The sequence below is a fragment of the Musca domestica genome, unplaced genomic scaffold (assembly GCF_030504385.1).
Source record: "Musca domestica strain aabys unplaced genomic scaffold, Musca_domestica.polishedcontigs.V.1.1 11, whole genome shotgun sequence".
NCBI lineage: Eukaryota > Metazoa > Arthropoda > Insecta > Diptera > Muscidae > Musca > Musca domestica.
This window is the reverse complement of record NW_026712133.1, coordinates 8,703,391-8,807,236: the sequence shown is the minus strand read 5'-3', so window position 1 is coordinate 8,807,236 and position 103,846 is coordinate 8,703,391. Positions and strand designations below refer to the sequence as shown.

The 103,846-nt window shown below is 34.0% G+C and overlaps 2 protein-coding genes across 18 annotated transcripts; one reads left to right on the top strand and one right to left on the bottom strand.

The window, feature by feature from the left end:
- Positions 1-3,913: 3,913 nt before the first annotated feature.
- LOC101891078 (facilitated trehalose transporter Tret1) lies at positions 3,914-29,981 on the top strand. Its single transcript, XM_059130833.1, has 7 exons — positions 3,914-3,935; positions 11,842-11,944; positions 14,084-14,313; positions 28,548-28,678; positions 28,794-29,125; positions 29,190-29,602; positions 29,657-29,981. The coding sequence occupies exons 2-7, from the start codon at positions 11,869-11,871 to the stop codon at positions 29,855-29,857; spliced, it is 1,383 nt and encodes a 460-aa protein (XP_058986816.1). The 5' UTR covers positions 3,914-3,935; positions 11,842-11,868; the 3' UTR covers positions 29,858-29,981.
- Positions 29,982-37,127: 7,146 nt separating this feature from the next.
- On the bottom strand, positions 37,128-102,689 carry LOC101890903 (uncharacterized). 17 transcript variants are annotated; one of them, XM_059130781.1, is made up of 10 exons: positions 102,552-102,667; positions 101,785-102,184; positions 89,271-89,659; positions 60,385-60,513; positions 59,907-60,321; positions 59,560-59,815; positions 45,642-46,265; positions 45,415-45,571; positions 37,665-37,931; positions 37,128-37,604 (listed from the first exon to the last, which is right to left on the bottom strand). In XM_059130781.1, the coding sequence occupies exons 3-10, from the start codon at positions 89,591-89,593 to the stop codon at positions 37,418-37,420; spliced, it is 2,358 nt and encodes a 785-aa protein (XP_058986764.1). In that variant the 5' UTR covers positions 89,594-89,659; positions 101,785-102,184; positions 102,552-102,667; the 3' UTR covers positions 37,128-37,417. The 17 variants fall into 17 exon arrangements, with proteins under 17 accessions (XP_058986764.1, XP_058986768.1, XP_058986775.1 ...); XM_059130785.1 differs by having other exon boundaries at positions 101,785-102,066; XM_059130792.1 differs by having other exon boundaries at positions 101,785-102,011.
- Positions 102,690-103,846: the final 1,157 nt, after the last annotated feature.

Genomic DNA, 103,846 nt, shown 5'->3' with positions numbered 1-103,846 from the left:
TAAAGTCCATATTTTTCATCATAGTATAATTCAATAACGAACAAAAAAATTAATATTCGTGATTTTTTCATGTTTCTGCCACAATTTGATATTTCGGAGTTTATGGCATGTAGATGTTAATCCCACATCTACGTTCCCAACCAATATTCTCTTGGGAGTTTCAAATTCAATAGTATATCAAATTTTCTTTTCTGACCAAACATTGGTTAGGAAATCGGATTTGTGGGTACACTAATGTGAGAACTATACTCGAATAAATGCCTATGTGGACAATTATCTGAGGGACGATTCTCTACCCCAGAGTTGCCTAAATACAATTTTTTAGCCAAATCAATTGATGAATGTGGTCAAGACCAAGATGGACTCTACTCCGAAAATTGAAAATATTATGAGAAGAGGTTTTTTACACCCTTAGAAACAAAGATGCCAAATAAAGGCCTAAAGAAGAAAAAAATGTCGAAGACCCCGAACATGGCTTAAATTATATGACGGTTATACCAAAACATGATCATACTTTGCGAGGATGGTTTCTTATCAAATTAAAATGAGTGTGAGAAAAATGTGGTTAAAATGTAAACAATACTTGAAATAGGGTTGTACCCTTATCCGGGGGTCATATATCATGACCTGCAAAAGCGATTTAAGACATCTTGAAAGTTTAGGAAGAATTTCTGTCTTTTTTCCTAAATGTCCAATTCGCTCTACCATTTTGCACCCTTTATATTCGGTATTTGACTGACTGCAGTTCCAATGAATTGCATTTTGAGTTCTCATTGGGCGGATTATTGCCATATGAAAGATGTAGGTCCACGTAGGTCACTCATTTTATTTTAAATATTATTCATTCAGATTTCAAGGCAATAAAAAATGTTCACTTCAATATAGTATGTCAAATTGAAAAAAATCACACCAAAAAGAAATTTTTTATTAATATTTTTATTGGATACCATTCCAAAATTGTATGAATTGTCAAGCCGTTCTTTAGTTATACCTTATGTAATTTTTCCCCGATTTGAGAATTTTTGCAATGAGATCTCTTTTTTCAAGATTTTTAGAAATTTTGACCTAAATTTGGTGTGACCGCGTTAAATTATTTCGATAACATCTATTTCGTTTCGCCACCACATAATTTGGTACTACACTTCAATGTAACCCGGCTTCTATTTCAGTTCTCAAGAAATCGAGTCAAAATAAATTGGTATTAATATTCGAATCAAAAAGAAAAAAAAATATTATAAAAAACACTACAAATGTACATTCGAAAAAAGTAAGTCAAAATAGAAAAAAACATACAAAATAAAACATTACGATTGTACATTTCAGAAGTCAAAATAAAAATGTTAATATATCACATTTTTACGCGATTTTTTTGAATATTATCCTTTTCGGAAAAGAGACAATTCAGAATTTGTATGAATCGTTTAAATCAGATCAGCGGTTCTTGAGTTATAAGCGTAGTAACTAACACAACTTACATTTATATATATAGATTGTTTATATACGTACATGGCGATGTAAGTTACGGAAACGCAATAAAAACTAACAATGATTGCAATGAATCGGTATAACTGCATTCGGGGGGTGAAAATATTTTGAATAACGTAGAAATTAGAAGTTATATCACAGTTTTCGTATTTCTATTATTACGGTATTTTTAAGGTCGTCAAATTATCGGCAATGAATTATGGAAAAGTTTTGGCATTTAAACGTTGGGAAACCGCGGTTATTTTGTTGTTTAAAAATGGTCAAGTTTCATACAACTGTTGTTGTTTTATAAAAACAACTTCTGTTTATTAGTGAAGAAAGACGGATGGAAGAATGTTTACCAGTGGCTAACGCAGGTAAAAACAAGGTATCGAAAAGAGTTTGACACAAGTCAAAGGAAATAATAAGGATTTGTGGCTCCAAAGCCATAAGGTTTTCCTGCATAACCCATTAGTAAATATTGTCATTTTTTTCTCTACTAATAAATAAACGTTATTTTATTAAAAACAAAAACACCAACAATGGAAATTCATTGTAGATAATCAGTTTTTGTCGGAAATTGAAACTTGAATATACTTTTAAATATTTTCAATTATTAAAACGTATATCAAAGGATATTAATTTCAAATCTGCGTTAATATACAGAATATCGATAGCTAGGCTAACTTATGCTTACTAATTCGAATCTATAGTGCAATGTTACTGTCATGGCAATGACAAATATCTGTACTAAAACAGATGGAGCTGTATTTGATCTGTAATGTCAGTGGGAATAATTAGTATGCAAGGTGTGGCATTTTTAAATCGACGAATTTAAGTCTCTAGAATTGCAAGAATATAACAACTTTTTCCGAAATCACAAAGGAAAATTCGATTATCGTAGAAACCTTATACATTCTTGCACAAAGCATACATTTAATACAATCGCAAAATTTCCCAAACAGTCAGACTTAATATTTTTATATGATCCTCCCTACTATAGAGGTTATAATAACTTTATCATTCTATTTGTAATCACCATAGACCCTACAAAGTATTTATATTATTGATCGAAATTCTGATACTTTTAGTCACATATGTAGCGGAATCTTTCAAATTAGGAATGTAAAGGGGTCTGTCTCGTGTGGCAGTGGGTTGCCTGTCCTTTTCTCAACAACATTTTTCTCAAATTATGTATCGCAATAGATAATAATATTTGAGATGTATTTTCTCGTTTTAGTGCAGTCTGCATTTAGAGGTATCTAACACTTCATGGTGTTTTGAAAACTTTTTTTTCATTTTGAAAGTTAGATGTTATCATTAAAATATCATGATTGAAATACTTGCCATTGAAATATTAGAAAATTATGGATCGGATTTTAGGTGCACTAAAATTTTTGCTAGTGAAATCGGTTGGTAAAGTCCTCAAAATGTCGTAAAGTCGATGGTATGGTTTCCTGGTAAAATGGTCGTCAAAGTGTCAAATACCAAATTAGAAGTTAAAAAGTATCGGTCTGTTTCGCCTGCAGATTTATGTCCTCAACCATTATATATATAATTTCGAAAATCGGAAGATACCATCATATAATTTTACGTTGATCTAAAATATAAATACTATAATTACAAATAGAATGATAAAGTTGTTATAATCTCTATAGTAGGGAGGATCATATAAAAATATTAAATCTGACTGTTTGGGAAATTTTGCGATTGTATTAAATGTATGCTCTGTGCAAGAATGTATAAGGTTTCTACGATAATCGAATTTTCCTTTGCGATTTCGGAAAAAGTTGTTATATTCTTGCAATTCTAGAGACTTAAATTCGTCGATTTAAAAATGCCACACCGTGCATACTAATTATTCCCACTGACATTACAGATCAAATACAGCTCCATCTGTTGTAGTACAAATATTTGTCGTTACCATGACAGTATCATTGCACTATACATTCGAATTAGTAAGCATAAGTTAGCCTAGCTATCGATATTCTCTATATTAACGCAAGTTTTAGATTTGAAATTAATATCTTATGATGCAAGTTTTTATAATTTAAAAGTACATTCAAGTTTAAATTTTTCGATTAAAACCGAGAATCTACAATGAATTTCCATTGTTGGTGTTTTTGTTTTTAATAAAATAACGTTTATTTATTAGTAGAGAAAAAAATGACAATATTTACTAATGGGTTATGCAGGAAAACCTTATGGCTTTGGAGCCACAAATCCTTATTATTTCCTTTGACTTGTGTCAAACTCTTTTCGATACCTTGTTTTTCCCTGCGTTAGCCACTGGTAAACATTCTTCCATCCGTCTTTCTCCACTAATAAACAGAAGTTGTTTTTATAAAAGGACAACAGTGGTATGAAACTTGACCATTTTTAAACAACAAAATAACCGCGGTTTCCCAACGTTTAAATGCCAAAACTTTTCTATAACTCATTGCCGATAATTTGACGACCTTAAAAATACCGTAATAATTGAAATACGAAAACTGTGATCTAATTTCTACGTTATTCAAAATATTTTCATCACCCGAATACAGTTATACCGATTCATTGCGATCATTGTTAGTTTTTATTGCGTTTCCGTAAATACACTTGGTAATAATGATGTTATTGAAAACTGAAAAGAAAAGATGGAATTTGTGTGCTTAATTGATTGTTAACAATTCTTAAAAATGCTGTAAATACCGATACCGGTTTCCTGCTAAAGCTGTTGTCAATGTGTTAAATACGAAATTATAAAAGATCTGCTAAAAATGTGGCTTAAATCACCAAAATAGCAAATATTCGGAGGTACCGCTTTATAAGTGGTAAGATAAATAATGAGCTTCTGGCAGAACCCATTATAACCTCTACGTATCGATTTTTATACGATTCCCTTAAAAACGTGGTCAAAATTATCAGAATAGCGAATATATGGAAGTGTTGAAACGTGAGTGGGGGATACTATGGCAAAATCTGAACATATTGGCAATGATCTTCCACGGGAGGAAGAACCCATTACGAACTCTAAGTACTGAATTATAAACAAATCCGTTTTAAAAATATGGTTTAAATACATAAAATATCTAATATAGGGAGATACAGTTATAAGGAGGTTCTGTCACAGGACTCGTTAAAACTATAAGTATAGGATTTTTAATAATTCTGTTAGGAATCGTCAAAGTACCGAATATTACCTGCCTACTGACAAAATACTCATGTGTGCAAAATTTTTGGCTTCTATATCAATTCGTTCTAAAGATAGCGGAATTACAACAGACAGACATAGCTACGTCGACTGAGAATTTTACGCTGATCAAGAATATATACTTTGTTGGGCCTATCATGAGTAATTCGAGGAGGAGAATTCATCCTAGATGTAAGAAGAAAATCGGTTGAGATATACCTATAGCTTTCATACTTATGTTTCATCCAATTCGGTACAAAACATCAGATACCGCCCAAAAAATATCTTTTCTAATTTTTTGTCGAAATCGATGAGGGTCACTCTTCATCCGTAGGTGTAAGATAAGGCTGGGTTTTTGGAAATTCGTACTACAGCGGTACTAAAAAGTATCATTTTTGGTACCATTTCGTATCATGTGAGCTAAAAATCCTTCTTGTTAGTTATGTAAACGGAATGTTGATTTCATTATCTGAGGTATTGCATGGTGCACAGAATAGAGTAACAAATGTCATTATTTTTTTTTTAGAATAGTAAAATTGCAGTCTCTAAAAATTATCTAAAAAAACAAGTAAAAAAACAGTTAAGTTCTTGAAAATTTAAAAAAAAAAAAATCTGTCGGAAAATACCGCTTAAATGAAAACCGTTATATGGGGGCTATACGATGACGTGGTTGTACATAAGTAATTTGTGTCATAGGCTGTAGTAACTGTATATGCAAAATTTGAATATCGGGAGGAACAGTTATATAGGGGATATATGATATCGTGGATCTATACAGACAATTCTCTTCTAGGGGGTAATGTACTCACAAAGAACTTCTTTTGTGGATTTTAAAACAATTCCATTGAAAAATTTGGCTGAAATCATCAAAATACTGAATATTGGGAGCTTTACGATATCGTGGACCGATATAGCCCATCTTCGAATTTGACCTGCATGCAGACAAAATTTTAGCTTCCTATCTTAATTCGATTACAACAGACGGACAGACGACGGACGAATGGAAATGCTAAATCGTATTCGAATTTTACACTGATCAACAAAGTATAGGTCTAAAATTATTATTTCGACGAGATACAAACGGAATGAAAAACTAAATATACTATACTTTGTATGGTATGTACTTACTTTACAGTATGTAAAAAAGTATATTAAAAACAAGTAAGCAAAGGCTATAGTCGTGCGGGGCCTACCATGTGATACCCTGCAACACCATAATATATTGGAAAACCTCCTTAGGTCCCAACGCATTTTAGTCAATTATTTGAAATAATGCTATACTGTCCTGCACATATGTGGCCTTTGGTTTTTAACCGGGGCTATTTTTCTATATTTACTCTTTATGTCGAGCAGATGGGTATCGAAAAACATTTCACACAAAAGTTGTGGTCCATTTTTACCGCTAACCATAGTTCACGGATGGTCAAAAATGCTTTACTTCTGCGCTGTCCCAACCCTTGACTTAATGCAAAATTCCATGTCGATTGTTTTTTAATTGTGACCTGTAGAGCCTCTTCAAGATCAGGAAAGTTTTAATTTTTGGTCCATTTGATCCCCTTAATATATATCTTGAAAAATAATAAGCTTTAATTCTGACTCTAATTCTATCCACATGCTAAATTTCTTGAGAATCGGATGATAATTTCGAATAATCTAAAAACGTAGTGTTATAAGGTGAAAAAATATTACCAAACGTAAAATTCAATATTGTAAGTCAAATATGAAAAAATCGCATGCGCATTCACTTTTGAATTGACATATTTTCACGCGATTTTCTTATGTTTATCCTTTTCTTGCAAGAAGACAATCCAAATTTGTGAGAATTTTCAGAATCCGTCCAGCCGTACTTGAGTTATAAGCGGTCTAACTAAAATCCCCTTCATTATGTATGAGATTGTAGATATTTTGCTATATATGCGATATTTTGGATATTAGCATCAATGTAACGGTCAGAAGTGAAATTTTTGGGCTTTTGTGATTTCAGCAGAATTAAAAATATTCGCTGTTTAGTGCAAATTTACTTATTTTTTACATAAAAGTTATGGTTTTACGGACAGACGTACGGACGGACATACATAGCTTGATCGACTCAGCTCGGCGAGATAGAAAGATCCATATATCCTAACCAATCTATATATATATAAAAGAAAGTTGTGTTAGTTACTACGCTTATAACTTAAGAACCGCTGGATTGATTTTAACGATTCATACAAATTCGGAATTGTCTCCTCTCCGAAAAGGATAATATCCAAAAAAATTGCGTAAAAATGTGATATATTAACATTTTCATTTTGACTTTTCAAATGTACAATAGTAATGTTTTATTTTGCATGATTTTTTTCCATTTTGACTTATTTTTTCTAATGTACATTTGTAGTGTTTTTTATATTTTATTTTTGAATTCAAATATTAATACCAATTTATTTAATTGACTTGATTTCTTGAGAAATGTAACTGATGGCGAGTTACATGGGAGTGTAGTACCGAATTATGTGGTGGCGAAACGGAATAGATGATGTCGAAATAATTTAATGGAATCGAATTTTAAAATAGAAGTACATTCTATTGACAAACTATATAAGGATCTTTAAACATTTGCTGTAAAAAATCAGCGAACAAGTTGAAGATTTTTTCAATGTGTTATTCTTCTTTTGTCAATTTTTTTTTCAATTTGTATTATCTAATTGAAAAATTTTCACTATATACAAATTTTCACCAAAAAATGAAATAAGTGGGAAATACGATGTAAACTGACATCTACCTTTCAACTCCAGGGCCGACATCGTGGTTCAGCTGGAAGATGCGAACACATTTGAACAAACAAAAATTACCGAAAAAGCCTAATGGGGCTCATTTCAAAGCGTGGAACTACTTCTTTCCTTTCACAATAATCCGTCCAATGTACAATCAGAAAAATACCAAATAAAAAGGGTGGAAAATAGTAGAGCGAATGGGACTCTAAGTAAGAAAAGGATTTCTATCCTTCCAGAAAATCTTCCCAAACATTCAAGATACCTTAAATCGATTTTGCCGTTCATGATATCGATCATAATTCACGGATAAGGGTACAACCCGATTTCATATTTATATAACCATCGTATGATTTAAGCTATTTTTGGTGTCTTGGTCACTTTTTTAATATTTTGGCCATTGTTTGGCATCTTTGTTTCTAAGGAGGTGGAGAACCTCTTCGCATAAAGTTTGAAATGTTCAGAGTAGGGCCCATTTCGGTCTTGACCACATTCATTAATTGATTTGGCTAAAAATTGTAGTTATGCTACTCTGGGGTAGGGAACCATCATACAGATAATTGCCACATAGGACTTAATTTAAGTAAAGTCCCCACATTGGAGTATCCCCAAGTCCACTTTCACATCTAATTGGTGGTCAGAAAAGAAAATTTTGTTTTCTATTGAATTTGTAACCCCCAAGAGAATATTGGTTGGGCCACGTTTTGGTATAACCCTTATATAAATGTATCCCTGATTTCAGCTGTGACCGTGGTGTTGGCCACGTTTTTCAACTGATTTGGCCATTAATTGCTGTATTTAGGCTACTTTGTGAGTAGAGAACCATCTTACAGAAAAATGTCAACATACGTAAATATTTTGGTACAGTCCCCATATAGTCTCCAGGCCCGCCGATCTATAGTGATGTTTGCCGATTGGCGGACAACAACGCGGGTATTGTTTAATCGTCATTGAATTTTACTATGAACAAGAACATAGACTTTTTGGGGACTCTAATGCGCAATTTGAGGTGCTATGGTAATGGGTGTAAAAGCGTAATTAACTTTGACTATTCAGAAATTATTCTGCCCTCCTTCCATAGTTATTTATTTCTATTTAGTCGAATCAATATTTAAATTTTAATATGAGCTAGATTTGTGAAATATTATGCTATGCAAAATTTGCATTAAAGACTAAAACTACGGACCGGCAACGCGGACCGGGCCAGCTAGTATTTATATAATAATAATTTACATAATTACATAATTTTTGGCCCAATCAAACTTATAATACCCCCAACACATAGTGTTGTAGGGTATAAAAAACAAATGCATTGTGTGTTACTATGTTTATTTTTTTTTTTTTTTGTTATTTTAAAAGATAAATCCTCAAGCATCTCCATGTCTTGAAATAGTTGACTAGTGCGTTTTATCTGTGAGGAATTCATGGGTTTATTAGTGAGTAACGTTGTTAACGGGTGTATATACAACATACATGGCGTTTCGAAAAAAAATGTCGCTACATGGCAGATGATTTAATCTGTAGATGTCTATATTATTAACTTTATAAACTAATATTTGTATGTTTTTATACCAACCCAAAATTTCGGATTGTTGTGAAATATCTGGACAATATTTTGTGTAAATATGTACGTCATAGCTGAAATAGATAATGTTGAATAAATAGTACAAATGGTTATACCATACACCGCACTGTGATACAGGGTATTATGTCTTTTTGTGTTCGTTTGTTACATTAAGAAGGAAAAAATAGTTATTTTTGATGCTTTCATAATATTGCATTTTAAGTCGATTTATGCCTTCGTCGCATTAATTGCCCAATAGACATGGACATTTTGACCTGTGGAAAATCCAATTGAAACTCAGCTCAAAAAAGGCTGTTGAATACAGGCAAAGCCAATCATTCATGTATATGTCATATGTCAATAGTGAAAATTGACAAACACAATTTTCTAAAAAAAAAACTTTAACGGCTATGAAAAAAATGAAAAGATATCAGCTTCACCCTGTACTTATTTATATACAGATATATGTACGATATAATTAGATGTATATTTGATCACCTCTGCCTTGCAATTTCAAATCTATGTATTTGAATTTGATGAACACAAAAACAAATAAATACCTCGCATCTCCAGTATTTGGTTTTAACAGTTCCCAGTTGCTGGGCATACGTAGAGAGATTTATGGATTCTCAAATATGACAGTCATAGTGTGACAACAAAGCGAGATTACTTTTTTATCAGCGTCAGATTTTATGACCAGCACTTTTCTTAAATTATTAAGAAGAGAAAACACTTTTTTCACTGTTCTTAGTATTTAAATATTGTTCCGAATTTGGATAACAAACATTTATAGATATTAGTGTGTACCGAGTCAGGACTGAAGAGATGGCGAAATATATTTTGAGTTTCATGTGTGCAAAATATTAACGCATAAAATTGAAATATTAAAATATATTCCTGAGGCAAAATAAGGTATATGGTAGTGTATGTTTTGAAGGGCATGGCCTGTATGGAGAAAAACATAAAAAACACACAGTCAAATGAATGTCAGATGTTTTTTACTTGACTTACTCCTAGAATACGAGTATTGTTTGACGAATATTATTTAAACATTTAATAAGGTATAACCGTAGATAGATTTACAGGATTGAACGAATCTTCTATAGTTGAAGAAATTGTTTCGAAAAGAGTTCTTAAAAAAGAAAAGAAGAAATGTTTCATAAACGCAAAATTTAATATTTTTATACTTTTGATTATCTTTATGAAACCTCTTTATTACATTACTATTACAGACTCTATTTATAGTCCGATCAAGATGAAATGATAGGTCGACATCACATTTAAACATCCGCAAAAACATAATGTGTCTACGATCTCAGAACATTCATCTTAAAAAATGATTTAGATATATTTCCCATATGCAGGGTGTCATTTCTAAGCCACATGTCCGACAGCTGTTAAAATTATTCCAGTGACAGCTCACTATATTGTTTACAAGCGTACAAAAGTATTTTGCTGAGAATTTTCCAGAAAAAAAGTTATCCGTGATGGAATTCAAGCGTGATAGTGTGATTTCTTTATATTTAGCTGGAAAACTACAAGTGACTATCGTTAGAGCACTCCAGCATTTAAATGTGAATTTTCCTATAGCACATGTATAACGATACCCGCCGATATTCGATACTTTGATAATCCTAGTCATATTTACCCATGAAATTGTTTCAAATTTGGCATTTAAGAAGATTTGTTAGATGACAACCTTGAAGTATAAAACTTTCTATAGAAGTTCCCGTTTTGGTATATTCTAACCCTTATAACGGCCTAACCTGCTTATGTTTTTTTTTTGAAAAGTTTAACGGGCCGAACTTTGAATACCCTCCACCATTTGGAACAAATTGGCAAACTTTAAAAAAAAAAAAAATTACATACATTAAAAATTCTGTTAAAATCTTAAAAAAACCGAATATCGTAAGGTGCCGATATATTGGGGGGATATACGATATTGTAGACCTATATGGACAAATCTATGTCTGTGGGTAAAGTACTCACAATTAACTTCTCGTGTGGAATTTTAGACAATTCTGTTGAAAAATGATATCGTGGACCTATATAGACAATTCTATTTCAGGGGATAAAGTGTTCACAACGAACTCCTTGTGTAGAATTTCAGGCAATTCGATTAAAAATGTGGCTAAAATCATCAAAATACCGAATATGGGGGGGAGGTTCTGCTATATGGGAGCTATACGATATCGTGGACCGATATAGCCTATCTTTGAACTTAACCTGCCTGCAGACAAAATACAGATCTGTGCAAAATTTTAGCGTCCTATCTTAATTCGTTTTGATTGTAGCGTGAACAGAAGGGCGCAAGGACAGACAGGGCTAAATCATCTTAGAATTTTATGCTGATCAAGAATATATACTTTGTTGGGTCTAAAATTATTATTTCGATGAGTTACAAACGGAATGATAAACTTAATATACCCATATATATAAAAATTGTTTTCTTTGCCCAATGGTGGAGGGTATTAAAAGTTCGGTCCGGCCGAACTTAATGATTTTTTTACTTGTTATAATTTAAAAATGTATTTGAGATTTATAAAAACTGTTTCCTTTTGAAAATAACACCCTTTCTGTGCGATGAAGTTGTTAATAAACTATTTGAATATTAATTCATTGTTCTGAAATAAAAATAAAATAAAAATCAAAAAACTTTTTTGAAGAGAAATTGTTGAGATTATCTTTCAAATTAAATTCAAATTCGTTGCAACCCAATATTGCAATAATAACATGGGGGCCTTGTCATATATCATGATGTCACACACACACCCACATACACAGATAACATGGCTTAGGACCATTAAAGTGCCACGGAAATCTTCAGCAAAAATCCATGGCGATCCACTGTTTCTCAGATACAAAATAACCATTGTTTTGTTTCATTTTAGGTACTAACCACATAGAAGGCAGAGGCCATGGCGAAAAATACCATCAATTCAACAAGTATTTTAACAAACCGCTTTCGACATCAAGTTTTGGCAACACTGACAGGTGTGTATTGGGACGAACGTCAATGACAAATATCTGCATAGAATTTTTTCATCAGATGTCTGGAGTTTTGGCTCAATTTGAACGAAACAATTCGGAACTAGATTGTTTTTTATGGGTCTCTTAACTTACAAAAACGGTCAATTTTATATAAACATATATAATATTAAATGACATTTTTGGATTAGTGAGAAAGTTAAACCTATGGTATAATGAAAATATATGGAGCAGCTGATTACAATTGCCTCTTAGTGTGTCCGAATTTTGTGATTGAAAGTATTGTTTCGAAATACTGGGTGAGATGGAAAAACTGCAACCAACTTCAGACTGCTGTCATTTTTGGTGAGAATTTTTCGGAAAAAAGTAATTCGTGATGGAATTCAAGCGTGATAGTGTGATTTCTTTATATTTGGCTGGAAAACCACAAGTTGCTATCGTTAGAGCACTCCAGCATTTAAATGTGAATAAATCTTTTATGTCTCGTACCATCTCTCGTTACCGTGATACTGGTAGCGTAGCCCGACGTCAAGGAAGTGGACGGAAGAAAACAGCACCATCACCAGAAATGGTTCGAAAAGTAAAGAAGCGACTTGATCGAAACCCGCGTCGCAATGGCCGAAAAATGGCTCGTGTGCTGAACATATCGCAATATTCCATTCGGCAAATATTGAAAAATGAGCTCGGAGTAAAGCCACTTACATTCCAAATTCTTGCACTTTTTGGAATTTAAGTGGCTTTACTCCGAGCTTACACCGCAACAGAAAGAAAATAGACTATAAAGAGCTAATGAGTTGCTTCGTTTGGCCGAAAGTGGTGAACTGCTGAATTTGGTTTTTCCGATGAGAAAATATTCGTTGTCCAGCAGTTGTTAAACAAACAAAATGATCGTGTTTCCTTGCCAACCAGGTCAGCTGAAAATGTGCACCTTCGGTTGGCCACCAGAGCTTAAGCGCCGGCCATGGTGATAGTGTGCGCCGCCATAACAGCTGACGTCGCTCTCCGCTCGTAATCATCGGCCGTGGCATCAGAATAAATGCCGAATATTATCGCGAAAATATTCGGGAGGGTGTATTAAAGCCTTGGGCACGCAAACATTTTGGCCGCAGACCTGGGACATTCCAACAGGACTCAGCACGCCTCACCCAAGAATGGTTACAAAATGAGGTTCCTCGCTTGATTTCCAGCGCACAATGGCCACCAAATTCTCCGAATACCTGTCCGTTGGACTATTGTGTCTGGAGTATTTTGGAAAGCAAGGTTGGCACTAAAAAATACCAAAGTGTCAATCACCTCAAGCAAGCGCTTCGCCGGGAATGGGCCAAAATACCGCAGAGTATCTTTCGGGCAGCGTGTGACGGTTTCATTGGCCGTTTGAAGGCCACAATTCGTGCCTAAAGTGACCAATTCGAATAAATCCGAACTTATTCTAAAATTTGATGCTATTTCCGACATTTTTTGCTTTCATTCAATAAAATTAAAAAAAAAATGTAAAAATTATGGGTTTTGACTTTGTTGCAGTTTTTTTATCTCACCCTGTATATCTTCGAAATTTACTCTAAGTTATTTTCATGTGTAGTCTACGTATTGATTGGCGAAAGCACCAATTTTGTCGATGTGACGTAGTTATCCAAATTAATTTGATTACCTCTCAATTATATCTTTATTCGTTCTCTTCTTTTGTTTTTTACTAATTGTTCTTTGATTTTTTATAATGCTGGTAGGGTGCAACTCTAATCTAAAACAATTTGTCGCGTGTAAACGCCAGGTTGGAAAACAATTGATTATTATTGGAACAATTGATCATATTGGAAAGTTTTACTAGACAAAGTTTCCAAGTGAGAATATGTATACTGTCAGTAAGACAATCATTAAAATTGCTCTATCCAATTGCGCTCTCTCACTCTCTCTCCCTCTCTCTCTCTCTCTCTCTTACAGAAACTGTTGTGTAAGCGAGCAACGCTCTATATAAATTGTTACATCCTATCGCTATGCATTTATTTGGATTTATTAAAATCATCAAGTATACGATCGTTGTGTCTGCTTTAATTTAATACACACACTCTTCTATATTAATAGCTTCTCCTTACACCTGTGAATAGATCAAAATATACTTATTATTCGTTTTGTTTTTTTCTTTTCAAGTTTGCATTCTTACTTTTTCACATGGCATCGGCTTGGGATGGCTGTCACCAACACTTTCAAAATTGCAATCCGACACAAGTCCGTTGGAGTTTCCTGTGACCGTCGAAGATGCATCGTGGATTGGTTCGTTGCTTGGGCTTGGTAGTGTTTGTGGGAATCTTGCCATAGGCTTTTTACAAAACATAATCGGACGAAAAGCTTGTATATATATTCTGGCGCCACCACATATAGTGAGTATAACAGTGCACGTACGGGAAATTCCACTGATCTCTTGAGTCGACAATAGATACTAGTAGTGGCGTTCTATTTTTAGGGGTTGCCGAAAAATATTGGTCATGGAAAAATGGCATAAAAGCTAACAAGTCGACCATAGTCTATAAAAGGTCGGCCAGTAACTCCATCAGACAACTAAGTTCAATCACAGTAGTTCAAAAGCTACTAATGCTAAGTTCATATGACACTTGATTCGCTCTTTATTCGTTGTTCGACAATTAAATATAAAATATCTTCTTAATTCCTCACATAAAACTTGCTAAGCGAACAAAGATTTTTTTTCTTTGTTCCATTCAAATCACTTACAGAACTAAGTTGAAATATGTGCCATCCCTAACAAATGAGAGCATTTATCGAAAAAATAAATTAAGACATTTAAAAATTCAAAATAGAAAAATCTTATGAAATTATCAAAATTTTCAGTAAGACTGGAAATTAAGAATGAATGAGTAAAAGACATTAAGTTCGGCCTGGCCAAACTTCGGCCGGGCCCAACTTAAACCATTGGGTAAAGAAAACATTTTTATAAAAGTATCTGAATTCAAACGTATTCCACTTTAAACTACTAATACCAGTAATATTATTGGAGAAAGATGTTAAATATATAAAAAAACTATAAAGTGGGTTAGGCCGTTATATGGGAGCCATACCAAAACGGGAACCTTTATAGAAAATTTTATACTTCAAGCATTGTCATCTACCAAATCTTCTAAAATACGAAATTTGAAACAATTTCGTGGGTAAATATGACTAGGATTATCAAAATACCGAATATCGTGGGTATCGTGGAACTAAATATTCAATGTTGTGCCGCCGGAGCTAGAACCCATTATGAACTACAAATACCAATTTTTATACAAATCCGTGAAAAATGTAACAAAAATTATCAAAATACCAAATATCGGAAGGTACTGTTATATGGGGCTATACCAAAACATGGAACTATACATACAATGATTCGCCACACGAGTTAGAACCTGTTACTCTGGTGGCCAAAACTAAAGCAACTACAATCGCAAAGACAATAATGTCCTGTAACTTTTACAAAAATAAACAAAACATAATTATTTTTCCACTTTTAAATGAGGTCTTTAATTCACTTTTAAGAAACTAAAAATACAAAAATAATTTTGAACGAAAAATAATATATGGAAAACTAAAATTACCTAATTTTTGCTTGGTCAAAACTAAAGCAACTTTTTGATTTTTTAATTTAAAATAATTAAATTTTGGCTAGTAGTCGATAGCATCCATTACTTTTGATAGCAGCTGCACACCTACGAGTCATTGAATCTATAACACGCTCAATATGATCCTTTGGTATGCTTTCCCAGGCACCCCGAATTCTTTGGAAAATGTTGTGCTTATTCTTCCCGAATCTCGATTGATCTTCCTCTCTACGATACTCTAAAGGTTTTCTATGCAGTTTAGGTCAGGTGATTGTGCCGGTCATAACAAAACATCGATTTATGACTCCCGCAACCAATATTTGACAAGTTTTGATGCAAGTTTGGGATCATTGTCATGCTGAAACACCTAAGTTAGCCGAATATTTTACTCATCGTAAGGGAACAACGTGATGCTCAACACATCTTTGTAAACAAACCGATCCATAACTTCATTTATTTCATGGATCGGCCCAAGCCCATTGAAAGAAGAACAGCGCCACGCCATTTTTGACCCTCCCTCATGCTTCACTGTACCTTTGCAACACTGCGGCTTGAGTCCTTCATTTTTTTGTATTCTCACCGTAAAATTTTTCACGTCTGAGCCTTTAATATTAAACGTAGACTCATCCCAGAAATAATGTTTTTTTCCATTGAGCTTGATTCCACTTAAAATTATCGTTTCCGAAAGCCTTTTTGATTTTTTCAGATATAAATGGTTTTTTGATGTCTTACGGGCATGCAGACCAGCTGCCACTACTGGTCTACGCACTGATCTCGAGCTTATATCCAATGATTGCTCTCTCTTTATTTCTCTCACAATTTGTTGATCAGTACGGGCTGAAGTTTTTCACGGTCTTCTTCCGTTATAGACTGTTACTACTGATCCACTTTCATAAAACCGTCTTAGTATACATAAATATTTATGAAATCACAGAAATATTTATGAAATATTTCTCGAAAATCATTTTCTGTGATATTTTGTTTTCATAGTCACTGATAATTTGCTGTTTTATTCATGTACTGTATTTGCTTCTAGTCATTTTTAAACTTTTTTGGGCAGTACTTAAAAAACGAAAAGAAAATCACATGCTGTTGTAAAAAACTTCTCAAAAACGATTTATGACAAGCGAAATTGTCGAAGGAAGCAAAAAGCGATAAATATAACAGTAAAAACTACTGAAATTGCAGCGGTCATATGAATGTACAACAGAGTTGCTTTTGTTTTGTCCAAGCCAAAATCTGGTTAATTGACTTTACCATACATTATCTATATATATAAATGTAAGTTGTGTTAGTTACTACGCTTATAACTTAAGAACCGCTGGACTGATTTTAACGATTCACACAAATTTGGGAATTGTCTCCTCTCCGATAAGGATAATATCCAAAAAAAAAAAAAAAAAAATCGCGTAAAAATGTGATACATTAACATTTTCATTTTGACTTTTCAAATGTATAATAGTAATGTTTTATTTTGCATGATTTTTTTCCATTTTGACTTACTTTTTTCTAATGTACATTTGTAGTGTTTTTTATATTATATATATTATATTTATTTTTTTTTTTTTTTTGAATTCGAATATTAATACCAATTTATTTAATTGACTTGATTTTTTGAGAACTGAAATTGATGGCGGGTTACATGGAAGTGTAGTGCCGAATTATGTGGTGGCGAAACGGAATCTATATATATAAATGTAAGTTGTGTTAGTTACTACGCTTATAACTTAAGAACCGCTGGATTAATTTTAACGATTCACACAAATTCGGAGTTGTCTACTCTCCGAAAAGGATAATATCCAAAAAATCGCGTAAAAATGTGATATATTAACATTTTGATTTTGACTTTTCAAATGTACAATAGTAATGTTTTATTTTGCATGATTTTTTTCCATTTTGACTTACTTTTTTCTAATGTACATTTGTAGTGTTTTTTTATATTTTATTTTTGAATTCGAATATTTATACCAATTTATTTAATTGACTTGATTTTTTGAGAACTGAAATTGATGGCGGGTTACATGGAAGTGTAGTAGCGAATTATGTGGTGGCGAAACGGAATAGATGATATCGAAATAATAAAACGCGTTCACACCAAAGTTAAAAGATAATTACTTTTTCTAAATCGCTGAAAAATCATGAAAAAGAGATCTCATTGCAAAAATCAAAAAAAACATTTTCAATGGAATCGAATTTTAAAGTAATAGTACATTCTATTGACAAACTTTGTAAGGAAGGATCTTAAAACATTTGCTGTAAAAAATCAGCGAAAAAGTTGAAGACTTTTTCAATTTGTTACTCTTTTTTTTGTCAATTTTTTTTTTTCAATTTGTATTATCATATTGAATTCAGTGGATTTTTTGTGAACAAAATAAAGAATAATTTTTCACTAAAAAAATTAAATAAGTGCGAAATAGGATGTTAACTGACATCTACCTTTCAACTCCAGGGCCTACATCGTGGGTTAGCTGGAAGATGCGAACACATTTAAACAAACAAAAATGACCGAAAAAGCTTAATGGGGCTCATTTCAAAGCGTGGCAATGATCCGTCCAATGAGAGCTCAAAATGCAAAATTCTTTGGGAGAATAATAAGTAATATACCAATATTGAAATAAAAGGTGCAAAATAGTAGAGCGAATGGGACTTTTAGTAAGAAAAGATTTTATATCCTTCCAGAAATTCTTCCCAAACATTCAAAATACCTAAAATCACTTTTGCAGGTCTTTATATCGATCATAACTCACGGATAAGGGAACAACCCGATTTCATATTTATATAACCATCTATGATTTAAGTTATTTTTGGGGTCTTGGCCGGCCACTTTTTTCATTTTTTGGCCCTTATTTGACATTTTTGTTTCTAAGAGAGTAGATAACCTCTTCGCATAAAATTTGAAATTTTCAGAGTAGGGCCCATATTGGTATTGACCACATTCTTCAATTGATTTGGCTAAAAAATTTTATTTATGCCACCCTGGGGTAGGGAACCATCATACAGATAATTGCCACATAGGAATTTATTTAAGTAAAGTCCCCACATTGGAGTATCCCCAAGTCCACTTTCACATCTAATGTGTGGTCAGAAAAGAAAATTTTGTATTCTATTGAATTTTTAACCCCCAAGAGAATATTGGTTGGGAACGTAGATTTGGGATGTGCATCCATATGAAATAAATTGTGGAAACATGAAGAAATTACAAATATAAGAAAGTAGCACGGGACCGAATATTTATTTAATCATCATTGAATTATCCAACTTACAATTTAAATGACAAATAAAATTAATTCCCATCTTATCATTCTGCCCTCAATTATGAGGTGGATAAAACTATTTTTACTTATTTAAATCACGCGAAATGCTATGACATGCTATATTGTTCTGCTATATTTTTGATTTGGCCTCTATTTGTCATCTTGGATTATAAGGGGTAGAAGAAAGTTTTCAATGTAGGTCGATGTTTCGGAGTAGTGCCCATATAAAGAAGGTACCTCCTAATTTAACCACATTTCAAAGAATTTGGCTAATAATGCGTATTAGGGGGTGGAAATCTTACACTAAAATTTCAACATATCTACAAATTTTAGAATTTTTATCCATGTTATAATACCCTCTCAAGTCCACCTTTTGGCGGACAAACAGACTGACATGGTTAGGGGGACTTATGAGGACTCTAATGCACAATCTAAGTTGCTAATGGGTTTAAAAAAGTAATTAACTTTGGCTATTCTTAAATCATTCAGCCCTCAATTATGTAGTACTAGCTGGCCCGGTCCGCGTTGCCGGCCCGTAGTTTTTGTCTATTATGCATATTTGTCAAAGCATAATTATTCACAGATATGACTGATATAAGTGTTCCCGTACTGGTCGATTAAAAGTGTTTTAAAATACCTGTATCCATATTTAAGCCGTGGTCTTCAATTTTTAAACCGTGGGCTTCAAATGTGTGGATATGCTATACAAATCCATTTAAAAGTATATATCAATCTTATCCCCATGTAAGGGATCAAATTAATTTTTAGTATGGTAAATATCGTAGCAAAATTTTCCAGTCAAATGAGCAGTAATTTGAAAAAATTGCCAAATTATATTGAAATCAGTTGAGGTTTGGATATAGCTAACATATATATTTCGGCCGATTTCATATATGTTATGTACCAAACATGATATATATGACCGATACCAATGAAATTCAGAATGTGTGGCGGAATTTGGTTACAATAATAAATGTGACAAATTAATTGGAAATTAGTTAAGATTTGGATATAGCTCCCATATATATATTATCGGCCGATTTCACATATCTGACGCACCAATTTCAATGAAATATGAAAGGTGTGGCGGAGTTTGGTGTAGAAGTATTTTTTTTTTAAATTATATTTAAATCGGATCAGATTGGGATTTGATTTTAATAAGAACCATTGACCCACAGCGCCTTAGGCTAACACTAAAAAACAACACAACAATTGATTTGAAATACGCTTATTACGGCGAAGTATGTTGCTATCTCGAATTCACTAATTGCAATAGAAATGCCACTCAACTTCAAAATATTGCAGTTTACTGCACGCTTGGTATTTGCTATGAAATAAATAAATCCGAAAGACAAACCCTTCGTGTATGTATGTCATGTCACTGCTTTTCTAATGGTTTTGGTTATTTACGCATTAAAGTAGTGCAAAATTATTTTTTAATTTTTAACTTTTTTTTAACCAACATATATTCGTAAATAAAATTTTGAATGCATATAAAATCAAAAGGGGTAGCGAAGCGCACCGGGTTCAGCTATAAAATATAAAAAACACTACAAATGTACATTAGAAAAAAAGTAAGTCAAAATGGAAAAAATCATGCAAAATAAAACATTACTATTGTACATTTCAAAAGTCAAAATGAAAATTTTGATATATCACATTTGTACGCGATTTTTTTGGGTATTATCCTTTTCGGATAGGAGACAATTTCGAATTTGTATGAATCATTTAAATCAGTTCAGCGGTTCTTAAGTTATAAGCGTAGTAACTAACACAACTTTCTTTTAAAAAGAATAACAAATTGAAAAAGTCTTCAACTTTTTCGCTGATTTTTTACAGCAAATGTTTTAAGATCCTTCCTTACAAAGTTTGTCAATAGAATGTACTATTACTTTAAAATTCGATTCCATTGAAAATGTTTTTTTTGATTTTTGCAATGAGATCTCTTTTTCATGATTTTTCAGCGATTTAGAAAAAGTAATTATCTTTTAACTTTGGTGTGACCGCGTTAAATTATTTCGATATCATCTATTCCGTTTCGCCACCACATAATTCGCTACTACACTTCCATGTAACCCGCCATCAATTTCAGTTCTCAAGAAATCAAGTCAATTAAATAAATTGGTATAAATATTCGAATTCAAAAATAAAATATAAAAAAACACTACAAATGTACATTAGAAAAAAGTAAGTCAAAATGGAAAAAAAATCATGCAAAATAAAACATTACTATTGTACATTTGAAAAGTCAAAATGAAAATGTTAATATATCACATTTTTACGCGATTTTTTTGGATATTATCCTTTTCGGAGAGTAGACAACTCCGAATTTGTGTGAATCGTTAAAATTAATCCAGCGGTTCTTAAGTTATAAGCGTAGTAACTAACACAACTTACATTTATATATATAGAAGATATAAAATACAGCAAATTCCAAATTACTGCTCATTTGACTGGAAGATTTTGCTACGATTTTTACCATATTAAAAATTAATTTGATCCATTATATGGCGATAAGATTGATATATACTTTTTAATAGATTTGTATAGCACATCCACACAGTTGAAGCCCACGGTTTAAATATTGAAGCCCACGGCTTTAAAAATGGGTACAGGTATTTTAAAACACTTTAAATCGACCTGTACGTGTACACTTATATCAGTCATATCTGTGAATAATTATGCTTGGGAATATATGCATAATAGACAAAAACTACGGGCCGGCACCGCGGACCGGGCCAGCTAGTAGATAATATCGAAATAATTTAACGCGGTCACACCAAAGTTAAAAGATCATTACTTTTTCAAAATCGCTAAAAAATCATGAACAAGAGATCTCATTGCATTGCTGTAAAAAATCAGGGAACAAGTTAAAGATTTTTTCAATTTGTTATTCTTTTTTGTCTTTTTTTTCAATTTGTCTTATCATATTGAATTCAGTGGATTTTTTGTGAACAAAATAAAGAATAATATTTCATCATATACAATTTTAAACCAAAAAAATGAAATAAGTCCGAAATAGGATGTTAACTGACATCTACCCTTCAACTCCAGGGCCTACATCATGGTTCAGCTGGGACTTTTAGTAAGAAAAGGTTTTATATCCTTCCAGAAATTCTTCCCAAACATTCAAAATACTTTAAATCGCTTTTGCAGGTCTTTATATCGATCATAACTCACGGATAAGTGAACAACCCGATTTCATATTTATATAACCATCTTTGATTTAAGCTATTTTTGGGGTCTTGGCCACTTTTTTCATTTTTTGGCCCTTATTTGGCATTTTTGTTTCTAAGGAGGTAGAGAACCTCTTCGCATACAATTTGAAATTTTCAGAGTAGGGCCCATATTGGTCTTGACCACATTCATCAATTGATTTGGCTAAAAAAATTTTTTTATGCCACCCTGGGGTCGGGAACCATCATACAGATAATTGCCACATAGGAATTTATTTAAGTAAAGTCCCCACATTGGAGTATCCCCAAGTCCACTTTCACATCTAATGTGTGGTCAGAAAAGAAAATTTTGTATTGTATTGAATTTGTAACCCCCAAGAGAATATTGGTTGGGAACGTAGATTTGGGATGTACATATGTAAAATAAATTGTGGAAACATGAACAAATTAATTCCCATCTTATCATTCTGCCCTCAATTATAAGGTGGATAAAACTATTTTTACTTATTTAAATCACGCGAAATGCTATGACATGCTATATTGTTCTGCTATATTTTTGATTTGGCCTCTATTTGTCATCTTGGATTATAAGGGGTAGAAGAAAGTTTTCAATGTAGGTCGATGTTTCGGAGTAGTGCCCATATAAAGAAGGTACCTCCTGATTTTACCATATTTCAAAGAATTTGGCTAATAATGTGTATTAGGGGGGTGAAAATCTAACTGGTAATGGGTTTAAAAAAGTAATTATTTTTGGCTATTCTTAAATCATTCAGCCCTCAATTATATAGTATACAAAATACAGTAAATTCCAAATTACTGCTCATTTGACTGGAAGATTTTGCTACGATTTTAACCATATTAAAAATTTATTTGATCCCTTACATGGCGATAAGATTGATATATACTTTTTAATAGATTTGTATAGCACATCCACACAGTTGAAGCCCACGGTTTAAATATTGAAGCCCACGGCTTTAAAAATGGGTACAGGTATTTTAAAACACTTTTAATCGACCTGTACGTGAACACTTATATCAGTCATATCTGTGAATAATTATGCTTGGACAAATGCATAATAGACAAAAACTACGGACCGGCAACGCGGATCGGGCCAGCTAGTCTTCTGTATATATAAAAATCAATTGTTGTTTGTTGGTAACGGAATCAGTTGAAAACGGCTGGACCGATTTGCATAATTTTTTGTACAAACGTTCGTCATACCCCGAGTTAGGTTTCTAAAGAAAAAAATATTAACCACGCCTCCTTTTACGCCCACTATTACGATTTATCTAAAATCTTTATATTTGCCAAAATAGTGTAGATATCGGTTTGATAATTATTACACGAGATGCTGTTGGCTTTCCATCCAAACCTAAGTACTTATTTAGGGGCTGAGGAACTCGCCTACTTTTACATCTATCTCTCTATATGTAAAAGAAAGTTGTGTTAGTTACTACTCTTATAACATAAAGACCGCCGGTCTGATTTCAACGATTTAGACAAATTCGGAATTGCCTCTTGGCAGAAAAGAATAAAATCCAAAAAAAAAAATCGCGTAAAAATGTGAAATTTGAACATTTTTATTTTGACTTTTAAAATATACAATAGTAATGTTTTATATTGCATATTTTTTCCATTTTGACTTACTATTTTCGAATGTACATTTGTAGTGTTTTTTTTTTTTAATTCTAATATGATGTGTACGTTTTTTGGGTAGTATAAAGACATAACGGATAAAACTGTTATTTATAGATTTTATGTATTTATTCGTAATACCCAATAAATACATAAAATCTATAAATAACAATTTTATCCGTTGTCGCTTTATATGAAAATTCTAAAATCGGGAAAAATCGACAATTTTTCAATGGAATCGAATATCAAAATAATAGTACATTCTACCGACAAACTATGTAAGGACCTTAAAAATTTGCCGCAAAAAATCAGCGAACCAGTTGAAGATTCTTTTTCTTTTTTCTATATTGAAGTGTACATGTTTTTATTGGTTTGAATTCTGAATGAATAATATTAAAAATGAAATGAGGGCGTAATACGATGTTAAATGCTTTCTACTCCGGGACCTACATCGTGCTTCAGCTGGAAGATGCGAACACATTTAAACAAACAAAAATGACCGAAGAAGCGTTATGGGGTTAATTTAAAAAAGTGGACCTGCTTCTTTCATATGACAATAAATTGTCAAATGAGAACACAAAATGCAAAATACATTGGGACTGCAATCAGTCAAATACCGACTATAAAGAACGCAAAATAGAAATTCTTCCTAAACACTCAAGATACCTTTAATCGCTTTACCAGGTCATGATATGGGTCATAACCCCTGATAACGGAACAACCCGATTTCAAGTATATTCTACATTTTAACCATATTTTTCGTACTAATTTTAGCTTATGTTGATAATTTAAGAAGAAACCATCTTTGCAAAAAATTATCACGTTTTGGTATCACCATCATATGATTTAAGGTATTTTCGGGGTCTTGGCCACTTTTTTCATTTTTTTTGCCCTTTTTTGACATCTTTGTTTCTAAGGGGGAAGAAAACCTCTTCTTATAAATTTTTATTTTTCGGAAAAGTACGCATCTTAGTCTTGAGGCTACCTGGGGTAAAAAACCCTGGGAAAGAAAATCATCTCACAGATAATTATCCTCATAGGAATTTATTTAAGTATAGTCCCCACATTAGTATACCCCCAAGTCCACTTTCCCAACCAATGTGTGGTCAGAAAAGAAATTTTGGTAACCTATTGAATTTGTAACCCCCAAGAGAATATTGGTTGGGAACGTAGATTTGGGATGTACGTCTATATAACGTAAATTGTGGCAGAAACATGAAAAAAATACGAAATTATAAAGTAACTTTATTGGATCTCCACCGCACAATTTAAATGATAAATAATTAATGCCCATCTTACGGTAATCGGAGCAAAAGAATAATTTTTTTGGCTATTCTGACAACATTCTGCGTTCAAGTATGAGGTGGACAAAACTGAATACCACGCAGTACGGGATTTTAAACGTTGGAAATACAAATTTCAAATTATAGCTCATTTGAATGCTTTTTACAATATCAAAAATTGATCTGAATTTTGACATGGGGCTATTATAGATGTTCTTTATCATATAGGTATTTAACACTCAAATTAAAGCCTATAGCTGAAAAATAAGATCAAGCTATTCAAAATATCTAAAACCGACGGTAATTATAATTTTTGCCATGAATATTAATTTATATTTAGTCATGGAGTCATTACTCATAATCAAGTCATTACTTATGATCAAAATTGGAGTAATTATAATGGAGTCATTACTTATAATCAAAATTGTGCCGCCTAAATAAGTCAGATCTGTGATTTATTATGCTTTAAAGACTAAAAGTACGGGCCGGCAACGCGGACCGGGCCAGCTAGTTACTCATAATCAAGTCATTACTTATGATCAAAATTGGAGTAATTATAATGGAGTCATTACTTATAATCAAAATTGTGCCGCCTAAATAAGTCAGATCTGTGATTTTTTATGCTTTAAAGACTAAAAGTACGGGCCGGCAACGCGGACCGGGCCAGCTAGTTTTTATATAAAAATGTATTTTGGTTTATTGTTTTAGGTTTTTAAAAAGTGAATAATGTACCTAATTTAAAACAAGAAAAACTTTCTCATTTTCTTAATTTTTAAAAAAGTTACAGGGCATTCATTCTCCTTGTACTTTCAGATGCTTTAGTTTTGGCCACCAGTGTATGACCTACAAAGGCCAATTTTTAAACAAATTCGTGAAAAAATGTGGCAAAAGTCATCAAAATACCGAATATCGGGAGGAACCTTTATATGGGGGCCATTCCAAAACGTGGACCGATATATTTCATTTTCAATCCCAACCATGCAGGACACAATACAACACATCAAATAATGAGGGCTGCATTGTGACTTCAACAGGCAGACGGACATCGTCAAATCGACTTAGAATGTTATGTTGATTATGAATTTATATACTTTATGGGGTCTACGACGTATATATAGGGATTTTACAAACGGAATGACAAAGTTAATATACTCTATGTAATATGGTCCGTTGTCTTAATATCGGGTTTGTTTCGTTTTGTATTTGGAGAAAATACAGAACGAAACAATTGCAAACGTTTCATATAGTTTATTTTCGTTCGCTGCCAACCATTTTGATAAACATCATTGACACCCAATATGTCTGACAGTAGGTCAAACACACTCGCCGAAACATACATATCTGAGATTGATGAATTCTTGACAACCGAAAAGAACCACAGATTGTTCTATCCCATTGATCCGGAGTATGCATTGTCGGACAGACATATACACTGAAGTGCAAAACGCTGACTGAAACGGCGGGTTCTTGTTTCAGTTCAATCCAGAGTCATAACAAATTTTCAGCACAGAATTAACTGTATTGTTATTGGTTTATGTACCCTCCGGCATATATGAAATGGAAGATACCTTAGTTTGTCATTCCATTTGTAGCTCATCATCCAACTAGACATATACATATGTTCTTGATCAGAGTATAATTCCAATTTGAATAAGCCATGTCCGTCCGTCTTTTGTAAACACGTTAAAGTCAAAACAACCCTTGCAGGCAGGCGGTAATATCCGAATTCAATATTTTGACCATGTTTTCCTACAGCTGTCATGTAACGTTACCTCCCATATAGGCGGATTTTTCAAATAATTTTTTTGAAGTATACCATAGATCTGAGCACCTAATTTTATTGAATAAAAGGAAAAAATTTCATCAAATTTTAGAATAAGTTTAGATTTGTTCAAATTCGTCACCTTTGGCACGAATTATGGCCTTCAAACGGCCAATGAAACCATCACACGCTGCCCGAATTTTGTTCTGCGGTATTTTGTCCCATTTCGGCGAAGCGCTTGCTTAAGGTGATCGACACATTGGCATTTTTTAGTGCCAACCTTGCTTTCAACAAGTTAAAAAGCAGTAAGTTCGGTCGGGCCGAACTTTTAATACCCTCCACCATTTGCAACGAATTTGGAAATTTTCAAAAAATAAAATCCTTAAAAAATTCTGTTAAAATTTTAAAAATACCGAATATAGCCGCTATATTGGTGTCTATACGACGTGGACCCACACAGGCATTGTTTGTCATAAGTCATCACCAAATTCTAATTCGGAACTTGAAATAAACGGTGAATAATGTAGCTAAAATCATTAAAATATCGTATTTAGGGAGGTTCCGTTATATCGGAGCTGTGCGAAGACCTGGACCAACATAGACAATTTTCCGTCATAGGCTGCAGCATCCATTACAAACTTCAAATACGAAATTCCAAACAATTTTGGTGAGTATTGTACCTAAACTCGTACCGTTATGGACTTAACCTGCCTACTGAAAAAATAAACATGTGTGCAAAATTTTAGCCACCTATCTCAATTCATTCGAAAGATAGCGTGATTACAACAGACAGACGGACAGACAGACAGACGGACATCGCTAAATCGACTTAGAATTTTACGCTGATCAAGAATATATATACTTTGTTTGGTCTGATATGAGTATTTCGAGGAGTTACAAACGGAATGACAAAGTTAATATAGCCTCCATAGTATGGTGGAGGGTATAAAAATACTCCAGACACAATAGTCCAACGGATTGGCATCCGGAAATTTTGGTGGCCATTGTGCGCTGGAAATGAAGCGAGGAACCTAATTTTGTATTTATTCTTGGGTTGCGCATGCAGAGTTTTTTCATTTTACCCTGTATATTTAGTTTATCAATTATTTTTTATCTCATCCAAATATTCATTTTAGACTCGACAATATATATATATACTATGTTGACTTAGCCATGTTCCTCTATAGGTTGAAATCCCGCCAGCGTCCCCAACGATTTGTTATACGAAGCTTAAATTTGCGGCAGGGCTGTCTTTTATCTGTTAGTGCGAAGACATGCTACATCTGTTCCAGATATCGTACAGTTTCCATACAACAGTCTATTGAATACACGTTTTCGTATAGACCCTATTTGAATTTTGATGATTTTAGACATATCTTTAAATGGAATTAACCGAAATCTGGCATTTGGAGTTCGTAATGGATACAAATCCATCTCGAAGAAAATTGTCCAAATAGGTCTACCTTTTTCGTATATCCCAAATGTAACGGTACAACCCAAATATCCGATATTTTTACAAAATTAATCATATTCCTAATAGATTAGCTTAAAACTTAAACTTCGTAATGAGTAACAATCCCTTCGGCCGAAAGTTGAAGGTCCTACATCTCCCAAAAACAGTCACCTTTCGATATTTAGTGTCTTGATTTATTTATTTATTTATTTTACTCGGACATTTTAATGTAAGGTAATTGTGTGAAATTTGGTATTTGAAGTTCGTATGAGGGTTTAATCGATACCTAATATTTCGAAATAAGTAACACCTCTCTTTTTATGGAATTCGTAGCAAAGCAGAGTCTTTTTGCACTAACGGATCTCTTGGAGATGGGTATCAGAAGATCTGCACCGTCAAACATGATTGCTATTTCCCTATTTTGATTTGCATAATAGAGGGTTTCATTTTAAATTGCAGTGTTTATGGATTCTTATTTACTTTGCAAGAAATGTGGAGTTTCTAATGATTGGCCGTTTCCTTGGTGGATTTGCAGGTGGCGGTTGTTACGTGGTTTTCCCCCTATTTATTAGTGAAATTGCCGACACCAAGTGAGTTTGAAAAAATATGAAATTAATTTAATTACAATATTCAAAAAAAAAATCTTCATAAGAGAAAACTGACATTTTTTTTATAAAAATAAATACAGAAACGTAATCCTTTCAGCATTCGTGGAACTCTGGCAACTATGCTCATGTTATCGGTCAATACTGGAATTCTAATTGGCTTCATTGTTTCCACTCATGTGGCATATCACATCATACCGTTCTGTATAGTGACGCTGCCGATGGTCTATCTGATTTTGGCATTTGTGTTGCCCGAAACCCCACAGCATTTACTGAGGAGGAAGAAGTATGCGGAAGCCGAAAAGTCATTCAATTTTTACCAAATGTGTAATTCGGAAAACAAGCAAAACATCAGTAATCCAGCCTTTGACCAGCTAAAATCGATAATTGAAAATAGGAGCGATAGTGGATCTGTGACCTACAAGGACTTTTGTGAGTTTGATCGGCTCAAATGTGAATTGCACTTTTTTGTAATCCTTTTCTTTGTATTTTTTAGTGACCAAAGATGCCCTACAGTGCTTTGCCACAGCAGCGGTTCTTCTGTTCGTCAATCAATTCAGTGGGATATTTGCATTTGTCAACTATATGTCAGACATATTTTCAAACTCTGGTTCCAGTATGGACCCAAACACCTGTACGATAATTATGGGCGTTGTACAGATTGCTGGTACTTACGCAGCCACTCTGCTCGTTGATATCTTCGGTCGTAAAATTCTGATGCTATGGTCGACCGGTGGTATGGCAGTAGGATTGGCTGCCTTTGGAGTCTTTACATTTTATGCCCAAACAATGGATCTGTCCCAGTATTCCTTTGTTCCTTTGCTGCTAATGTCATTTGTATCGTTTGTGGGGAACATGGGATTGATAGCCCTCACATTTGTTGTCTTGGTCGAAATTTTTCCCGCCAAGGTATGAACACACCTTTGCTTAAAGCCTTTATTCTGACATCACGTTTGTTTTCAGATCCGACCGATATGTGCATCAGCCTCTATGGCTATTCTAAGTTTGCTCGTCTTTGCAATGCTCAAAATATTCCCACTCTACATGGACTCCTTTGGAATATCCACCACAATGTGGTCCTGTGCGCTGGTGTGTGCCGTTAGTTACCTGTATATGCTCGTTTTTCTGAAAGAAACTAAAGGCAAATCAATGGACTCGGACTAACATTGGTACATTTGGTGACCAAGTCAAACACTATATTGAATTTATTGTAGTTTTATTCAAATGGAGTTTCGTCGAGCTGTGGCATAGAGAAAATAATAATAAATAACATAAATAGACAAAAGGATGTATAGGCGACAGAATTATTAACATTTAAGTCAAGTGACTCTATACTAGAAAACTTATAGATATTTGAAGGACTTTTTTCGAGTAATTTGCAATGACACTTTAAACATGTCCATCTGATGATGTAGTTAATAAATGAAGATTTTTTGGCATGCTTAGGGGGACCAATTGTAATGGTATGAAATCATAAACCAAATTTTTACAGGATGAGGGCATTTCCATCACAATAGAGTGACTATCCTTGGTTTTACACAACCAATATATATATTGACCCTGTCTAATATATATATTGACCCGGCCTAATTCGGCCTAATAATAATTCTATGGTTTTTCAAGAGCTGGTCGCTCGCTTCGTGGTACAAGACAAAAAGGTCACAACGTGCGGGCTAAAGCGACAGGGAAGAGCAACGTCTCGGATTTTTAGTAAATAGGTACATATGCCTATAATCAGCAAAAAGGGTTCGGAAGGACATTTTAAAGATTAATACTAAAAGTGTACGAGAAGTACTAAAATGTTCTAAATATTTTTGCATTCGTACTTAACAAAAAGTGAACTGAGTAGGATTTTGGAAATTCCAAGATAAAACTATTGTATTTTACAAACAAGTTAAAAAGCAGGGCCGGGCCGAACTTTGAATATCCTCCATCATTCGAAACGAATTTTGAAATAAAATCCTTAAAAAATTCTGTTAATATTTTAAAAATACCGAATATAGCCGCTATATTGGTGTCTACACGACGTGGACCCACACAGGCATTGTTTGTCATAAGTCATCACCAAATTCTAATTCGGAACTTGAAATAAACGGTGAATAATGTAGCTAAAATCATTAAAATATCGTATTTAGGGAGGTTCCGTTATATCGGAGCTGTGCGAAGACCTAGACCAACATAGACAATTTTCCGTCATAGGCTGCAGCATCCATTACAAACTTCAAATACGAAATTCCAAACAATTTTGGTGAGTATTGTACCTAAACTCGTACCGTTATGGACTTAACCTGCCTACTGAAAAAATAAACATGTGTGCCAAATTTTAGTCTTCTATCTCAATTCGTTCGAATGATAGCGTGATTACAACATACAGACAGACAGACGGGCATCGCTAAATCGACTTAGAATTTTACGCTGATCAAGAATATATATACTTTGTTGGGTCTGACATGAATATTTCGAGGAGTTACAAACGGAATGACAAAGTTAATATACCCTTCATAGTATGGTGGAGGGTATAAAAACGAAAAATTGGTTTTGGTTTTTAAATTTTAGTCTTCTATCTCAATTCGTTCGAATGATAGCGTGATTACAACATACAGACAGACAGACGGGCATCTCTAAATCGACTTAGAATTTTACGCTGATCAAGAATATATATACTTTGTTGGGTCTGACATGAATATTTCGAGGAGTTACAAACGGAATGACAAAGTTAATATACCATTCATAGTATGGTGGAGGGTATAAAAACGAAAAATTGGTTTTGGTTTTATTATTTTTAGCCGTATGGGTATGGTTATGTCTGCGGCGATGTTATATGCCACTTCCATTTGAACCTTGAAACTGAGGGTCGTTCTTGGGGGGTAAAGTTGATCAAATACTAAGCTGATGATACGACACTAAAGGGTAGTACAAGACTTTTTTTCGACACACGATGTCGTATCATCGGCAGAGATTAACCCCAAATGAAATGTTTCAACTTCCTATCTTTACTTCTCTACACTTTATATTCATGCATCCTAAACATATGCTACAAATTCTTGATATGTTCATTAGTTTGCTAGGTACAGCAGTGTTTACTGGATTGCGACCCATTTAACAAAAACTCAAAATATTGCGGCTTTGTAATTGATGTAGGAAGGGTACATATATAATTTTTATACCCTCCACCATACTATGGAGGGTATATTAACTTTGTCATTCCGTTTGTAACTCTTCGAAATACTCATGTCAGACCCAACAAAGTATATATATTCTTGATCAGCGTAAAATTCTAAGTCGATTTAGCGATGTCCATCTTTCTGTCTGTCTGCCTGTTGTAATCACGCTATTTTTCGAACGAATTGAGATAGAAGGCTGAAATTTTGCACACATGTTTATTTTTCCAGTAGGCAGGTTAAGTTCTTAAATGGGCCATGTAGGTCCACGTTTTCATATAGCCCCCATATAAAGGTACCTCCCGATATTCGGTATTTTGATGATTTTAGCGTCATTATTCACCGGAATTGTTTCAAATTTGGCATTTAAAGTTCATAATGGATACTACAGCCTAAGACAGAAAATTGTCTGTGCAGGTCCACGTCTTCGTATAGCCCCCATATAACGGTACCTCCCTATATTCTGTATTTTGATGATTTTAGCGACATTATTCAAATTTCAAATTTAATATTTGTTTCAAATTTAATATTTGAAGTTCCAAAAGTACAGCCTAAGGCAGAAAAGTTACTGTGTAGGTCCATGTCTTCGTATAGCTCCCATATAACGGTACCTCCCTATATTCGGTATTTTGATAGTTTTAGCGACATTATTCACCGAAATTGTTTCAAATTTGGTATTTGAAGTTCGTAATGCATACTACAGCCTAAGACAGAAAATTGTCTGTGCAGGTCCACGTCTTCGTATACCCCCATATATAAGTACCTCCCTATATTCGACATTTTGACGAGTTTAGGTACAATACCCACCGATATTGTTTGAGATGTCGTATTTAAACTTCGTAATGGATGCTACAGCCTCTGGCAGAAAATTGTCTGTACCTCCTACCTCCCTATATACGATATTTTAATGATTTTAGCTACATTATTCACCGTATATATCATGTTATCGAATTTGAATATGGTAATGGCTTTGACAAACAATGCCTTTGTAGGTCCACGTCGCATAGACCCCAATAAAACGGCTATATTCGGTACTTTTAAATTTTAAACGGAATTTTTTAAGGATTTTATTTTTTGAAAATTTTCCAAATTCATTCCAAATGGTGGAGGGTATTCAATGTTCGGCCCCACCGAACTTACTGTTTATACCCTACATCACAAGGTGGTCAGGGTATTATGTCTTTGTGAATTTGTTTGTAACAGGCAAAAGTAAACGAGATAGACCCATAGTTCCTTTTGACGATCTGCATAGAATCACATTCTGAGTCTCCGTCCGTCCGTCCGTCCGTCTGTCCATGTATTTTTGCAAACAAAGTACAGTTCGCATTTATTGCCCTCTCCAGATGATATTTTGTTTGTTTGGCCCAAAGACGAACCCTATTGAAATTTGAGATGATCGGTCAAAATTTAGATATAGCTCCCATATATATCTTCGTCCGATTTGCTTTTTATTGTGCACCAAACGTGTAATATCAGTCCGAATAGTATGAAATTTTGCACGTACGATCAGATTGAACCTGAAAATAAGTATGCCAAATTTGATCGAAATCGGTTCAGATATAGCTATAGCTCCCATATATATTGTTCATCCCATTTGTTATTTTTGTCCTCCGCAGCCGTAATATGCACTCTGTAACAACAATATTTGGGGAAATATATCAAATGCAGCTCAGAAATAACTTTGCTAAATTTTATCGAGATCTGTTCAGATTTGGATATAGCTCCCATATATAACTTCGTCCGATTTACCTTTTATTGTGCACCAAACGTCTAATATTTTGGCACTTATGACCGAATTAAGTCTAGAAGTTTGTATGTCAAATTTGGTGAAGATCGGTTCAGATATAGCTATAGCTCCCATATATACTGTTCATCCGATTTGTTATATTTGTTACCCACAGCCGGGGAAATATATGAGGGAAATATATGAAATACAGCTCAGAAATATCTTTGCAAATATTTAACGAGATCGATTCCGATTTGGATATAGCTCCCATATATATCTTTATCCGATTTCAAATTAATTGAGCACCAAATGGGCAATACGAGTCCGAATTTAAAAGATACAAATTCTTCGGCATATTTAGTCCTTTGAACTTTAAATTATAATTATAATCATAGCGTGTATGATTGAATTCTCCCATAAAAACTTTTAATTGTTATGCGGAGCTCTACTAACTTAGCAAAGTGGTGTAGGGTATCATAAAGTCGGCTCGCCCGTCTCTAAGACTTTCTTTACTGGTTTTTAACTTGTTTTTATTTAATACTTTAATAGAGTATGAACAATTTCTTTCAGGGAAGGATGCATAGCATCTATGTCAATATTAGTAACACTCAGTCGCTTAGTTTTTTATTATTATTATTTAGTTTTTAAATTTACCAAAGCTAAAAATACGGCCTCACACAGGCACGAAGTAGCAAAGGAGGTAAGGACGTTGTGCTGACAAGGGTGTTTCCCAGAAACTTAGAATCAGAATCGCGTTAATTGTTTGCGATTTAAGGTATTTTTCAGTGATGTATCATCCAATAATTCAATGAGCTCTTCACTTGCTTTTGTCGATATATTGGTCGGTAGTTGGTCCAGAAATTACATATCCAATTCGACTTTTCCAACTTTTTCAACTCTTCCCCGAAATGGGTGTCAAATTATTTTTAACTATGATAATTTCGAGGCGATTGCAGAAAATTCGATCTTAATACAATTCTCTCTCCCATATAAGTAGTTTTTTCATGATTGCTTACAGAACAAAATATATTCATCTATTTGTCTTTTCAGAATTTAATTATAGTCCTAAATTTGTTAATATGAGTAAACCGGCTGACCAAGTCCGGGTTGCTGGTCCATTTTTTTTAGTTTTGAAAGATTTTGACTTCAATGAATTGACATAAAAACATACTGAGAGCTTTTCTTATCAACTTTCAGTAGGCCTATTCTGTAACTTTTAAAAACTCTTGTTGTTATTGTAACAAAAACAGACAAATGATTTTTTTTTTTGTAAAATATACAATGGGTAAAGTTGTTAAATGTTAATACTTACAGAATAGGCCTACAGGTCTACGACTTATATCACATTTATGTATCACTTACTGACTTTTAATTGGAGTTAAAGCCTTTGAACCAACGAATCCCAATTAAAGTATCTAAACTAAATATTTTCGACGGTAAAGGTTTTATTTAGAACCTTGTATTCAACTTAATATCACTAAAATTTGCGGCACGATGATTTATCATAAAAATGTTCTGTGCTTATAAAAAAACTACAATAATGGGATTAAGCCTAACTGTCTTGAAACAAGAAATAACTACGATTCTATCCTAGTAAAAGTTAAATTTTTATCGTCGCTATTTTCAATTTTGAATCCTATAGTAAATATATAAAAACTATAGAATCCTTGAAAGACGAATATTTTTTGTCGTATTTCGGAAATTGTGCACCTTTTTGTCTTTTTGTAAATATATAAAGTGTCTGTTCACCTTTTTTAATTCTTTTGTAGATTTGTGTTGATGATATTCGGTAAAGTGTTCCTATGTCCTGAAAAACGCTACATACCAAATTAAATGTTGGCTGAGAATTTTTTTAATGAAAATTGACTTTTTTTGTAGCAAGTTAGAAAGTTTCTGACGGTTATAAGTCATTCATACGGTTGAGATGAAAAAACTGCAACCAACTTCAAACTGCTGCCATTTCCAAGCCACTCGTCCGACAGCTGTTAAAATTATTGTTTACAAGCGTACAAAAGCATTTTGATGAGAATTTTCCAGAGAAAAGTTATTCGTGATGGAATTCAAGCGTGATAGTGTGATTTCTTTATATTTGGCAGGAAAATTCCAAGTGGCTATAGTTAGAACACTCCAGCATTTAAATGTGAATAAATCTTTTGTGTCTAGTACCATCCCTCGTTACCGTGATACTGGTAGCGTAGGCCGACGTCAAGGAAGTGGACGGAAGAAAACAGCAACATCAGCAGAAACGGTTCGAAAAGTTAAGAAGCGACTTGATCGAAACCCGCGTCGTAGTTGTCGATAAATGGCTCATGTGCTGAACAATTCGCAATATTCCATTGCAAATATTGAAAAATGAGCTCGGGGTAAAGCCATCGAAATTCAAAAAAAGTGCAAGAACTTACACCGCAACAGAAAGAAAATAGACTCAAAATAGCTAAAGAATTGCTTCGCTATGCCGAAAGTGGTGAACTGCCGAATGATCGTGATCGTGATCGAACAAAATGGTCGTGTTTACTTGCCAAAGAGGTTAGCTGAAAATGTGCACCTTCGGTTGGCCACCAGAACTCAAGTGCCGGTCATGATAATGGTGTACGCCGCCATAACAGCCGCCCGAATATTATCGCGAAAATATTCTGGAGGGTGTATTAAAGCCTTAGGCACGCAAACATTTTGGCCGCAGACCTGGGACATTCTAACAGGACTCAGCACCATCGCACTCAGCACGCGCCACCCAAGAATGGTTACAAAATGAGGTTCCTCGCTTCATTTCCATCGCACAATCGGTACCAAAATCTCCGGATACAAATCCGTTGGACTATTGTGTCTAGAGTATTTTGGAAAGCAAGGTTGGCACTAAAAATACCAAAGTGTCGATCACCTCAAGCAAGCGCTTCGCCGGGAATGGGCCAAAACACCACATAGTAACATTCGGGCAGCGTGTGACGGTTTATTGACCGCAAATTGTGTCAAAGGTGACCATATATAAACTTATTCTAAAATTTGATGCTATTATTATATTACCCTGTATACCCTCAGCATTTGACCAATTCGACAGCATTACATCTCGCACAAATATAAAAAATAATAATCATAACATTCCTTATATCGAATGCTGAGGGTAGATATCTGTCGGAACACCGACCAAAATTTCTAACTTCTTCCGTATGAAATGATATATAAACCTTCTGCAGCCAGGCAGCCGAGGATACAAACATAATCTATATTTTGCCTTTTAATGTAAACTAAGTAGAATATTAATCAAAATCAAAAAATTGACTTGGACCCTCAACAACTATTAAACGACTTTTTATGAAATACAATATGAAGGAAAGCTTCAGATATTGCCTGTCCAATAGAGAGAAAAATTATTCTGACATTTGAACCACTGCCATGCACCACTCGAGCAGCAAGCTCTGCCTGTCTCTGAATCTGGAGAGATTGTTAAAAACTTTTGGGCCAAAACAAACATTTCATTCCCCACGTAGCCCACAAAAAAAACTGAAAATTAAAAAGAAAACCTTATTGACAGAAGAAAAGAAAAATAAGGTTTTCTGGTGTCGTATCCAACGACTTTGATTTTTCTTATTTTGTAATATAAAATTTACAATAAAAATATATTTAAATAAAAATAACACAGTATATAATTAAACACTAGAAATAGTGTCTTTAAAATAACAAAAATGCATACCCTGTGAAAGTGAAGTGTGAAAAAAGCTGGCAACCGGAATGGTTCATTAAAAATAGAGATAATGCTAAGAGCTAGAGACGAATAAACTTTTTACTGGATCGCGACTTTGCCAAGGAATGTTTCGCATCCATATTTCTTTTGTACTGGTGTCATGTTCTGGGACACCGAAAATACCGAAGTACCGTGTATCCTAAACCACGAAATAGTACCAGGAATGAGACCAGAACCAATGTGTTCAGCCATAGAGGCGTTGTGTAATTTTGAGATCTTAGAATGTCTTCATATGGTATTGTATCGCTATTGGCACACGCCTCATAGCTGCTCGGTTGTTTGCATCTGAAATGAAGCGCCAGTTAATTTCATTTCTTTAACGATTAATTATATAAGTGTACGTACACAATGGGCGCTCCTTCCCTGAATTCCAAGATTTGCATATTCTGGTAGGCATAATGAATCATTGATGTGTACCGAATCCAACTAAGAAACTCGGGAATCCGCGTTGACAGAAATCCGCCAAACAGCTGAGTTGCCAGTGTGTAAAGAGCACTAAGCGTTATACTCACATTCATGTCCATGCAGCAGGCGCCGATAAAGAAGCCAACACTTTGTGCTACCACGGTATTGAGGAGCAGGAATACCAGCATCAAGAGAAATAGCTTGAGGCTGCAATAACCAGATTGTATTATTGTTCTTATTAACAAAAAGTATAGAAATTCCAAAGATGGACAGTTCAAATATTTTAAATACATTCTAAACCTGACAGAAACTTTTATTGGCAAGACCTACCGTAAGAGATAAGAACAAGTTAAAAAGCACTAAGTTCGGCCGTGCCGAACTTTTAATACCCTCCACCATTTGCAACGAATTTGGAAATTTTTAAAAAATAAAGTCCTTAAAAAATTCTATTAAAATTTTAAAAATACCGAATATAGCCGTTATATTGGGGTCTATACGACGTGGACATACATAGGCATTGTTTGTCATAAACGGTGAATAATGTAGCTATAATCACCAAAATATCGTATATAAGGAGGTGCCGTTAAATTGGATATGTGCAAAGACCTGGACCAGCATAGACAATTTTTTGTCACAGGCTGTAGCATCCATTACGAACTTCAAATACCACATTTCAAACAATTTCGGTGGGTATTGTACCTAAAATCGTCAAAATACCGAATATGGGGAGGTACTGATATATGGGGCCTATACGAAGACCTGGACCCGCACAGACAATTTTCTGTCACAGACTGTAGTATTCATTACGAACTTCAAACACCAATTTCGAAACAATTCCGGTGACTAATGTCGCTAAAATCATCAAAATACCGAATATAGGGAGGTACAGTTATATGGGGGCTATACGAAGACGTGGACCTGCACAGACAATTTTCTGTCTTAGGGTGTAGTATCCATTTTGAGCTTCAAGTACCAAATTTGAAACAATTCCCGTGAATAATGTCGTTAAAATCATCAAAATACCGAATATCAGGAGGTACCGTTATATGGGGGCTATACGAAGACATGGACTTGCACAGACAATTTTCTATTTTAGACTGTAGTATTTATTACGAACTTCAAATACCAATTTTCAAACAATTCCGTTGAATAATGTCACTAAAATCATGAAAATACCGAATATAGGGAGGTACTGATATATGGGGGCTATACGAAGACGTGGACCTGCACAGACAATTTTCTGTCTTAGGGTGTAGTATCCATTTTGAACTTCAAATACCAAATTTGAAACAATGCCAGTGAAAAATGTCCCCAAAATCATCAAAATACCGAATATAGGGAGGTACCGTTATATGTGGGCTATATGAAAACGTGGACCTACATGACCCATTTACGAACTTAACCTGCCTACTGGAAAAATAAACATGTGTGCAAAATTTTAGCCATCTATCTTAATTCATTCGAAAGATAGCGTGATTACAACAGACAGACAGACAGACGGACAGACAGACAGACAGACGGACATCGCTAAATCGACTTAGAATTTTACGCAGATCAAGAATATATATACTTTGTTGGGCCTGACATGAGTATTTCGAGGAGTTACAAACGGAATGACAAAGTTAATATAGTATAATATGGTGGAGGGTATAAAAAATATTTTGAGATTATAATGTAAAATGTGGCTAAATGGCAAATAGGATAGATCAATCTAAAAGAAGATGAGCAGTTCCAAATTTAAACCGCTATAGGGTCGTAAAACAAATAAATTACCAATAAAAGAGCTCTAATAAATATTCACGGATGTGTTGGTGTCATAAAGTCGGCCCCGCTCGATTTTTGTCTTTTAATGTACTGTAGGAAGACGGGAATTATTGAATTTGTAATTCAAATTATTTCACTTGTAATTTGAATCATTTTATTTGTAATTCGAAATAGCAAATATAAAGCCAAATAGCAAATATAAATGCAATTTTCTATTGTTTCGAATTTCAAATGGAATAATTCTAATTTCAAATGAAATAATTCGAATTTAAAAATTCCCGCCTTCTTATGAAAAATGTGCACGGTTGGAAAAGGCATTGGAAAAGCCACACACACACCAGTTAACACTATGCAGCAAACTTGGCCTTAAGCCTATGTCGAGCATAATAGAAAGTGCCAGTGGTACGGTACACAAAAAGTAATTCAACTACTGTTTAGGTACGGCAATGTTTCTGGTTTGAATGATCATTAACAGCGGGAAGAAGCTTAAGAAGATCCACTATTACAGGATGATAGTAAAATTAAAAAGAAAACCTAATTGACAGAAGAAAAGAAAAATAAGGTTTTCTGGTGTCGTATCCAACGACTTTGATTTTTCTTATTTTGTAATATAAAATTTACAATAAAAATATATTTAAATAAAAATAACACAGTATATAATTAAACACTAGAAATAGTGGCTTTAAATCAGGGCAAGGCAGAGAGCCTCAAAAATTTTTTGTGATTGTATGTGTTTTGAATTAACAAAAATATTGCAAGTGTTTTTTTGCCTTCTGTACAGAGTGAGAAATAATTTGTTATATTTAAATTTTCAATTTAAAATTTTCTGTTTTCAAAACAACTTTGTTGGTAAAAATTAATATTTTGATTAGACAATTCGGAGATATATTTGCACAATTTTTTCAATTATGATTAATTTTAAAATGAAACAAGTAAAAGAGCTATAAGTTCGACCTGACAGAGCTTTGAATACCCTCCACCATCTGGAACGAATTTGGCAATTTTCGAAAAAATTAAATCCGTTAAAATCTTAAAAATAACGAATGTTGCCGTTATATTAGAGTCAAAACGACGATGTGGACCTGCATAGGTAACTTTTGTCATAAACCATTACAATATTCAAATTTGAAACTTGAATAAAAGAAACGGTGAATAATGTAACTAAAATTATCAAAATACCGATTATCGGGAGGTACCGTTATATGGAGGCAATACCTAAACGTGGACCTACATGGCCCATTTTCAATACCAAAAGTCCTGACATAATATACATTTGAGCAAAATTTAATTTATCTACTTCATTTCGTTCGGAAGCTAGAGCGATTTCCACGGACGGACATCGTTAAATCGAAATAGAATTTTATATATATTTTGTGGGGTCTAAAATGTATATTTCGAGGTATTACAAACGGAACGTCAGACTTAATATACCCTACATATTACGGTGGAGGGTATAAAAAATAATATAAATGTCCTTCAAAAATATATAAGTTAACATAATTTTGATGTTATTTGTGTTTAATAACCATCAAAGTTGACCCTTTAAAAAGTAATACCGATTTCCACAGGCTGGCATACGCAAATAGTCGTTGAATTTTATGCTGATCAGAAACTCATTTTCTGCGTTGGGTTCTAACAGATTATTTGTAATAATTACAAACAGAATTGTAGGGTCTACAAAGTATATATATTCTTAATCAGCATAAAATTCTATGTCGATTTAGCGATTTCCGTCCGTCCGTCTATCCGTCTGTAGAAATAACTCTAGCTTTCGAACGAAATGAAGTAGGTTAATAAAATTTTACTCAAATGTATATTACGTCTGCAGGACTTTTGGTATTGTCCACGTTTTGGTATAGTCCCTATATAACGGATTTTTTTAAGTTTCGCATTTGAATTTTGTAATGGCTTATGACAAAAATTGCCTTTGCAGGTCAACGTCGTCATGTAGACCCTAATATAACGGCTACATTCGGTATTTTAAAGATTTTAACAAAGTTTTTAACGGATTTTATTTATTTGAAAATTGCCAAATTCGTTCCAAACGGTGGAGGGTATTCAAAGTTCGGCTAGGCCGAACATATAGCTTTTTTACTTGTTTTATTTTAAAAAGAAATATTATTGAAATAATTTGCAAATATATCTCCGAATTGTCTGATCAGAATATTATTTTTTACAAAGTTGTTTTGAAAACAGAAAATTTAAAATTTAAAGATAAGAAATTATTTCTTATTTCTTTACACAGTGAGTAAAGAGAGGCAAAAAAACACTTGCAAAATTTTTTTATTTCAAAACACATACAATCACAAAAAACAGTAATTGTAAAAAATAAATTGTTTTGAATTTTCTGTCAAAATGGTTTTGGGAGAATATTTAGTTTTGTTCGAGCAGTCGTTGAGGAAGGTGCTGTCGGATATTTTTATGAATACACCGTAAGAAATATTGGAGCCCAAATATATCTTACTACATATTCGGAACAAATATTTCCGAATTTGTAAAAATTATAAATTTTAAGATTTTTCTTTTTTAATTGAATTCTATTTGATGAAATTTACATACGAATTCAGGAATAGGAATTTATTTCATATTGTTAGACAAATTTATTGTCCTTCCAAATTAATGGACATTTTCATATCCCTTGATTTCTCTGAAATTATATGTACGTTCTTAGTCAATATTAGGGAAAATAACAGGATGTGATGTTTGTCATTCTGTTTGTAATTCATAGACATAATATTTTAGGACCCAACGCAGGATATTCGTTTCTGATCAGCATACAATTCTACAACTATTTGCGTATGTCAGCCTGTGGTAATCGGTATTAATTTTTAAAGAATCAACTTAGATGGTTAGGATGTTAAGTCCGAAATTATTATTTGTGTTTAATATTTTTTTAAATAAAAATTATATAAAATTTTATTTTATATATTTTTTTTTATTTTAAAATGCAACATAATTGAAATAACTGTGCAAATATATCTCCGAATTGTCTGATCAAAATAATAATTTTTAACAACGAAGTTGTTTTTAAAACGGAAAAATTATAAATTGAAAATATAAAGATAACCAATTATTTCTCACTCTGTAAAGAGAGGGAAAAAAACACTTGCAATATTTTGTTATTTCAAAACACATACAATCACAAAAAATTTTTGAGGCTCTCTGCCTTGCCCTGCTTTACAGCAAGAATAGAAATTCATTTCATATTGTTAGAGAAATTTATTGTCCTTCCAAATTAATGGACATTTTCATATCCATTGATTTCTCTGACATGATATGTACGTTCTTAGTCAATATTGGGAAAATTTTGTTTGTCATTCTGTTTATAATTCATAGAAAAGAAATTCAACTACTGTTTAGGTACGGCAATGTTTCTGGTTTGAATGATCATTAACAGCGGGAAGAAGCTTAAGAAGATACACTATTACAGGATGATAGTAACGATGACAATTGGTAAATATTATATATTTTATTAATTTAATGGCGACAATATAGGAATTAAATGATACCCATTGTAATGATACAATTTAGGCTTTTATTTTAAACGAATAAAAAAGCAGCAAAGTTCGGCCGAGTCGAACTTTTAATACCCTCCACAAATTGGAAGGGACTTGAATATTTTCAAAAAATTCAGAAAAATACCGCTTAAATGAAAAACTTTATGTGGGGCTCTACGAAAATGTAGACCTACATAAGTAATTTTTTGCCATAGGCTGTAGCACCCATTAAGATCTAAATAAATAAGACATTTTGAACAGTTCCGACGAATAATGTCGCTAAAATCATCAAAATACCGAATATTGGGAGGTATCGTTATATGGTAGCTATACGAAAAACAGGACCTGAATACCCAATTTTTTTTCATAGGATGTAGTACCTATTACGAACTTTAAATACGAAATTTGGGACAATTCCGTTATATAATGTATCTAATACTATAAAAATACTGAATATTGAGAGGGAATAGGGGCTATAAGAAAACATGTACTTATATAAATAATTTTTGTCATAGGTTGTAGTACCCATTAAGATCTTCCAAAGCAACATTTGAAACAATTCCGGTCTATAACGTTGTTGATCAGCATAAAATTCTATGTCGATTCAACAATGGCCGTCTGTCTGTCCGTTCGCCTGTGAAAATCACTCTAGCTTCTGAACGAATTGAAGAAGTTTGATCAAATTTTACTCAAAAGTGTATTTGGTCTACAGAACTTTTGGTATTGAAAGTGGGCTCTATAGGTTCCCTATATTCGATATTTTGATGGTTTTGGCAACATTGTTCGTAGGAAATGTTTCGATTTTCATATTTGAAGTTCCTAGTAGGTACTACTTACAGCCTGTGACAGAAAATTGGGTCCAGGTGTTCGTATAGCCCCCAATAACGGTACTTCCCTATATTCGGTATTTTGCTGATTTCAGCGACATTCGTCACCGGATTGGTTTCAAATTTCGTATTAGCACTGCATAACGACTACTACAATTTGTTACAAAAAATTGCGTATGCAGGTCCACGTCTTCGTATAGCCCTCATTTTTAGCGACATAATTCACCGGAATTGTTTCAAATTTGGTATTTGAAGTTCGTAATGGATACTTCAGCCTAAGACAGTACATTGTCTGTACAGGTCGACGTCTTCATATATCCCCCACATAACGGGACCTCCCGATATTCGGTATTTTAATGATTTTAGCTACATCATTCACCGATTTTTTTAAGTTTCGCATTTGAATGTTGTGATGGCTTATCACAAAAGTTACCTATGCAGGTCCATGTCGTCGTATAGACCCTAAAATAACAGCTACATTCGGTATTTTTAAGATTTCAACATAATTTTTAACGGAAATTATTGTTTTTGAGAATTGCCAAATTCGTTCCAAATGGTGGAGGGTATTCAAGGTTCGGCCTAGCCGAACTTACAGCTTTTTTACTTGTTTTATTATTTTTTATGTTTTTATACCCTCCATCGTAAATAGAAGGATATATTAAAATTGTCATTCCGTTAAAATCACGATAGAGCCCACATTATTTGAAGTAGAGCTTTAAAATTTGGCAGAACAATTTGTATTGTGTCTAGAATGGTTGGTATTGAAAATGAGATATATCGGTCCACGTTTTGGGATAGCCGCCATATAACGTTACCTCCCGGTATTCGGTGTTTGGATGATTTCCGCCACATTTTTTTCACGAATTTACCGATATTCGGTAATTTGATAATCCTAGTCACATTTACCAACGAAATTGTCCCACATTTTGCATTGAAGAAGATTTGGTAGATGAAAATTCTTGAAGTATAACATTGTCTATAGAGGTTTCCGTTTTGATATGGTCCACACATAACTTCCTCGCCTATTTTATGGTTTTTTGAAAAGTTTAACAGCATTATACAAATGGTCTTACTGATATTTGTAGTTTAAGTGGAACAAGTTTGAATTCAGATACTTGTATATAATAATGTTTTCTTTGCCCAATGGTGGAGGGTATTTCTTTTAAAAATGATTTTTTAGTTTTTAAAACAACAATGTTGTTCTTGTAAAATGTTAGTTTTTGTAGCTGATGCACCTTGAGCCGACCTTAAAGTACGATTACATATAAATGGGTTAACCCACTGGATTTGAATTAAAATTGTAATATCCATTACCTATACTTCAAATGACCCTGCAAAAAGTTCTAACGTAAACTTGGCATAAGATACGCCATGTACAGGTCACATGTTTTATTTTTCTATTTATTTTATTATTTTAGAGAAGCAGGACAATTAATGTTATGTTTTACTCCTTTTTACTTGAACGTTTTGGTGTATAAGGAAATAAAGGGCGAAATATTGTATTCGCTGTAGCAGAAAAGTTTTAACACTCATATTGGTTGTAATTTCATCAATTCGCCTTTTGTGCGACTTTGATACGAAACATTAATGTACAGTTTTTACCTTGAACAACCCAATAAGGAATATGATATCAGCAGATAGACTGTTGGTAATGTTACAACCAACGGCAGCTCTCCGAACATTTTGGCCAAGTAATAAGCTGACAATCTGTATGACCCAGAACGCCTTTCTTTGTTGATAACCTCCCGCTCTGAAGGAACTATTTGTGCAATAATAATAAAGAAAACAATTTAACAAACTAAACAATCACATCATACATACATACGTACATGAATTTAAAGCACCAAATAATGCAAACAGCATCCAATATGTTTGTGAGAAAAACATCCATCCTTGAAGGTCGTGCAAGTATTCTTCAGTTCGCGGAATATCGTACCATATGGCGCCGGTCATTAGCGATAGACCGATAGTTTGAAACCAATTGAGCTTCGAAAGCATGCGTGCTTTGGCTTCCTTGAAGTTTCTATTGGACAGCACCCGGAATTGGGTGTGAAACTGGGTTGGATAATCGAGCCAATCCGGATTATCAATGGGTAAAGTACTGGTGTCCGATTGCAACTCGCTGGGGCACAATTGTTGTGTGGCCTCTTCACAACTCCTTTGGCACGACTCAAGATTAAAATTCAGTCGACTTTCCTTTGATTCGCTGCCCAGACGATTTCCACTCATATGTACATCGTTATAGTAATTGTGAATTATATGGTTGATCAGCACATTGTCCTGGTGCTTTTCTTCGTTGCTGGCCATCGCCTTGGAACAAAATCTTTCTATTTCGTTGGCCTCAATGATGCCATTGGTTCCCAGGCAGTTCTGATTTAGAAAATTACTGTAGGATTCTTTTGCCGCCACAAAAAGTTTCTCTCGTGTATCAGGATTCGATTTTATCTGCTCAACTGAAATGCAAATATTAAACTTAACTTATTTTGTGGTTGCTCATGCGGGACAATAAGTCCGCGTGCAATTTGTATGTACATATATAAATGAAGTATGGTTAAAGATAATGTTTAAATATTGCATAATTAAGATAAACAAAATAATTAATACAGCGAGTTTCTGAGTGGTCCCAGTCCGACAAATGGGCGGACGATTTCAAAGACATGGTGGTATAAATTAAAGGCCTGCACAAGACGAATTGTATGAATTATGCTTTTTTCGACACACTGACTTTGTCTACTCAATCATGCGCTATGTATTTGATAGGCAATGACAACCAACAACATCCCCCATTTTGATTCATGTGTGCCATTGTCTAAGGTTCGATCATGGCATGGCTGACTCGAATATTTGCATGGTGTTCTCCATAAATGCAGGGTGTCAACGATGACATCGAACCGTGTCAACGATGACATCGAACCGTGTCATCGTCAAATTGTGTGTCATTTGTGTACGTGTGCTTATATTGAGAGAGTGTGTGTGTTACTTTCGACGGTGAAGGTGTGTTTTTGTGTGTGCTGTAATTTTGAAGTAACAAACTCCGCGTAAATATAAAATTGAGTTCAATAACAAAATGTGCATAGACATCAACAAATGGATAGAAAAAATGAAATATATACTGAATAATCCCAATTTATTGGTAATTATCATAAAATGTTGGTCATAAAAAGAGGTAAATATTGTTTGCCTATTTTCTGTCTACACATAGTGTTCTTTTAAAATTAAAGTTTGTGGACAGAGATTTGACTCTCATTCAATAACAGAATATGCACAGAATTATATAGTGTTGTTACGTCAATTGCAGTAGCACTCATTCTCATTTACACCTCACTACCGGAGGCAAACATTTATGAAATTATAATCAAAATAAGAAAAATTTTCAGGGGATTATTGTTTTTTTAATAAGGATTAACATTTTAGAGTGTTTAGTCAATAACCACGAAATGTGAAAATTTTGTGTGGACCAATTAGAAGTACCTTTAATATTTTAGTATTTGCCAAGAAAAAAATTTATTTTTTCACATTTCGGAAAAGCTGGTAGCGATTGCGCTTTGCCTTCATCACGTGTGTGTCTTTTTCGTTGGCAATTGTTTCATAATTGTTGTTGTTTTTTTGATAGAACATTTTTGTATGACACACTATTCAACATTCCCTTTTATTGGTCATTACATGTTATGACGATGGGTTTGAGTGTGACCGACATGACGAGACATCAAGCATTTGGTTGGATGTCACGTACTGTTGTGCGTTTGATCAAACAGGGCACAACATGACGAGCGTTTTCTCTCCATGGCATAAATAGAGAAAATTGTCACACTTGCAGCCTTTTAGTATAAATCCACGTTTAATATGTCATGCCATGATGCCAAGCTGTGTAAGTATCATCACCTGAATGTAGCTCTCGAATTGTGATTTTATACTTCAGCCATATGGCTATAGAGGGTGTATATAGAACAGTGTTGGCTTGTTTGTTCTGGATACCATAGTATTTTGTTGTTGCAAAATGATCAGGCTTAATCCCTTTATTGTTGTTTTTATAAAAACAACGTTTATTTATTAGTGGAGAACGATGGTAATGTTTTTTTAAAAAGTAACTCTTATGACAAAAAACTTTTTTTTACCCAAGTGACGAGATCTTAGATTTAATAGAGGAGGAACCAAAGAATTAAATAAAACTAAAATTCTTCTGGAAATTCTTCTAAATATTACAACCGCACTTATAAACATTTATAGGGTATATATATCATTTGATACGGTCAAAACGTGACTCATTCAAATAGCAGATTAATACCCTAGATATCTTCAGGGCATTTGGAGTCGATCTAGTAACGTTCGTCCGTCCGTTAGTCTGCCTTACTAGTATTCAATTTCGTCCATGTTCGGAGATCGGCAAAATCGGTCCACTCCTTCTGGTACCTTCCTTACAAATGGTCAAGATTTTCAAAGAATATTATTTATCACAGAAAAGAAAACGGAATTACCATTTTGGTTTAAAATTTGCAAATCCCAACTTTTTTATCAGTGTTAGGTCAGGTGCAAAAATGGACAATATCGCTCCACTCCTTTCAGCACCTCCCACATAAACGTTCAATATTTTGAATATCCGTAATCATAAAACGTAAAGTGACCATCCCATGCTTTTAAAATTTTGAACATCCCAATATTTCTACCAACACAAAGCACAGTGGTCCTAAACCGTGACAAAAAATAAAAAACCTGAATAAAATTAATATTAACTTTAGCGCTGAAAATATTCTCCTAACATATCAAATTTTAATATTCAAACTAAATGTAATTATTCCAACATTATTACACCCTCCACCATAGTATGGAGGGTATATTAAGTTTATTTATATTCATACTAGTTGGCCCGGTCCGCGTTGCCGGCCCGTAGTTTTTGTCTATTGGGCATATTTTTCCAAGCATAATTATTCACAGATATGACTGATATAAGTGTTCACGTACAGGTCGATTAAAAGTGTTTTAGAATACCTGTACCCATTTTTAAGCCGTGGGCTTCAATATTAAAACCATGTAAGGGATCAATTTTTTTAAAATTAATTTTTAATATGGCAAAAATCGTAGCAAAATCTTCAAGTCAAATGAGCAGTAATTTGGAATTTACTGTATTTTGTATACTACATAATTGAGGGCTGAATGATTTAAGAATAGCCAAAGTTAATTACTTTTTAAACCCATTAGCACCTTAGATTGTGCATTAGATTAGATTAGATCCATATAAGTCCTCCTAACCATGTCGGTCTGTTTGTCCGCCAAAAGGGGGACTTGAGAGGGTATTATTACATGGAGAAAATTCTAAAATTTGTAGATATGTTGAAATTTTTGTGTAAGATTTTCACCCCCTTATACACATTATTAGCCAAATTCTTTGAAATATGGTAAAATAAGGAGGTACCTTCTTTATATGAGCACTACTCCGAAACATCGACCTACATTGAAAACTTTCTTCTACCCCTTATAATCTAAGATGACAAATAGAGGCCAAATCAAAAATATAGCAGAACAATATAGCATGTCATGGCATTTCGCGTGATTTAAATAAGTAAAAATAGTTTTATCCACCTCATAATTGAGGGCAGAATGATAAGATGGGAATTAATTTTATTTGTCATTTAAATTGTAAGTTGGAGACCCCTTAAAGTCCATATTTTCATCATAGTATAATTCAATGATGATTCAACAAATATTCGGTCCCGTGCTACTTTCTTATATTTGTAATTTGCTCATGTTTTCACAATTTATTTCGATGTCTACGTTCCCAACCAATATTCTCTTGGGGGTTACAAATTCAATAGAATACAAAATTTTCTTTTCTGACCACACATTAGATGTGAAAGTGGCTTGGGGATACTCCAATGGGGACTTTACTTAAATAAATTCCTATGTGGCAATTATCTGTATGATGGTTCCCTACCCCAGGGTGGCATAAATAAAAATTGTTAGCCAAATCAATTGATGAATGTGGTCAAGACCAATATGGGTCCTACTCTGAAAATTTCAAATTTTATGCGAAGAGGTTCTCTACCCCCTTAGAAACAAAAATGCCAAATAAGGGCCAAAAAATGAAAAAAAGTGGCCAAGACCCCAAATATAGCTTAAATCATAGATGGTTATATAAATATGAAATCTAGTTATTCTCTTATCCGTGAGTTATGATCGATATAAAAACCTACAAAAGCGATTTAAGGTATTTTGAATGTTTGGGAAGAATTTCTGGAAGGATATAAAACCTTTTCTTACTAAAAGTCCCATTCGCTCTAGTATTTTGCACCTTTTATATTTTGTATTTTACTGATTACTCTCCCAAGAAATTTTGCATTTTGAGCTCTCATAGGACGGATCATTGTCAGATGAAAGAAGTAGGTCCACGCTTTGAAATGAGCCCCATTAGGCTTATTCGGTCATTTTTTTTTTTGTGTTCGCATCTTTCAGCCCTGGAGTTGAAGGGTAGATATCAGTTACATCCTATTTTGCACTTATTTAATTTTTTTGGTTAAAAATCGTATATAGTAAAAAATTATTCTTTATTTTGTTCACAAAAAATCCACTCAATTCAATATGATAATACATATTGAAAAAAAAATGACAAAAGAAGAATAACAAATTGAAAAAATCTTTAACTTGTTCGATGATTTTTTACAGCAAATGTTTAAAGATCCTTACAATGTTTGTCAATATAATGTGCTATTATTTTAAAATTCGATTCCATTGAAATTTTTTTTCGATTTTTTCCCGATTTGAGAATTTTCGCAATGAGATCCCTTTTTCGTGATTTTTTAGCGATTTTGAAAAAGTAATTATCTTTTAACTTTGGTGTGATCGCGTTAAGTTATTTCGATATCATCTATTCCGTTTCGCCACCACATAATTCGGTACTACACTTCCATGTAACCCGCCATAAATTTCAGTTCTCAAGAAATCAAATTCAAATCGAATTCAAAAATAAATACTACAAATGTACATTAGAAAAAGTAAGTCAAAATGGAAAAAAATCATGCAAAATAAAACATTACTATTGTACATTTGAAAAGTCAAAATGAAAATTTTAATATATCACATTTTTATGCGATTTTTTGGATATTATCCTTTTCGGAGAGGAGACAATTCCGAATTTGTGTGAATCGTTAAAATCAGTCCAGCGGTTCTTAAGTTATAAGCGTAGTAACTAACACAACTTACATTTATATATATAGATATATATATATATATCTATATATATAAAAGAAAGTTGTGTTAGTTACTACGCTTATAACTTAAGGACCGCTGGACTGATTTTAACAATTCGTACAAATTCGGAATTGTCTCCTATCCGAAAAGGATAATATCCAAAAAAATCGCGTAAAAATATGATATATTAACATTTTCATTTTGACTTTTGAAATGTACAATAGTAATGTTTTATTTTGCATGATTTTTTTTTTCCATTTTGACTTACTTTTTTCTAACGTACATTTGTAGTGTTTTTTATATTTTATTTTTGAATTCGAATATTAATACCAATTTATTTAATTGACTTGATTTCTTGAGAACTGAAATTGATTGCGGGTTACATGGAAGTGTAGTACCGAATTATGTGATGGAGAAACCGAATTGATGATATCAAAATAATTTAACGCGGTCACACCAAATTTAAAAGATTAAGATTACTTTTTCAAAATCGCTAAAAAATCACGAAAAAGGAGATTACAAAAATTCTCAAAACGGAAAAATATCGAAAAAAAAAAATTTCAATGGAATTGAATTTTAAAATAATAGTACATTCTATTGACAAACTTTGTAAGGATCTTTAAACAGTTGTTGTTATTGTTATTCCTTTTTTTCAATTTGTATTATCATATTGAATTCAGTGAATTTTTTGTGAACCAAATAAAGAACAATTTTTCACTATATTCAATTTTTCACCAAAAAAACGAAATAAGTGCGAAATACGATGTTAACTGACATCTACCTTTCAACTCCAGGACCTACATCGTGCTTCACCTGGCAGATGCGCACACACATAAATAATCAAAAATGACCGAATAAGCCTAATGAGGCTCATTTTAAAGCGTGGACCTACTTCTTTCATGTGAGAATAATCCGTCTAATGAGAGCTCAAAATGCAAATTTTTTTGGGAGTAGAATCAGTAAAATACCAAATATAAAGGGTGGAAAATAGTAGAGCGAATGGGACTTTTGTAAGAAAAGGATTTCTATCCTTCCAGAAATTCTTTCCAAATATTCAAGATACCTTAAATCGCTTTTGCAGGTCATAATATCGATCATAACTCACGGATAAGAGTACAACCCGATTTCATATTTATTTTTGGGGTCTTCGCCACTTTCTTCTATTTTTTGGCCCTTATTTGGCATCTTTGTTTCTAAGGGGGTAGAGAACCTCTTCGCATAAAATTTTCGGAATAGGGCCCATATAGGTCTTGATCACATTCATCAATTGATTTGGTTAAAAAATTGTATTTATGCTACCCTGGGGTAAGGAACCATCATACAGATAATTGCCACATCGGAATTTCTTTAACTAAAGTCCCCACTTTGGAGTATCCCCAAGTCCACTTTCACATGTAATGTGTGGTCAGCAAAGAAAATTATTATTTTAAATTTGTAACCCCCAAGAGAATATTGGTTGGGAACGTAGATTTGGGATGTACATCTGTATGAAATAAATTGTGAAAACATGAACAAATTACAAATATAAGAAAGTAACACGGGACCGAATATTTGTTGAATCGTCTTTGAATTGTACTAGGATGAAAAATTTGGACTTTATGTGGTCCCCAACTTATAATTTAAATGACAAATAAAATTAATTCCCATCTTACGGTAATGGGTATAAAATAGTAACTATATGTGCCTATTCTGAAATCAGTCTGTCCTCAATTATGAGGTGGATAAAACTATTTTTACTTATTTAAATCACGTGATTTTTTTCCAGTTTGACATGCTATGTTGTTCTGCTTTATTTTTGATTTGGCCTCTATTTGTCATCTTGGATTATAAGGGGTGAAGAAAGTTTTCAATATAGGTCGATGTTTCGGAGTAGTGCCCATATGAAGGTACCTCCTGATTTTACCATATTTCAACTAAAAATGCATAAAAATTTCAACATACTTACAAATTTAGAATTTTCTCCATGTAATAGTACCCCCTCAAATTCACATTTTGAAGGATAAACAGACCGACATGGTTAGGAGGACTTATGAGGACTCTGATGCACAATCTGAGGTGCTAATTGGTTTAAAAAAGAAATTAACTTTGGCTATTCTTAAATCATTCAGCCCTCAATTATGAGGTGTATGAAATACAGTAAATTCCAAATTACTGCTCATTTGACTAAAAATTAAAAATTAATCGACCAATACGTGAACACCTATAACAGTTATATCTGTGAATATCTGAAAAACTACGGGGCGGCAACGCGGTCCGGGCCAGCTAGTATATATATATACTACATAATTGAGGGCTGAATGATTTAAGAATAGCCAAAGTTAATTACTTTTTTAAACCCATTAGCAACTTAGATTGTGCATTAGAGTCCTCATAAGTCCCCCTAACCATGTCAGTCTGTTTGCCCGCCAAAAGGTGGACTTGAGAGGGTATTATAACATGGATAAAAATTCTAAAATTTGTAGATATGTTGAAATTTTAGTGTAAGATTTTCACCCCCCTAATACGCATTATTAGCCAAATTCTTTGAAATGTGGTTAAATTAGGAGGTACCTTCTTTATATGGGCACTACTCCGAAACATCGACCTACATTGAAAACTTTCTTCTACCCCTTATAATCCAAGATGACAAATAGAGGCCAAATCAAAAATATAGCAGAACAATATAGCATGTCATAGCATTTCGCGTGATTTAAATAAGTAAAAATAGTTTTATCCACCTCATAATTGAGGGCAGAATGATAAGATGGGAATTAATTTTATTTGTCATTTAAATTGTAAGTTGGAGACCCCTTAAAGTCCATATTTTCATCATAGGATAATTCAATGATGATTAAATAAATATTCGGTCCCGTGCTACTTTCTTATATTTGTAATTTCTTCATGTTTCCACAATTTATTTCATATGGATGCACATCCCAAATCTACGTTCCCAACCAATATTCTCTTGGGGGTTAAAAATTCAATAGAAGACAAAATTTTCTTTTCTGACCACACATTAGATGTGAAAGTGGACTTGGGGATACTCCAATGTGGGGACTTTACTTAAATAAATTCCTATGTGGCAATTATCTGTATGATGGTTCCCTACCCCAGGGTGGCATAAATAAAATTTTTTAGCCAAATCAATTGAAGAATGTGGTCAATACCAATATGGGCCCTACTCTGAAAATTTCAAATTTTATGCGAAGAGGTTATCTACCCCCTTAGAAACAAAAATGTCAAATAAGGGCCAAAATATGAAAAAAGTGGCCGGCCAAGACCCCAAAAATAACTTAAATCATAGATGGTTATATAAATATGAAATCGGGTTGTTCCCTTATCCGTGAGTTATGATCGATATAAAGACCTGCAAAAGTGATTTTAGGTATTTTGAATGTTTGGGAAGAATTTCTGGAAGGATATAAAATCTTTTCTTACTAAAAGTCCCATTCGCTCTACTATTTTGCACCTTTTATTTCAATATTGGTATATTACTTATTATTCTCCCAAAGAATTTTGCATTTTGAGCTCTCATTGGACGGATCATTGCCACGCTTTGAAATGAGCCCCATTAAGCTTTTTCGGTCATTTTTGTTTGTTTAAATGTGTTCGCATCTTCCAGCTAACCCACGATGTAGGCCCTGGAGTTGAAAGGTAGATGTCAGTTAACATCCTATTTCGCACTTATTTAATTTTTTTAGTGAAAAATTATTCTTTATTTTGTTCACAAAAAATCCACTGAATTCAATATGATAATACAAATTGAAAAAAAAAATTGACAAAGAAAAAGAATAACTAATTGAAAAAGTCTTCAACTTTTTCGCTGATTTTTTACAGCAAATGTTTTAAGATCCTTCCTTACAAAGTTTGTCAATAGAATGTACTATTACTTTAAAATTCGATTCCATTGAAAATGTTTTTTTTTTTTGATTTTTGCAATGAGATCTCTTTTTCATGATTTTTCAGCGATTTAGAAAAAGTAATTATCTTTTAACTTTGGTGTGACCGCGTTAAATTATTTCGATATCATCTATTCCGTTTCGCCACCACATAATTCGCTACTACACTTCCATGTAACCCGCCATCAATTTCAGTTCTCAAGAAATCAAGTCAATTAAATAAATTGGTATAAATATTCGAATTCAAAAATAAAATATAAAAAAACACTACAAATGTACATTAGAAAAAAGTAAGTCAAAATGGAAAAAAATCATGCAAAATAAAACATTACTATTGTACATTTGAAAAGTCAAAATCAAAATGTTAATATATCACATTTTTACGCGATTTTTTTGGATATTATCCTTTTCGGAGAGTAGACAACTCCGAATTTTTGTGAATCGTTAAAATTAATCCAGCGGTTCTTAAGTTATAAGCGTAGTAACTAACACAACTTACATTTATATATATAGATTTTCACTTGTAACTGCAGTAGAAATAAACTCTATGAGTCCCCTTTCTTTAGCATTTTGTTCAAAGAATGCTGTTAAGAAAGGTAAAGCTGCGTATGTCTGCAACTGCGGGTCCTACTCATGTTTCAAAATGTCACTTTAACCTTTTAAAATACGGCAAATTTGAAGGTACCTTTATATGGGAGTTATACCAAAGAGTACATATTGAATTCAGAATGACCATCTTATGTCAAAATCTGATGAAAACAAATTTCAAAATAAAAAAAAAAATAAAAAATTATCGCGGTTTAATGGAAATTTTGACTTTTATTTAACACAAATGTTATTGTCTATTTCACCTACTAAATATTACCCGATGACCATCAAAATTGAAAGACTTCTGCCCAGCCCTTAGCTCTAGCCCCATGCTAACTGATTGATCTATAATTACGACCTGTAGAGCAACTGCAAAATCAGGAAATTTTTCAGTTTTTGGTCAATTTCTACCCCTAAATATTATGCGATAATAAATGGTCCGATCTCTACCATCTTTATAACAGATCTCGTGTTGATGGAAATAATCTGATGTACAAAATATGAATGGAATCGGATGTTAATTTTGCGTTTTATGAACAATGTGGATTTTCAAAATGTTGACTTGATGGAGTGACCCGATATTGTCCATTTTTTCACCTGACCAAGCACTGATGCAAATACTAGGATTTGCCAAGTTGGAGCAAAATCGGATTGTCCTTTCTCTTTCTGTGCAGTAAAATATTTTTTTTTGAAAATGTTGAACTTTTGTAGAGGTACCAGAAGGAGTGGACAGATATTGCCCATCTACGAATTCGATCTGAGTTTGATACTAATATTACGATGTACAAAGTTTGGACCAAATCGGATATTCCCCTCGAAAGTTATCGTGTCAACAGACAGACGGACGGACATCGCTAGATCGACTTTAAATGCCCTGAAACGAATTTGGTCCAAAGAGACCTATGTTCAAAAACCGTAATTTCGATTAGGCACGTTTTGGCCGGATCAAATGATCATTATATCCTCTCTAGTCATATGGCTGAGGGTATAAGTAGGCATGTGGCTGAGAGTATAATGAGGAAAAATATCAAATAAATGAAAACAACTAGTTGCATAAAACTCTGAATAACTTTGACATTAATCGGACATAGCCCCAGGCCTGTAATTCAGTAGTTTTACGAAGCTGTTCTACCTCCTTATTATACCATGGTTGGTATATGCAATTAAAACATCGAGGTTGCTTTAGAAATGTTTACGGAAAGTACTAAATAGAACTAAATTTGGTATTGCGTGAAGAAAAAGAGGTGAAATCCTAAAATTTGATATCGATTTCACTGTTGGTGCTTGTGGTTCGGATATAGAGATGCTTTTGGGTAAATGTGTGATATGAACGTACGAAAACGCCACATGCCAAGGTGCCGATAGGTATTGGGGTAGTGACTTTTAGACAGTTGATTTCTAGGGCTTACATATGACGACGTTGAAATAGTTATGGACATAAAAATGGATGTGGGTCCATATTGCAATGGTTTTACTTATATCCTCCTCGGTAAACTTCAAAATTAAAGATTTGGAAGACTTTTTGATGTACAAGGTAAATTGTTTCCTATTATTCTCTCTTAAAAAATATAAAGACTTGAAAGTCTGAAAATTTAGTAGGTGGAATCAATTGTATATTTTGAGTACTAAAAGGGCCTAACGCAAACTTTTATAACGAATCTAAAATTTTAAGGTGAACTTTTCGCTGATGAAGTAGCGGGCCTTGTTAGTATTATAAAATCTGGTTGAATGGTGAATTTACCAATAATGGGTTTCGAATAACTTGCGAGTTTTTCTAAATCGCTATGTAAAAAAATAATGTTGGTAAAATCATAGACATATAGATGTATAGAAGAAGAAAATATGTAAAACATTGCGGTTTAATGGCCTTAATAAAAAGTCAGGATTATTTGAAGACGATTTTTGGGAGAACTGTCAAGAATTTGTTGCGTTTTCCATTTAAGGATATAGTTTCCGGTGAAAACTATATATATATATATATATATATATATATACACTGGTGGCCAAAACTAAAGCAACTGAAATTACAAGGAGAATGAATGCCCTGTAACTTTTTTAAAAATTAAGAAAATGAAAAAGTTTTTCTTATTTTAAATTAGGTACTTTATTCACTTTTTAAAAACCTAAAACAAAAAACCAAAATTCATGTTTATATAAAAAATAATGTATGGTAAAGTCAATTAACCCGATTTTGGCTTAGACAAAACAAAAGCAACTCTGTCGTACATTCATATGACCGCTGAAATTTCATTTGTTTTTACTGTTACATTTATCGCTTTTTGATTCCTTCGACAATGCCGCTTGTCATAAATCCTTTTTGAGAAGTTTTTTACAACAGTATGTGTTTTTCTTTTCGTTTTTTAAGTACTGCCCAAAAAAGTTTAAAAATGACTAGAAGCAAATACAGTACATGAAAAAAACAGCAAATTATCACTGACTATGAAAACAACATATCACAGAAAATGATTTCCGAGAAATATTTCATAAATATTTCTGTGATTTCATAAATATTTCTGTATACTAAGTCGGTTTTATCAATCTGGATCAGTAGTAACAGTCTATAACGGAAGAAGACCGTGAAAAACTTCAGCCCGTACTGATCAACAAATTGTGAGAGAAATAAAGAAAGAACCATTTAAGATTGGTGAGAGAGCAATCATTGGATATAAGCTCGAGATCAGTGCGTAGACCAGTAGTGGCAGCTGGTCTGCATGCCCGTAAGACATCAAAAAAACCATTTATATCTGAAAAAATCAAAAAGGCTTTTGGAGGAACGATAATATTAAATGGAATCAAGCTCAATGGAAAAACATTATTTCTGGGATGAGTCTACGTTTAATATTAAAGGCTCAGACGTGAAAAATTTTACGGTGAGAAGACCAAAAAATGAAGGAGTCATGCCGCAGTGTTGCAAAGGTACAGTGAAGCATGAGGGAGGGTCAGAAATGGCGTGGCGCTGTTTTCCTTTCTATGAACATGGGTCTATTCATGAAATAAAGGAAGTTATGGATCGGTTTGTTTACAAAGATGTGTGGGACATCACGTTGTTCCCTTACGCTGAGTAAAATATTCGGCTCATTTGGGTGTTTCAGCATGACAATGATCCCAAACTTGCATCAAAACTTGTCAAATATTGGTTGTGGGAGTCAAAAATCGATGTTTTGTCATGGTCGGCACAAGTACCTGACCTAAACTCCATAGAAAACCTTTGGAGTATCGTTGACAGGAAGATCAAGCGAGATTCGGAAACAAATAAGCACAACATTTTCCAAAAAATTCGGGGTGCCTAGGAAAGCATACCCAAGGATCAAATTGAACGTGTTATAGATTCAATGCCTCGTAGGTGTGCAGCTGCTATCAAAAATAATGGATGCTATCGACTACTAGCCAAAATTTAATTATTTTAAAATAAAAAATGAAAAAGTTGTTTTAGTTTTGACCAAGCAAAAATTAGGACATTTTAGTTTTCCATATATTATTTTTCGTTAAAAATTATTTTTGTATTTTTATTTTTAGTTTCTTAAAAGTGAAATAAAGACCTCATTTAAAACTGGAAAAATAATAACGTTCTGTTTATTTTTGTAAAAGTTACAGGACATTTATTGTCTTTGCGATTTTAGTTGCTTTAGTTTTGACCACCAGTATATATATATATATATATATATATATATATATATATATATATATATATATATATATATATATACAGCGCGGTCGGTCAATTCAAACATACTAACTGCGAACTTATCGTAAAATCTTTATGTGAATGTCTATAATGTTCATTGTCAAAATTGATTGATTCTATTTTTTTGTATAAATAAAAAATAATAAAAAATCAGCATCCACAACCCAATGTCAAACAAATATTGAAAATGAAAAAACAAAATGATCAATAAATTAATAAAATGTCAAAAACTGTCAAAATGTAAGACTCAAACGAAACACTGTACAAGTCATCTAGTCCAATATTCGTTATCATCACGTTGGAGATGGTAATGACTTCCTTGTCGTTTCAACGACTACGGATATTTACGACAAGTATCAAATATGCACCCCTCGTATGTCGTCGTTGTCTCTAATTTAGCATCCATATACTTACGTACGAATTCTGCGGGGTTGTAGTGGGGCTTTATTACCACTCCGATATCTTGGAAATATTCGCAAATGTTATTCACCCCGCCAAAGTACGCTGTACAACCATTGTAGAGCAGCAGTAGCTTATCAAACATGCGGAACATCTCCGATGAAGGTTGATGTACGGTTATCACAACTGTTTTTTGTTCTTGAATGGCGTAACGTTTCAATATTTTCATAAGGGAGATTGCGGCGTGACTATCTAGACCAGATGTGGGTTCCTATTAAAAGAAAATGAAAACAATAACATCAGCAATGAAAAATGATATCATCATCATAACATCGCCATCAGATGGTAGGTATAACACTTACATCCAGTAGCATTAAAAGAGGATTTGTCAGCAATTCACATGCTATGTTTGCCCTTCTCTTCTCACCGCCCGACAAACCTCGATTCATGTAATCGCCGAATTTCGTGTGTTGACAGGAGGTCAGTTCTAGTGATTCTATGATGCTGTCCACCACTGCAATCTTTTCAATTTTCGGCATCTTCTCTGGCAAACGCAGTAGGGCTGCATAGGTGACAGTTTCTCTTAGTGTAAGGCTGGGGAAGAAAATCTCATCCTGCAGGACATAACATATTTTGCGTCGCCATTTCTTTGACAATGGTTCACCATTGACACATATGCGGCCGACGGTGCCCATTTTCCTCTGACAGCTAAGCGAATCTAGCAATGTGGTTTTTCCACTACCAGATGGACCCATAACCGCTAGAATTTCGCCAGGACTAAGGGATAGTATGAATGAACTTAAATCCTGAATACGTAAAAAACATATCATTCAAACATACCATGCCGCCCCACTGACATTGTCCAATATCTTACGATCATTGTGCAGCACTGTGATATTCTGGAACGACAGATATAACGTCCGATGTGGTTCACTGTGGAATGGCATGTTCAATGTCATCTGGTCTCTTCTGAAAAATGAAAACTCACAGTCGATTAATTTGAAACGAACTCTTACTCTCAAAAAAACATTGCTGTTAGTTTCCTTAACAACAAGTTGCAGTATAGGCCTGCAGGGACGCTTGGTAATATAAATAGCTGAACAGATCGCTGCTGTGTATATGTAGAAGTGTATGCTATACAACTGATTAATTAGGAAATAGTTACAGGGTAACTGAAAAACAAACATTTATCAGGACTGACCAACACATAATATCTTACCTTTCAAAATAAGCAGAAGATCAAGGTGCGAACTAATCTACAACAATAATACTAGTAAGCAGGCGAATATGGTATAATGTAAATTTAGATAAGTCATATATTGTTTTCGTTAGATTTGTTTGATGTTTTCGTTAGATTATCCAAAAGTTCTTGACTTCTGTTAATTACAGATTAATCAGAAGCAGCAGAGGTTTTTGTAGCTAACAAAGATTTGTTTTTTTTTTGCCCTCAGCCATATGGCTAGTGGGGGTATATATCATTTGATACGGTCAAAGCGTATTTCATCGAAATAACGGTTTTAGACCTTAGGTCTCTTTGGACCAAATCCTTTTCAGGACATTTGGAGTCGATTTGGCAATATCCGTCCGTGCGCACGATAACTCTCGAAAGGAGTATCTAATTAGATAGAGTTCGGAGATGGGCAATATCGGTCCACTTCGCCCCTACTAGAGGTCGAAAAATATTTTATTGCACATAAATCCGATGATATCCAGTTTTGCGCCAACTTGTCAAATTATAATATTTCCATCAGTGCTACGTAAGGCGCGAAAATGACAATATCGGTCCACTCCATCAAGTACCTCCCCCACAAAAGGGTCAATATTTTGAATACACAAGAAGCTCATAAAACCCAAAATTAACACCCGATTCCATTCAAACTTGGTACATTCTAATATTTTAAGTTTTCGCAAAATCGAATTATCATTTCCTATGAAATAAATAATTTTCTTTAAAAATGTTGAATGGGGAAAGTAACAGAAGAAGTGGATACATCTCCGGACTCGATCTAAATTTGACAATAATATTACGATGTACCATGTTTGGATCAAATCGGATACTCCCTTCGAGAATTATCGTGCTTATCAGCCAGACAGACAGACGGACGGAACCCCTAGATCGACTGCAAATGTCCTGAAACGTGTTTGGTCCTAGGGTCTAAAGCCGTTTTTTCTATGAAGCATGATTCGGCCGTATAAAATGATATATACGCTCTGTAGCCATATGGCTAAGGATGTAATAAAACCCACAAATGATTCACATATGGGAGAAAAGATCGGATGTTTCACAACTTCAACTTCATACATATTAAATTTGTAATTCTGTTTGTAACATCCCTAAATATTGGTTGTAGACCCATAAAGTATATATATATATATATATATATATATATATATATATATATATATATAAATATATATATATATATATATATATATATATATATATATATATATATATATATATATATATTCATTATCAGCATAAAATTCTATGTCGATTTAACGATGTCTGTCTGTCTGTCTGTTGAAATCACGATATAGCTCACATTATTTGACATTGAGCTTCAAAATTTAGCACATTAATTTTCTTGTGTCTAGACTGGTTGGTAATGAAAAGGAGATATATCATTCCTCTTTTCGATATAGCCGCCATATAAGGGTACCTTCCGAGATTTGGTATTTTGATGGTTTAAGTCGAAGTTTTTCACGAAAAAATTGGTATTTGTAGTTCACAATGGGCCTAAGCTCCTGTGGCAGAACATTAAATATCTAGGTCCAAGTTTTCCTATTGCGCATATATGGTACCCACTGATATTCGGTATTTTGATAATCCTATTAACTTTTACCCACGAAATTCGGTATTTAGGACTCGCAATAGATAACAATACTTGTAGTATAAAATTGTCTACATAGGTTCCTGTTTTGGTATGGCCCCCATAGAACGGCCTCACCTCACTTTATGGCTTTTTGGAAAAGTTTAACAGCATTATTCAAACGGTCATGCTAGAATTTGTAGTTTAAAGTGGAACTCCCTTGAATCCATATACTTTTATATAAAAACTAGCTGGCCCGGTCCGCGTTGCCGGCCCGTAGTTTTTGTCTATTATGCATATTTGTCAAAGCATAATTATTCACAGATATGACTGATATAAGTGTTCCCGTACTGGTCGATTAAAAGTGTTTTAAAATACCTGTATCCATATTTAAGCCGTGGTCTTCAATTTTTAAACCGTGGGCTTCAAATGTGTGGATATGCTATACAAATCCATTTAAAAGTATATATCAATCTTATCCCCATGTAAGGGATCAAATTAATTTTTAGTATGGTAAATATCGTAGCAAAATTTTCCAGTCAAATGAGCAGTAATTTGAAAAAATTGCCAAATTATATTGAAATCAGTTGAGGTTTGGATATAGCTAACATATATATTTCGGCCGATTTCATATATGTTATGTACCAAACATGATATATATGACCGATACCAATGAAATTCAGAATGTGTGGCGGAATTTGGTTACAATAATAAATGTGACAAATTAATTGGAAATTAGTTAAGATTTGGATATAGCTCCCATATATATATTATCGGCCGATTTCACATATCTGACGCACCAATTTCAATGAAATATGAAAGGTGTGGCGGAGTTTGGTGTAGAAGTATTTTTTTTTTTAAATTATATTTAAATCGGATCAGATTGGGATTTGATTTTAATAAGAACCATTGACCCACAGCGCCTTAGGCTAACACTAAAAAACAACACAACAATTGATTTGAAATACGCTTATTACGGCGAAGTATGTTGCTATCTCGAATTCACTAATTGCAATAGAAATGCCACTCAACTTCAAAATATTGCAGTTTACTGCACGCTTGGTATTTGCTATGAAATAAATAAATCCGAAAGACAAACCCTTCGTGTATGTATGTCATGTCACTGCTTTTCTAATGGTTTTGGTTATTTACGCATTAAAGTAGTGCAAAATTATTTTTTAATTTTTAACTTTTTTTTTAACCAACATATATTCGTAAATAAAATTTTGAATGCATATAAAATCAAAAGGGGTAGCGAAGCGCACCGGGTTCAGCTATAAAATATAAAAAACACTACAAATGTACATTAGAAAAAAAGTAAGTCAAAATGGAAAAAATCATGCAAAATAAAACATTACTATTGTACATTTCAAAAGTCAAAATGAAAATTTTGATATATCACATTTGTACGCGATTTTTTTGGGTATTATCCTTTTCGGATAGGAGACAATTTCGAATTTGTATGAATCATTTAAATCAGTTCAGCGGTTCTTAAGTTATAAGCGTAGTAACTAACACAACTTTCTTTTAAAAAGAATAACAAATTGAAAAAGTCTTCAACTTTTTCGCTGATTTTTTACAGCAAATGTTTTAAGATCCTTCCTTACAAAGTTTGTCAATAGAATGTACTATTACTTTAAAATTCGATTCCATTGAAAATGTTTTTTTTGATTTTTGCAATGAGATCTCTTTTTCATGATTTTTCAGCGATTTAGAAAAAGTAATTATCTTTTAACTTTGGTGTGACCGCGTTAAATTATTTCGATATCATCTATTCCGTTTCGCCACCACATAATTCGCTACTACACTTCCATGTAACCCGCCATCAATTTCAGTTCTCAAGAAATCAAGTCAATTAAATAAATTGGTATAAATATTCGAATTCAAAAATAAAATATAAAAAAACACTACAAATGTACATTAGAAAAAAGTAAGTCAAAATGGAAAAAAAATCATGCAAAATAAAACATTACTATTGTACATTTGAAAAGTCAAAATGAAAATGTTAATATATCACATTTTTACGCGATTTTTTTGGATATTATCCTTTTCGGAGAGTAGACAACTCCGAATTTGTGTGAATCGTTAAAATTAATCCAGCGGTTCTTAAGTTATAAGCGTAGTAACTAACACAACTTACATTTATATATATAGATGCTTTCTTTACCCAATGGCCCAGCCGAACTTAATGTTTCTACCCTACAACACTATGTGTTGGGGGTATTATAAAATTATGTAACATCTCGAAATATTGGTTTCCCAAATAGGAAAGTATATATGGATCTACAAATCTCGCCGAGCTGAGTCGATCTAGCTATGTCCGTCCGTCCGCCCGTCTATCCATGTTAATTTGTAATCACGCTAAAGGTCGCAATTATGGGCCGATCCTCGCGAAATGGAGGTGGGTTTATGGTCAGAATAGAAGCCTATAGAGGGGGCTTATTTTCGTACAACATACCGCTTAAGCCATGCCCTGTGGTACTTTTTGGTAATCGTCCAGTTCGGAGTAGTGATTTTACGGCATTTTTTGATTCTGTCACAAAATTGGCATATATCGAGTAATCGATCACATCAGTATTTGACTACGTGAGCATAGTGTCATGGTCCATTTCCATCTTGATGCCTTCGTCAACAGAAAGAATTGTCGCATTTAGGATGAGAAAAATCCTGGAGTGATTCATGAGAACAAATACATCCTCGACGTGTTATTGTGTGGTGTGGTTTTTGGGCTAGAGAAATTATTAGACCTTTTATTTGTGAATGTGAGGCAGGTCAAGCGCAAACAGTCAATGATGTTGCGTACTGTGAAGTTTTTTCTTGCCTAGAAATGAAGAAATGAATGTAGAGGGCATGTGGTTTCATCGAGACGGCGCACATGTCGTACAAACAGAGAAACTATTCAATTGCCACATCAGTCATTTCCCGGCCATATTTTTCGCGTTTTGAATACCAGAATTGGCCACTTGGATCGTGATCTTAGCCAGCGATATTCTATACATAACCTCATTCTAACTACTATATATTTATTTATATATATAAATAAATATATATAATATATAAATAAATATATATTATTTATATATATATATATATATATATATATATATATATATATATATATATATATATATATATATATATATATATATATATATATATACACGTACCGGTAGATTTAAAGTGTTTGAAAAAACCTGGTCCAATTTTCAGCCATAGGCTTTAATTTAAGAGTTATGAATAATAATTAAAATTTTTCGAAAAGACGTTTTCTTTTTCTAAAAACTCATCCCATATTCTTTGGCTTAGATTTTGAATTCAAAAAAAAAATCTAAAATTCAATAAAGCATGTCAAATTGGAAAAAATCATTCCATATTTAAAATTATGAAAAATTAAAAAAAAATGTGTTGTATATTTTTTAACTCACATTTTTATTTGCGAATTTTTACGTACACACTTCCCCGTAAAAATCGTATCCTCAATTACATTTTTGTGTAGTTCTTTAGTTAACCTAATACCATTACAAAGGCGTTTTGGGTCAATATAATTTGACCAAATTTACTTTGACACCAAATTCCGTATTTCATTGAAATTGGTGCGTCAAATACGTGAATTCGGCCGAAAATTATTTTGTCAAATTTATTATTGTAACCAAATTCCGCCACACATTCATTGGAATCGGTATATATATATCGAGTTTGGTGCATAACATACATAAAATCGGCCGATATATATATATATATATATATATATATATATATATATATATATATATATATATATATAGATAACATGTATTAAAACATATACATTAACTGTTTTTTAATGGCCCCTCCACCCCCAAATTAGCCTAAACACACATTTTAAGCCAAAATCTGTAACTTGACATTTAAAGTTTTCGGTATTGTGAAATCAATACCGGAAATAACTGGCTACTATTGGTTTCCCATTAGGCATAGCCCCAATTTAAAAGTACGATGAGATTTTTAATGTTTTGATGATTTGAAAAGTATTTTTCCAAAAGGCATTTTGAAACAATTCTACACAAAACTCCATATTTAAATAGAAAAGTCAATTTTTTTCAGTTCCGCGATTTTTATAGAGGCTTTTCTCAAAATTTTCTTTTATGAAAACGTTTCCACTGTAATTACAAATAACCAACAGAAAATTTGAGTCAAATCGGCCCAGCCGTGCTCAATTAATGTGTTACTATACTTTTTTAATTTGTTTACATACAGATTTAAAGAAGTAGGTGTGGGCAGTTCCTCTGACCCCAAACAGATACCTAAGGTTGGAAGGAGAGTTAAGATTACGTTATATACTAACTAACTAAAAACCTAACTCGGGGTAGAAAGGAAATTTAAAAAAAGTTTCCATATATATATTATATATATATATATATATATATATATATATATATATATATATATATATATATATATATATATATATATATATATATATATATATATATATATATATAGGGAGCTACATCCAAAACTCAACCGATTTCAATATAATTTAGCAAATTTTTTTGGTACCACATTTCGTCCATCCATTCCATCAAGCTTTTCAAATTTCATTGAAATGTGGCGTACACAGCGTGTTTAATGCATCAAATACGTGAAATCGGCTAAAAAAATATGTATGGGAGATATATCCAAATCCGAACCGATTTCAATAGAATTTGGCAAATTTATTTTTGTTTCAAATTTCGTTAAGCATTACAAATTTGGAGACTGTATCTGTTTACGAGTCCATGAATTACAAACAAACAAACATACAAACATTTCCCTCTTTTATAGATATATAATATATTTATATAATCATTTATAGCTAAAATATATATTTGTGCGTGTTTCTGAAATCAGTTTTACAATTATTATATTTATTTATTTAATTATTTAGTTTTACAATTTATTTAAAAAGCAAGAACTCTGAGTGTCGAACATTCTCTAGTAAATAAGAATCGTACTCACTTCCTGCCTTTCCCAAAATCATCGGCTAAATATTCTTTCTGCGGTAACATTTGAGAAGAGGAGGATTATAAAAAGTATTAAAATTAGTAAAACTATAAATTACCCACGTCACTCATTGCATATGGGCTACACATGCAACAAAAAATTACACACAATATGTGTAATTACACACGAGGTGGCAACACTGATGGACAGACGGACGGAGGGGCATGCATGTGATTATATGCAGATCATCAAAAGGAACAATAGATCTAACTCGCTTTGTTCTCTGTGTTACAAACAAATGCATAAAGACATAATACCCCGACCAGAGTGTGGTGTAATACTTCTGTCCGTTCAACAATTACAGAATTTTTTCTGCGCCACTGTGCGAGGTACCGAACAAAAATACCCACCTTCCCCACTACAGTGGAATGTAAAATCAAAGAAAATTCTATCAGACGTAGCTATTATCTGTTCCAAAGATTCACATTTTCTCTTTAATTCGTTATTCAAGAATTTTTCATGATTTTTCTTGGTTGGCTGAAAGATATGTGCTCCGTTTCAGAACCTTCAAGACTTTACTATTTACCTATAAAGAAACTGTCGGTTATCGTAGTAACATTTTTGCAAGTCCTAGAACAGAGCAATGGACTTGGCGTATTATGGCATAAGGTAGAAAAAAATTAAAAATGTCCATTGTCGCGTATTAGATAGACTGAGTAATTGCCAAGGCCTTTAGATTAAAAACTAAGTTAGTTGGCTTCAATTAGTTATGATCTTATCTGATAATTTTGTTTTGGTTACAATTACCTTTATGGCCATGACAATGAGAAAATAAAAATGTGACACCTTTAAAAATAATGACTTTTATCATTATTGTCACTTGATTGTTCTTTTTTTTCTCTATTTGAGTTTTTCAGTCATCAAAGATTCATGAATATATGAGGATATTAGAAAATAAAGAGAAATTCATAGTTTTTCATTGGGTTTTCGTGGTAAACGGGTTTTTATGAAACATTCAAAGGCAATGTCTCGGTTTTAGGATATTTGGAATCTATCTATGGGTGTCCGTCTGTCTGGCTGGCTGGTGCGCCTCCTCTGGGACCTCCCCCACAAACGGGCAGCGTTTTCAAAGGAAATATTTCACATCGTAGAAAGACAAATGATCATTCTATTATGTGCAAACATTCTAAATCCCAATATTGTTGTCAGTGCTAAGTCTGGTGTGAAAATGAACAATATCGGCCCACTCCAGCAAATACCTCCCCCACAAAGTGTAAACATTTTGAATATATATAACTCCCATACAATGTGTCGTACAATTTTCGTTAAATTTCGTACATCGCAAGATCTTAATTATCACAATATCTGGTGTGAGGATGGAATATATTGGACAACTCCTTCTGGTGCCCCCAATAAAAAGTCAATGTTATGAATAATATATATTTAATATATATTTAAATAACGAACATTGGCTGAGGGCATGCATCTATCGGCCAAACCGAGTGATACTTTTCAACTAGTTTTCATTTATACCTCTGTATGTTCGCAACATTTTTTACTATGGATATGGATAAATAACTACGAAATTATACCAATAGAAGTACCTTAAATACTATTGACATAAAATATTTGTAGTTTTCGTGTCGTAACGTCGTATAGATTGCGTTCGTATCAAGCCTTCATTATGTGTTTGCTCTTTTCCTTTGATGATTGTTTCATTATTGTTTTATATCTGTATGACACTCTACTTAGCGTCCACATTTTTTGGTCATTACATGTTATAATGATGGGTTTGAGTCTGACGATCTAACGCACCCTAATGCGTTTGATCAGACAGGGCATAACATGAAGAGCGTTTTCATAAATAGAGAAATATGTCACATTTGTAACCCCATAGTTTTTTATTACACTTTCTGACTTCTTCCTTGAAAAGACATTTTTCATTCCGTTTGTAACATCTCCAAATATTCGTCGTAGACCCCATAAAGTATGTTTGTTCGTAATGGGTTCTAGCTACGGTGGCGGAACATTTTACATATAGGTCCACGTATAGCCCCCATATAACGGTACCTCCCAGTTTCTGGTATTTAGATGATTTTTATTACATTTTTTCTCCGATTTGTCAAAAAATGGGTATTGGGTTCTAACTCCTGGGGCAGAACATTGAAAAAGTAGGTCAATGTTTTCCTATAGAGCACATGTAACGGTACCCACCGATATTCGATATTTTGATAATCCTAGTCACATTTGCCCACGAAGTTGTTCTAAATTTGGTATTTAAGACTCGATTTAGATAACAAAAAATGTCTACATAGGTTCCCGTTTCGGTATGGCCCCATAGAACGACTGTTATATAAAAATGTTTTCTTTACACAATGGTGGAGGGTATTAAAAATTCGGCCCGCCCGAACTTAGGGATTTTTACTTGCTTTTACTGCCTTTGGTTAACCTTTAAAAGAAGAATCTATTGATTATATTTAAATCTATCTTTCGTAATTAATTTTTTCCGAGTTTTAAAATGTTGTAATTTATTCTTTTGATAAATACTTTCATTTATTGGAATAGGAAATATTTAACCGTTGTTCAGAGTCCGTTTTTGAAGTGAACAATGTCTATTTGGGAAACAAAAAAGTTATATCATGATTGAGGGTCGAACAGTGTTAGAGAGCAAATCACATAACACCCAGCAGTGGTAAGCGTATATTTTTTTCAATTTGTTTGTTCTATGCGAAAGAAAACGAGATACACCCATAGTTCCATTTGATGATCTCCGTAAAATCGAATTCTGAGTCGTTTTATTGTATTTTTGTAAGGAAAGTACAAGTAGCATTTATTGTTCAATTGCAAATTTGGCCAGTTCATTCGACGATACCCATTGAAATTGGTGATATTCTGACCAGTTTTAGATGCAGCTACCTTAACAGATTTATCTTCGCCCGATTTCACGTTATTTGTGCACCAAATACACAATATTTGCGAAAATAAGATGAAATTTAGCCCATGCAACCGAATTCGGCCTAGAAACAAGTGTGGGAAATTTGGTAAAAATCGGTTCCGATATAGCTTTAGCTTCAAAAATCATCCGACCCCAAAGGCTTAATAATATTCGGCATATCCTAAAGAAATACTTTGCAAAATGTTATTGAGATCGGCTTACATGTAATTATAGCTCTCAAAGATGTCTTCCTCCGATCTCAAGTTTTTTGTGCACCAAATATAAAAATCGGGTTAGAAAGAGCTTAAGCTCTTATCTATAAGTTTCATCCGCGATAACAACAAAACGGGAAAACAACTGAGAACAATTACTTCAGATTAGAGAAAAATAGCATTCTCATCACAATAAAAATTTATCAGAGCCATAATAGCGACCGTAACCCTCAATGACTGTAGATCATTGACTCTTTTGCTAATCCTATTATTCACACAAGTATGATGCACCGTGGGGGATTTGTCGAATGGAATTTTCTATATTTCTAAATATTTTCTTTATCTTCGCGAGTGGATCATTAGTTTCGAATCAACATTTAATTGTTTTGTCTAGGATGAACTAAACTTTGCCTTATTTTGGAGTACTCCTCGGTGGACAAGATTAAACCATTAAAGTGAATAGACGAACATTCTACCAGAAGTGTTTGTCACTATGTTTGCAGTGTACGCTAGAGTATCACAGTGTCGGACTCTCCTGACTATAACCATTTTATATAGGTTCATAACTTTAATTTCACGATGCAATAATTTTGTTCGTTTTATGTTCAGAACCTGCTATATAATGCAATATTGAACTATTTTTACAATTTTTACTTGAAATTTTTTCCCTGTTAAAAGAACACATGTAGAAATAGGAGCATGTATGGTGGCATAATGCATAAACCGATGTAGGGCACAGCTATAAATCAATTAGCATTTCCTATTTGTATGGCTTGTTATCCCAGCGAAACAAAATGACCGAATTCGGTCCGACTTCGAGCGGGAAGTTGTGTGGCGTCGTTGATCTGTTCTCGGACCAAACACCGAAGGCATGTAGAAGGGAAAAAAGTCTAAATAAGAGAAAATATCCTTTGGATAAATTGACAAAACGTTTGACGCTGAGATGTAAAATTTAGTTATGTTCGTGTTTACATTATTACAACCAAAGTACGAAGACAAAGGAAACGATTAAAGTAACGCTCACACGAAGTTACAAATATTTAATTTTTATACCCTCCACCCTTCAATCAAGGGTATATTAACATTGCCATTCACTTTGTCACTCCTCGAAATACCGATGTCAGACCCAACAAAGTATATACAGGGTGAGATAAAAAACTGCAACAAAGTCAAACGCCATAATTTTTTTTTTAGAATAAGTTTAGATTTGTTCGAATTGGTCACCTTTGGCACGAATTAATGCCAATCAAACCGTCACACGCTACCCGAATGTTGCTCTGCGGTATTTTGGTCCATTCCCTGCGAAGCGCTTGCTTGAGGTGATCGACAGTTTGGTATTTTTATTGCCAACCTTGCTTTCCAAAATACTCTAAACACAATAGCCCAACGGATTGGTATCCGGACATTTTGGTGGGCGAGGAACCTCATTTTGTAACCATTCTTGGGTGGCGCGTGCTGAGTGTGAGTGCTGTTGGAATGTCCAAGGTATGCGGCCAAAATGTTTGCGTGCCCAAGGCTTTAATACACCAAGTTATACGAGCGGAGAGCAACTATCGGCTGATATGGCGGTCCACACCATCACCATGGCCGGCGCTTGAATTCTGGTGGCCAACAGAAGGTGCACATTTTCAGCTGACCTCCTTAGCAAGTAAACACGATAATTTTGTTTGTTTACAAACTGCTGGACAACGAACTCATCGGAGAAAACCAAATTCGGCAGTTCACCACATTCGGCCAAGCGAAGCAACTCTTCAGCTCTTTTGAGTCTGTTTTTTTCTGTTGCGGTGTAAGTTCTTGCACTTGTTGGAATTTCAATGGCTTTACCACGAGCTCATTGTTTAATGAGCTGTCACTGGAATATGTTCTGATCACGAGCCATTTTTCGGCCACTGCGACGAGGGTGTCGATCAAGTCGCTTCTTTACTTTTCGAACCATTTCTGCTGATGGTGCTGTTTTCTTCCGCCCACTTCCTTGACATCGGGCTACGCTACCAGTATCACGGTAACGAGGGATGGTACTAGACACAAAAGATTTATTCACATTTAAATGCTGGAGTGCTCTAACGATAGCCAATTGTGGTTTCCCGACCAAATATAATAAAGAAATCACACTATGACGCTTGAATTATATGTACGCTTGTAAACAATATAATGAACTGTCACTGGAATAATTTTAACAGCTGTCGGACTAGTGGCTTAGAAATGACAGCAGTCTGAAGTTGGTGGCAGTTTTTTCATCTCACCCTGTATATTCTTGATCAGCGTAAAATTCTAAGTGGTTTTAGCGATGTCCGTTTGTCTATCTGTCTGTTGTAAATACGCTAGCTTTCAAAAGAATTGAGATAGACGATAAGTTGGTAAATGGGCCAAGTCGGCCCCCCCCATATAATAACCCCCATAATAATACCTCCCTATATTCGTATTTTGAGGATTTTGACGGAATTATTGTCTATGTAGGTTCAGGTCTTCGTATAGCCCCCACATTACGATACCTCGCGGTATTCGGTATTTTGATGATTTTAGCGTTATTACCTACCGGAATTGTTTCAAATTTTTGTATTTGAAGTTCGGAATCGGTACTACAACCTATGACAAAGAAACTACTTATGAAGGAACCCCTCTTAGATTTACTTCTCAGAGGTAATTTTCCACGGATTTTTTGAAATATTCGGGCTAATATTACACGTTTGGTGCACAATACAAGGCAAATCGGGCGGGTCCTTGGACCAAACAAATGTTGTTTGGAAAATTTCATCTCAATCGGATAATAAATGCGACCTGCATTTTGTTCACAACAATACATGAACAGACGGACTGACATGCATAAATCAACTCAGAAAGTGATGCTATGGAGATCCTCAAAAATAACTATGGGTCTATCTCGCTTCCTTCTCCATGTTACAAACAAATGCACAAAGACATAATACCCTTACCACTATGTGGTGTGTGTGCAATTTGTATTTTTTGAGCATGCAACTTTCGAATTCGTTTTATAATTCGACTTAGAATATTGAACTGTACATTTTGTAACATTTTGTATTGGGTTATTATATTCAGGTCGAAATCATCGTCTGATCCTCAGGAATATTTTCATGGGGGCTGGGTTAAGGTCAAAATAAAAACTTATTGTTTTTAAAGAGTTTTGCAAAATATTAAGGGGTTTAAATGGATCAGATAATTTTCCTGATTTTGCAGTCGATCTATCAGATCAGAATTAAAGACCAATCGAAACGGAATTTCGCATTATTATTGGAATTTAGCACAGGATAGAAACCTAGCATTCTTTATGGCCGTCGGATAATATTAAGCGAGCAAAATGGAGTGTGTAAACTAGAGTTTAAATTTAAAATCACAATTTACTCCGAATTTATAAAAGACAATTGAATTCATGCTTTAGATGTAGGCATCACTGTTTCTTGTACAAGAAAATCCAAGCATGTCAGGAAGTGTTTTTACAACGTCGAACAACAACAAAACCGGGCTTAACCGTGATATTCGACCAATCATTTTGAACTTGGCGTATGTTTCTCAAAGTCAAATTCATTTGTACGTAAACATACTTCAAAATTGGATTTTCAAATACAGTGAAACATACATGTTTTATACCCTCAGCCATATGGGTAGCCAAAACGTGCCTCATCGAAATAACGGTTTTAGGCACTAGGTCTCTTTGGACAAAATCCGTTTCAGGACATTTGCAGTCGATCTAGCTATGTCTGTCTGTCTGGCTGGCTGGTGCGCACGATAACTCTCGAAGGGTGTATCCTATTTGATCCAAACTTGGTACATCGTAATATTATTGTCAAACTTAGATCGAGTTCGGAGATGGACAATATCGGTCCTCTTCTTCTGGTACCTCCCACACCAAATGTCAACTTTTTCAAAGAAAATAATTTACTGTACAGAAAGTGAAAGGAAAATCCGATTTTTTCGGTCTACTCCATCAAGTACCTCCCCCACAAAGGATCAAAATTTTGAATAATTATAACTCTTTTAAAATGTGATGTAAGTGTCCAATTGTCTTTAAATTGCACACATCATAATGTTTTTATTAACCCAAGGTCTGGTATACAGATGGAATATATCGGTCCACTCCTTTTGGTACCTCCCTCCACAAAGGGTCTACATTTTGAGTATTCATGATGCTCATAAAACCTGAAATTGGCAGCCGATTCCATTCAGATTTGGTACATCTCAATATTTCCATCAACACAAGACCTGTTATAAAGATGGTACAGATCGGACCATTTCTTCTGGTACCTCCCCCACATAGGGTTCAACATTTTTGAGAGACAAAACAAATACTTTTGCTAAAGCATGATCTGTTGTGTTCCGATTTGTATTAATTTTCTTCTTATCTAGCCGGTGTTTCGTATTCAAAATGCATAGTTCGTAGTCTCCCAATGTAGCAGTTTCGGCACAAGCACATGCCAATTAGGTCTCCTCGGATACATTCTTCTACACGTATGTATGTGCATGCCTCACTTCTTAATTGTGTCATCATGATCTGATTGAGGCTCATGACGCCCTCTATTGAATAACAAAGACGCTGCTGCAGGAACACAATAGCGATAAATTCTACAAATGCTTCACTGATTCAACGAACGCTTGAACCAAGTTCTTAGTAAACGCTTCCTGCAACAATATTTGAAATGAAATGATTAATTCATGGCCTTTACGCATTTGGTTACAGTGGGGCTATTTGATTTGTCCTGATATCTTTAGCAAAATATGGTTGTACAAAGAACGAGATGTTTTCTAGCAAAAAATCTCATTACCAGAATAACTGGTTTTTGAAGCACATTTTGGCTATAGTAACTACCTACAAAATAGCATTCAAACCCCCATTTTAAGATGAACATGTCATAGGAAGTAAATACTTACCAGAGTGCCATTAATACCAAATAAATGAGTTGGAAAAGCAGTCGTTCTATTTTTAGAATACCAGATTTGAATTGGTATTATCTTCATGTTTAGTTATTTTGTTTGTGTGATGGTGGGGTTGAACTTGCTATCTTCTGATTGGTATTAGGGCATACCAACTCAGCCACTGTTACAAACATTAAGTGTTCCTAAACAACGTGTGCGTGTTCGTCGAAAAGGCCTTTGTATTTTCTTATTTTTGAATCGAATTGAAATAGGTTAATAACATTTTACTCAGGGGTGTATTAGTTCTGCAGGACTTTTGGACGTTTTGCGTTTAGCCCCCACATACCTGTTCCGGCAGATTAAAGGTCTTTTGATTATTTTGAGACACAATTCAAACCCAAATTTATTGAAAATTAGCCCGTATTTGGAAATTATCCTTGCATAGACAAAACAGTCCACATAGGTTTAAGATTTAGTATAGTCCCCATATAACGGTACCTTCAATATTCGGTATTTTGATGATTTTAACCACACTAGATTTTTCAACAGAATTATCTCTAATGTGATATTTGGAGTTTGTAATAGGCATCGCCTTCTCTGGCAGGTAACGCCAGATATATTCCAATGGATTTTTTTTTTTTTTTTTTTAATTTTACAAGATCCTTCCAAATTGTGGAGGGAGGTTAAAATCTTTAAAATACCAAATATACCCGTTATATTAGACAGACAATTTTCTGTCTTAGGCTGTAGTATCCATTACGAACATCTAATGCCAAATTCGAAACATTTCCGGCAAATAATGGCGCTTAAATCAAAATACCAAAAATACGGGGGTACATTTTACGGGAGCCATACCAAAACGTGTACCTACATGGCCCATTTTCAATACCAAAAGTCCTGCAGACATAATATATATTTGAGTAAAATTTTATCAACCTTCTTCATTTCGTTTCCACAGACGGGCAGACGGCCATCGTTGAATCGACTGAGAATTTTATGGTAATCTTGAATATATATACTTTACGGGGTCTACGACGAATATTAATCCTTTTCAATGTGGAGGGTATAATAACTACTCGACTTCTTTGTGATCAAGAAATGTCCATATATTTTAAGCTACACGTCCTTGCTAAAATATTGCGTTGGTAATGCGTATCGTATACAGATTTTTCTCGATTAGATCTCATTATTGAACTTTTGCGTTCGAGGCTTACGTTCATGCCTTTATTAAAGTTTACCTACTATAGAAAATGTTCTGAAGCGCACAGTACAGTAGAGCTTAAAGTGCCACATTGAGATGTTGAACTGCTTATGGTCAGTTGCATGTCAAGCAGCACTTACTATTAAGTGTTCACAGACAATGTGTTTGTACATGATGGTAACTTAACAATAACAATTTGAAGAAAGATGATATGTATTAGAAGTGCGCATACATACATAACTACTCCAGAACCTGCAAATTAGTACTAAATCAGGTATTGTTACAAAAATTATTAGAATCTTGCAGGTTTTGGAACTAAGCATTTATCTTAAGATTTTAGAAGTACCATTAGGGAAAGGATCGAAATTGGGATTCAACGTTAATGTCATTTGTCTTGCAATTGGGGGAGTTTATAGAATTTGAAAAAAATTAAAAAATTAAAATTGATAAATTCTTGTCTAACCCGAGATTCGTGTCATATCCGAGGGACATATAGTGACACTATATGTGGAATGTAGATGTAGTATCAATATACTTAGAAGAAAAAAAAAACAGAATTGTTTGAACATATACGGGACGTGCTTAAATTAAAATATTTGGTTTATTTTTTTCCTAGTTAAACGAATCCGAGCGCTACTTTCGTGGGAGAGTTCCATTAAGAATAGTAAAAATTAATTTCTAAAACACTTGAGACCTGACTTGTTGGAAATCACCCAACAAATAATACGACTACCCCATAGAAAGTTGTCTCAAAACCATTCCACGTCATAACTCTATGGTAATAGACGATGAAAAACTTAGCAAAGAATACTTTTTTGACAAGGACATGGTTCATGGCTGCATTAAATAGGACATTGTTGTAACTAGCCCACAGCTGTTTTAATGGATCACGGAGTCCACAATTATTTGCAGGGCAAGTGCAACCAACCACGAAGGTACTTTCTACAATTGCGGCGCATTTGTCACTGTGAAGAAATCACTTTGAAACCCATTTCGAATGCATATGTAACTCAATTCTGGACCAACTAACAACTAATATGTCAACAATAGCGTGTGAAAAACTCATTGAAAGCTCATTGTGAAAAACTCATTGATATATGGGAAGATAAATCATTGAAAAATTCTTACAATTGCAAAAAACTGACGAAGTCCTGCATCCCGTTTGCTAGGAAGTATCCTTGCCTTTTTTGGTGAAGCTATAAAGTCCTCCGCCCCTGGACTATTTTATACCTCTATGAGATATTGAAATTGATGCCAAATCTATACTAAGAACAAGTAAAAGAGCAGAAAGTTCGGCCGGTCCAAAATTCAAAAATCATAAAAAAATAGTATCGGGGGTACCGTTATATGACGGCTATCCCAAAACGCGGACCAATATATCTCATTTCCAATACCAACCATCTTAGACACAATACAAATTGCTCTGCCAAATTTTTAAGCTCTACGTCAAATAATGTGGGCTGTATCTTGATTTCAATAGACAGACGGACATCGTGAAATCTACCTAGATTTTTATGCTGATCGTGAATATATATTCTTTATGGGGTTAAAAACGGAATGTCAATCTTAATATACCCTCCTTTTCAAGGCGAGGGTATAAAAATATTAGCATATAATAAATTTGGATATTACAGCGTTACCTAAAATTCGACGTAGCGTACACTATATTCAACTTCCCCCGTATGGTGAAATGTATTGTATGTCCGTAATACCGAAATATACCGGTTCTATATCCTAACATTTACCAACTAATAAGGTCGCAAAAACTGATCATTTTGAAATCCCTCAAATTGTGGTATTTTCCAATTGCAAACATTTACATTTTTTGTATTTTTCATTTCTACTTCCAACAAACAAAAAAGGAATTGTTCAATTGTCAATGTTAAAATTGTTTTGAATTGAAATTTCGGACGCTCGACGTATTTCGGTAGCTATTATATGAATACATGTGTTTAACAGGTGTGGCGAAAAACGTCGACCGAGTATGTCGAATTTTAATGCGATTCTCCAACTCATTTTTTTAGTTACCGGCAAAAATTAAAATGGTTACAAAACTTTTCGGTTAATTAGGGACCAAAATTAAGTAGACGCTAATTCCTACCTATAGCAATAGTGGTGGGAACTTTAATTAGTAATTTCATTTATAATTTGGCGTTGTCATTTTACCGATATTTGTCGCTAACGCAAAAACTCTGTTAGAGAATCCCAATACTGGTCTATTTTTTTGCTGTCAAAACTCAACTTCCTAACTAAAAACATACAAAAATATTTCTATTTTGCCAAAAATATTCGTGCACAGCATCGAATTGTAACATTTCTGAAACATATTTTAGTGGTTTCTACTTTTTGGATTGAGTCCGCGCTGAAAACCTTTGACAGCAATAAAGAGGCCTGAATTTGCCTCCTGTGTGGCCTCATTAAATGGACATTTTTAACTAAATTCGGCGTACTCAGTCGACGTTTTTCAAGATTCAAGTAAAAAACGTATTTATATGAATGTTACCGAAATATGTCAAGTGTACGAAATTTCAAAGTTGAGCACTTTTAACATTAGCAGATTTTTTTTTGAAGATAGCAAAGATAGATAGCAAAGAAAGTTAATGTTCGTAATAAGAGAACTTTACAATTGGTTGAATTTTAAAAAAGATCAATTTTTACAATGTTATTATTTGGTACAAGACATTTTACTACAATGGGGAAATCGCAAATCTCGTCGAATTTTTGTTAAAGCAGCTACATTAAATAATTTTTTGGGATGTCACGGAAGTATCGGAATGAAAGTAATAAACCTCCACAATACAAATTAAATTTAACAGTCCAACCTAAATGTCTTCGTCGTAATTTTTATATGAATGTTACCGAATTACGTCAAACATACCAAATTTTTTGCCCTACACCACATAGTGGTAAGGGTATTATGTCATTGTGCATTTGTTTGTAACAAGCAGAAGGAAGTGAGATAGACCCATAGTTTCAATTGAGGATCTTCATAGAAACACTTTCTGAGTCGATTTATGCGTGACAGTCCGTCTGTCTCTCAATGTATTTTTGTGAACAAAACGCAGGTCGCATTTATTATCCGATTGAGAATAAATTTTCCAAACAATATTTGTTTGTCCCAAGGACGAACCCTATTGAAATTGGTGAGAATCGGTTCAAATTAAGATGTATTATTTGAAACGTGTGATAGATTTTATCTAAAAAATTGATTTCACAAATTATATTGAAATCGGTTCAGATTTGGATATAGCTCCCATATACATTTTCGGCCGATTTCATGTATTTGGTGGACCAAACACGATATGTATTTCCAATTGTAATGAAATTTAAAATAAGTAACGGAATTGGGATCCAAAATGAATTTGTCAAATTAAATTGAAATCGGTTCAGATTTGGATATAGCTCCCATATATATTTTCGACCGATTTCATGTTTTTGATGCACCAAACACGCTATGTATCTTTAATTTCAATGAAATTTGGAATGTGTAGCGGAAATTAAAACAAATATACATTTGTCAAATTATATTAAAATAGGTTCAGATTTGGATATAGCTCTCATATATATTTTCGACCGATTTCATGTAATTTATGCACCATACACGATATGTATATTCGATTCCAAAGAAATTTGGAATGTGTAACGGGATTTTGATTAGAAAATAAATTAGTCAAATTATATTAAAATCGGTTCAGATTTGGATATAGCTCCCATATATATTTTCCGCCGATTTCACATATTTGATGCACAAAACACGATACGTATTTCCGATTCCAATGAAATTCGGCATGAGTGGCTAAATTTGGTACAAAAATAAATTTGACAAATTATATTCAAATACGCTCAGATTTGATTATAGCTCCCATATATATACTCAGCCGATTTCACATATTTGATACACCCAAAGCGAGAGGGACAAAATCTGGCACCAGAAAAAATTGCCAAATTATATTGAAATCAGTTGAGGTTTGGATATAGCTAACATATATATTTCGGCCGATTTCATACATGTTATGCACCACACGTGATATATATGACCGATACCAATGAAATTCAGAATGTGTGGCGGAATTTGGTTACAATAATAAATGTGACAAATTAATTGGAAATTAGTTAAGATTTGAATATAGCTCCCATATATATATTCTCGGCCGATTTCACATATTTGACGCATCAACTTCAATGAAATATGAAAGGTGTGGCGGAATTTGGTGTAAAAGTAATTTTTTTAAAATTATATTTAAACCGGATCAGATTGGGATATGATTTTAATAAGAACCATTGACCCACAACGCCTTAGGCTAACACTAAAAAACAACACAATAATTGATTTGAAATACGCTTATTACGGCGAAGTATGTTGCTATCTCGAATTCACTAATTGCAATAGAAATGCCACTCAACTTCAAAAGATTGCAGTTTACTGCACGCTTGGTATTTGCTATGAAATAAATAAATCCGAAGGACAAACCCTTCGTGTATGTATGTCATGTTACTGCAATATATATTTTTTAATTTTTAAATTTGTTTTTTTTTTTGTTTAACCAACATATATTCGTAAATAAAATTTTGAATGCATATAAAATCAAAAGGGGTAGCGAAGCGCACCGGGTTCAGCTAGTTTCCTATATATATCCTTAACCGATTTCGGGTTAATTGTGCACCAAATGACCAATATCAGTCCAAATGTACAAGTACATCAAATTTGGCGAAAATCGGTCCATATCATAACTTCCTATATTTAAGTTTCGTCCAATTTGGTGTTAAAGTCCCCCACTTCCGTAATATGCACTCTACAACAATAGTATTTGGTACCAGATATCAGATACAGCTCAGAAATAAGTGTTTAAAATTGTGTCAAAATCGGTTCAGATTTGGATATAGCTCCAAATCCGATTCCGAATTCAGCCTAAAAGCAAGTGCTTCAAATTTTGGTGACAATCGATTCAGATATAGTTAATGCTCTCATATATATGTTTCATCCGATTTGGTGTTTAAGTCCCTTACATGCGTAATATGCACTTCACAACGATTATATTTGATATCTGGCATCATATACTGCTCAAAAATACCTCTGCCAAATTTTATCGAGATCGGTTCAGATTTTTTATTGCTTCGATATACATCCTCATCCGATTTTACGTCTCTCTTGCGTGCCAACCAACCGTGTAATATCAGGCCAAATTGAGTAGATATTTCACATTCAACAGAATTTTACCATTTGGTAAAACTCGGTCTGGCATATTTATTGTTCCAATTAGTATTTTTTAATATAATTCTTATCGAAGTCATACCATGCTCTATACAGCAATGTTGTTTGGATCATAGTTTGTACGATCCACTTCACATGAATTCCCAATATAAACTTCTTTGTAAAGGGAGCTCTGCTAAATACGCATAGTGGTGTAGGGTATCATATAGTCGGCCCCGACCGACTTTTGACCCTTCCGTACTGGTCAATGTTGAAGAAATTCAGCTTTAGTTTATTTTATTATTCTTAATTTTTTGTATTTTGAAAAAGCAAAACATAATAAAAATGTGAAATAACAAGTTAAAAAGTTTCGGTCGGTTTTGCCGACAGATGTATACCCTCCGTCAATGTTCGATTATTTTACAATCTTTTGACTTCTGGTTTTATTGATAAAATGTTTAAACCTTTATGCAGTTGGTTCCGAAGGAATTGGCCAATATTAGCCATTTCTTGTCGGACCTAAATAAATATGATATAAATATTGTGACGTGCTAGGTTTGGACTGTGTTGTGTTAATGGAAATTTTGGGATGTACCAAGTCATGAATAGAATCGGATGTCAATTTCGCTTTTTATGAGCTTCATGGATTTTCAAAATTTTGAGCCTTTGTGGGGGGAGGTACCATCTTCACAACGGATCTTTTGTTAGTGGAAATAATGGGATGTGAACCTGAGAACCTGATTTCGGGTTTTATAAATGTTTTGGTTATTCAAAACTTTGACCCCTTGTGGGGCAGATACCAGAAGGAGTGGACCGATATATTCCATCATAACACCAGATCTTGGATTTAGGAAAATATTGGAATGTGTGAAATTTTAAGACAGTCGGATTCTAACATCACATTATAATTATTCAAAATGTTTACCCTTTGGGGGGGGAGGAAGGTACTTGATGGAGTGGATATATAATATCCATTTTTGTACCAGACCTAGAACTGGCGAAAATATTAGAATTTGCCAAGTTGGAGCTAACCCGGATTACCGCTTCTCTTTCTGCGCAGAAAAAATATTTTGTTTTTGTTTTTTTTTTTTTTTTGAAAATTTTGACCTTGTATGGGGGAGTTACCAGAAACAGTGGACCGATATTGTCCATCTTAACACCAGAACGTAGGTTAATATAAATATTGGGATGTGTGAAATTTGAAGACAATCGGGCTCTTACATAAAATTTTATGAGAGTTGTAATTATTCAAAATTTTGACCATTTGTGGGGGAGGTATTTGATGGAGTAGACCGATATTATCCATTTTCACACCGGACCTAGCACTGACGTAAATATTAGGATATGCAAAGTTGGAACAAAGTCAGATTATCCTTTCTCTTTCTGTGCAAAAAATATTTTTTTGAATTTATTTATTTATTTTTTTTTTTTTTTTTTTTTTTTTTGATCTCGATCGATTTATATTATTATATAAATTATTTGCTGTGCCAAGGAAAATAATTAAAATTCAAAATTTGAAGTTTGAAGTTTGTGCAGTAGTAATTTCTGCTGCTTTGTCTTGCTGGTTGATGCGCATAGTTGCACATATTTAAAATGCCGTCCCAATTGATCTGCAATGTTTGCAATGAACATATTGCAAAGTCTAAGTACAAAATTGGATGCACTGGTTGTGTGAATTTTTTTCATTTGGATTGTGTGGGTGTGTCTGAAGCTGAGGTTAATAAGGCTCTTAGATACACTTGTAGTGCCTGTGTGCGGTCTGCTGGTGGTGATCGTGTGTCTGGGCAAGTTGATCGTGGCAATCTTATTAATTCGGTGCCGAATGTGTCCCCGGCTGCTTGTGCCTCTGTTGTTGATGATGTTGTTGGTGGCAGTTCTGACACTGTGCGCCGTTGGCAAGATGACTTGCTTTTGACCATGAAGAAACAGATGGGTATCTACATGGACCAGTGTGTACGCGAATTCAAAGCCAAAGCTGATGCACTGTTTGAGTTGTATAGTGTTCAAATTTTTGAGGTGAAAAGCAGTTTGAGTGTAATCAGCAGATCAGTGGATGAACTGAAGTCAGCTGTTAGTGAGGTGAAGAGCACTGCTGCGAGTATGGAGGAAAGACTGTTGGGTAGAATTCGAGATTTGGAATTGTTTATTTCTATGCTCCAGCGCAGGCTGAACCGTTCAGATGTAATTATCAGAGGCCTGCCTAATAATGTTAAAGACCTTAGAGCGCAAGTTGTTAATATTGCCAAGGTTTGTGGATTACATCTGGGGCCTCGGGACTTGCATCATTGCTGTTACATCTATGATCGTAGAGCGGTTCTTGTTAAATTTAACTCCATTCAGGACAAAGATGCTTTGATGCGAAAATGATCCGGGTGTACATAAATGATCACCTGATTAAGTCAACTTCGAAGCTGGTGATTTCTTGTCGTGGTTTGCTGAGGAACAAGCACATTAGTAGTTTTAGATTGGTCAATGGTGACCAACCTTTAGTTGAGGTGGTTCTCCCTGATGGAGTGAAAACGATGTTTGAGCAGTATGAGCTTTTTGAATTGGCCAATCGATCTCAGTGTGCAGTAAGTGGCGTACAGCTGAATTCTGCTCCTGGTTTGCTGCTTGGTGATGGTAATTCTGTATAATAGTTGTTTACTTCGATATTTAAGGTGTGCTAGTGTTGTTGATCTCACCATTTTTTGATATTTTTTCTTATTTTTCTTGGGCTAAGTAATTCGTTAATATAACAAGTTTTGCCTTTATTTTTGCTTTATTATATATTTATTTTATTATATTTATTCTTATTTTATTGTTTTCTATGATTTTTCTAACTTCTATAATTTTGCTCCCCAGCCTTTTTTTGATTTCTATGTCCCTTGATGGATATCTCGAACCCGTGATCAGGGACGCTCAATTTTTCAGGCATGCCTCTTCTTGCTTTCATGGTAAACTTACGTATGGTCACTTGAATAGTCAAAGTTTGCGACCATCTAGATATAATCATAAGGTTGATGAGTTGAAATGTCTGCTTGTTGGTAGTGGTATTGATGTTTTTGCAGTGACTGAATCTTGGCTTAACCCTGCGGTGTCTTCGAGGTCGTTGATGGTTCCGGGGTACAAGGTTCTGCGTATTGACCGTGTTGGCCGCGTTGGTGGAGGTGTAATGCTATATGTGCGTGATAATTTGTCATATAAGGTGGTTTACCGATCGGAGAATTATGGTATGTGTGAATCTTTGTCTGCTGAGCTTTTCCTGGGCGGCGCTATAGTGCTCTTTACTGTCGTCTACTTACCTCGTGAGGACATAGACTCATTTCGTCTAATCCATGAGGGTATTTTTGATTCATATGCGAACATTGTTGTCTGTGGCGATTTTAACTATAATTTGTTTAAACCGTTGAATTCTTTATCAATGCCAACACTGTGCAGATCTCTTGGTCTTTCGGTTGTACACAATTCCAGTCCGACTCACCTTGATGTTGCCCGTAGCACTACCTCATTAATTGACTTTTGCCTGGCCTCTGATGCCTTGACTGTGAATTTTTCCTCGCAGGGGCAGTGCCCTGGTATTTCCCACCATTGATTTTTGGAGGGGTTGAACTCCCTATTCTTGCTGAAGAAAAGGTTATTGAGTTCCTGGATTTTCGTAGGACTGACTGGCGGGGCGTGGAAGATATTGTTTGCAATTTTGATTTTAGTCCTCTGAATCTTACGAATGATGTTGACCAACAGTTGGCTTTGTTTGATTTGTTGTTTCAAAATTTATTGTCTTTTGTACCTACTGCTACTAGCTGTTCTCGCCCAAAAAATGATGCTTGGTTGGGGTTGGATGTGGTAAAGTCGACCTGTTACGTTAGAGATCAGGCTTATCTGGAGTGGCGTAGGCGTCCTACGGTTCGCAACAGGCAGATATTTTGTATGTACAGAAACCGCTGTAAGGCTGTCATGCGTATTGAAAGAAGGAAATTTTATGAGGAAATGTTTGGTCGTATGAGTAGTGTGCAAATATGGAAGTCGTTAAAGTCGTTTGGTTGTCTTGATGATGGTTGTGATGTCCCATTTATTGATGTCAATGCTGTTAATAATTACTTTTGTAGTGTTGGTAATTTAAGTTCGTCTCGTGATTTTGTTGTTAGTGAGGCCAATGGTTTTGATTCTTTTAGATTTGACTGTGTGTACATGGAAGATTTGTTTCGTGCTTTGCGGAATATTAATTAAAATGCTGTAGGTGTTCATGGTATATCTATTAAGATCTTCAAATGCGTATTCCCTTACATTTGTAGTCAATTTCTGCATGTTGTAAATTGCATTTTTATGACGTCAAGCTTTCCACTTGCGTGGAAGGTTGCTCGTGTGGTGCCTGTGCCGAAGAAGGGTAGATCTTATCAGCAGACGAATCTTCGACCAATAAGCATTCTACCGGCTATGTCGACATTGGTTGAACATGTTATTAAGGATGCGATTGTTGATTTTCTTGATGACCGTAAGTATTTGAGTAGTTCCCAGTTTGGGTTTCGGCGTGGTTCTAGCACCATGGTTCATCTTTTAGCCCTCACTGATCTCATTCGTGATATGTTCAATAGTTCTGATGTTGGTTTGCTTGTTGGCCTTGATTTGTCTAAGGACTTTGATTCTGTGGATCATACGCTTCTGCTCTGTAAGCTGAGAGACAAGTTTTGTTTCTCTCTTTCTCCGTGTAGATTGATATCGTCGTATTTGAGTGGAGGATCTCAGTTTGTTGTGCACAGGTGTGTTCAGTCTGATGTTTGTACTGTTCGGTGTGGTGTCCCACAAAGGTCAGTGCTTGGCCCTCTGCTTTTTATTATGTTCATTAACGACATTGTGGGGTGTGTGTCTAATTCCAGTTGTGAAGTTTTCATGTATGCTGATGACATTCATGTCTTCTTTAGAAGTGCAGATTTCTTTCAGTTGAAAAATATGGCAAACACTACGTTGGGATTGCTTTCTATGTGGATCTCCTCTAATGGTTTGTCTGTAAATTGGAATAAAACTGAAGCTGTTCTGTTTAATAGTCCTCGTTATGTTCCTATGTCGTGCATCTGTGTTGGCTCCTTTGTGGTTAATGTTGTGGATGAGATGTTGTGGATGAGATATTTAGGTGTATTCAGTGACACCAAGCTTAATTTTTCAGCGCATGTTGATTCTTTACTGTCTTGTGTGCGTTTTCAGATGAGGAGGCTCTATAGTCTTCAAGCTCATTTGCCTCTTGGTGTTAGGATGATGGTTGCCAGATCTTTATTAATGTCTCATGTCAACTATTACTTGGAGGTCATCTCTGGGGCGAATGCTTGCCTAATTCTGCGCGTACGCAAACTTGTTAACTCTCTTGTTAGGTATGTGTTTTGGTTGCGCCGTAGTGATCGTGTAACACAGTATGTTATTAAGTTTCTTGGACTGTCCTTTGACAGATATGTTGAATATCGCCTGCTTTTGTGTCGTTACAGAATTATGAGGAATGTTAATTCTCCTTTATATAATAAGTACGTGTTTTGTAGATCATCTCGAAATCCGCAATTACTGTTTCCAAGATTTTCGTCTGTGGTTGAAGTGGAGAAGGCGTTTGTTGTGAGAGTTGCGAGATTGTGGAATCAGCTCCCTCTGACCCTGCGTTATTTTACCTGTTCTTTTGATATGTACAGGAAGAGGTGTTTTGAATATTTGTCTGTTCATTGAGTTTCTGGTTGCGGGTAATTTATTGTTATTTCTTTTTAGTTATTGGCTAGGGGCCATTTTTATGGTTGTTTATTTTCCATGTAGTACATAATTTTATCGTTCTTTCCCTTTTTAAGGATTTTTTTTGCTATACTTGTAGTAGCTACATTCGCTCGGTTGGAAACGAGTGATGATTAGCGCTTAAGTGTATTGATGCCTCTTGCCTTTTTTCTCTCTACCTTGCTTTGCTACTAAATTTAAATTATTATTATTTTTTTTCGTTGATTATTTTTGTTATTTATTTAGTTTTTTTTTCTTAGATTAATATTGTTATAGGCTGTTTTTATACGGTTGTATATTAATATAAGATTTTGGCCATGTTGGCTTATTTATTTTGAATTATATGAAATAAATGAAATGAAATGAAATTTCGACCTTTTGTGGGGGAGGTACCAGAGGTAGTGGACCGATATATTCTATCTTAACACCAGACCTTGGGTTAATTGCTTTGTGTGAAATTTGAAGACAATCGGACTCTTACATCACATTTTATGAGAGTTGCAATTATTCAAGCAAAGTCGGATTATCCTTTCTCTTTCCGTGCAACAAATTATTTTCTATGAAAATTTTGACATTTTGTGTGGGAGGTACCAGAAGGAGTGAACCGATATTGCCCATCTCCGAACTCGATCTAAATTTGACAAAAATATTACGATGTACCAAGTTTCGAACAATTCGGATACTCCCTTCGAGAGTTACCGTGCGCACCAGCCAGCCAGGCAGACAGATGGACGGACATCGGTAGATCCAAATGTTCTGAAACGGATTTGGTCCAAAGAGACCTAAGGTCTAAAACCGTTATTTCGACTAGGGACGTTTTGACGGTATCAAATGATATATACTCTCTGTAGCCATATGGCTGAGGGTATAAAAACGCTACATTTGGATAATTTTTTTAGTTGTTATCATTTGGCTGTGCGTTTATTGGTTACCTAGAAGATATGGAATAATACGTACGCACAAAACATGTTACTATAATGGGGATTGTGAGTATTTTTGTACGAAAGTAAGGTGTTATGAATGGTCCAAAAGCTTCAAAAAATTTTTAAGGATCAGTTAAATATGAAACGGATTACGATGATACAAAAATAAGGGGGGAAAATTTCGATTATCTCGACACTGCCTTTTGTCATTTCGTTTGTAACACTTCTAACTATGCCGTAGACCGCATAAAGTATACATATATTCATGATCAGCATGGACTTCCAAGTCGATTTAGCGATGTCCGTCTGTCTGTATTTCCATCTGAAATGACGATACTGCCCACATCATTTGACTTAGAGCATTGAAATTTGACATAAGTATGAGCATTGTGTCAGGCATGGTTGGTATTGAAAATGAGATATATCGGTCTACGTTTTGGTGTAGCCCCCATATAACGGAACCTCCCGATATTCGGTATTTTAATAGTTATGGCCACCTTTTCCCACTGATTTGTCTAAATATTGGCACTTGTAGGTTCAACAACCGGTGTCAACCGCTCCACCCACATTATTGTTGTTTGAAAACTTTGACTGCATTCTCCAACCGATCTAACTTGTATTTCCAATTTAGGATTTCGGAGCCACACTCGAATGCTTCCGTTGTCCCATTCAATTTCAAGTACTCCCACCATTAGTGTCAAACAGATATAACTATGTGTGAAGTTCGGACTCCATCGAGGATACATTTCGCTTTCATTAAAGTTACGTCAGATTTTACATTTATTAGATGTTGACCTTTCGTAGGAAATATACTGGAAGTAGTGGATCGATACAGTGTAATAAGTAGTAGTACACCGAGTGTAATAAACAGTAAACGTCTTCGCACTCGTACTTACCTGATATTATTTCTCAATGCTCCATTAACAGTCTGGCCCATGTTTTTATGATATTGCGCATTTAATGGCTTCTTTCCCAGTACAGTACTCAACGGAGTTTCGTCGCCACGATTAGATTCCTGCGTCTGGCAGTTTTGATTAGTATTTTCTATTGAATTTTGAAAACAAGCATTTCGTTCCATATGAATAAAGGAATTATGACAGGTCGAATAATACTTTGTTGTTATACAACGATCGGATGCATTACACGATTTTTTATTTCTAGAATATACAGTCTTTGAAATGTTTTCATTTGATGGCAAGGGACCTTCATAATTTTCCATGACTCCAATCGAACGAAAGCTCTTGATAATCTGCAGTCAACCCACATTAAGTCTGCAACTACAGCACTAAAATACCGATTTTATTAACGCTTCTACTTCTAAAATTTATTATTTATTTTGTAGCTGAGATTGATTTCACTGTTCTGCCAAATATTTGCAAATCGACCTTGTGACGAATGAAAGTATTTTTAGTACCATAGTATGTATAACTATTGGAAACGTATTTTTGACAAATTTGGATCCATTTTGCATTCAAATCAACAGTCTTGAAAAATTATTTACTTTATTTTGTTGTTTTTTTTTACTTTTGTGCGTATACTAGTCTTTAATGCATAGTTTTTAAAGCATAATTACTTTCAGCCAGAGGTTTTAATTGGAGAGTTTAAAACCTAAATAATAGGTCACGTGTATTAAAAAGTATACACTAACTGTTTTTTTAATAGCTCCTCTACCCCTAAATTAGCCTAAACACACATTTTAAGAATGAATTTTGCATTTTAAGTTCTCATTGGATGGATTATTTCCATATCTAGTCAATTTCTTGCAGTTTTGGACTTCAGAATCGACAGTAATTCCTAAATTGAAATCCTGGCAATATGACTTTAATTTAACTATCATAAATAAAGTTTCATCGATTTATAAAAGTTAGGGACCACATAAAGTATGCTAAAAAGTTAAAATCTTTGTTGATTAGATTATGTCCGTGAGCCTCTTCATTCACCATCTGCAATTCCGATAGAAGTCACCAAATTTAATATGCGTCTTTCAAACTTTGCACAGGTTTTTATATTATTCTTAGGATGATTGATGTTACAAAAGGTATATATTTGTTCTCATTTAAATTTATCCCTCATATAATATTATCTCCTAATATTCGTCGACCAAATGTGCTCTAAATTTTAGGTAATTTGAAGAGCTCAAAAGCATTTTTGAGGTTATAAATCATTTGTCAGAAAATTACAACAAAAGTCCACTTTATGATTTAATTAATTAAATTTTCTGTTGAAGAGTGATATGAACTCCCAAAATAACACTTTGCTATATGAAATATTGGAACATCAGTATACCTTTGTATTCTATGTTGTTTATTGAAAAAATTATATTACTTACTTCCGTTGAAACCTTTAATACAATAACAGGTAATGGGCCTCCCCTTCCGCATATAAATTGTTTTCTTGTGTGATTTCGTATAGAAAAAAGGATTAAACAATATCGACCAATATGCAGATGGAAAAGCTTCGTGGAAGCGAGAATTTTGAAGATTGGAAATTTGGAGTTGAGGCATATTTTCAAATGAAAGGCCTTTGGAGTTCCATCCAGGGAACAGAAGAAAAGGAAGACAAGCAAATTCAAGCCAAAGCTGAACTGATATTGTTGGTGGACAAAGCGGTGTATCCCCACATAGGTGAGTGCAAAAGTTCGAAAGAAATATGGACAACATTACAGGGCATATACAAAGATAGCGGTCTTGTAAGGAGAGTTGGGCTCATCCAAAAGTTTCGCTCAAACAAATTAAAGGATTGTTCCAGCGTTGAAGAGTACGTGAATGAAATAATCAATTCAGCACACAAGCTAAGATCGGCCGGGCTAAATGTGGACGAAGAATGGATTGGTTCCATGCTTCTGGCTGGATTACCCGAGGAATATAAGCCAATGATTATGGGAATACAAAGTTCCAGCATTCAAATCACGGGTGATTCAATCAAATTGAAATTGCTTCAAGACATAAAAACGGAATCAACGGATGTGGCCTTTGCTAGCAATAAGAATGTGAAGAAAAATAAAGGACCTAAATGCTACAGTTGTAATCAGTATGGGCACATAGCTGCAAAATGCCTATGCAAAAATTCAAAAGGCGATTCTAAGAAGAAAGGCGAAGGCAATTCAGCGATGGGAGCTATTGCTCTGGGAACGTTGAAAAATAGCGATTGGTACTTCGATTCTGGTGCAACCGCCCATATGTATTCCAAATCAGAATTTTTCAACGACGACTTTCAAGAAAAGAAATCTGAAGTAACTATATAGCAAATAACACAAAGATGCTTGTGAATGGCGTTGGAAATGTGGATATGGTCTCTAAGGTTGGAAAGTTCAAGAAAGAAAACGTAACTTTTCGGGAAGTCCAGCATTTTCCAAATTTGTGTATTAATCTGCTATCACTCTCAAAAATCGTAGAAAGCGAATACGAAGTTGTATTCAACAGAAAGAGATGTAAAGTTCTGAACAAAGCTGAAGATGTCATTGTTACAGGCGAATTGATAGATGGTATTTTTCGCGTGAATATCTCTAATAACAAATCTCTGATTTGTCAAGAAAAAATCAAGCTGGGTGAGTTATGGCATAAGCGAACTGGTCATACCAATAAAGAAACGTTAAGGAAAATGTCTTCAGGTGCTGTTCTAGGCGTGGACTGTGAAATAAGTGATCAAGATTGTGTTTCATGTTTGAAGGGTAAAATATCAAGAGTGCCTTTTAAAGATGCTGGAACGAGAGCTCATGATGTTTTAGGTTTGGTGCACACAGATCTCTGTGACCCATTGGAGGTTCCTTCAACAAGTGAATCGAAATATATGCTCACATTTATTGACGATTTTACAAGAAAAGTTTTTGTATACTTCTTAAAAACAAAATCGGAAGTGGCAGATAAGTTCCGGGAGTTCAAGGAATTTGTGGAGAATCAATCCAACAAAAAAATCAAATCCCTAAGAAGTGACAACGGAACGGAATTCTGTAATAAGCGAATGAGAACAATAGTGATTCAAAATGGAATTGATCATCAAACCACCGTGTCCTATACTCCAGAACAAAATGGGATGGCTGAAAGAATGAACAACGAGATGTCTTTTAATTGAATCGAAGCTGGATAAGAAGTTTTGGGCCGAAGCAGCTAATACAGCAGTACACCTTATCAATCGAACCCCTTGCAAATCCATCAAGAATATTACCCCTGAAGAAGTGTGGTCGGGCAAAAAGCCGTGTTTGAAATACCTTAAAGTGTTTGGATGCAAAGCCGTCATCCACATCCCAAAACAAAAGAGAAGAAAGCTCGACAATAAAGGCAAAGAAGTCATATTTGTTGGACACTCGAATCTCGCCAAGACGTACAGATTTTACGAGAGTGAATTTAGTAACAAGATGATTTCAGATGATGCAAAATTTTACGTTTTAAGCGGATGTGATTCAGTGGGGGAAATAGATTGCACAGACGCTGAAGTAAACCTGCCGGAATCAGATAGCGACATTACCATAAGCAACACAAGCTCCGAAGTTGTGCATGAGGAAGAAGATTCTGAGTATTACTCTGATGAAACGGATTGCTCGCCACTTGTTGGTTTTGATAATGGATCCGATAGTAATTCCGCTGGTCTACCTAAAACTAGAATCACACCGCCACAAAATTTAAGACGGTCATCAAGAATTTCGAAGCCTGTAAAAAGATATGATTACGTGTACAATGCTATAGATACAAATGAAGAACCCAAGACCGTAAAAGGAATCTATAAAGCGCAGTGGGAAAAGGCAATGAACGATGAATTGAAAGCTCTGAGAGAAAACAATACCTGGACTCTCACCAATTTACCAGAAGGAAAGAAGCCAATTGACAGCAAATGGTGTTTTAAGATTAAACGAGACACAAAAGGCGATATCGAGAGATTCAAGGCCAGGCTTGTAGTGAAATGATACTCTCAGAAGTACGGTATCGATTATAAGGAAACCTTTTCACCTGTTGTCCGATATTCCTCCATTCGATTGTTATTAAGCTTAGCAGCTCAGCACGATTTGGATATTGACCAAATGGATGTAGTGACTGCTTTCCTTCAATGTGATCTAACTGAGGAAATATACATGAAAATTCCTGAAGGACTTCAAAACTCCAACGGTATGGTATGCAAGTTAAATAAATCATTATACGGTCTGAAGCAAGCCAGTAGAGTTTGGAACAAGAGACTAGATGGTACACTTTTTATTAAGAAAAGCTCATTATATCTTGGGAATGAGAGTAACTCGAGATCACAAACAGGGGATGTTATGGCTGGATCAAGAACTTTACATTCGTAACATTCTGCAGAAATTCAACATGCTAGACTGCAACCCGTTAGATGTTAACCAGAAATTGCCAAAGGAGATGTGCCCATCTACCGAAGAAGAAGTAGAGGAAATGAGAAAAGTTCCTTACCAAGAAGCCATTGGAAACTTACACTATGCAGCACAAGTCAGTCGACCGGATATTTCTTATGCAGTGGGGATTTTGTCCAGATACAACAATACATCAGGAAAAGCACATTGGCAAGCTGTCAAAAGAACTATGAGGTATTAAATAATAATTTGAAAAATCTGATAAAGAATACCTGGAGGGATTTTCTGACGCTGATTGGGCTGGTGATCTAGATGAAAGAAAATCGACCTCAGGATATGTCTTCAAGTTTCAAGGTGGATGCATTTCTTGGAATTCAAAAAAAAACAAGAGACTACAGCCTTATCGACGACAGAAGCAGAATATATGGCTTTGTCTGCATGTGACATAAGGCTTCTTTGATTCATGAACTTGGAAATACATCACCGGTCAAAATTAAATGTGACAACAAAAGTGCTATTAATTTAATCGTAAACAGCGCCTATCATGCCAGATCAAAAAATATCGACATTAGACATCATTTCATAAGAGAACTTGTGGAGAATGGAAAGATTAACGTTGAATATATGTGTACAGAGGATATGGTAGCAGATGTACTTACCAAACCGTTGACAAGATTGAAACATGCTCATTGTTGTGAACTTATGACATTAGGAGTACAATCTAGTGAGGGTGTTGAAGAGTGATATAAACTCCCAAAATAACACTTTGCTATATGAAATATTGGAACATCAATATACCTTTCTATTCTATGTTGTTTATTGAAAAAATAAAATTACTTACTTCCGTTGAAACCTTTAATACAATAACATTTTCAATTCTCAATTATCAGCATTATAAAGGTCTTAGCAATATTTCCAAATCATAAGGGTTTTTAACATGTCGATTAAACTATATATGTCTGTGTATGCGGCCGTTCGTTGAAATCGCAATAAAGGCGAAATATTTAGGTTAATCTTTGAACTACAATATTCCTAGGAAGTTAGAATATATCAGTTACGTTTATTGCATGTTTTTGTTACAATTTCTACCGAATTATCTGTAACTTGACATTTAAAGTTTTCGGTATTGTGAAATCAATACCGGAAATAACTGGCTACTATTGGTTCCCCATTAGGCATAGCCCCAATTTAAAAGTACGTTGAGATTTTTAATGTTTTGATGCTTTGAAAAGTATTTTTCCAAAAGGCATTTTGAAACAATTCTACACAAAACTCCATATCAAAATAGAAAAGTCAATTTTTTCACTTCCGCGATTTTTATAGAGACTTTTCTCAAAATTTTCTTTCATGAAAACGTTTCCATTGTAATTACAAATAACCAAAAAAAATTGAGTCAAATCGGCCCAGCCATTCTCAACTAATGTGTTACTATACTTTTTTAATTTTTTTACATACAGATTTGAAGAAGTAGGTGTGGGCAGTTCCTCCGACCCCAAACAGATACCTAAGGTTAGAAGGAGAGTCAAGATTACGTTATATACTAACTGCGGAACAGATATTTTCATGATTTTGGCAAATATTAGGATTTTAGGTAAATCAAAAAAATGGGCGTAAAATTGGGTGTGTTCACTTTTTCATTGATTAAAAACGTAACTCGAGGTAGAACGGATATTTTAAAAAAATTATCCATATCTATATATATATATACTACTAGAGTTAAAAATCTAAATAATATAGCATATATTTTAAAAAGTACACATTAACTGTGTTTCTCTACCCCCAAAGTAGCCTTAACACACATTTTAATTCAAATCGATTCGAAAATATAATCAAAACCCCTGGAATAGGTAAAATCGGGAGGTACTTTTATATAAGTCCTACTCCGAAACATTGACATTGAAAATTTTCCGCGAATAGGTCTTCTACCTGAAGCTAGATGCTAAATAAGGGCAAAATCAATTGAAAAATATGACCAAGACCCCGGTAATAGCTAAAATCATCGAATATCTTCACATAAGAGTTATAATGAAGCATGGTCCTATACTTATAATTATTTGAAAGAATTTGTTTTTCTTTCTAAAATCTCAAATTACCAACATTTGAGGAATTTGAAAGAGGCTATATCATTTGAGGGGGATATATCACAATGTAGACCAACCTGATACATATTCTGAAAAAATGATTCCTCATGTAAACCCCTAGGACTGTATCAAATTTAAAACTTTATCGTAACTTTTGCGGAGTATAGGGCAAAATATTTTCAGCCCTTTGTGTATGGTTAAACTATACAAAATGAACTCCAAAAAGTTAGATCCGGGACCTCTCTTTTAAGATTTTTATTTACCAACCGATTTCCTAACCCCAAGATTGTCTGCGGCGCAGTGTAATTACTGATGATAGCGCAAAGTGCCCATATAACGTTACCTATGATTTAACGTTACTTTTAAGGGTTCGGAAGAATTTTCCGAGTATATGAATCCTTTTCTTACTATATTTTCAATTCACTTCACTATTTTGTATAGTCCGCATATTACAGTGCCTCTTCATATTTGGTATTTCACTGATTGAAGTCCCAATGAATTTTGCATTTTGAGTTCTCATTGGATGGATTATTTCCATATCTAATCAAAATTGAAAATTTGGGTATGGCAACCATATAATAGCATGTATAGAAAATATGCAAACTTTCTCGAACGTTTGTACAAAAAATTATGCAAATCGGTTCAGCCGTTCTCAACTGATTCCATTGCCAACGAACAACAATTGATTTTTATATGTATAGATAGATTAAAAAGTAGACGTCAGTCAGTTCCCCAGCGGCCAATTAAATACCTAGGACTGGATGGAAGGTCAACAGTATCTCGTGTAATAGTTTTCAAGCCGATATCTTTATTATTTGGCAAATATAAGGATTTTAGATGAATCGAAATAGTGGGCGTAGAAGTAGGCGAGGTCAATATTTTTTTCTTTAAAAACCTAACTCGGGGTATGAAAAACGTTTGTACAAAAAATTATGCAAATCGGTCAGCCGTACTCAACTGATTCCATTGCCAACGAACAACAATTGATTAGCCATATGGCTACAGAGGGTATATATCATTTGATACGGTGAAAACGTGCCTAGTCGAAATAACGGTTTTAGACCCTAGGTCTCTTTGGACCAAATCCGTTTCAGAACATTTGGAGTCGATCTAGCGATGTCCGTCCGTCCGTCTGTCTGTCTGGCTGGTGCACACGATAACTCTCGAAGGGAGTATCCGATTTGGTCTAAACTTGGTACATCGTAATATTTTTGTCAAACTTAGATCGAGTTCGGAGATGGACAATATCTGGTACCTCCCCACAAAAGGTCGAAATTTTCAAAAAATATATTTTTTGCACAGAAAGAAAAAGGACAATCCGATTTTGCTCCAACTTTGCAAATGCTAATATTTGCGTCAGTGCTAGGTCAGGTGTCAAAATGGACAATATCGGTCCACTACATTCGGTACCTTCCTTACAAAGGGTCAAAACTTTAAATAATTACAACTCTCATAAAATGTGATGTAAGAGTCCGATTGTCCTCAAATTTTACACATACTAATATTTAAATTAACCCAAGGTCTGATGTTAAGATGGAAAATATCGGTCTACTCCTTTTGGTACCTCCCCCACAAATGGCCGAAATTTAAAAAACAAAATATATATTTTTTTGCACAGAAAGAGATAAATAATGATAATCCGATTTTGCCCCAACTTTGCAAATCCAAATATTTGCATCAGAGCTAGGTCAGGTGTGAAAATGGACAATATCGGTCCATTCCTTCAGGTACCTCCCCCACAAAAGGTCGAGATTTTGAATATCCATAAAGCTCATAAAAAGCGAAATTAATATCGGATTCCGTTTAGACTTGACACATCTGAATATTTCTATCAACACAGGATCTGTTAAAAAAAATGGTAGAGATCGGACCATTCCTCCTGGTACCTCCCCCACAAAAGGTCAAAGTTTTGAATAACCGAAATAAGCGTCAGGTTATCTTTATATTTAACACATTCCATTATTTCCACTAACAAAAGATCCGTTGTGAAGGTGGGATAAATCGGTCCACTCCTTCTGGTACCTTCCCTACAAAGGCTCAAAATATTGAATATCCATGAAGCTCATAAAAAGCGAACTTGACATCCGAATCTATTGAAGACTTGGTACATCCCAAAATTTCCATTAACATAGCACAGTCCAAACCTAGCACGTCGCAATATTTATATAATATTTATATATATATATATATATATATATATATATATATATATATATATATATATATATATATAACTTGACGAACTTGACATCCGAATCTATTGAAGACTTGGTACATCCCAAAATTTCCATTAACATAGCACAGTCCAAACCTAGCACGTCGCAATATTTATATAATATTTATATATATATATATATATATATATATATATATATATATATATATATATATATATATATATATATATATATATATATATATATATATATATATATATATATATATATATATATATAAATATTATATAAATATATATACTAGCTGAACCCGGTGCGCTTCGCTACCCCTTTTGATTTTATATGCATTCAAAATTTTATTTACGAATATATGTTGGTTAAAAAAAAAAAACAAATTTAAAAATTAAAAAAAATATATTGCACTACTTTAATGCGTAAATAACCAAAACCATTGGAAAAGCAGTAACATGACATACATACACGAAGGGTTTGTCCTTCGGATTTATTTATTTCATAGCAAATACCAAGCGTGCAGTAAACTGCAATCTTTTGAAGTTGAGTGGCATTTCTATTGCAATTAGTGAATTCGAGATAGCAACATACTTCGCCGTAATAAGCTTATTTCAAATCAATTGTTGTGTTGTTTTTTAGTGTTAGCCTAAGGCGTTGTGGGTCAATGGTTCTTATTAAAATCATATCCCAATCTGATCCGATCTAAATATAATTTAAAAAAAAATACTTTTACACCAAACTCCGCCACACCTTTCATATTTCATTGAAATTGGTGCGTCAAAAATGTGAAATCGGCCGATAATATATATATGGGAGCTATATCCAAATCTTAACTAATTTCCAATTCATTTATCACATTTATTATTATAACCAAATTTCGCCACACATTCTGAATTTCATTGGAATCGGTCATATATATCGTGTTTGGTGCATAATATGTATGAAATCGGCCGAAATATATATGTTAGCTATATCCAAACCTCAACTGATTTCAATATAATTTGGCAATTTTTGCTGGTGCCAGATTTTGTCCCTCTCGCTTTGGGTGCATCAAATATGTGAAATCGGCTGAGTATATATATGGGAGCTATAATCACATCTGAGCGTATTTGAATATAATTTGTCAAATTTATTTTTGTACCAAATTTAGCCACTCATGCCGAATTTCGTTGGAATCGGAAATACGTATCGTGTTTTGTTCATCAAATATGTGAAATCGGCGGAAAATATATATGGGAGCTATATCCAAATCTGAACCGATTTTAATATAATTTGACTAAATTATTTTCTAATCAAAATCCCGTTACATATTCCAAATTTCTTTGGAATCGAACATACATATCGTGTATGGTGCATTAAATACATGAAATCGGTCGAAAATATATATGAGAGCTATATCCAAATCTGAACCGATTTTAATATAATTTGACAAATGTATATTTGTTTTAATTTCCGCTACACATTCCAAATTTCATTGAAATTAAAGATACATAGCGTGTTTGGTGCATCAAAAACATGAAATCGGTCGAAAATATATATGGGAGCTATATCCAAATCTGAACCGATTTCAATTTAATTTGACAAATTCATTTTGGCTCCCAATTCCGTTACTTATTTTAAATTTCATTACAATTGGAAATACATGTCGTGTTTGGTCCACCAAATACATGAAATCGGTCGAAAATGTATATGGGAGCTATATCCAAATCTGAACCGATTTCAATATAATTTGGGAAATCAATTTTTTAGATAAAATCTATCACACGTTTCAAATTTCATTGAAATTGGGGATACATAGCGTGTTTGGTGCATCAAATGCTTGAAATCGGCCGGAAATATATATGGGAGCTATATCCAAATCTGAACCGATTTCAATATAATTTGACAAATTTATTTTCGGATTAAATCCCGTCACACATTCCAAATTTCATTGGAATCAAACATTCATATTGTGTTTGAGGCATCAAATGAACGAAATCGGTCGAAAATATATATGGGAGCTATATCCAAATCTGAACCGATTACAATATAATTTGGCAAACTTATTTTTGTTCCAAATTCCGTTACGTATTCCAAATTTGGAGACTGTATCTTCAACCAATCAATAGATATGTGCATATAAAATCTAAATTTTTGGGAGGTACCTCCGATTCTGATGCTATATCTCCAGTTCCAAGTGGAAATTCAAAAATGTATATAGCCTATGTTACTTTCAGGCGATGTTGCAGTATATATGGAAATTTTGCAGGAAAATCTATTCAGCGGTTTTCGAGTCCATAAATTACAAACAAACATTTTCCTCTTTTATAGATATAGAAGATAAGAAGAAGAAGATATATATATATTGGAAAAGTTCAACTCCGCAATAGAGTTATATTCTGTCATATATCTATACTAGCTTCCCTATTGATTTTAATGCATTCAAAAGTTTATATAGGAACCGCTGATCATGAGAAAACCATTAACATGCCAAATTTTTAGAATTCAAGATATCAACATACTTTGCAGTAATAATCGAATCCTCAATTAAATTGTGTAGTGTACATATCATGTTTGGTGCATCAGGTATGTGAAATCGGCCCAAAATATATATCGCAGCTATGTCCAAATCTGAACCGATTTCAATATATTTTGACAACATAATTTTTGCTCCAAATTCCGTTACTCACCACAAATTTGTAGTCTATATCTGTAATCGATCAATGGTATGTGCATACAAAAACTAAATTTTTTGGAGGTACCTCAGATTCTGATGCTATATCTCCGGTTCCAAGTATAATTTCAAAAATTTATATAGCCTATGTTACTTTCAGGCTATGCTGTAGTATATTTGTTCAGGAGTTGTTGAGTCTATAAATTAAAAACAAACAATCAAACGTACAAACATTTTACGCTTTTAGAGATATGGAAGAAGAAGATATGTAGCTCCACCATAAAGGGTCTAACTCCTGTAAAATAAGAAATGAGTCACTTTTGTTTTCAATACGATATTCGCAATTGGAACACTAAAATTAAGCGTGTTTAGGTAAGGTGAGATGAAAAAACTGCAACCAACTTCAGATTGCTATCGTTTCTCGACTTAGATTAATTATATTCGTTTATGTCTCGTACCATCGCTCGTTACCGTAATACTGGTAGCGTAGCCCGACGTCAAGGAAGTGGACGGAAGAAAACAGCAACATGAAAAATGAGCTCAGGGCAATTCCAAAAATGCAAGAACTTACACCGCAACAGAAAGAAAATAGGCTCAAAAGAGCTAAAGAGTTGGTTCGTTGCTTAATACACCCTCCACAATATGACACAATTGTTTAGGAAATATTCAAACTCAGTTGTAATCAAAATGCTGATTACGACAGAAAATGTATTATTATTATTTTTTTTTTTTTTTTTTTTTGAAAAGAAATCTTGACCTTTCATTCAATTTTCTAGTCACTTTTGTCGCCCTTTGTAACTCCACGTTTTCGTATAGCCCCATGTAACGGTACTTCCCGATATTCGGTATTTTAATGATTTTAGCAACATTATTCACCGGAATTGTATTAAATGGCAAAAAAGTCATTAAAAAATGGTGCAGGGCATGAGACGGTTTTTACCTGTTTTTTTTTTTTTATTTGGTACAAAACAACTTATTGAATTCGTTTTGATATTAATTCTAACATTACAATCCATAAGGGTATGAAAATAATATGCTAAAAGCAAATTGCCTTTTATAATTGTAAGAGGACAAGACATAACGATAAAAAATGCAGAGCTGCTTTTTTACTTGTTTTTTTTTTCCTGAAAAGTTTCCAAAAAAAGAGGCCTTGCCTCCCTTGGATGAATTTTAAAAACGATCGATTTTTACCTTACGGACACACAAAACGATGTATTGTAGTGGGAAAGTTGAATATATTTGTGCGCTATGTCGAATTGTAGGTAACGCTTTCAGTGACTTTTCCAATAGTTGAAATAGTTTATTGTGATATTTTACAAAATATTTTAAATGGAAGATGGGAATGACAAGGGCCCATATCCTTTGCTGCTGATTTTGTCGATCCTCCTTTGTTGTAGATTGGCTCCTATTATAATCCCCTATATTAGGATGTATGAAAAAACATCGTCTGCATGCCAAACAATGCGTATGTACCTTTGTGCAGTGAAGGCGTTGTTAGGTATGTAAATATGTGCATGCATATGTAAGTTACAATATAAATGTGTTTGTACTATGTACACATATAATATAATCACTGAAGCTACAACAAAATCTGTACGAGAAATAGTTTGCGATTGAATGCAAAAGGGAGAGAATATGAGAATCACTGAAAATGGTATTTATTCTGTTTTAAATGACCGCGTATGTCAACAATTGCTGTTCTCGTTAGAATCTAATATTTTTGGAGATTTTACAAAACGTTCCAATTTTCTATTTTCCTTGTCGGCACATGTTTATTTATGCGTATCAACTGTTCCAGCATATCAGCAAGGTCACTTGCTCGTTCGCAGTCTATAAACAATTCCACTGGCTAAAATTCGACACCGAATTAAGTACATAAAATGTATGTATGTAGCTTCTTTTGAATTTCGTAGAAAGATATGAGCGAAGAAGGTGATATCGACGTTTAATAAAATTACTTCAACGATATTGCTCACTAGGTTCGATCACAACAACAACATAATAATGTTTCGCACCGTCATGTAAGAATTGCGACCTGTGTACCGTCAACGACCGATCTCGAATTTTAACTGAAACCTGCGGCTGTGGCATTCGAGAATGTAAACAAATAACTGTCAAAAAAGCGAGAGCATATTTTCTGTTAAGGAGCCAAATACAGGCATAATATTATTTGTACACGAACACACACATTATATCTACATGTGTGTAAAGATGTGTGTATGCCTACAGATAGCATAGGCGCATATCTCGTCCACTAAGGAAAATCTTTATTGATAATATTTCTCTTCTCTATTAGCGTGATAACACCAATTCCATTCTGTTCCTCATATTTCGTGTAGAGCTGGCAGTTAAGATTGATTTAATGGACAGTTAGCCAGCCAGCATATGCTCTGTTGGATCACCACATGACGGAGGGTATAGACTTTGTTATTCGATTAATCGATGTCCGTACTTTGAAATTTTCAGGGATTTTGAGTATGGCTGAATTGGTCATAAGTTCGGCTTTAACTTGTTAGAGTTGCTATCAGAGCAAAACAATAGATGTTGACTCCAAATTTGTGTTAAAATCGGCCGAAAATATATATGGGAGCTATATCCAAATCTGAACCGATTTTAATATAATTTGAAAAATGTATTTTCTGATCAAATCCCGTCACACATTTCAAATTGCATTGGAATCGAACATCGTGTTTTGGCATCAAATAAACGAAATCGGTCGAAAATATGTATGGAAGCTATATCCAAATCTGTACCTGTTTCAATATAATTTGGCAAACAATTTTTTTTTTAACAAATTCCATCACACATTCCAAATTTCATTGAAATGTGGCGTAGGCAGCGTGTTTAATGCATCAAAAACATCAAATCGGCTATATCCAAATCTGAACCGATTTCAATATAATTTGGCAAATATATTTGCTGATCAAATCCCGTCACTCATTCCAAATTTGGAGACTGTATCTGTAATCGATCTATAGATATGTGCAAATAAAATCTAAATTTTTAGGAAGCACATCCGATTCAAATGCTTTATCTCCAGTTTTAAGTGGAATTTCAACAAGTAAAAAAGATGTAAGTTCGGCCGGGCCGAACTTTAAATACTCTCCACCATTTGGAACTTTGGCAATTCTCAAAAACAATAAAATCCGTTAAAATCTTAGAAATACCGAATGTAGCCGTTATATTAAGGTCAATACGACGACATGGACCTGCATAGGTAATTTTTTTCATAAGCCATTACAATATTCAAATG

Excerpts from the sequence above, each read along its gene's own strand:
- LOC101891078 (XM_059130833.1), top strand. The coding sequence starts at position 11,869 with ATGGCGAAAAATACCATCAATTCAACAAGTATTTTAACAAACCGCTTT. Across the intron at positions 14,314-28,547 it reads TTCTGGCGCCACCACATATA|TGTTTATGGATTCTTATTTA; the intron begins GTGAGTATAACA and ends TTTAAATTGCAG. Across the intron at positions 29,603-29,656 it reads TCGAAATTTTTCCCGCCAAG|ATCCGACCGATATGTGCATC; the intron begins GTATGAACACAC and ends GTTTGTTTTCAG.
- LOC101890903 (XM_059130794.1), bottom strand. The coding sequence starts at position 89,593 with ATGGAAAATTATGAAGGTCCCTTGCCATCAAATGAAAACATTTCAAAG. Across the intron at positions 60,514-89,270 it reads GCATTGAGAAATAATATCAG|AAGAGACCAGATGACATTGA; the intron begins GTAAGTACGAGT and ends TTCATTTTTCAG. Across the intron at positions 45,572-45,641 it reads ATTTGGTGCTTTAAATTCAT|TTCCTTCAGAGCGGGAGGTT; the intron begins GTACGTATGTAT and ends TTGCACAAATAG.